Raw genomic sequence first — 144,179 nt, 5'->3', positions numbered from 1 at the left:
CCTAATATCCCCTGGAGCTGTAATTTTAGTGGCCTGGGCCTTCCCTCCACAAAGAACTTGGATCACACTGTCTTAGGAAAGAGTCTTGAGGCTATAGTGGGAAGGGGTCTGAGAACCAGGTTCAAACTCCTCCCTAACTCCAGATGACCTGGGTTTGTGAGTCTGTACACAAGTCAATAAATCTCTCTGGGTCTCAGTTTCCTCATTTATTAAAAAAGAGAGTTAACCCAAAGAGTTAACCTTTAAAGGTCCTTTCCAGCTATAAACCTGATCTTTGAGTATATAGCATCAATGATCTCCAAACTACCAGAACTGGGGATCTTGAAGAGACCTACAAAAGGTACTATGAATTCTTGGAAAAATTAGCATTTAGGGGCAGCTAGGTGGCGCAGTGGATAGAGCACCAGCCCTGAAGTCAGGAGGACCTAAGTTCAAATTCAGCCTCAGACCAAACACTTCACACTTATTAGCTGTGTGACCCTGGGCAAATCACTTAACCCCAATTGCGTAAAAAACAAACAAACACACAAAAAAGAAACATTAGCGTTCATAAGGGTTCTTAACACAGTTTCCCTAGAGACTGGTTTTCTTCTATGCTAACTATTCCAGGAAATCTTGAAGACCTTAAACTACTAAGTAATTCATTAAAAGGTATGAAAATGAAGATACCTAAGGATTTACCTAAAAAGTTAAAAAAAGATATTCATTGTGAAAATGAAACAAATATTAATGCCTCAGAAACAACTATTGTTTTCTAGAGAAAATTAAGACAGAACCTGGGGAAGATAGCAAGGCAGTGGAACATTGGACAGAGCAGAGTTTTGAGTGGTGAGGCAATGTAATATAGTGGAGTTTGGAGGCAGAAGACCTGGCCTCAAACCTGCCTCCACTGCTCACTTCTTGAGGGATCTTGGTCAAGGCATATCCCAGACCTCAGTTTCCTTATCTGTAAAATAAAGGGAAAAGTTAGAAGAATTCTCTTTCCTGTCACCGACACTAGACTTCGGCTGTTTAGTGAAGCCTGTGGGTTCTTTCTCAGAATAATGTTTTTGAACAAGTAAAACAAAATATATATGATTATAAAGGGAACCAAATATTCTGAAAAAATATAGTTATCAACAATTTTAAAAATAATTAGTGAGGTCTCTGATTTCAAGAGGCATTTATCAATAAGGAAGAAAAAGAAACCATTTTAGTTATTAAATCTATGAAATGAGTCTGAAAGAAACAAGAAGAAAGTTTAAGTAAACAAATAAACAATTTTTTATTTAAAAAATTTTTAAAAATAAATTAAATGTTAAAATACTCATGAAACACAAATGTTATACATATTAGATGATTGTTTATATTTGTTCACTTGCTGTTCTCAACAAAAATAAACTTGTCCATTCCTCTGAAAACATTCTATCACCAATACCATTCTTGCTTGGGTCTGTCATTTCATTTATATGGGTGCTGATAAAGCAGGTTGACGGATATAGTGGAGATAGTACTGTGGCACCCAGTGGAATGAGCACAGAACTTAGAGGACCTGGCTTTAAATCCTGTCTCTTAGACTTACTAGCTGTGTTGACCCAATTAGCCTCAGTTTCCTTCTTTACAATGGTCATAATGACAGTGTCATCGTAAGGTTCAACTGAGAAAAATGTGAAGAAATCTCTTATTCCGGATCTATTATTGTTATGTTGGGTAGATAATAAATGGATAATAAGTAATTACAAATGGGGCACCTCAATGGTGCAGTGGGTAGAACAGTGGGCTGGGAAACAGGAAGACTCATCTTCCTAAGTTCAAATCTAGCCTCAGACATTTACTAGCTGTATGACCCTGGTCCTCACTTCACCCTGTTTGCCTCAGTTTCCTCATCTGTAAAATGAGCTCCAGAAGGACATGGCAGACCAGTCTAGTATCTTTACTAAGAAAACCCCAAATGGGGTCAAGAGGAGTCAGAAACAACTGAACAACAAGATAAACAATTATTTTGGGTAGCTTAGGAGCCAAAAGTAGAAGACAATAGCTCAGGAGATAGTGTGCTACCCTCATTGGAGGACCTGATGGCCATTGGTCAGATACTGTGGAAGGCTGGATTTAGAGTCAGGAAAATCCTGGGTTCAGATCCCACCTCCGACACTTACTAGCTATTTGACTATAGGCAAATTTTTTACTCTCTGAACCTCCATTTCTTCAGCTGTAAAAAGGGGACATAACATCTATAACACCTACCTCACAAAACTGCTGTGAGTATCAAATACGATAACTAGTGAAGGTAGAGAGTTTTGCAAAACTATCTATACAAATGTCAGTTCACTTCACAGTCAGGAAACCTGCCTGGTTTTGGCTCTCATGAAACCACTATTTTAAAATATATTTGCATTCATTTTTTTAATCTTTCAATCCCTCCCTTATCACCAATCTCTAGCAAAGAATTTTGTTTAAAGAGAAAGCAGAGAAAAAATTTAGCAAGACCAAAAAAAAAATATCTGATATTATATGTAATGTCCCAAGCCACGGACATGCCACTTTGGCAAATGAGAGGGAAAGGGGAAAAGTATCTTCTCATATCTCCTCTTTGGAGTCCTTTGTTCTTGAGACTTCTGCATTATTTAGCTTAAGTTGCTTTTTTTTCATAGATAATAATAAAAGTTTAATGTTCCCAAAATGCTTTACAAGTATTGCCTAATTTTATTCTCATGCTTTGTGGTTGTTGTTCTTTGCACTTACGTTGTTGAATTTGTACATTGTTTTCTCTATACTTTACTCTGCATCAGTTCATGTAAGTCACATTCATTTAAAGTTTCTCTGTATTCATTTGGGTAGGTCATTCCTTACAGCAGAACAATATTCCATTACATCAGTGAGCCCCAGTTTGTTCAGCAATTTCACGATTGGTGAGCATTTTTGTCATTGCTACAAAACAAATAAATAAACAAGCAAATGAACAAACAAACTGAACAAACAAATGAACAGAGAAAAAAGTGAATGGATGAAAAATAAATAAATGAATGCGTGCATAAATGAATGGATAGATAGAGAGTTGAAAGTGCAGCCATAATTATTTTATTCTATTTGGAGGCATCTTCTTTGTCAGTGACTTCATTGGGCTATAGGTCCACTAGTGGAATCTCCAAGTCAAAGGGTATGGACATTTTAGTTACTTTACATAATTCCAAATTGTTTTTCTGAATGTTTGGACCAATTCACAGCTCCACCAATGATGCATTGGTGTGCCTCTCTTTCTAACTCCAAATGTAACTGTTCCAGTATTTTGTCACCTTTGCCAATTCACTGTCTGGTGGTTTGTTTCCATTTGTATCTTTCATTGTTAGAAATTTGGGGCATTCTTTCCTATAATTATTAATAGTTTGCTCCTCTTCTGATAACTATTTGTTCATATATTTTGATTACTTCTCTATTTGGAATGGCTTTTGGTTATATATTTCTGTTAGTTGTTTTGCTATCTTGAATAATGAATTGTTATTGAAAATACTGGATTAAAAGATTTCCTCCCTAGTCATCCACTTACCTTCTTATTCTAGATTTATTGTTTGTTTGAAACCAATTCAATTTTATATAATTAAAAGTATCATTTTATCTTTGTAATTGTTCTTTTCCCTTATTTGGTTAAAAATTATCCTCTGATCAACTTATATGCCATCTTGGGGAGGGGAGAGGAGAGAGATGGGGAGAAAATTTGAAACTCAAAATCTCGTGAAGTTGAATGTTGAAAACTACAAATAAATAAATAAATGTATTAATTTTTTTAAAAAAGAATTTATCTTGTACCCATAGCTATGAAATATGATTTGCTTCTCTTCTAATTTTCACATGTTATCACTTTTATAAGCAGGTCACACATCCATTTTGAATTTTTGGTGGAATGTGTTGTAAGATGTTGGTCTAAACCTAATTTCTGCTGAATTGCTTTCTAGTTTTCCCAGAAGTCCTTAGAACTTTCCTACTTGTTTTCTAGGTAATTTATTTTCAGGTTCATTAACTACTCAGCTGTTGAGTTCCTCTGTTTTTCTTTCTCCTTTGTCTAGTCTATTGACTCCTTTCCTATTGATTTCCTTTCCTATTTTAAACTAATATGAAATTGTTCTGATGACTGCTACTTTCTAATAGGATCTCGGGTCTGGAAGTAGTATTCCTCTTCTTTCCTGGCTTTTTTTTTCCATTTTTCATTTGATAGTCTAGATCTTTTGTTTCTCCAAATGAATTTTGTTATTGCCCTCCATTTGATGTTGCACATTCAGGACCGTTGTGAATCCCAGCCTTCTTTCTTAATTAAAAAAACATTAAACCCAATGCCAAACATTCATGGCAAAGTGTAGAGGTATGTTCTTCCCTGGGGCAGTGTGGCTTTGGGCAAGTTACTCTGGACCAGAACTCTAAAATGAAGGGCTGGGACTGGATAGCCTCATCTTTCCCTTTTTCTTTCTCCTTCTTTCTTTCCTTTTTTCCTTCCTTCCTTTCTTTTTCCCATTTATGTTCATGTACCTCCTAAAGTCTATCCACAAAAGGGGGTCCCTGGACCCCCTAGATCCCTGGACCAGATGATGTCTAAGGTCCCTTCTAGTTATAAATCAGCAAGGCCAACTAACACCCTAAAAAAAGAAAAAGAAAGAAAGAACTCTGACATTACATATAATGTCTCACACCCATGGACAGTCCACCTCAGGAAAACGAGGATGGAGGAAGAGGAGTGGCCTCTCATAATTCCTCTTTGGGGCAAGTTTATGCCTGATACTTTTGCATAATTCAGTTTACATTGTTTTGTGGTTGTTATTCTTTCCATTTCTTTTTTGTTTTAATAAAGATATAATGCATATGTTCACTGCAAGAGTCTTCTCCTATAGGAAGTCTTTCTTGACCCCCCCCAGTTGTTACCTCCCCCTTCCCGTATTTAAGATATATATTTTGCGTAGATTTGTTATTTACTAATCTTTATATGTATTGTGGTTCCCTCTCCCTTCTCCCCATCCCAACAGAGTGTAAGTGCCTAGAGTGCAGGAACAGTTTCAAGATTTGTTGTTATTGTTGGTGGTGGTCTTTGCCCTGGTAGCCTTAGTGACTAGCACAGTGAAGATACTGAATAAAATGCTTACTGAGTGAGTGAATGAATGAATGAACAAATGAATGAATGGATAGGTGAATGGATGAATGAATGAATGAATGAATGAATGAAGCTGCATTCAATTCATTGAAATGGACCTTTATGGAGTGCTTTAATTTCCAAGCAGCCTTTGGTTGTTTTGGATGTCTTTGCTCATAGAAACAGAGAGTGATGTGACTTCCAGAATGACATTTTGAAGGTCCAGCTACAAACACCTCATGACCCACGCGATTGTGTCACTGAACTTGGCTAGGCCCACTCTCCATTCTCTTGCATGCTTGGTCTTCTCTGCAGAATCCAGTGACCATCAGTTCCAGATAGTCCTAAAATCAAGGTGAGACAAAGTAGGCTCTTAGCAGTTCTTAAGGCTTTGGGTCTGGTTTTTAAGTCCAGAAAATCAAATCAATCAGCAAACATTTATTAAATAGGTAGTATATGATAAGAACTGAGCTAAGCCAATCACTGGGGAGGCAGCAGAACAGCAGAAACACAAGCCTAAGGCCAAACTGTATCTGGAGAAAATCCCTTATCCCTTTTGGAGCAGGTCCCTAAGGGTGGGGCTAAGTGAGACAATTGCCCAAATCCCTAACCCTGGAGCCTTCCGGGGCTGGAGTTCCATCCAGGGTGGTTGCCTTGGTTTCCTACTTTGATGAAACCAAGAGCCTGAAGTCATGAATTCCAGTCCAGACTCTGGCACAAACTTGTAGGGGTGGACAAGCAGTGACTGGGAGTGGGGCTGAGGGTGGAGATGGCTTTACCATCTGGGGTTTTTTAATTAATTAATTACTTTATTTTTTAAATTTCAGGACGTGACCTTCCTAGACCTGCATAAAACCAGCATAAGCTAGCCTCACAGATTTAGAACTAGAATGAATATTTGAAAATGCCAACTCCAACTCTTTCATTTTGTAAATGAGGCATCTGAGGCCCTGTCCAAGGTAACTTGTAAGTGGTAAGGTAAAATTTGAATCCAGGTTTCCTGGACTCCAAATCCTACACCATGCCAGGATGCTTCTCATCTTGTCCAGTACCAAGGAAAATCAATCAAACATTTAAGAGCCTACTATGTGCCAGGCACTGTGTTAGGGATACAAAAAGAGGCAAAAGCTAGTCCCTACCCTTCTGTAAACAACGTGGATGTAAAGAACATGAATGTGATGAAATATTACTGTTCTATAAAGGATGATGAACTCAGGGATGCTCAGAATGAAGTCAAGCACAGCCCAGCTACCTCACAGAGTTGTTATGAAGGGGGGACTTTGAATGTCAGAGAAATGTTAGTCCTTTCAATTCAACAAATGTTGACACCTACTGTGTGCTGGGCACTGTGCCTAATGTTGAAAACACAAAGACAAAAGTTAATAACTGTAGCTGGCCTCAAGAAGCTTATATTCTATAGGAGCAGGGGGAAGGAAAGGTTATCATGTTTGCAGAGAAGGAAATATAAGGTTGGGGCTAATGGGAGGGGGTAATTCAATTCAATTTAAGAAACATTTATTGGGTCCCTACTATAAGCCAGGTTGGGGAGGCTATAAAAACAAACAAACAAACAAGAAACTTGCCCTGAAGGAGCACTCATTCTACTACTTCCAGGGAAATTCCATGGTGATTTGTGATTTATTTAATATATTTTGAGGCTGCTTGCCTTATGTTCACTTTTAACTTGATTTCACCCTTAACATTTATTTTGTTTTTTATTCTAAAGTTAATGACTATTTCCATATGCAAAATAGAACAGAAAAGAAGGATTGTACATAAAACTGCAAATCTCTATTATGTATGGCTTGATTTTCCTTTTAAGTATGGCATAGTATTGTATCACATTACACAACATCAAATGACATATCAACACATGAAATGATAGCCATATTATAAACTCAACACGCAATTTTCAAAGTTTCCTTGCTGGCTTGTATTTCCTTCTGTTCTGTGCATTAAAAAAAAAAGTAAAAAAGTTTCAATGACCATCTTTCCTTTCCTTTTCCATTTGGGAAACTTATCACTACTTGCTTCCTTCTAGATTTCTTTCCCCAGGTTAAAAAAAACCAACAACACCTTTTAGCAAATATAACCAACCAAGCAAAACACATCCATGATGAGTTGGCCATGTCCAAAATTGTGCATCTCATTCTGTACTTGAGTCTATTGCCTCCTTGTCAGGAAGTGAGGAGTATGCTTTCTTATCAGTCCTCTGGATTCATGGTTGCTCATCACACTTATCAGAGTTCAAGTAAACAATAAATATTTATTAAGCACCTACTATGTGGATTAATGTGGTATATTATATACATTTTTCTCCTGGTTTTGTTCATTTAATTCTGCATCAGTTCTTATGAGTCTTCCCAGATTTCTCTAAAACCATCCTTTTCTTTATTTCTTACTGTGCAGGAAGGTGTGGGGACATGGGGGATGGAGGGATGGTGTTCAGAGAAGACTAGCACCTCCAGTGTGAGGGCTTTCAGATGCCTTTTCTAGGCTGCTTTCCACTTTTGGTGTCTACCTGGACCTCAGCTCTCACTTGTGTCTCCAAGAGGCTGTAGCATGCACAACAGCATCTTGGCAAACTGGCTATACCAGGTTGAGGGTAACCTATAGACCTCAAACCCATCATGAGTTGGGGGAATGTCGACCCCAAGCATCTGAAGACTTTCCCCAGTGGAATGGGCATATGAGAACAATTTGTCCCAGTGGCCATGAAGGTGGCTCAAGCAGGAGCTAAGGAGTCCTCAGAGCTGGTCAAACATCAAAGATGCCAAGGTCATCCACTGCATCTTGGGCCATATGCAGTCATCCTGACTTTTGTCTTGCCACTAGACTTCAGTGACTCTGGAAGACTACTTCGTGCAACTCTGCCTCACTTAAATCCAATTTAGCACAAGTCAAGACATCACTGGTGATATGATTTGTCCTTTTTGAAAATGAAGGACAAACAACTGTGCAATAATATCCTGTTACCTTCCCATGCCATAATTTGTAATTTGTTCAGCTACTTCCCCAATTGATGGACATCCTCTTAGCTTCCAGTTCTTTGCTATTACAAAAAGAGCCATTATAAATATTTCTAAACATATTTTGTCTTTCTTTTGCCTCTTTGAGATAAATGCCTAATAATTATAACAATGAGTCAAAGGGTATAGAGAATTTAGTGATTTATGGGTTTTAGTCAGGGGTGTGCTGGAACCAGCTGGAACAACTGGATTATCTAGGGTCACATGAGTAGTGTCTGAGAGAGAATTTGAATCACTTGGTCAAGACTTTCCCTTGGAGGTAGATCTAATGTAAATCAAGAGCCAATTACTAAAATTTTAGGGCAAGCATTTATATCTTGGAAAACAGCAAAGGCTACAAATCAGGGCTGATTCATTGTTTTGTTGATTGACTAGCTAGAGACTTAAGAAAGTAATAAAGTGTCAATAATGCAGATTAAACTGAAAAATGTGTCATGCATGTAATTTTTTTTCTAGGTAGCTGTGTTAAACATTTACCAGCACATCACTGGGGATAGTTCCGGATTGCTTTTCCAGAATGGCTGGACCAATTCACTGTGCACTGAACAAAGTCTCTTTTCCAAAGGCCCTCAACATTTGTTATTTTCCTTTTGTCCAATTTTGCCAATATGATGAATGGGAGGTGTAAACTTAGACTTGTTTTAATTTGAATTTCTCTTATTATCAATGATTTGGCTTATTTTAGAAATATTGCTAATGGCTTGAATTTCTTCCTTTGAAAATTGACTGTTCATGTATTTGACCATTTATCTTTAGGACTTTTTTTTAAAGTGAGGCAGCAGGGGTTGAGTGACTTACCCAAGGTCACACAGCTGGTAAGTGTCAAGTGTCTGAGGCTGGATTTGAACTCTGATCCTCCTAACTCCAAGGCCGGAGCTCTATCCACGATGCCACCTAGCTGCCCCTATCTTTAGGACTTTTAAAAAATATATTCAAATCAGATAGATCTTGGATATGAGACCTTTATCAGAGAAATGTGACGGAAGAATTTCCTTTTAGTCACTTGTTTCTCTTCTAATTGAAACTACCTTGGTTTTGTTTGCAAAGACTTTTAAATGTTGGGGTGTTTTTGTTTTGTTTTTGTAATAAAAATTGATCCTTTTTTATCCTGTGATCCATTCTATCTCTTATTTGATTATGAACTCTTCTTTGAATTCTGAAAGTTACTTCCTTGCTCCTCTAGTTTATTTATGATATTATCTTTCATAGCTAAGTCATATCCATTTGGAGCTTACCTTGCTGTATGGTATGAGATCTTAGTCTAAATATAATTTCTGCCAGATTGCTTTCCCCAGAAATTTTGGTCAAATAATGAGTCCTTATTCTATCAGTTTGGGAGTTTTGTGTTATCAAAAATTATATTACTATGTTTATTTGCTTTTATAAATGGGTATTTAATCTGTTCCAAATCTGTACCAAAGAGTTTTAATGATTATTGCTTTTTACTATAGTTTGAGATCTGGCACAGCTAAACTCTCTCCTTCCCCATTTTTTCTTTGTTTACCTTGAGATTTTTAATCTTTAGTTCCTACAGATTAATTTTATTACTAATTTTTTTTCCAGCTCTCCAAAGTAATCATTCAGTAATTTGCTCAATATGACAATGAATCAGCCAATTAATTTAAGTAGTATTGTCATTTTCATTATATTAGTATGGCCTAACCTTGAGCAGTTCATATTTCTCCAACTATTTAAGCCTGGATTTCTGTAAAGTGTTTTTGTTGTTGTGTTCCTATAATTCCCCAATTTCACTTTAACAAGATGTTTTGATTTTTATCTTGGGGGGGGGGTATATGTATGTGTGCATGTGAGAGTAATTTACATCAATTCCTTCTCCAAAGGATAGCCTTGACCAAGTGATTCAAATTCTATTTTGGATACTTACTACTCATGTGACCTTAGACAAGTTACTTTGCCACTTTGCCTCAGTTTCTGTTTCTGTAAAATGAAGCAGTTAACTAGATGGTGTCAAGCCCTACATTTAGAATTACCTAATAATCTATACAAACACTTTCTCTTCTCCAATATTTATTCACTGCTTACTCTGCAAAAACTCTTCTCAAATGTCTCTGATGCTTAATGTAGGACAGAGGTGACCCACCCTGTGATCTCAAAGGCCCTACCAGCAGGCATAAGTTTTGAGGGGCTGCACCAAGCAGAGACTAACGGTTGTTGAAAAAGGAAAGACTCCCTATCACCTCTAGGATGAACACAGACTCCCTATTTTGGCATAAAAGTTCCTTCACAATCTAGCCTTGACTGATTTCACTTCTCTCATCACCTTGTATACTCTATACTCCAGCAAAATGGAGCAACTAGCTGTTTCCCATCTGGGACAATTCATTTCCCACCTCTGTGACTTTGCCCAGATGGTGCCCCATTTGTCTAATGCTCTTCCTCCTCACCTCCACTTTTTGGGAACCCATAGTTCCTTTACATAGTTCAGGTCAAGTGTACCTACCAAAAGAGTCCTTTCTTGATTAAGTTCTTGATGCTGTCTGTGGAACCTAAAGAAAACTGCTTGTATTCACTTTACATATGTTTCATGAGAGATGGCAAGGGGTATTTGGATGCACTGCAAGAGTTGGGTTCAGGTCTGCAACTGATATATATCAGCTGGGTGTCTCTGGGAAAATCACCTAACCTCTCAGAATTGTCCTCAAGCAATTCTCTAAGACTAGGCTGTTATACAAAATGTTCATCTTCAGGGCTGGAGAGAATTTGGGAACTCCCTACACTGATAAAATCACAAATCTAGTGTTATATATGTTTGTGTGTGTGTGTGTGTATGTGTGTGTGGGGGGTACACACACAGACATACACAGAGAGAGAGAGAGAGAGAGAGAGAGAGAGAGAGAGAGAGAGAGAGAGAGTCAACTCTGGTAACAAATGACCAAAGAGTCACAGAGGTTTTGCAATCACTGTTAGCCAAATAACAAATAACCAAAGAGCTCACACAAGTTAAAAGCAAAAAGCTTTCTTTATTCCACTGAGGGAGAGAAATTAGACACATGTGTCGGGGTGTCCTTTTATAGGAGACCCAAGGCAGTAGGGCTAAGACTTGATTTATATATTCATGTCTAGATAAAGAATCAAACAGCATAGTGTAGCAACGGTGAGGCAAGGTTGTTGAGCAATAAGAAGTCCATTCTGGCAGGGCTTCATGGCTGAGCCTGTTGGTGCTTGCCTGAGCTGAAGGACCATCAGTTCTGTGATTTAGTTGCAGCAAAGTTCACTCAGAGAGTGAGTGCAAAGGACTGTTGTTATGCCAAGCTCAGGGCACAGCTTGCTTGCTTGGCCTTAGCTCTGGAAAACAGGTGTCTCCTAATAGTAAAAAGAGAGGAGGAAAAAGAGAGGGGTGATCTTGGATCCTTACTATACACACACATATATTACATATATATGTGTGTGTGTGTGTGTGTGTGTGTGTGTGTGTGTGTGCGTGTGTGTGCATGTGTGGTATACACACATATGTATGCAAAACTCCCTACACTGATAAAATCACAAGTCTAGTAAAATAAAAATATATACACATGTACGACATGTACATACATATAAGATGCACATATGTGAGTGTGTATGAGTGTGTGACCTTTTCTTCTTTGTGTTCACTTTTTTCTTCTTCTTCCCAGTAGAATGTAAGTTCATCGAGGACAAGGAATTTCATTTTTGTCTTAATATTTCCAGCATCTTGTGCACAGTGCCTGGCAGTAGTAGGTGCTTAAAAAATGTTCCCTGAGGCTGGGAACAATGCCTTTACCTTTCTTTGTATCCCCAGTGGTTTAGCAGAATGAATGAAAGGATGGATCTAAATGCTCACTCTGTGCCAGCTGCTGTACCTGGCATCTAGGAAATGCTTCTCCCCTGCCCCCTTAATAGTATTTTGTTTTTTTCCCAATTACATGTAAAGATAGCTTTCAATATTCACTTTTATAAAATTTTGAGTTCCAAATTTTTTCTCCCTCCCTCCCCTCCCCAAGACAGAAAGCAGTCTGATGTAGGTTATACATGTACAATCATGTTAAACATATTTCCACATTAGTCTTGTTGTGAAAGAAGAATCAGAACAAAAGGGGAAAACCACAAGAAAGAACAAAAAAGTGAAAATAGTATGCTTCGATCTGCATTCATACTCCATAGTTCTTTCACTGGATGTGGATAGCATTTTCCATCATGAGTTTTTTGGAATTGTCTGAGATCATTGTGTTTCTGAGAAGAGCTAAGTCTATCAAAGTTGATCATCTCACAATGTTGCTGTTACAGTATACAATGTTCTCCTGGTTCTGCTCATTTCACTCAGCATTAGTTCATGTAAATCTTTAGGTTATACTTCAAAAATGCTTTTTGACGTATTGACTGGAAAGACTTTGGGAATCAGAGAGCTTGACATATTGCTTGGAATGAGCATTAGAGGGCTGGAGTTCCAATCCACACACAATGTATGTGTCCTTGGACAAATCCAAGCAAATGGGTCACAATTTATCCTTTTACAAAATGAGAGGATTAGACTTCATCTCCTGGCACTGAAGACTATGATCTAATTCTCAAGTCCTAGGAGCAAACTGCATCCCAAATGTAGTCCTACCCAAACTCCTTAGCTGTCCCTCCTTTTCCTGGTCAGAGCTGATGCTGTACCTGGACCTTGATAAGTCTTGTTATCTAATCTTAGGGATATGACATCACACAAAAGGAATGCAACCAAGAATCTCTAATGGTGTTTTCATACTGTCCTTCCAGGGCAGAGTTACCATCTCACATCACTTCTGGTGGCTATTTCAGGGCCTTTGGGTGGAGTTCCCAGAATAGTGGAATCCCAAGAACTTTTCTGGGAGGGATTGGCAGCCTAATCTAACACCCATGTTTATGGACTGCCTGACTGCCTACCTTCCAAGGTCATGGGTAGGTCCCTAATTGGTCAGTCGGTGAACAAGTGAGTGAATAAGTGAAGTTCATAAGATGATACATTTAGTGCTGGAATGACCTTAGAGGTCATCTAAATGAAAGAATTAGACTCTAGCTTTAAATTTATGATCTTGTCCAACCCCCTCATTTTACAGTTCACGAGGTGGGATGCCAGTGATATATCTGAGGTCATAAATGGCTGAGTCAAGATTTAAACTCAGGTCCCAAATCCAGCACTCTTTTCATGGCACCAGGTAGGCTGCCAATACACAAAAAGAGGATATACAAAAGTTAAATATATATACAAAAAGTGAAAAATATCTCTTGCCTTCCCAGTGCTTACGTTTTAATGAGAGAATACTACATTTAAACAGGCAAGAAAGTACAAGATAATTTGAGAAGGGAGAGAGCATTCAGTACAGGGGAAATCAGGAAAGGGTTCCTGTAGAAGATAACCCCTGAACTTGGCCTTGAGAAAGACTAGATCTCCAAAGAGACAGAGGAGAGAAAGGACTATGTTCCTAGCATGAGGGAGACTCTGCAAAGCCACGGAGGTTCCTAGGAAATGGGATGTGCAGAGAGCAGGAAGAAGGCCACTGGGGCTGGAATTCAGAGTCCCTGAAAGGGGATAATGGGAAATAAGCCAAAAAAGGGAGGCTGGAGCCATGGAGTGTTTGAAATGCCAGGCTCAAGAGTTGTCTTTATCCCAGAAGGAAAACAAAACTCAGGTGCCCCTGTCTACAAGAAGCCTTCCTGGGTCCATCTCAGCGTGGGCATTCTTTCAATCTCTTTAAACTAATTGGTGTGCGTTAGTCTTCATTACTTCTGTGTTTGTCATCTCCTGCCATGGAATATGTGCTCCTCGAGATGCAGGACGATGTCATTTTGTTCTCTATTCCCCCAATTCTCAGTCCAGTGCCTGGTACACACTAAAAAAAGATTAATATTAAATTTTTTAAAATTATTAATAAGTTTTTTTAAGTAATGGAGAGGTGTAGTATGGTCAAATTTTTGTTTCCAGATGATTATTTTAGCAGCTGGGTGTAAAATGGGTTAGAGAGAGGATAGTGTAAGAAGAAAAATCAATCAGGAGATAATTGCAATAGTCTGAGTAAGAACCCCCAAGCCAGTAATAGTAATAGAAATACTACCACTACTAGTGATAATGATTCTAATGATGATAACAACAATAATGATAATAGTAATGCATATGTATATACAATTTCAAGGCTTACAAAGTACAGTATAGTTGTTGTTCAGTCCTGACTCTTTGTGACCCCATTTGGGGCTTTCTTCCAAAAGATACCAGAGTGGTTTGCCATTTCCTTCTTGAGCTCATTTTAGATGAGGAAACTTTGCCTAGGGTCACACAGCTAGTAAGTGCCTGAGGCCCAATTTAAATTCAGAAAGATGAGTCTTCCTGACTCTAGGCCCAGTGTTCTATCCACTGCCCCAACCTAGCTGCCCTTGCCTTTATATACATTATTTCATTTGATCTAGACAACAATCCTGGGAGGTAAATGCTATAGCTATTGCTTTTTTGAAATTAAAATATATTTTATTGATATCACTTGCATGTCTATCACCTACATTCTACCAATGAGTCCCTCCTTCCTCTTCCTTAGAAACCAAGAATTAAAATGAGGGGGGAAAAAGGCTAGCAAAACTAAATAATATGCTGAGAACATCTGAAGTTATGATGCAGTATTCCTGACCCACAGTCCCCCACCTCTACAAAGGAGGTGGATTCTCATATCTCAGCTTTGGGGCTAAGCTTGGTCATTATAATTTGTTGTTATTCTTTCTACATACATGGTTGTTGCACTTTTTGTTATACCCATTTTACCATTAAGGAAAACTGAGGCTCAGAAAAGTTATGTGATTTGCCCAGGGTCACACAGCTGCAAAGTGAAAGGTGGATTTCAATCCATGTCTTTCTGACTCCAAGTCCAGAGCTCTGTTCACTACAATGGGAGTTATATGAATGGAGAGAAGGATCCAGGATTTAGATGCAAGAGGTTTTATTTTTTTTGGGGGGGAGAGAAAGAATAAGAAAGCATTTATTAAGTGCTTATTATATGCTATGCACTGGGGATAAAAAGTACCCTTTGAGTTTCTACCCTCAAGGAGCTCATATGACACTATCTTGCTATAAGAAATGATGAAGGAACTGATTTCAGAGAAATCTGAGAAGACTTATATTAACTGATGAAAAAGTGAGCACAACAGGTGAATAGTGTATACAATAACAAAAGCATTGTAAAGACAAACAATTTTGGAAGACTTAGGAACTCTGATGAACACAATGACCAGCCATATAACTCTGGAGGATTCAGGATGAAATACACTACCCACCTCCAGATAGAGCAGTGATGGACACAAGATTGAGGCTTTTTGGGGAACATTGTCAGTGTAGACATTTGTTTTTCTTGAGTATACATCTTTATCACTTTCCCAATAGCGATTTTGAAAAAAGAAAATGGGAACCTACAAATAAAATTGAATCTTTAAAAAATTAAATGTGTATATTTAAAAATTTACACTCTCATGAGATAGATACAGGAGTAGTGGCCAGCTAAGGTTAATTTAGTTTGGTGAGTATGGAAGTAAAAATGACCAGACTTGGTAACTGATGGGAGAGGGAAGAGTTAAGTCCTGGCTATGAACCTGGGTGGAAGAATGATGGCTTTGTAGTATTCCATGTGTGTGAGGTCATCTCCCAAAGATTAGATAACAAAGCTTATTATAGAAGCATACACATAGATGTGGGTAGGTATGTATCTTCCTTAATTGGGCCTGGTTCTGATATTTAATACCTAGGTGGTACAGCAGATAGAGCACCAGGCCTGGAGTCAGCAGGACCTTAGTTCAAATATGTATTAGCTGTGTGATTGAGCAACTCATTTCACCCTACTCTTTCCTCAGTTTCCTCATCTGTAAAATGAGCCAGAAAAGGAAATGGCAGACCACTCCAGTATCTTTGCCCCAAATGGGGTCACAACTGGGCAACAATAATCTCAGGCAAGGTATACAACTTCTCTGGGCCTCAGTTTCCTCACCTTTAAATTAAGGGGATTGAACTAGGTCAACTTGAATGTCTCTCCCAGCTCTAAACTTATGATCCCTATTATCTCAGGCCCCTTCTCTTCTTTGCACATCTCTGAACCTCCGTCTCAATTTGTTAAATGAGAGGGGTTGACCTTGTTAGCCTCAAAGTTCCCCTTCTGGCTGTAAATCTATGACCTTAAGATCTCAAGGCTCTCACTAAGCTGGAAAGTATTCTGGAACAAGGACTGATGGTGACTCAGACTCTGAATTAAAACTTTTCCAGGCCTTTGAAGTCGACCTTAAAAACAGCACTGTTAAACTGCTGATCAGACTAGCTTTTGGAGGAAAAACAAGCCCTGACATTGATCAAGGGTGAATTTTTAGAACTGGAAAGGATTTTAGAGATGATCCAATCCGATGCCCTCCTTTTACAGAAGTGAGGAAACTAGGCCTCAGTAAGGTCAAGGCCAAGGTTGCATAGCTATCTGGTGGCAGGCCTGGGCCTGGAGCCCAGGTTGACTACCTCCCAGGCCAACACTCTTCCCATCACAATATTGCCTACCGAGTTCCTGACCCCACAATGAAAGCCTGGGAAGCTCCTTCCCACTTGGATTTTTTTGCACAAAATGATTTTATCCAGACAATATATTTGAGTTGTTTCTAGTAACAGTTCAGGGGGCTCCTGTTTACAACAACATCCAAAAAAAAAACCCAAAAACAACTGTGTGGGAGATTTGCTGTCAGGTCTTCAGAGACTTTAATAAAGGAACTTGTCATTTTTCTCCTGCGAAACTTCAGTTAGAAATCACATCCGGATGAGTTCTCATCACCGATAGTTGTGCTGAGTTTCTGCCATTTGCATATCTGAACATTATCCTGTAAAAGTCTCCATCGAAATATGTTAGGCTTCTCACTCTGATCCCAGGCCCGCCTTTGATGCTCATTCCTTGTATGCTTCCATCGTCATCCAAATAGCCACCACCAGCCCCACTCAGCCGCTGAGATCCTTCATCTAACCCAGCTCCATTCTCAGCCCCGGCCCCGCCAGCTTCCTCGGTGCCATCTTTATTAAAGCCCCCAGCCACAGGACTTCGCACAGGCTGCCAAATAAATCACTGCTCTGTTCCCATCTCGCCTTCTCTGCCCTCAGCTTTCAATTAAATTTAGACTTCCCTTTTCAAGGCACAACCTCCATGTGCGTGGTTCCAAATGACCTTGTTTCCCCCTTGCCCACCACCTGGGCAGGCCTCTTATACTCCAGCTCCTGGTTCAAAGACAGAGAAGCAGGAATTTGCTACAGGCTCTGGGGGCAAACTTGAAGTCTCAAGCTGTTTAAAAAGTCTTTAAAGTGATAGCCAAAAGAGAAAGTAGACTTTGCAGAGAAGAAGCTGCAGGCCTGAATCTCTGGCCACCTGCCTTCAGGGAATGAGAGAGAGAGAGAGAGAGAGAGAAGAGAGAGAGAGAGAGAGAGAGAGAGAGAGGAGGGGATGGGAGAGAAGGGAGGAAAGAAAGAGAGAGAAAGGGAGAAAGAGAGGAGGGTAGAAGATTGGGGGAAAGAGAAAGACAGAGACAGACAGACAGGGACAGAGAGAAAAGAAGAGGAGAGGAAAGACAGAGAGAGAGGGGAGGGGAGGGGGATGGGAGAGCAGTGGGGAAAGAGAAAGGGAGAGAGAAGAAAGAGAGGGAGAGGGGGGAGAAGGAGGGAGAGAGACACACACAGAGAGAGAAGAGACAGAGAGAGAAAGAGACAAAGAGAGATAGAGAGAGAGAAGAGAAGAGAAGAGGAGAAAAGAAGAGAAGAGAAGAGAAGAGGAGAAAAGAAGAGAAGAGAAGAGAAGAGAAGAGAAGAGAAGAGAAGAGAAGAGAAGAGAAGAGAAGAGAAGAGAAGAGAAGAGAAGAGAAGAGAAGAGAAGAGGAGAGGAGAGGAGAGGAGAGAAGAGGAGAGGAAAAGAGAGAGAGAAAGAGAGAAAGAAAGAGAGAGAGACAGAGACAGAGAGAGGAAGAAGAAGGAAGAGGAGGAGGAGGGGTGGGGGTAGGGAGGAAGAATTGATCTTTGGAGTTCTCTTTGTTTAATTCTGCTTTTCTTGTGATATTCTTTACCATTAATTTGACACAAATAAATCATAATCATTCTATACCAGGATGAGGAAGTCACCCAAATCAGATTTGAACATCAAAACCCACCTTTATCCTTTATAGCAGCATTCAACCTCTCTCTTACCAAAGAATAAAGAAAAGTAAGGACCCTGTTGGCATCATTGGGCATTCGGGCAGACAGCCTGCCAGTTTCCTCCCTTTCCTTTCTCTCCCCCTATGTCAGGCCTTTACAAACCAAGATCATGGATAACATTATATCCAGAACTAGTAGGGACCTCAGACAGTATCTAGTCTGATCCCTTCATTTTACAGATGAGGAAACTGAGGCCCAAAGATGTCTCAATGAGGACAAAGAGCTACAGATGCTCAGAAACCTGGCCTCATCACTTCTCACCTGGACTATTGTAATAACTTCCTAATTGGTCCCCTGTCTCTCTTCATTACAACACATCCTTCTGCACAGCTGCTTAATAGAGATTCCTAAAGCATAGGTTTGACCAGGTCAGCCCACTACTCAAAAATTTTCAATACCTCCCTATTACCTTTGGGATAAAAGATGAACTCACCCTGGCAATGCCCTCCACTTCTTGGCTACTGCCTACTTCTACAGTCTTATTTCATGAGTCCGTATTCCATTCAAACAGGTCTGGTTTAACTTAATTGAAGGTTTTGCCTTCTTAAAAGCATGTGGGGTCTTTATAAATTTAAGGAATTAGGAAATTAGTGGCACAGTGGCAAAAAGTGTGGCTAAGTCCTCAGAAGAGTCAAGCAAAATAATTAATGAAAATAAAATATTCATGGAAAGGACTTCATAAACTTTCATCTAAATTTACTGCTACTGTATGGGCAGTATGGCTAAATAAATGGGTACAGCCCTAGAGTCAAGGAAACCAGAGTTCAAACCCTCCCAGTGACACTTCCTAGCTGCTACTCTGAATCTCAGTTGTTTCATGTAGAAAATGGAGATTATATTATCTGCAGTAGCTTCTCCATCAGGTGGTAGCCAGGGTGCAATCAGATTGAATACTAAACTGAGAACACTTCCGAGAATCTAGCCCTCTTTAGAATTAAGGGATAAAGATGTTAATGTGTGAGCTAGATTTTTGAATAGGCAGCTTGCATATTCTGTCCTGAAGTGGAGGAGGAGGAGTCCCTTAGGCTGGGGAAGTTTGGAGTGTTTTCCATCCTATCTTTCTTTATTAGTGAAGCTATAAGCAGGTTCAGAAGCATGTCTGAAAGGTGACAAGGGAGTGATCCATGGCATTGGTCTGGTTTGTAAAAGGATGCCTCCCCAAAAGGATTCTCTCTCTCTGTCTCTCTGCCTCTCTTCCTCCTTCCCTCCCTTTCTACCTCCCTCTCTCTCTCTCCCTCCCTGCCTCCCTCTCTCCTTCTCTCTCTTTCCATCTCTGTCTTTCTCTGTCTACCTCTGTCTCTGTCTCTCTCCTCTCTCTATCTCTGTCTGCCTCTCTTCCTCCTTCCCTCTCTGCCTCCCTTTCTGTCTTTTCCTCCCTATCTCCCCTCCCCTCTCTCTTTCTCACCACTCCCAGGTTTTAAAGGACCTTCTTGAAACTGAAAGAATTTCAAACTATTCACAAGACACCTTTTTCATTTCAGGTTTTTATGCATTCAACAGATATTTCTTTAAAAATGTCTACTATGGGTAGGCACTGTACATGGTAATGGAGAATACAAAATGATCCCTGACTGAAAGGAGTTTACATTTTATCAAGGAAGGTGACTTCAGATTTATTACTAAGTGCCTACAAAGTGTCAGGCACTGTGCTATATGTTGATGGTTTTAAAAGATCTCATCAATTAAGCAAGAAGCATCTGTTAACACCTACTATGGGAAGGGAAGGGGAGGGCGCGTGGACAGACATTCCTTGAAAGAAGATGTTTCAGCTGAGCTTTGAAGGAAACAGGATTTAATAAATGAGAAGGGAACAGCAAGTGAAATGACTTACCTGCTCCTACTATCTATCTACCTATCAATCTACCTACCTACCTACCTGTTTATCTATCAACACGCATTTATTAAATGCTTACCATATGCTAAGTCCTAGAGATATGAAGAAAGGCAAAGTTCATCAAAGCCTGACCTTGAAACCCAAGTCTTCTGCATCCAAGCCCAGTATTCTTTCCTTTGCCCCAAATTACCCGGAAATGACCTAGATGGATTGACACATGATAGAATTGACCTCCAATGTCACTTCTAGCTCTAAAATGCTATGACTCTGCTTTGGGAGACAAACCATTCCACTGTTGGGAGTTGCTGAGATTGAGCCTAGATCTCTCCAACATTTCCATTCAACAGTCTTCATCTCCCCCTCTTAGAATCCATAATTTTAAGACCCAGCTCAAGATCACTAACACGTAAGCTCCTTGTGGGCAGGGATCCTGTTTTTGCCTTTCCTTTATCTCCAGCACTTAGTATAATACATGGCACAGGCTGATCATCTAATTAAGCTTTTCTTGACCTCTCAGCTCCTACTTCCTTGAACCTAAATTACCTGGTATTTATTCTGATTATAGTTCTGTATGTATATGCTGTCTCCTCTGATGGAATGTAAACTTTGTGAGGGCAGGGGCTCTTTCATTTTGGTCCTTGTGTTTCTGGTGTCCAGCACAAGACAGGTGATTACAAATGCTTGTTGATCGATTGACTTAATTTTAATTGGTCCTAGATCTGTGCTCTGGACCCTTGCCACTTTGTTTCTTTGCATCATGGGACTAACTGACATTCAGTAGTTCTTTAAGGTTTGCAAAGTATGCATCTCATTTCAGCCTCACAACAACCCTGTGAAGAAGGTATTCTTATTATCCCCATTTTACAGATACAGAAATTGAGGCTCAGACTTAGTCTCCCTCTTCCCCTCACAGTTTTCTTCTGAGGTTACCTCCCATTTTTAGAACACGTATCTTATATGTACATAGTTGTTTGCAAACATGTTTTCTCTCCCATTGGCAAGGGAGCCTCTTGAGGGCAAAGACTGTTTTTTCCTTTCTTTGTTTTCCTCTGTGCTTAGAACTGTGCCCTAGCACAATTAACAAATAGCAAGCCTTAATAAATGCTTGTTGGCTGATTTAAGTGACCTGATTGTGGTGACATAGCTAGAAAGTGTCTGAGACCAGATTTGAACCCAGATCTTCTTGCCTCAAAAATTCTGTGTGGGGAGAAGGAGGAAAAGAAGACTCTACCACAATTGTGCCACAATCAGTCCTGGTCCAAACCAGGAGTGAGTGGTAATAGCTAGTCAATAAGAAATATAGAAAAAGCCTTTTCATTTCTACAAAATTTCTTTTCTGGGGCCAGCTGGGGGGCACAGTGGACAGAGTACCAGCCCTGGATTCAGGAGAACCTGAGTTCAAATCCGACCCTAGACACATAACACTTACTAGCTGTGTGACCCTGGACAAGTCACTTACCCCCATTGCCTAACCCCCAAAAAAAAACCCAAGAAAAGAAGATTTTCTTTTCTTTTTTCCTTCTAGAAAAAGATTCTTCAAAAGGAGCCTCATGGGATATTTTTTACTTCCCTCCTATCATTATGATCAGCTGGGTAACAGGCTCTGTTGAACAAGAGGTGCTAAACAGTTCCCCAACCTCTCTCCTACTGGGACTGTAGGATTTTTGAGTGAGAATGGATTTTAAAACCAGAGAGATTGCTCCCATTTCTCTTCGTGCCTTCTCCCCGAGCATTATCTCCATTGGCTGCACACAGCTCAGAGAAAGGTGATAAAGAACTAGAAGGGGCCTCAGAGGCTAATCTAGTCCAAGCTCCTTCATTCTGCAGATGAGAAATCTGAGTGACTTGCTCCAATTCACAGAGCAGCAAAAGGAAGATCTGAACACAGGTCCTCTAACCCCAGATCCTTTGCCTTCCTAGCTGTGCTTCTGACTTTTTTCAGGATTCTACTCCATCTCTCCTCTGCAATGTCACCCTGGAACAGCCTTCTAACATGATGATCCCTTCTCCCATTAGTGAGTTCCTGCTGGTGCCTCCCTTTTGTGCATGTTGCCTGGCTGATCATCCTTCAGTCCCCTAAAGTTTCTCCTTCTGACTTTTTCTGGACTTCAACACCACACTCCCCAAATGGGTACCTCTCTCCCTGCCCCAACCGCCACCCAAGTCCCTTCTGTGTGTTATCTTCCCCCATTAGATCGTAAGCTCCTTGAGGGCAGGGACTATCTTTTTGCTCTTATTTGTATTCCCAGCATGGCACATAGAAGGCACTTAATAAAGGCTTGCTGTCTTGCCAATATTACTCTGCCCCAGTATCTGATATCAATTGAGTGCTTTGGTCAAATAACTTTCTCCAGTGTCAACCTGGTTGATCTTTACAGCCACCCTGGAGGCAGGTATCTCCTGCATTTCATAGATAAGGAAGCTGGGATTAAGAAGAAGTCAACTGACTTTGCCTATATTTACAAAACCAACAAAAGACTGAGCTGGGACCGCCGTCCTGGGGTTCTGGACCTTCTTTTCTCTTTCCACCACCTTTTGTTTGCTAATAATAACTAGCATTGATACAGCAAAGGCTTGTAAAGTGCCTTTATGTGTTGTTTTATCTTAAAATATTATTTTAAAACTAATACTAGGCTTGCTAATAATGTTAAAGGAAACTTCAGGCCATTTCAGGGTCTGCCCTTACAATCTGAGGACTCATCATCCAGTCTGATTTCACGTGCTCTCTCTGTTCTAGTTAAACTGGCCTCTAAGCTCCTTGCCAGTAGAGATTATTTCATTCACTGTATTTGCCCCCTCAGCCTTGCACTTAATAAATTCTTGTTGATAGACCAGATTACACCCAAAATTAAATTTCCCACCTTCATTCCTTTGCACAAGTGCCCCCCTCCCATGTTAGGTAGGTACTCCCTCTACAACTTCCCCCAAGACAATCCCTACCTTTCTTCAAAGTCAAGTCAATAAGCATTTTTAAGCACCTACTATGTGTCAGAAAGACCTGAGTTCAAATCTGGTCTCAGGCATTTATGGACAAAGTCACTTAACTCTGCCTTAGCTTCCTCACCTGTAAAGTTCACTGGAGAAGGAAATGGCAAACTGCTCTAATATCTTTGCCAAGAAAATACCAAATAGGGTCACAAAGAATCAGACATGACTGAAATGAGTCAACAACAATAACATAATGTACAAATAATATACATACAAAGTAAATTGGAAAAAATCAACAGAGAGAAGGCAGTAGCATTAGGGGTGTCAGGAAAGGCCTCTCCTAGAATATGGGATTCTCGATTGGACTTGAAGGAAGCCGGGAGGCACTCAATCTCAGGTACCAGCTCCTCCTCTATGAGGCCTCTTGGGCACTTAGGTGGTGGACTTGAAGTTGAGGAAAGACGTCAGTTGAAATCACCTCTCGGACACCAGCTGTGTCACTTCAATTCACAGCCTCAGTTTCCATATCTGTAAAATGGTAATAATAATAATAGCACCTACCTCACAGGCTTATGTGAGATAACTATGTACACTTATGTATAACTTATACAAATCTTAAAGTGATATATAAATACAAGCTATTACTACTACTACTACTACTACTACTACTACTACTACTACTACTACTACTACTACTACTACTGTATTCTCCTCCCTCTAGAAATTATACCCAGATAACAACTGCTGACATTTACATGACTTTAGTGTTTACCAAACACTTCCCCCTCAACTGCCCACTGAGGAAGAGTGGTTATAATATGATTGTGCCCCTTTCCCAGATGAGGAAATGTATCTGGGAGAGACTGACCAGCCTAAGGTCAGAACAGCTGAAGGCTGGAGGAGTTCCAAGCTCTGCCCAAACTCAGCCCCTAGGGCTATGTGGTTGAGGTCTGAAGATCCTGGAGCTTACCAAATCCCCCACATTTATAGCTTAATGTCCAAGTCTTAGCAGGGCTGCCTGAAAGGCTGAGAGTTTCACACAGCCATTCATTTCAGGGGCCACATCAATTTATTAAGCACTGGGTGAAGTGCTGAGGTTGAGAGAAAAGTAAGAATAATCCCTACTACTTACATTCCTTAAATATAAATATAGTATGTAATATACATAATATATAAAACATATAATATATATTTTATAGCTCTCTTTCATTTTTATTGTCCTCCAAAATTTCCCTTGTAATCCACCTCCTCCTTCCTCCCAGAGAGCCATTCTCATAACTGAATTCTTTTTTTTTAATTTTTTTTTTTATTTTTAGGCAATTGGGGTTAAGTGACTTGCCCAGGATCACACAGCTAGTTAAGTGTCAAGTGTTTTGGTCTGAGTCTGAATTTGAACTCAGGTCCTCCTGACTCTATGGCCGGTGCTGTATCCACTGCACCACCCAGCTGCCTCCATAACTGAATTCTTTAAAAGAAAATGAGGAAGAGAATCAAAATTTCAGAAAATCAATGAATATGTATATTTTTAAAATCTAACATTATATATGTTGTTCCTTACTCGTGGACCATCCCTCTCTCTCCCACCTCTGCAAAGGAGTAGGGGGGAGGTAGGTGTCTTCTCATATCTCTTATATGGGGCCAAAGCTTGCTGTTGGGTATCTCCTCTCCCTGCCCCATTGATTTTTTTCTTTTCTTCCTTTCTTCTTATTTTAGGTTTGTTTGTTTTGGTTTTTCAGCAGAAGATAGTTCAGAGAGGAAGGACACCAGCAATCGGGGTGGGACCAGAAGAGGTCTCCTGTAGCAGGGAATTGTCTTGGAAGCTTGAGATTCTAGGCAGAAGAGGTGGAGGCCCTAAGGACCTGGAACAATGCACAAATACTACGGACTTGGTTGCTAGATTAGTTCCCTCAGCTGAACTGCATTTTACTTTTTATTTTCAAATTTCAATATAATTCAAAATTTCAATGCAGTTTCAATATAACTTCAGAGATGGATCTTTGGGTGAAGCCAAGGCCAGGAATGGGCAATGAAGTTGATTTCAAAAGTAAACATCAAGACAAATTAAAAATGCTTGCTGATCGATCCAATTAATTGTTTAGCTAATCAATTCAGTCAGCATTGGTCCAGTACTAGGCGTTCATAATAGAGAGGCAGAAATGGAATAGGCCATTAGGGCTTGAGTGGAAATGGAAATTGCAGCGTTTGAGGACTCTTTCTTGAAAGTTACCCAGTTCTGCTCCAAACTGCAGCTTGGTGATGGCGACCAAGTTGTTATCTTGGCCCTCAGCCTTTGAAGAAATCCTTCTGGATGACTTTTGCTTAGGAATGAAGATCAGTCCAGTCTGTTGATTGGAATATGGCCGGTCATCACAGACAGGGAAGTCTAATTAGCCTGTGCAAAGTGGCCGTTTCCCGGGCTTCTTTCAAGGCCCAGCTCAAATCTCACCTTCTGCAGGAGGCCTCTCCCTCCTCCCTCCTCTTCCCCCACCCTTCTGAGACAAGCTCCCAACTGTTCTGTATGTGTATATCTTGTATGTATATAGTTCTTTGCATCAGGTTTCCCCCATTAGAATGTGAGCTCCCACAGGGAAGGAACTTGGGTTCTCACCTTTTGGGGTAATTACTTAATAAACACTTGTTGATGGACTAGCTGTAGAGCCAGCTCCAGGACCAGATCTGCGCAGCCATTTTGGGCTCCCCTTCCCCATCTGTCTTGGCAGGGGTCTTCTCTGCAGCTTGGACAACAAATTCCCTACACTTAGCAGAGTCTGTGCCTTCAGAGTGAGGAGGGTGGAGTGAGGGGAGGGAGCCTGGGATTGATTTAAGTTGCTGGCCAGCAACTCCCTCTGCTTCTGTAGTGACATGGGTAAAGCCTTTCCCCCGGTTTTGTTTGGGGTTATTGTTCTGGGGCAATCATCCATTGAAAATCCAGCCCTTCAGCTCATTATATATTCTTCATTGGAGGGGAGCAGTACCGTTTCCTGCAGCTTGGTTTGGGTGCTAATTACCTGCTCGAACACCTTGTAAATACCTCAGTGAACTTGTCAAGGGGGAGAAAGCACCTTTGGGGGACCTGAGTGTCCTTCTTTTAACTCGACAGTCATCGCAGGAAAAGCAGCCCCAGGCTTGATGAGCCCCTCTTTCCCTCTGTGGGTCTCTGTCTGTCTATCAGTTTGTCTTGGTTTCTCTCTTACTTGCTGGGCTCCTCCCCAAACGCCTCCCCACTCACTCCCCCCAAGCCAGGCCCAGCGCCCAGGCTTGGATGAATTGCAAAGGGATGTTTACGAAAAGCAATTTCCTCATTTGCAAAAAGTTCCAGCCCAGCCCTCTCCCTCCCCCCTCCAACCCCCCACCTGCTCTGCCCCCCTGCCTTCCCCTTCCCAAGCCAAGAGGCCTGCAAACCCAGGCTAGAGCCTTCTTTTGCAAATGCTCACCTGCTAGTTCATCAGGAAAGCAACTTTAAGGCAGTAAATAAGGCTTCTACACAGACTTGCTCTCACACACACACCAAGGCACCCCTTTACTTCTAGACTTTAAGATATGGATCTTTCTACCAAAAACAAAATTCTTCAACCACTAACATCCACTGGGAATAGGACATATATGAGAATATCCCTCTCCCCTTCCCTCCTACCCTGACAAAAGATAAAAATAATGTTTATTCTTGGGGGGAGCTAAGCCATGCACAATTGATAAGAGTTCTGATTATCTCCACCTTGTTACATCTCAACTCATTCCTTAAAACAAGCCCCGAGGATTATGTGTAGGTGGGTGTCCTCTCCAAAAAAATAGCCAAATCAGGCTGTGGTGTAGGGGATTGGGGGAGGAGAGACAAAGAGGAGGAGGAAGGAAGTTCACAGACTCACCAATAGTGGACTTGTACCCTGGTTACCCAGGACCCTTCCTGGTCTCAGAGCTCCATGACCAAGAGGCTCTGGGTGTAATGGGGGAAAAAAAAAACAACGCTGGTTTTGGAGTCATTTGGAGTTTAGTTTTGAACCTGGGTTCAAATCCTGACTCTGCCACTTGGTAGATATTTGACCTTGGGTAAGCCAGTGAATTTTAGATAGCCTTCCAATTCTAACTTGAAAGTAAATAGTAGATATGGGACTTTTCTCCATAAAATGAAGGGTGCAGAGCAATCATGTGTACATGTTCACTATTAGTGAGCCTGGGAACTTCCTTCTCTAGATGAGTTCTAGGGGTTCTTTCCAGCTCCACATCTGTGACAGTAGCAACATTAAGAAAAGACTAATTGTAGGATTGAAGGACATAAGTAAAAAATGACTCAGACTCCAAGCCTGGACCACCTGGAAGATGGCAGTGATGTTGACTAAACCTCAGAAGTAGGAGGCATGTGGATGTGCAGAAAACAGAGAAATAAGAAATTCTTTGTTGGCTAAAATGGATGTTTCCATAGATGATGGATATATTGCTGGAAGGGACCTGTAGCTCAACAGACTCATTTGACATGACCCCTCCCTGTTAGCTGGGGAGTCCCCACTGCAAGATGCTTTTAGAGCCTTATTACCATAAAAAAAAAAATTAAATGTGGGGCAGCTAGCTGGTGCAGTGGATAGAGCACCGGCTCTGGATTCAGGAGGACCTGAGTTCAAATCCGGCCTCAGACACATAACACTTACTAGCTGTGTGACCCTGGGCAAGTCACTTAACCCCATTGCCTAAAATAACAACAACAACAACAAAAATTAAATGAGAGCATCTGTTAGATTGAGATTCTGGAAAAATCTTTATTGAGTGAGCTACTGTTATGAGCAAAGCATCATACTTGGAGAGAAATATAGAAAGAGGTAACTAACAACACAAAGCACTATGGGATGGCAATATAATCCTGGAGTGTTTCTTTTTTTCTTTTCTTTTCTTTCTTTTTTTTTCCCAGAATGCTTTCCTATTTCCTGACTATGAGGGCTCGAGAAGCTGGGAGGTAATTTTTCTTAGTCTAAAATACAAATACAGTTAACTATTATTTCTCCCCCATTAGCCTTCATTTTCCTTACTTTTTCTATTTCTTTATATGGTATCATATCATATATATTATACTATATTATATTATATTACATTACATTACATTATATTATATTATATTATATTATATTAATTTTTCATCTATTAGGAGAGGCAGGGTTGCTTAGTGGGGCAGTCTCAAAGTCAGGAAGACCTGAGTTCAAAACTTGTCTTTGATAGCTTTTCTCCAGTCTTTTGACTCTTGGAGAATCACTTAAGACCTCTTTGACCCCAGGCTCTAAATTCCAGATGAGTAGTTAGTTCATCTGCTTTGGTAGATCAATCTTCCTTATTCGAGAGAGTTATCTATTCAAATGAAATGAAAAGAAAAAAAATATGGGTGGAAAAGGGGAGAGACTGGAGTCTAGGGGAAAACCCCAAAACCCTGCAATAATCCAGGCTAGTGGAGAAGAAGGACTGGTCTAAAGTGGTTGTGGTATGAGAGGAAAGGAGGAAAAGGATAAGGATATGAGAGCAATTTAGAGGAATAAGGTAGACAAGATGAGGTCCTTGATGGTATTCGAGGGGTTAGAAAATATGAAGAATGGAGTGTTGCTCTGAGATTTCCAATAGGGGTATCTGGAAGAATGGCAGTGCCCTTGATAACAAAAGAAAAATTAAGAAGAATGGTGGGTTTCTGGGAAAGATAATGAAGTTCCTTTTAGCCGTGTTGAGTTGGAGATGATTATGATCCAGGTGGAGATACTATCAGAACCCTATCAGTGGAGATGTTGGAATGGAGTGAGATGAGAGATAGCTCTGTAGATATAGGAGTCAGTCTGCATAAAGATGTTAACTGAGCCAGTGGAAACTGGTGAGGAGAGAGACTTAGACAGAGACAGAGAGAATCAAAGCCCACTAGGGTACAGATAATGGAGAGGTGACTGGACTTCAATGTTAACCCAAGTCCAAACACTTGTGTTAATTGCTGAGTCTGAAAATTTCTTGCCATATAACTTTGGCAAGTCACTTGACTTCTGGAATTCTCAGCATCTCCATTTGAAAAATGGGCATAATATTTGCCAGCAATTAGATTCTCACACAGGAGTGGTGTCAGGATGCCCACGTAAGAAGCTGCTATATCAAGTTGGTGCTTCCCCACAGGTTCCATCACCAGCAATAGGGGCCTGGGGAAATGTCATAGGGTCATAGGTTTAGAGTTGGAAGGGATCTTAGAGGACATTAAGTGCAGTCTCTCTCATTTTGCAGATGAGGAAAGTGAGGCCCAGGAAAATTAGGTGATCTACCCAGGGTCATATGACCAGTTAGTGTAAAAGGTGAGGTTTGAACCCAAGTCTTCTCCACTCTCCACTATGCCACAATGCCTCCATGACTTCCTCCCTACTCCCTTAGCCTGAGGTCATTGCTTGCAGAGGAGGAAAAGGGAATGTTTCTAAAAGGCAATTATAATAATATCTGTTTCCATAATCTAAAGAAAGCTGTTCAATTCTCCACATTGTTTTCTTTCACTGGAGGTGACAGCTTATTTCTCAAATAAAGATTGAACCCTGTTCTTCCACTTTTTGCAGCTTAATAAGTCTCCTGGCTTCCAATCACTTCTCCTGGGGGAGGAACAGGGAGAAGGATGTCTTCTAGAGACTTCATATTTCTGCCAACTCTGCAGTGAGTGCAGTGACTGTCTCCGAAATCTCAGGTGAGAGAAAGCATGGTAGAATGGAGACAGGGAGGGACTCGGGTCAGGGAGATCAGGCACTTAATGAGACCCTCAGTAAGCCATCTGATCTCTCTGAACATGTTTCCTCATTTGTAAACTGAGGGCCATAAACAAAAAAAAACCCCTAGTAATTGTTGAAAAGAGAAGAAGGCTGACAATCACTTTTCAATGACTGTGGGTGTTACTGTTGATGTTTTGTGGTGTTGTTGGTGTTATTTTACAGGCAGATAGAGTGATGGTCCTAGAGTTAGGAAGACCTGAGTTGAAATCCAGCTTCAAACACTTAATTGCTGTATGATCCCAATCTCTGCCTCCTGTATAAAATGGGGATAATAACAGCACCTCCCTCAAAGGGTTGGGGTGAGGAGCAAATGAGATAATATTTGTAAATCCCTTAACATAGTGAACTATAAATGTGAACTATTGTTGTTATTATTATTATTATTATTATTATTATTATAATCCTGGGTTCATTGTGAAAATAAAATGAGACAATATTTGCAAAACACTTTGCAAACCTTAAAGTGCTATATGAATTCTAGCTATTATTATTCAGTGGGAAGGCTTTATAATACAATGTAATCTTTGCAGGGGGCCAGTTACAGAAGCTCCTCATCAATAAAGAATTCTTTTTCTATTTGGATTCTGTGCAGGGCATCTTCCCAAAGGCTTACAAACACCTTAGATAGGAATCTATGTCTCCTCCGTTGGGTTTTGCTCTATTTGAATGCACTTAGCACAGTGCCTGGCACACAGTAGACACACTTGTTATGCTCGTTGATGGATGGATTGATTGAAGCAATCAAAGAATTTGTTATAATCATATGCCTGGGAGATGCTTTGTTTGAGGAGAACCTTTAAGGCTACATTTTGTTCTACCAAGTTAAATGCCTTTTAAAGAAAATAAACAACTAACCCAGTGAGGATTTATATTCTCTATAACTCTCAGTCAATTGTATGACTGTAAAGATGTGGTCTGTTGCAGAAAATCATCTGTAAAAATCCTCCTGTTCCCATTTTATTTTTTCATCCAGGATATCCTTGATGGGTACCTGGACATTATTCTTAAAACGACAGAGAAATGAGAAAATAGACATATAGGCAGATAACTACTAGTGTCTTCTCAGCCTTTTTTTGGGGGGAGGTATTAGTACCCTTCTTTGTTGCGGCAGGTAAAAGCTGCTCCTTCTGTGTCCTTGCCCAAAGAATGGTATGAGGATCAGGGAAGGTCTTCCTCTTTGAAAAAGGACTGTCTGGAAAAACACACATGAAGCAGAGAGGAAGGGGAAACAGACTGCCATAGATCTACCTTGGCAGTCACTGGGGTGACATATGTTAGAGTCATATGACCTTCACCTACATGCTGAGAGGTGAGATACAGAGAACCAAAAACCTTAGGTTCAAATTCTACTTTGACATATATTGGTTCTGTGACTCCTGAACAATGCACTTAACATCTCAGTATCTTAGACAACACTGTAAAACTATAGATTTCAGAGAAAGTACTCTGTCTTGGTACAATTTCCTCATCTATATCATTCCATATCATCTATATCATTCCCTACATCATTGAAATCCAAAGTCCAACCCCGATCCCGTTTCCTAATGCCACTCTTAATATTTAGAATTTAGAATTAGAATATTTAGAATCTTCCCCCTCTTAGAAGTATCTCAAAAAATAATCCCAGAATATCTTTAAAATTGTGTTGTCTTCTGCACAGATCTCTTCCCCTGAAAGAAATTGCTTTCAGAACCTTTATCTCCTAAAGTCACTGTTGTTTGCTCCCCAAAATATTGAGGTGGTAGAATCCAAATGCATTAGCTGCACAATAGTCACAGACGAGAAGAGATCACTAGAGAAATACTAGCAGATCTGTTCAGTTTAACCAGTACTAGTGCTTTCAAGGTGATCTGGCTGAGTAAGATCAAATACCAAGCTCTCTGCAGGATTATCTCTCCCCTAGCCCCAGCCTCCACCCCTAGAATTGATTTTTATTATAATAATAACAATCTTCTATCATGCTCTATAATGTTTTGCAAATAAGGTTGCTTTCTAAATCCACATTTACCCTAGATACCTTTTGTTGGGTATGTTGTATTAAAAGTTCTTATTGAAGTAGGTGATGAACTGTTAAGCTAGATTGATTCTCAGACATCGGATACCAGAAGTTCTTTTTTGTTTGTTTGTGTTGTTTTGGGGGAGGCAGTATGATTAAGTGACTTGCCCAGGGTTGCACAGCTAGTAAGTGTCTGAGGCAGAATTTGAATTCAGATCCTCCTGATTCCAAGGCAGGGGTGCTCTATCCACCATGCCACCTAGCTGCCCACCTACAAGTTCTTTCAACTATACTTAAAACTTGTCAAGACCTGCCAGATCTTGTGTTCAATTGGGACTGCCTTTAGAAGCCCTGGGCTACCTCAATCCCAAGATGAAGTAACAAAGAGTGACTTTTGGGGAAATGTTTAATGAATTGGAGGAATCATAAATAGTGCAGTTATCTGATTCCATCAGACTTGAACTTGCCCAGCACTTAGTAAAGATTCTTAATCCTTATAAGCCCTCCAACCTCCCAGGAAGCAGGAAGAAAGTGAGCCCTATCATTTCTGTTTCATGGATATGGAAACTGAGGCATAACGAAACCTTGCCTGGGGTTGTCAAGCCCAGGAGCAGCAGGAGCAGTTAGTTTAAGAAAGAGCCTCTAACTCTTTATTCTGTAAGTCCTAAAAAGACAGGGTTTTCCTAAGAAGCCCATTTTTAAATGATTTAACTTTTTAAGATGAAATTCATAGTATATATTTTGATCAACGAAGACTAGAGGGCAAAAATCACTTCTAGGTATATTTACTGGGCTTCTGGACCACCATGCCATTTATTGGGTGATAGATATGTTGAAAGAAAAAAAACAAGGAACAATGTCTTCTGTGAAAGTAATGGCTTCAAAAACATATTGGAGAAAACATATTAGAATTTTTTTTCATTTAGAAATTATTTAAAATTGAAAAAATATGCTACTTAGAGAGATTTCCAAGCATCCTCTGGTTGGTTGCTCCCCAAATTTACACTCTGTATATGCTATGGTCTAATGTTTATTTAAATAGCACAGCCCACTAAAAGGATGTAATATATATTTACTGGCAGGGCAACGAACTCCTTTTCATTTGTATTGTTCTGTTGAAAAACACCAATGTAGCACAACTTATGGTTTGAATCAATGTCACTGACAAATTGTGAAGCCTGAAAAGCAGCAGAGGCCAACTCAAAAGCCAGAAGAGCATGAGAAGGAAGCATTTGAGAGGAATCGTGGACAATTTAGGCGGGTGGATCTGCAGGGAGCTCCAGAACTCAGAAGGACTCTGTTGGAAGCAATGGACCAAGGGTCCTGGTCATTCCACGTCAATCAGGCAAACAAACAAACACCCCCCACCCCAGCTGGGAGGGGAGGGAGCCGGTGGGCACATGACACATGCAGATGGTACTCTCTGAAAGGGGCTTTTGCTTGGGAAACACCTGCAGGAATTCCAAAACCAGTGGAATGCGTTCCAGTTGGCCACCGACAATCCCCCAATTGCCCCACATTTGGATCCCCTACTTGATAAAGGAAACCCAAAGCATGCAAAAAAAAAAAGTAAAAAAAATCACCTGGCTTTTAAAATCAGTATTCCATCGAAGTAGCTGGAGGTTGAGGGTGTGTGTGTGTGTGTGTGTGTGTGTGTGTGTGTGTGTGTGTGTGAGAGAGAGAGAGAGAGAGAGAGAGAGAGAGAAGAGACAGAGAGAGAGAGAGAGAGAGAGAGAGAGACAGAGACAGAGAGACAGAGAGACAGAGAGACAGAGACAGAGACCAAGAGAAAGACAGAGACAGACAGAGAGAGATACACAGAGAGACAGAGAGGGAGAGGGAGAGAGACAGAGAGACAGAGACAGAGAGAGACAGTGAGACAGAAACAGAGGAAGAGTCGGTGCAGGGGAGGGAGACGGACACAGAGATAGGAGAGAGGAGAGAGGAGAGGAAATAGGGTAGAGAAAAGACAGGAGAAGAGGGAAGACAGACACAGAAACACACACACACACACACACACACACACACACGCCAAGCTAGGACTGCTTTATACCAGTTTAGGCATGAAAAAGAAAGTTTATTAAAGAACTGACAGCATTTTTTAAAAATCACAGATGATTTTTAAGCAAATGAGTAATTGGCATTTTGTAGCGCTTTAACTTCTGCAAAGTCCTTTGAATAATTATCTGATTTGAACCTCATAACACCCGCTGTGAGGAAAATGTTACAAATGTCATCACTATTTTTCAGATTAGGAAACTAAGGCTCAGCAAGGAAAAGAGACTTTTTTTTTATGAAAGAACAGCTAGCAAATTTTAGAGGCAGGATTTAAATTTAGGTCTTCCTGACTCCCTCTCCGATTTACTTGCATGTCGTGGCATCACCTCCTTGAGGTCATGGTCTTTTTCGGGAAAGAAGGACAAACAACAATCAGTACTGACTCTATGTATTGACCAGTGCTCTATGTAGTATGTATCTCTCTGTCACTATTGCTCTCTCCCCCTCGACCCTATCCTCTACCCTTCCATCTCTCTCATGAACAGTGCTGTACAAATCAAACTTTGGAATTGAAATGGTTTGTCCTAACACTATGCCTCGGGATCTAGTATCAATGAAACTGATATGGAAACTGTTTTTGTATCCCCAATGCCCAGCTCAGTGCCTGGCACGTAAGTTAGGGAGTTAACAATTTCTTACTTGAACGAATAAATCTGTGCAACACGTCGTCTTACCCTAAGTAGACTATAAACTCCCGGAAGGCAAGATCTCTCCGACTTTTTTTTTTTTGGCTCCTTTGCCCCAGTGCCCAAGTAGTTTTGTGCAAACAACAGGTACTTTAAAAAACCTTTTTCAAACGGAAATTGTTAAACTGCGACTGCCTCTCCAGAGGAATGTCTGGCTTGCTCTCCGTGAGCTACTCTATAAAGTTGTGATTTTCCCTCCTGGTACATTACAGAAATTAAAGTTTCCTCCCTTAAGTTAAAAAAAAAGCAGCGTCTTTTGGCGTCTGAGGCAAGAATTCTATTTGCTTGAAGCAGTCCCCTTCCCCAAATTCTCTTTGTTACTCATTTGAATCTGTTGTTGCCTGAAAAGAAGATATTAGCAAGGAGATTAAACTCATGCAGGATGGAAAACAGCCCCAAGGGCCCCTCCCAGGACCTCGGGAAGGTGGTACCATCCTCCCGAAATCAGTGCCCTGAAACAATGTTCAACGCAAACTCAAATCTATGGTGTTTTTGAAAAGTGAATTGGCAGGAATAAAAGTCCCAGGCCAGCACGCTCCAGTGACAAGGGCTGCCGTAGTCGCTGCTTATTTTCCCCTTTCTCCTTTTAGGTCAGAGTATGTGCAACTTTTCTTTGGGGGATGGGAGTGGGCAGGGAAGAACGGGGGTTCAAAAGGAGCAGTCTTGAGCCTTAGAGCCCCACTCTAAATATATCGAGGGCACCACTGGGGGGAGAAGGAAGGATGGCACCGAGCAGGGCTGCCCAGCAGCAAATTAGAAAGTTTTTGGCTCCTAAGAATGGGTCGTGTTGTTTGTGCCTGGATTCTGCAGCTGCCTCTCTCCCTCTCTCTTTTTGGTGGTTTATTACACACAAACTCCTAATGAATGGGAGCTGCTGTCTTACAGTACACCACCCTTACAGGACTTATCTCTAGGCCTACCACAGATTTGACTGATCAACAGCAGGGCACCACCATCATAATTCTTCCTAGAAACAGGAGGATAAAAAGGGGTTTGTTGGAGGTTGGCTGGGTCTGCCCAGAATCCTGCCTGCGGGGCCTGCCGATGTCATCACTAGCCGCTTCGCTCTCTGGCCTAATAAGGTACAGAAACAATGATTGTTCACTTGTTGGAGGAGCCGCAAGGACCAGAGCGGTGGAAAGTGCAGGCAGCGGGGCACCCATCCAAGTGGGATTAAGGCCACAAATGCAACTTTATAAGGCTGTCTGGGTGGCAGGAGGAGTATCTGCAGTGGAAAATCCAGTTTAAACATAATTTATGACTTGTCATTCATAATTAGGGGAGCTTGTCATTATGAGGGAAAGTGTAGCATTGTGTCCGGCTGATTTTGATAAGTATTTCTATAAGCTCCTTATATGTTATCATAGCTCATGGGGAATGACCAAAAGATAGGAAAGCGCAGAGGAAACAGCAAAGTGAAAAGCAGAGAGACTTGGGAATAGCCACGAAATACGGCTCTTGAGAAAAAGCAATGGAGGGACTATTTTGCAGCCTCCGAGGTCTGAGAGCTCCAGTCCCCTTCCCCCATTTTGAATCTTTTCTCCAAAGGGACGGGAGCATTGACAAAACTCTTCCCATCCCTTCTGCCAAGTTCTCCATCGAAGGGTCTTTAGAAAGTACAGAAATTCATCCATGTGCCTCCTTCTCAAAAAGCAGAACGCAGTGAAGGCCATTTCACAGAAGAGGAGCAGAAGACATCATCAGAGGGCTAGAATGATACACCAGAAGGTTGTGGTCATTTTTAGATTAACAGACAACAGATTCCCATCCTATAAATATGAACCCCAAACTAGCCTTGAGAATCCAGTTAATCAGGAACTTTACTAAACCAATATCACAGGCTGCTGTTGCTCTCAATTGCCAGAACACAGCACTGATTAAAATAAATAAAAACAAAAAAATTAGCTTTTTTATTTTTAAAATGCCTAAAAATGAGGGATGAGTTGCTGTTTTTTGCAAATGTCACCACATTGCATACTAATAATCTCAGGACTACACAGAATGAAAAATTTTCACAAAATGGAGATCAAGCAGAAAAAATTAAAATACTAGGGGGGATTAAGGTAAGGTCCATGCCATTTATCCTTGTCCTCTCTGCCATCCCGAGATTGTTTTCGCTGAGTCTGTAGACGAGCTTACAACTCAATTATTTTATTCAATGACAAGAAGCAGTCCTTTGATACACCCTAGGTCTGTAGAGCATTAAATATCAAATAATTGCAGGATAGTGATTTAGTCCAGACCATTTCAACATACACTGGGTCAAAAACATGAGAAAAAGGAGATAGCAATAAGAATCACTTTAAAAGCTTTATTTTAAATGAAGAGACAAAATGGTTTATTAGAGGCTTGTCCAGGTCAAGAAGACCTGGACTCAGGTCCTCCCTCTGACACCTACAAGCTGTATCACCATGGGCAAGTCACTGAAATCAGTCAACAAACATAGCATCAAGAACCCTCTTAGCTCAGTGCCACCATGATTATGCTTATTTTATAAAGAAACTGGAGTTGAGGAAATGTAAGTGACTTGCCCAGGGATCACACAACTAGTACATGCCTGAAGTGGAATTTGAACCCAGATCTTCCTGGCAAAAGCTAGCAATAAAAAGTCAACAGAAAATGGTCTCCACTATACTTGGATTCTGTTTATCTCTGGAATGATGGGGGGGGGAGTTATTAAAAGGATATTAGCACAATGAACTTAAGCTTTTTGGAGTCTGCTACAGTAGCCCTATGTCCAAGAGAGGGAGGAGTGTGCTTGGCTGAGGCTCCACAACATTCTAAATGGAGGTTTTGTTCCAAGACCACAATGACCTAAATTCATCATGGCGGACTTTTATGGGGATCCGTAGTGAAATAGTGTCTAATTATCTTAATATTATTTAACAGAGGTTGATCAGTCTGTTAACCAATGCCATTCCATGTGTAAAGGCTCCCAAAAAATGTGCTTTTTCTTCAAAATTTGGGTTTCCCCCAGTTTTTGCACAGCTGACTTATTTTGTACTTTTCTCCTACTGAATTGTATGTATAAATTTTAGAGGAAAAAATCAGTACTGAAAATTATGTACTCATCTTTGTTTAATCTTCCCCAATAATAAAAAGAGCAAGTTATACAGTTGTCCTTCCTGTACTCATAATATTTAAGATCCCACTGAGCCTATGTTTCTGATATGTTCTAATTATTGCTGGCATTTCAAGTGTTCATTAAGTAAACTAATATATGTATACGTTTGCCATTCCAGTCTTTTTTCCCTTTCCCTTCTACCCAGTGAAACTTTATGCAGCATGCAACCTGCTCTTGCCTTCTGTTTACTGAGAGGAACAAGAGACCTCATGCCTATCAGTTTTGTCATCTGTAAAATGCTGATAATAAGTCTTTCTCTGGGCAGAGGCTCCCAGGGCTGCTGATGCAATCATATGAATGAGGGCTATGAAAATACTTTGAGCACCACACTGACGTGAGGTCTTAGGATCAGAGACTTTGGGAGTTGGGAGATACCATGCAGTGTCATAGAACTGAGGCCTACAGAAAGGGGTCCAATGGAAATGCTGATGGAGTTGGAGGCCTTGGGTTAGAAACTCGGCTCTCATTGGAACTCAATTTCCTTCTCAGCAAAATAAGGGGATAAAAAAAAATAAGGAATTGGAAAAAAATAAACTGAAGGGGTTGGATCAGAGGATCTCTATGACCCTTAAACCTGTGGGACATGTTCAAGGTTATGCTGGCATTGGTAGCAAAGTTGGGACCAGAGCACAGGTTCAATACTCTTTCCTCTACCTCATGTCACCTGCTCTCTTCTTTCTTCTCTCTCTCTCTCTCTCTCTCTCTCACACACACACACACACACACACACACACACACACGTATTTATCTTTATCCATCAACTATCTATCCATCCAAACTGTCATCTATCTATCTATCTATCTATCTATCATCTACCTTTTATCTATCCATTGTGTATCTATGTCTCTCTCTATCCATCAGCTCTCTTCTCCTTTCCCCCTTCTCTACTATACATTGTCTCCCCCATGGAAAAGAGGCATAGGGTTCAGCTTTTGTCCTACTGTCCCGAGTCCTTAGCACAACATCTGGCTCCGAGCAGTTTCTCGATAAAGGTCCATCGATAGCCTGGTTGGTTTTTTGGGCCATTGTACTGAATCCCTTTAAGCTCTATATCCTGTGGGGGGAAAAGAGGGGAGGAAAGTGCCAATTTCTTTCCCACCCACAGGTTTTCATATTCCAGGAAGGTTATGACTCACTCTAATACATTTTGTAGTTTTTTTAGGGTCAGATTTGTCCCTTTTTGAGCTGCAAGAAAAGCCCAGCTGCAGGAATTATTAAAGGAATCCATTGTACTGTGAACTTAAGCCCCCTAGAAGGCTAACACACTGACAAGCAAGTGGACCTTTGGCTGAAGAGGCTCAAAGCCTATAGAGAATGGAGTCCTAATCACAATAATGACAACTCACACTTCTAAGAGCACTATTAGATTTACAAACAGCTTAAGGATTATTACCCCTTTTTTACAGAGGAGAAAACTGAGGCAGAGATGAGGTGACTTGCTCAGGATCACACAGCTAGTAAGTGTCTAGGGCCAGATATGAGATCTTCCTGACTCCAAGACCAGCACTTTATCCACCTCACCACCTAGCTGAGCTCCCCACATCAGTGAATTTGCAAATCCAGTCTGTATCCCCTACCCACATTAATTAATAATTACTTGTCACAGTGAATACATAGTAATACCATATGTTTGAAAAAGTAAATTCTGAGGAATCCGATCATTGAATCAGACAGATACAATATACAGCAAAGCTTCCAAAATATTCCCATACATTTCTATGTAAGCAGCACACAGCAATGAGACAAGATTTCTTTGCGGCTGCTAAAGAGATCATTTCCCTCTCTGCCCATGGTGGGCTAAAATGAAAATCAACTATCAGCTTTAATTAATCTAAAATTTTGTGGGCACATGGGAAAATATTGTCTGAATCTATTTTCCGTCATACGTCCCTAACCCCTAAACATTAGGGGATCATTTGGTAAGCTGAGAACCTCTGGCCAGGGTGTCTATAGGCGGAAGCTAGAAAACATGACCAGCTAGACTGTTTTTTTTTGACATTTACCAATCACACAGTGTCCTTTTCCATTTCAGCCCATGATTTTAAAAATTAGTTTTTGTGATGTCTTCTGTTTTTGTATCACAATCATTTCTGAAATACTTTCTTTACCACCTATCCCTCAGACTGAACTCCCACTGCTCAAACAGAAATGTTCTTAGGGATCATCATTCTTCTTCAAATTACTTGGAGTTCCTTAGCCCAACCTTTTCAAACAAGAGTATTGAAAAGTAACTCAAGTATTGGCAAGGGGGCAAGGAAAGAGGAGGTGGGGAAACACTTTTGTTACTGACAGTTTTGTAATTCACATATGTCCAAAATAAATAGGCTGGTTACTTACCCACAACTACAGGGTTCTAAACCATTAGGCAGCTATAATAATGAAATAGACACCAGAAGGTGGGATGGTTTAAACCTGGGACATCTCTATATGCAAGCGAACAGCCTGCAGTCCACGTCCCTGTTTCAGATTTGCAAAATATTGGCATCCTGGAGGAGAAGAATGTCAAATTGGTCGTGCCCAAAACAACCCCCAAATATGTCCTTCCCACAATCAAAAAAGCTGATTTTCCAGTCCCACTGGGAGTCACTGAAGTCTTGCTCCTAAGAGCCCTTTTGGGGGTCTGTCTACTTGCCAGGACAATTAGTCAAGCTCTTCCACATATTCGTAAATGAGAAGAGATGTTCATTTTAATTGTACTCAAGTAGGGAAATGCAAAAATAAAGATTCACTGAAGGATACTGACTTGGCCAAAGAGCACAAATTCCAGCTCCAAATCGATGTCCTTACTGATAATTACGACCGCACAATCAGAAGCCAAATGAAGATTGCAGAAGGCACACCTGTCAAGGCAGGTGATTTGCTGGTGATGGAGGGATCATTTTTTGGAAGTGTTATAAATGTCTTTTGTTTTCATATCTTAGTTCTGGATGTGTTCTTCCCCAGGTTATCTTCCTATAACAAAGAAAGATTGTTGGACAAAACCAGTTGACATCAGGCCCATACGTGGCCCTGTATAAAACACCAGGTCCTTCACCTCACCAAGGAAAGGAAGTCAAAATGCCCAAACTTTCTACAAGGCCTAGTTTCTAAATGCTAAAGTTGACTGCCTTAATAGAATATTAACTATGAGGTTCTGTTTTACTTTCTTAGAGGACAGGAAAAGTTCTAGAAACCTTTTTTTTTTAAATTAAGGGGAAAAGTTTAAGGCAAATAGTTCTAGGCCTGCAGAATTTTTGTTACATACCTTGAAAGTGGGAGAGAGGAAGTGGGTGGGGGAACAGTTTATCCAAGCAAATGAAAGTCTGACTGCTCCCCCATCCCACCCCCCACCCCAAGCCAGGCCATTTCAAGGGACCTTAAGAAACTCTGTAACTGCAAGCCCTCATCATGCAAATAGCAGCCATGGTCTTAGAAGACTGTGGCTTTCTTTCCAGATATGGTGGCTGTTCGTGCATTTCTGGATAGGTACTAATCTATCCAGGCTATAGGGTCATCTCGTATCTGATGTTGAAAAGCCAGATTTTTGGAGCTAAGATTGAGAAAGCCTGGCAGGGGAATTTTCTGGAGACCAAGAGTTAAGCATTCCTGAGTTACTTTTTGTCACCTTTCTTTTGAGATGCATGTTGGCAAGCTTAGCTTCCAAATACCATTTTCTAGAATGCTCTCTGCAAAGAAAGGAAGGGAAATGGAGTCTGGACCATTTCACTTTTTGGAGTCTGATCCTTTTAGCAATGATTTTTTTGGGACATTTAAAAACTTCTCCCCTTGTTGAGAAGTTGTGGAGGGACAACAGCCCAGGTAATGCAAGTCATAAATGCACATGGAATCATTGCTAGGGGATGGGGACTACCCCTGTAATTTCATTGGGTAGAGCCGCCTAAGTGATGCCACCAATGCAGGCTGGCTACCTGCTCTGCAACTTAGAACTTCTTAGAAAGTTGCCTAGAGCACCAAAAATGTAAATAACATACCAATGATCACTTAGCTGGGGTAGTCTGAGATGAAACTCCAACCCAAATCTCTTCAGCTCCTAGGTGGCTTCTCTATATACTCAAACAATCTACCTCTCAAAATCATTGATATCCCTGAGAAATAATACCAGTTAACCAGGAAACAGCTTAAAGTACTCCTCACAACAACCCAGTGAAGTAGATACTTCAGGTTTTATCCCCATTTCGAAGATGAGGAAACAGACTCAGAGACCAAATAATTGCCCTATGTCCCACAGCTAGGACATTTCCTAACGTTCCCTTTTAATGAAAATCAGGGTGCTGCTTTGGCCTTTTCTAGCTAACAATCTATAGAATTTCGCTAAAGCACAGACAGAAGCACCCACCCTATATGGAGCTGGTACTATAAGCAGTCTCCAGAATACTCCTCAGTCTTAACAAGTAAGAAATGTCTAAAAAGTTGTCCTTTTCACATAAACATCCTAGGAATCTCCGGAGGGGAGATATTGAAAGTGCCTCTTATTAATTTGGGCTAGAATTATTAATGCATTTGTTGAACATTGCTATCTCCCCTGAGTTAAGCTGTTGTCACCCCTAATTTTCTCTGTGAGCGAAATAAGGGACTCTGGTTCCTGTTATTCCAGAGCCAATTTCTCTGGCCCACTGGAGAACAGACTTTCTGAAGATGAGTTTTCGAATAAGGATTTTATGTGTGGCAAAGCCAAGCAAAGCAGCCTTCCCACCCAGAGAGAATGGGAGGGTATGTAACTGTCCCTGCCCCTCCTTTCACCAAGACCTATCCAGCAATCACAAGAGGAAAGAATCCAGGCTCAGCCAACTCACCCCCTAGCCAGACCCCTTTTGTTCAGAGGGTGGAGAAAGCTGAATTTGGAGTCAGAAGACTTGGGTTTGAATACTGGACTCGCCACTAACTATCTGTGTGGTCAGGAGCTAGGCATTTCACGTCTAGAGCTCTCAGTTTCTTCCTGTGTAAAATGAGGGCGGTGGAATTAAGGACAACCCTGAAGGGCTGGATTTGGATCAACTGTCATCTGGTCAAATTCACAAGGTCTCCAGGTTTAGCAAAATCCTCGGGATTTCCTTGGAGAAAGTATTCTTCAAGCTTCAGACTTTGCATTCTATAGCTAGTTAGAAAATAGGAAAAAAAAATCTTTGTGGGTGCTTACTTCTTTCAGAAAGATCAGAAAGGAATCCTTCCCCTGTCATCTTAAAAAAAAAATTATAGTTTGCCAACTGAATTTGCTTGGAGTAAACCAGTCAAAGGGAATGATGCTATTTTTCCCACAGAAAGAATAATGTGGTGGGACATTGCCCGTGAGCTATCCCATTCAAAAAGAAATAAGCTGACACAACTTGTGGGGGTTTTTTATCCTCTTACTTCATTTACCTCTGAACGGTCATTCCAGGCTCCTTAATCTGAAAAATTGTGGGGCAGGGGGAAGGTTGGCCCTGGCCCCTGCCTTTCTCCATGCAATTGGAAGAGAATATCTTCAGCTCTCATGTTTGTAACCAAATATGGTCCTGCCTATTTGCCTGACAAAACAGTAAGGTGTTGGGACCATGTAACTAGTCTAGCTTCATTCCAAAATGCTGTTGCTTTTTTTTTGTTTGTTTAGTTTAAGCTCCTTATTTTTCCAGGTTGAAACAGAAGCTTCCAGTTGGACCCATTCATTTGACCCAAGTAGCAAAAAGCTGAGATGAATTTTCTATTTTAATAATCAGCTTGCTTTTTTTGGAGCCCAGTAAGCATGTATATATTTCCAGGACACAGGGATTCTGTTATAAGCCAAGCAGTTATATTTCATGTTTGTCCCCAAAGGCCTGTTGGGGGCCAGAGGGATGGTAGGGAGAGGAAGGAGACCATGTTCCTGATAACACCTCCCCAACATTTCCATGATGGAAGAAGATGCTAGGGAGGAGAGAAGGGCCCATTACCCAATGTGGGCCTAATTCCTGGCACCAGCAATTTATTTTAACTAAAAAAGGTCTTGAAAAGTGCTGTTTAATGTGCTTTTAATGAGCCTCCCTCACCCCAGCCCTCACACCTACATTCTGGCTCCCCCAAACTGTTTGCCATGTCCTAATAACACTCACTGGAAAGCTGTCATTCTTGGCTAAACCCTTGCTTGGGTTAGATGCTATGCCTCCGTGAGACAGGGTCAGGAGGTCACCATCGATTTTGGAGGCCACCTGGAGAGTCCAAGCCGTGAACTGACTCAAAAAATTTATATCAGAGCTGGAATGGCCCACCTCCCAGGGTTAGCCCTCGCTTGACACTCCAACCGCAGGCCGGGGCCTGCCAGGCTGAGCGCAGAAAGAGGCCAGAGTTGTTGACCCTGCTAGCTGACCTCTTCAAACTTCAGGAGGATTTTTCTGGCAGTTACCACGGCGACTGGATACTCCAAGCTTATCCTTCTTACTGAAAAGGAAAATTAAAAAAAAAATCCAGAAAAAAAAAGTTAAAACCCACCTTGCAGAGATGCAAGATAAAGAATGAAAGTGTTTTGAGTCCGCAGCTCTGCTCTCAGCACTGCTTCAGTATGAGCTGATAGGCTGGGGCTCTTTGCTCACAAAAGCTGTTAATATTAAGTCCTCTCCCTTAAACATACACCGCTGCCCCCAAAGGTTTGCACTTGCATAGTCTTCCACCATAAAAAGTTGGTGGGGGGGCACAGAGTGGGCTGAGCTTTCTGAGTTAGCATTTGACAGGGATGATAAACAATACCCCCAATAGACTCTTCAAATACGTAGCATTTTCTTTGACTTCCTGGATCTATTTGAATGCTATTATTATAGTTGATTTCTTGCTCTTTTTTTTTAAGAAAAGCAAAAAATAAAAATAAGAGAAAACAACTTGAAAATATTCATCAATTTGGCACGCTCAAATTTAAAAATAAAAATGAACAAAAGGGTTATTTTGATTAGAAAAATGCCCTGAGTTTGTTTGTTTGTTTGTTTGTTTTTCTCTTGTGGGAATAGTATTTGGTTTGTCTAAATTCTTGTTAAACAACAGAATTAAGAGTAAAAGAAAGTGGAACTACATTAGTATTAGTCTAGGTGTGGGTATTAACATTGCCAGTTCTGCCTCCCATTAAAGATATTGGTGAAAATAATTTATATGATACATGAAGACACTCAGGAATCAAAGAGGACCCTGAGAGATAAAAATACAATGTACCCTTTATTTCTACAACAATGGGCATTAAAGTAGGGGGCCCTTTTCTTCCCCATTTGCTGCCTGTTGGAATCTTGTACCTAAAGTTCCTGCAAACAACGTTCAACCTCAAATAGCAAACCATTTAACATGTTCTACTGAATCCCACTGAGAGTTGTTATGGGGGACAGCCTGAAATTAGAATTTTAAAAGCTCCCAATCTGGGGGGTACCAAGAAATCAGCTTTTTAATTGCTTAGAAGTCTGGGCACCCTGAAACTCAAGTTTCTTTAAATACTGCTCCATCTCCTCAAGTTTTTAAAGAAGAAAAACAGTTACTTTCCTGTGATTCCTCCTGGACAATTTTTTTTCTTCCACTTTTCGGAACCCTGATTTTCTGGAAGGCTGCAAAAGCTTCTCCATCATCCCTGGATCTTGTAGGTCCTGTAGTCTGGGTGTGGGAAAGAAAAAAAAAAGGAGCATTTGCATTTGAAAAAGCATTAGTTATATAACAAACTAGAATGTCTTTAGTCCAAACCTGATTTTTTTTAACTACCAAAAGTCAATTAAAAAAATGACAGATGACAAAGATAGAGAAATGGACACTCAAAAAATACAGGCAATAACAATTATTTTTAAAAAAATATGTACACATGTTCATAGTTTAGAGTAAATACTCCACTCCTACAACAGAAAAGATAAAAGTTTGGTTAATTAATATTACTTCTTTAAAAATCATCATGGGAATAATTTCTTCCCTGTAGTGAAATCAGTGAAGATGATTGCTGCAGAGAGAACAATATACCACATGCATCATAACAAACAATGATGCAAATAGAGACGACTTGGAAAGACAGCCAAATTCAGATTTATGGCAATGATGGAGAAATGATAGAACATACCTTCCGCTACTTGGCTGAGAGGTGGAGGACTACAGTCAGAATATTGGCTACTCACGCTGACAGTTACTACTGCTAGTGTGTTTTTCTTGTCATAAGTGAGGGATCAATATGTTTGTGTAGGGGGTGGAATAGGATGCAACAAGACAGAGGTGGGGGGCAAGGGGGACCGTATCCAGAAATGACAGTGAGAAACAAGCAAAAAAAATCAACAAACTGTATTTTTCTCAAAAAAAAAAAGACAGAGAGCGAAGCTAATCTGTGCCTTCTAACAGCCTTCTACAAAAACACCTGTCTTTCAATCTGATAAGTGGGCCCATGATGTGTTGGAGTGGGCAGCCGGGTTGATGACTCATCCCAACTATGGAGCCAGCTCATTCCCCAAGGATGATCACTGATTGCCCTTCCTAGCCGGGAAGTTCTGGCTGGCTTTCTGAAAGACCCTGAGGCTGGCACAGCCAGGGAGTCACTATGGAACAGGAAATGAGGTCCTGGGGGAGGGATGGGAGGGAGAGGCGATGGAGTACTTTGAATGAGACAAACCAGGGCAGAGACTCCTGAGCTGCTAGCCTCCTATTGAGTGAGATGTTATTTCTGAAATGGATCTGGACAAGAAATGCTCATTACTAAACAGCGGTTTATTTGTATGCAGAGGAACTATGGAAATTCCCTTAAAGGTGCTACTTCTCTTTGGATCTCCCTGGCTAGACAAGAATGTCTTCCCCAAGCATTTCCAGTGATTTATGTAATCCTCTGCCAAATAGACTATGACACGCTCGGTATTTAATGTCAAAGCTCCCACACCAGTAACCCAGTCCTCTGTGGTCAATTCAAAAAATATAGAATAGATTCACAAACTGTGAGTGAGGAAAAGAACCTTATTAGAGTATGTAGTACAGGTCTCCTGCTCTGCAGATGAGGACATCAAAGCCCAAAGAGGATGAGGGACTTTTGGAAGTCCCAGAGCTATAGCTAAACAGGTCTAAGGCCAGAGGCTCAGCTTCCTCCTCCTCCTATACCCCAATTGCTCCCCACTGAAATGAGATGATATGGAAGAGCAAATAAGGACTGAAAGTAGATATTCAAGGCCCTCTGAAGCCAGGAGACAAAATTTTTCCTAAAACCTGGCTTCCTGGAGAATTCATTTCCCCAGAAGGCAGAAGCTTCAGGAAGTCAGCATACACAAAGGTCAGGATGCTAGGTAACATGGCAGTGATATCGAGGGTATGAAGGATGCTTAGATGGGATAAAAAAACCAACCAACCAAACAAACAAACAAAAAAACCTTCACTGCTTTAAGGTTTATCAGAACAAGAGGAGGTGGAGTAATATCATTGCCCCAGTTAACTCTTTTTATTGGTTTGTTGTGGTTAATAAGCACTGATTGATTTTCTTCTAATCAGAACAGAGACTTCACTCTGCCAGTTTTGTAATTAAATACCGAGGAGAAGGGCATTCAGTAGGAGCCCAGTCCTTCTCAATTTCCAGGGGTATGAAACAGAGTACATTCAACTCCATGCTTTGTAAGATAGGCCTGCTGCCAGTCTGGGAAGGGCTTATTCTAGCCTGACTTTGACACCGTTTCTAAATTAGTTTAGCCTTAACTTGGATCTGTCTATAGGCATTCCATCAGAGAAGTCAGAAAATGAAGGGCAGAGGAGTGAGCCACCATATCTAGGCAACCTTGTCCTGCCAGCCTTGGTACCTCAAACCGGACACCTGCAAGGCACAGGGCCCTCATCCAAACAGGTGTGGGAGGGCTCTGCTTCTACTCAGCATTTCAATTGAATGAATATTTTATTTATTGTGCAACCTCCTTTTCTGCTCCCTAAATCCCAGGTGTCTTTGACTGTGAGAAGCTGGGAAGGAGATGGAAAGGAACAAGGCTTAATTAAGGATTTGGAGGCCAAGAGGTAAAGCAATGTGTTTCCTAAGGGCTCTGAAGGAGACCAGGGGACTCTGGGCCTAAGGAGGAGGGCAGATTTCGTGAACAAAATAGGAACTAAGGTGGCAGAGGAGAGGGAGAGAAGAGTAGAGTGTGCTTAGAGTTTCAGAGATTTACCTAGCCATTCATTTAACTATTAGGGAAATCTACATTTTCATATAGCAGATTTAGTTAAGTCAAGATACACCTAAATGGGGAAATTTCATGCTACAACAGGGAAGGTTTGACTCTTACAGACGTGAAGCCAGCTTGAGTGAAAACAAACAAACAAACAACGTGGTGTGTGGCTAGTGTGCCCAATGTTTATCCAATAATATCTCTCTTGTTAGAGATGCTAAAAGTTTGCCATCTATATTTTGAACCAGTCAGTTCTATTCTGAACAATTAAAATCAAACAATTTCCGGTTGGAATATTTTTTGTAAGGTTAGCATTAGGGAGCCATTAGATTTTTTTTTCCCCCTCGAGATCTCTGTAATTTCTCCCTGTGCCTCATCTGGACTAGATGATCAGTCTTAAGTTCCTTTCAGTTCTATACTTAAGATTCTTCCAAAATATATCCCAGAAATATGTTTTACATGATTGCACATACATAAACTGTATCAAATTGGAACTCAAATCTTATAAAAAATGAGTATTAAAAATTCTTTATCTGTAATTGGAAAAAATAAGATGTTATATATGTACATATGTATGTATATGTGTATGTATATGTGTGTGTATGTGTGTATGCATATGTGTGTGCCCCAGGATATTAAAAATGGGGATAAGGGTGGGAAAGAGGGTCATAGTGTTAAGGTTTAAAGGAGAGAATTGTAACCACCAAGTCACCCCAAGAATCTCCTTTCCTTGTTACTTAATTGTTCATTCTTCCCCACTCCACACTCACCCTCTTCATGGCCAGGCATGCTTAGACCTCTTCTAAAAGGCCAACCTGGGCAGCATGTATATTCCTGGGGAGACACTTCACTGTTCTATTTCTTACTTCTCTGATTGCCTTGAAATGGTCTCACTAGTCCAGACACAGAATCCAGGCAGGGAGGAGAAAGGGCCAAATTTTATTTTACTTTTTTATATGCTTATAAGGGGTAGTGGATAGACAGATGATGAAAGGAGGTGGGACATTAGAGGACTTTTCAACAAAGAAAATACAATTTGTCTTCTTGATCAAGCAAAATGTGGATGCTCACCCCGAAGCTTCATTATGGGAAGTCCTGAGGCTGAACAGGAGGGAGAGGGAGGAGGGAGAAGGGGAAGACTGAGAGGGGGAAGGGAGAGGGGGAAGGGAAAGGAGAAGGGAGAGGGGAAAGGGGGAGGGGAGAGAAAGGGGAAAGCCCATCCTGTTCAAAATCTGTATCCCTTCACAATGCCTTTCCCCAAGGGACATTTCCTCCAAGCCAGTTCCTTCACCAGACTCATTAGAGCCTGAAACGGTTCCTAAGTCCTGTATCTCCAATTCCCTTCTTCTTTCCCCCCCATCCCCCCATTCTACACCCTGATTCAGCAGGTAAGAAAGCACAAGGGGCTTCCTGTCCCCCTAAAAGAAATTAAACAACTTTAAGGAAAGTTGGGTGGGTATGATTCTTTCCCCATTTCACAGATGAGGAAACTGAGGCTCAGAGGAGAGCAGTGACTCATCCAAGGTCATACAGTTAATGAGTGTCTTTACAAACTGCTCTGGAAGCTCAATTCTCTTGTCAAGGCTGCCATGAATACAGTTATAGTGTATTTCCAGGCTGGCAAAATACTATTGGGGAGGGACGGGGCTCTCCTCTGGGTACACACTCACTCATACAAACTGAGTCCAGCAGGTAGGCATGGCCCCCCTAGAGAGTCTCAGGGAGGTAAGGGTGGGAAACTCCCTCTGGATTGGCTTGGCTACTGCTTTAAAGGAATGGAGGCCAGATTAAATCTCTTTTCTTCCTAGTCATCCAGCTCTGACAAGAGGGAAAGGAGCCAGAGGTTCATTATTCCTTGGTGGGTGAAGTGGACAGAGCTAGAGCCAGCCTAACCCAAAAGCTCTAGCAATGGGGATCAAAACTCAAGGAGAAATTATCCAAGTCAAAGGTCTGGAGACCAGGAATCAATACAGGAGGTCCTCTTTCCCTGTAATGAAATATGGGCAGGGAATCCTAGGGAGGCTGGGGTTAAGGAAGAATAGGAATGGGCCAAGACCGCGGCAAGACAAGGGCAGGGGCGAAGGCTGGGCCAGGAGAGTCCTGTGGAGGCTGGGGCTGGGCTTGGCCTGGAGTAGAAGTAGAAGCTGGAGCACAGGGTGGGGAATCAGGGCAGAGGAAAGCACGAAGACCCGACCAAGAGCCAGGTTTCAGTTAGTGCTTCAAACAGAAGAGGAAGAGTTAATGAATGCAAAAGTCAGCTTCAACACTCTTCCATTCTCCCTCATCCAGAAGACCAGAGCTTGATCCCCTCTCCTCCTCCCTGTGTGTGTGTTTGTGTGTGCACCCCTGGGTGCCTCATCAGGGCTATAGACTCATATGCCCTTGCTCTTGATCTGTTGGCTTCTAAATATGTGCTAATTCAAAGTGGCTGGGCAGGCAGCATTCTGGAGAATGTATGATTCAATAATTAGATGAGCATATTAGGATCTACAGAAAAACCTGTGCCATAGATTTAAAATCGACCCTGGGAGAAATTGTTTAAGTATTTTGACATAGGATCATAGAATTTAAAATTACAAGGTATCTCAGAGGCCATTTAGTCCAATACCCTTCTTTTACAGATGAGGAAACTGAGACTCTGGAACATTAAAACACTTACTTGAGGTTAACACAAGTAGCAAGTGGAAGAATCGTATATGCAGGTGCATTAGGAAGATGGTCTACCTTCAGTTAGACTGTAACATAAGACAAAAAATTAGGAGATCTTCTTGTTCTACTTATGAGTAGCTGTTTCCATACAATCCTCTGTTTTATTTCTTTAGAATTTTATTGATTTTTATACTGGCTATTTCCATCTCTCTCCTTCACACAGTTGAACCCTCCTTTGTCACAAAGCAACACAGTCAAGCAAAAGAACTAAAGTCACCTCTTCACATACAACATTCTGCACCCTTATTTCTCCACCTCTTTGTGGAGGGGAGTGTGTTTTCATCACCCATCATCCTCCAAGACCAAGAGTGTAGAGCTCTGTTTGACACACATCCCACAAGCATTTACTTGTGTCTGTCATTATTATTATTTAAATTTCAGAGCGATCAAGCAGTCAGCCAGCACACAACCTGCTTCTCAGGATATTTTAAAAATTAACGCCATGCATACATGCATGTGCATGCCTATCTAATTTCCTACTCTTCCCATTGGTACATAACCATTGAGTAGATCCAGTAAATGGCTGCTCCATTTGCGCATATATCTCTTACAGGTCCAATTCCATAAAAATGAGGACTCTGATGGCTTCTTCATTCATCTCCTGACCCAGGTTTTCTGGTCCTGCAGTTGCAAAAATCGAGGTCCTTATTTCAGGGCAGGACTGCAATCCCTCTGTTTCCACAGAAGGGTGCACATGAAGTCAGGGCACTTTCCCAGAGAGGCATTCCTTGTGCACCCAGAGGCTTTTTTCGTCTTCTCAAAGTGTGCGAATGAACAGTGGTGTCATATAATCGATAGGGAAAACCCAGCTGTCACAGATCCTAAGCAACCTCTGGCTACAGAAATAATTTGAATTGTCATTTCAGAGTTTGAAAATAACCCTGTGTGGGTGACATGGGGTCTAGACAGAGGGATCCTACAGTGCCTAAAGAATAACCTTGGTGTCCATGTGCCATGCCAAGGACAAGCTACTCTCCCCCTTTACAGATGATTGATCATCCTCCCCTACCCTAACACCCAGAGGTGTTCAGTCAGAGAAGTGGGAGTCAGGAAATGGGTGTGTGGGAAGTCTGGAGAAGATCCATCTAGCCTTTTCAGTTTGCTGTGCAGTATCCTTATAGTGTGTACTTTAATAATGGTGTTAAATCTAAAACTCCCTCCTCAAACCCTGGTCCAATTGACCCTTTGATTTCCAATTTAGAAATCTGAATGAATATGTGACCACTTCCAAAACTATTCTTTGAAGCTTGGATAAAGGGCCTTTGTGACATCCTGAATGTTCAAATATCTCTTAGCACACAAGCCACTGAGTGATGCATTTTACCACAAGTAATACAAACCTACAAAACTCTAGGAAGCTCTGTCTGTCTCTGCCTCTCTGTCTCTTCTTCCTCCTTCCTCTTCCCCTTCTCCTACTCTAGACCACCTTTCTGCTCACTCACACCAAAAACTAACCAAGTCATTTGCCCCTTCTTCTTTTACAGTGGTTGCAGGTAACAGAGTTTCTGGGTCTCCTTCAGGTTCTTAAAGCTATTCATCAGTCCCCTTCCTGAACAGTGTCTCAGTACCCCTACCCCCACCTTCCTGGATTAGCCTGATAAACTCATTTGAAGTGCTCAAATTTAAGAACCCCCAGAAGTGATTTTTCATGACCTTGGCAGACTGCATATCACAGTAGACTCCAGGTTTTGAAGTTAATCACTTGCCTAAGAATTTACTGACTGGTAGGAGGAAGCTCTCCTACCCACAATGGTTTGAATATTATGGCTACCATATTCATTGCCCACCAGGCCTAGGCTAGTAAGAAGAATAGTTCAAGAGGAAATTTAGTGTGGCAGATCAAGTAAGATAAAATTAGGTTTATAACTTCAAAGAATGGACATGTTTCTCAAAACTAAGGAATTTGTACTTGCCTTTTTATTCCCTCCACCTCCCAACCTTAGGCTGAATTAGAGAGATATCATTTCAGGTCACCTCTTTTCCCATCTAGACTATTGCATCCACCTGTTGGGCCAGTTAATATTTGAAGAAAAATGGGACTTCTGTTGTTAGAAGCTGTTCAGTGTTTTTTCCATCCATTTCATCAGCTTTTCAAAGCTCCTTACCCCCACCTCCAAGCCAGCAACAATTTTCCTTTTCTTCTCCCCATTCCTGGCTCCAGGTTTGCCAGCTTCCATAATTCAACAGATTTTCCAAAGCTGCAAACTGACAATTGGAACATATGTAGTGCAGGAAAGGTGAAATCCCATCCAGGGAGAGAGTTGCTTCTTCCTGAAGGCACTTTCATTCCCAGCAAGGGTGGTGGTGGGGGGCACATTGACAAGGCCAGGAGTGATCAAGCTCTGATCTCCATTGAGGAGAGGAAAGATAACCACCTGACTCCAATAGCTCAGGCTCTGGTTCTTGGTTACTCGATAGGCGTGTGAACTCTTCTTATTTACCTGTATAGGCAGCCACCAGGCTCCCACCCCACTGCTGTGCTGGACACTTGAATAGGGATAAAATTCATGCAAAAAGTCTTGTCTTCCTTGTTCTGTTTGGTTTTTAAAACAGAACAGATAAGTCACCTTGTGCTCAGTTTGGTAAGTAGAAATCCTAAGAGGTCAGCTCACTAAAGATTTCTCTTTGGCTGTTTTCTGGGTGCCTTTCTTTATTCCATACAGTATAGAGAATCCATCTAGAATTTCTGTGCCTGAATAAACCAAATGTTCCCAGGGTCTGGCATTCTCTATCTATGGAGGCCCATACTCATGCATATACTTGAATGTATACTTCTTTCTGTACACAAGCATATACACACTGACATGATGACATACAAGCCTATGATAGAATTACAATTTCCCTAATACACTCATATACCACCACCATCATCCAAAAGGAAACCGTGCAGAAATGTTTGGCTCTGGGGAATATGTTTTCATGTAATGCTATTAATGAAATATTCCTCTTTTGTTACTTTTCCTCCAGTGAGAGGCCACCTGAGATCATCCTGGAGATGGGACCCTCTGGAATATTTCAGGACCAAAGCTGGGGGAAGGAGCCTCAGGTGGTGAACATCTTCAAAATCCAGAGGCAAGGACTTGCGACCTCCCCCCTCCAACTCTTTCTCTCTCCCTTCCTCACCTTCTGGCCCTCCTTCGAATTTCACTGACGTGTCTAGGTTTCCATTTTCCTGTGTGTTTGCCAGCGTATTGTAGCACCCTTGCGGAAGCATTTGTCTCCTCTGTCTCTGTCTGTCATTATACAAAGCGTTCTGAAGAGCTAATTTCCAAGCCTGGGAATATACACTGACTACAAAAGTCATCACATTAGCATAACAAGCATAAAGTTCCAAGGTGGTAATTTGGTTATGGATCTGAAATCTTCCCCACTCCAGTCTCCCAGGAAAGGAGATTTAAAGTTTGGCTGAGAGGGGGGCACTTTCAGGGGTCCACCAATGTGCCCAGAAGGGCAGCAGGATTATTTGTGGGTTTGTGGGCTCTGGGAAATAGAAGCAACAGTTTCAATAGCTGGGCTGTCATTTTTGCAAGAGTCAAAAAGTGCTAATTTTTACTTTCCTTTCCCCTTTCCCCTTTCTCCTCTCCTCTCCTCTCAGCTCTCCTCTCCTCTCCTTTCCTTTTCCTTTTCCTTCTTATTTCCTTCTCTTGTCCTTCTTTTTCCCTTTCCATTCCCTTCCTTTTGCTATGGCCTAGAGATGCTGCCCAGGACCATCATCTACTTTTCCACGTAATGCTTCCCGTAGCTGGGAAGGAAATGCCTGGAGAAACCAGCGGAATACGCCGGCTTTGTTTTCGATTTGGGATAGATAAGTGCTTAGGCTACTGGTTATTTGTGAGGCTAGCAAAGGCTTTCACTTGAATGGATCTGAGAAAAGCTGCATTGATCCCCATTACCCAAACTCCTTCCAACACTCACACTGAACACTGACACTGCCCGCCAGCGAACAGGACTATTTCTCGTTACAGCTGCTCAACTCTGGACGGAAAGACTCCTGTTAGTTGGGGCCAGTTGTAACTTAACGCCCCACCTCCCCACCCCAGCCCCAGTAAAAGTCCAGTTTCGAAGCAAAGAATCACGCCGGGACCTTGGAGGTTCTCAGGTTGGGGAGATGTATCTACTATCCGTTACATGGAGCAGGGGACAGTTTTAAATGCTGGTCTGTTGAGGGAGCACAGTATGGTGGTTAAGATGACTAGGACACTTTCTGGGTTCTCCTTCCTGGGAAAAGAAGCAATCCCACAGGCAAGCACCCAGAAATCGTGAGGGGATAGGATGGGGTGGAGGGGAAGGAAACACATAGAGGTAGGAAACAGCTCCTAGGGGAAGGAGGAAATGGGTGCAAAGTGTTTATCAACTTCTTAAGATTACTGAAAGGGCCCAGGTGAGGAGAGGAAAAAGTCTAGTTTAAGGTAGTATCACTTAGAAATTTATTTTCTTCACCCTTTTCTTTCTTTGTGTCTCTTCCGGCCAACTGATGGAAATTTATTTCCCTCTATACCCTCTCTCTCTCTCTGACTGTCTCTCTCCCACTAGTTGGACATTTATTTTAATTATTTCACATGCTCTCTCTTCTTTCTTCTCTCCCCTCTTTTCTCCTCTTTTCCCTCTTCCCAGTTGTCCCTTCCTATTATAAATGCGCTTTGAATTTTCCCTTTTTAGTGAGAAGTTTAGTTCTCTTTACCTTGCTTGTTTTTCCCCTTCCTAAAAAGTTGGAGATAGTTCACGAGATTCTGGCACTTCACCTTTCAGCGACAAATAAATGGCCATTGAACCTGCTGCCCGTACCTGTTGGAGCTTTGCCTTGCTTTCCCGCATCCCATTCAGGACTCCTTTCTCTTTCTTCACTCTTCCTTCTAACTCTAGAACCCTATCTTACTTCAGAGGAGTTCCGGAGTGACCCCATGGACACCTCGGGGGAGGAGAGGGAGGACGCCCCCTTTCGCATTCCAACACGGCCCACTTCCTTACCTAAAGTGATCGTGAAGGGTCCATTCAGGCCCACGGACCACACTGGAGCATTAATTAGGCTGATGAAATCCCTAGAAATGCATGGATTCAGCGTAATCAAGTTTCTGCTGCCCACTATAGTTAAGGAACACGTGAGCAGCTGGGAGAATAGGGAGTTCTGTTAGGGGGAAGTCATGCGTGTAATTGAGTATACTTAACATAAGCATTTTAATGATCAGTGATTAAAAGTGCGTCTACTTAAATTGTATATCCTCGGCAATTTGTCCAGATCCACTTTATAACATTCTTGAAGAAAAGGTGGGGAAAAAAATTATAAACATGCTCTTCCCCTCGCCCCCCCCCTCTGGTCTCAGGACTGGAGTAGGAAGGATGAGCGCAAAGGCAGAAAAGGTGGCCTTGTGTGAGGAAACAGCTACACCAGGCTGATAGTAATTAATAACTGTTTTGGCACCTTCTTCGCTCAGTTCATACAAACTATTAGGAGTATATAATAAGAGATTTTTTTCATCCGTAATTACTTATAATAACTAGATCACTTGAAAATCCTGTGTTTCTTTAAAGAAGCTTCTCCTGCTTGTTTGACAAGGCGTTTTCCCCCCTTAAATTTTAAGGTCCTCTTATAGAAGATATAAGCGGCTACTGGCTGTGATGCACAGCAGCTCTCTAGAATTAGGCGCGTTGGAATGGACACGAAATCCCCTTCCAACCTGCTGGGGCCGCCTGTTCTCCGGGGCCCTTGGCTGGGTGCTGTTCATGCCTGGGGAGAGAGGAGAGTGGGAGGTGGGGAGATTGCAGTTCTCCTGCCCGCAGGCAGGTGAAGCCCACAAAGGGGCAAGGAGCCGTTGGCATGGCATCGTGATGCCGGAGGCTGAGATGGCACCCAGAGTTGCCCCGCACTTGGTTTAATGTCTCCCTTCTTTCCCAGGCTGTCTAGGGGCGGGGACATAGATGGACCCCCTCTCTGAGTCAGCAGCGAAGTCAGACCACCTTTGTGTTGTGGCTAAAAAGAGCAGCAAATAAATCTACTAAGGCTTTTCTCCCCATCCCCTTCCCACCCAAGCAAAGAGCCTCTAGCTAAAGAAGCGAGAAGATCGATCCCAATGGGCAGGAATTGTGGGCGCGTTTGCTCGTCCGCGAGCTTGTGCCTCGCACAATGCCCGCTGTCTAAGGTAGCGGTGGCAGGAACAGTTATAGCCCAAGACAGTTGCATCCTAGAGTTAGTCTTCCTCTGCCCTTCTAGCCAAGAGATTTTTGAATCCAATACCCTCACCCCGATCCTAGTCGAGGGCAATCTAACGGTTTCAAAAGACTAGAAGCTGCTTTGGACCTTTTTTGGACCCACCACGGGGGAAGCAGGGTAGGGAGACACTGAAAGTTTGAGGGGGGTGGGGGTGGGGAGTTTTCTTACTTCAGAGAAAGAAAACGCTGTAAAGTGAACTCTACTAGAAGATTTGTTCCCCCCCCTCCCTATCCCCCCCTGCCACAGTCCCTCTTCCCCTCCCTCCAAGGAAAGAACTCCGCACTGGGGAGCAGCTATCCCGTGCCCCCGGCGTCGGGTGAGGAGCTGTGCCAGGGCAGCTTGGGCGAGGGACGCCGGCGCCGTGAAAGCCTCTTTTTTTCTTCTAGCTATGGTGGCACTTGGAGACTTACGCGGGCCATGGAACAGGGAGATTTATAGGGTTTGGAAAGTAGGGCGAGCCAGATGGTAATAGCGTCATTAACACACCAACTTGGGATGGGCAAGTGAAGCTTGAAATTGGGAGAGAGGCTGGGAAGAACAAAGGGTGAAAAGCTTCCCCTCTTCTACTGGCCGGAGGAGCCTAGAGCCCCTTCTGGGGGGCTGCCCTGTCCGCCCTGAGCTACACCATAAACGAGGGCTTTCCCCTCCCCTGGGGAGACTGAGAAAGGCCTGAGCAAACTTTCTCCGTAGGCCTGTGCGCCTTTCATTTCAGGATAACCCTTTGTTGCCTGAAGCCTTCCCAAAGGACTTGTCAGCCCAGGCCGCAGTCAGACTGAGAAAGTTTGGTTAGCGAAACAAAGCCCTGCCAGGAGCAACTTGCGGCTGAGAGTTCATCCCCCGCTCCACCCCCTCCCCTCTCCAGATAATGCTCATTAAGGAAATAGCAAGATGCTTGAGGTTGGGGGAGGGTGGGAGAGCAGGCAGAGATAATAATAACAATAATAAACATTTATATGGCATCTTACACAGATGGTCTCATTTAGGCTTCATAATGCCTCTGTGAAATAGGTACTATTACCTCTATTTTACAGATGAGGAAACTGAGACTCAGAGAGGTAAAGACCTGGCCTTGTCACATAGTTAGCAAGTTTCCGAGGGAGGATTCAAACACAGACGTTCTTGACTCCAGGTCCGGGACATTCTCTACTACACCATGAACTGCGAAGTTTGGACAGGTGGAACACAAACCTCCACGTTTCACCAACAAAGCTGATGTGTAGTAATGCCAGGAGGCATTGAGGGACAAACAAGCCATTTAATTTATAAGAATCACAACTCCTATTTATAATAAACAATTCCACCAACATCCATCCCTGGAGAAAGCTTGCTATTTATAACTAGGAGGGGGAGGGAGGGACACGGGGGGGGGGCGGCGGAGTGGACTTATCTTTGGAACGAATCGTCCCCTAAAAGAAAGCAAAACATTTGAGACTGGCTCTTTTTTGAGATTGACAAAGTTCAGTTAGGTTGGGTTACCAACTAGCAAAACAACTTAGTTGGTTTGGGAGCAGACCCTAAACAGTTCAAATTTGCTGATGAGGTCTAATCTGGAATGGAACATTTTTTCCCCTTCTTTTAAAATGTGTTGGGGATATTGAAAAGCCCCAAGGACCAACCCTTCAAGCGTTATTCAAAGAAAAACTGAGCCTGGCAGTTCGTCACAGGCAATTGTAAAGAGTTTCAAAGAGCCGATCAAACGGGCTGGGAAGTCATCTGCATTCGAGTTCTCCGGATGACAGAGTTACAACCCGCACCTGCAGAGTGTTTGCGAGCCCAGCCCCTTGCCGAGCTGCAAATCACCGCTCGAATAAACGGCGGAGGCTTCTTTCCGTCTGCTAGAAAGAGCGACTCGGAAGGGTTCGCTTTGCTATTGAGGGACCTTGCAAAAGAGGAAGGTTAGCAGGTTTTCCTCCTTGGCTCCGAGATGCATGCGCTCCCCAGATTTGGAATTGGGCTGGCAGCAAGTGTGAAAATGGGTTTGTTTCTTTCCCCAATGTCATCAGTCTGCTTCAGGCTATTATCTGCTGGACTATTAGCTGTCTCCATGGGACCAAAAATTAAAAACTTGTTCTTCTAGTGCCCTTTCTACTTAGGAAAAGACTCACTTCTAGGAAGTCCCTTGCCCTGACCTCTGTCTGTCTGTCTCTCTCTCTCTCTCACACATACACACGCACACACGCACACACACACACACACACAAACACTCTCACACACACAAGTTTTGGCTGGGTTAAGGTTAAAACTACCCCCACCCCTCCACTATACATATGCGCACACCCGGACTGTTTGGTTTCGTTTTCGTGGAGTGTGTGAACGTGGATTCTGGAATGTTAATGTTTGGCTTGTTTTACCGGTCTCTTTTGCCTCCCTTTCTCTGCTTTTTCTCAAACGGAATAGAAAGACTACAGCTTCAGAGACTAGGTGACAGAAAGAGGGGGAGTGTTAAAAAAGGAAAAAGAAGAGAGAGGAGGAAGAGAGATACGGGAAGACATAGAGAGTGACAAAAAGAGAGAATAAAGTTTGTTTCTGTCAGCATTCCATGAATGTCTGGAAGCCCATGGAAATACGAATGTATGTGACTGACCCATAAAAAAGTATTAGTTGCCTGTTGATGCTGCCAAGATCAACATTTGGAGCAAACATGTCAATAGAACAATTTTCTGCTCCCCCTACGAAGGTTTCTCCATGCAGAGCTGGTATGTCTACTGCAGAGCTCAGGACTCATAGGAACCTTAATAATGTTCGAAGGGCTGGAGGCTTAGCACCAATTTCCAGAGACGCAAATATGGAAATTAACTCATTAGAAAAGGGGTGTGGCCACGGCAAGCCCCTCCCCAGCCTCTCTCCCTCCTTTTCTTTTTTTCCTTCAGTTCTCCTTTCCTTGACTTTCTAAATGTGAAAATACAAGTGACGGACGTAGTAGAAGCCGGGGTCACCCAGATCAGATCAAAAGATTCGGGAGTTAGGAGCTAATTACTCCAAGGCTTCCACGCAGGGTTCTTAATCCTTCTGTTCCTGTCAGGTAATAGCAACGGGGATTGGTCCCATGAAACTTACAGATCCTCTGGAGACTTAAGGTTCTCTCTCCCTCCAAAGACAGGGACCAAGTAAGATTTTTCCTAGGTACAATCTGAAGCCATAGCGGCCAATTTTTTCGTACAATTCAGAAGCACAACATGCCGTGACACACCGAAGGCTTGCGACCAAGATTGTGGATAGGATCGTAGTATTCTCTCTTTTGGGAATGAGGAATCAGTCAAGTCGGAAGATCTTTCTCCTTGGTAGAATAAGAGAAAAGGAACTTAGAATTGGGAAGAGTTATAAAAGTCATACTAGTTGGGAAACTAGCTCTGGAAATGCAATGGCAGAGCTACAAAGGAGGGAGACAAATGGACCTTGGTTTCCTCTATAAAATAAGAGGACAGCCTCAAGTCTCTTCCCGCTCTCAAAATGAGGGAACCCAGCTGGGGGTGGGGGGAAGTGTCATATGGTCTAGAAGAAGTATAGATGTTTTAACTGGGACATAAATGTTAATTAATCCCAACCAGAGTACCAAATCACATCTTGTCTGTTGGGACACTGTGTGGCTTCTCCCGGTGCTGGGATTTAGGCTGACTAGGCATGTTCTCAAACTACTGATAAATCAACAAGAGGGTGAACACAAAATGTATCAACATATATTTTTTAATCTGTAAGAAAAGAGGTTCCCAGGAAGGATATTGGTGCTTCCACCTTGGAGCCGATTTTTTAAAAATTTTGTTTTGTTTTCTGTTGAAAATTTCAGGTTGGAAAATCCTCTCCGGATCATGGAGGTTGGGGCCACCAAAAGCAACAGCCAAAGTCTTCACTCCCACCTAAACACTCAAAACGCAGGAAGGGAGGCAGAGTGAGAGGAAAGGGAAGACAATTCTGGGATCCTTGAGTGTCATTTCTTCTAGTCTCCCCCCTACACCCTTCCCCTTCCTGAGTTAGAATTCAGTCCAGGCCCCTTCAACTCCCGCAGAGGGAGGGCACGCTGGGAAGCTGGAGCCAGTCAAAGCGAGCATTGTCTAAGGCTCCGGGGAAAGCCAACAAGAGCAGGCGGAAGAATAACACTGTTCCCAAATCTTGGGGATGAAAGTTTTCTAAATATATCCTTTCCCTCGAATAATACTTTTAGGGGAAGGGGTTCCCCTATCTCCTCCTCCTCCCTACCTTGGCTCTCCTAGAAAGAGAAAGAGACGGATGTGTGTATGGGAGGCCTACAAGAGGGGAAAGTTTAACGTTCTGCCAACAAAATTAATACAAACAGTAAAATGAGGATGGGAAAGAAGGGGTTGTGTGTCTTTAAAACTCATCCACAGACTGCAACTGCCTCAGTGATAGGTTATGACACTGGGGGGAGGAGGGCCAGTAGGGACAGGGCTACTATATTCACACCTCTTGTTTATCTTAGAAATGAGGTGGGGAGGGCAGCTTGTAGGGAAGTAGAGAGAAGCCCAAGTTTCTGCCTTCTGGCCAGGCCATTTAAGTAATGAAAAGAAGTTATTTTCTCCAGAAGAACACCAAAAATCCACCTCTAACCCCCTAAATCATAGAACCTGGTATTGGTTTGACATGAACACTAAATGACCAGCCCCATCTGGAAAGGATTTGGGGAGTCATCAGAGAGATCTCCATCGGGAGACCCCCGTGGCCCTTGAAGGCAGTCAATCCCGAGAGATGGGGTCGTTAGCATTGGTGATTTGAGGACAGGTTTCACCATCCCACCTTTCCTTGGTCACCTGACTATTGACCCAGAGGGGAGCCCCTCTCTCCTTCCACTCTCTTGTGTCTGCAGGGGTCTCAGGGCTGGCTTAGTCTCCCCCCCCATCCATTTGCAAAAGAATGTCTCTTGTAAAACTTGCAAAACTCTGGCATCCCCCCTCTGAGGGGCAGTCCGGGGTAGGCAGGCATGCACATATTCCCAAACCTGGAGCTGGGGGGAACCACTTAAAATGTGAAAAGGAGAAAGAAAAGAACAAGAAAGAAAAGGAAGAGAAAATCCGCCAGGCTTACTTCTTGGTGTCCTGTAACTGGGGAATAAATGAAGAAGGAAAAGTTAAGGCATCCTGGGCGATGCTAGCTATCCTATTTGGTTTTTGAAGTTGCATAAACTGAAGTGCTCATAAAGAGATGAGCCCCGTTGAGAAACTCGGGGAAGGGGATATGTTTGCTTCTGGAAGATTTCGGCTGTTACTAGTATCTGAGAAAAAGAAATTAAAAGAGAAAGAAGCAAAGAAAAAAGAAAAGGATAAAGAAAAATAGGAGTAAAGAAAGAAAATAGAATAGAAGGAAAGAAACCAAGAGGAAAAGAAGAAAAAGAAAGATGTTAAAGGAGAAGGAAGAAAGGGGGAAAGGCATAAAGGAAAAGAAAAAAAGGAAAAGGAAAAGGAAAGGAAGACAGGAAAAAAGGAAATAGGGAGAAAGGGGAAAAGAAATAAGGAAAAAAGAAAGAAGGAAAACACCTATATTCTAATGAAGTATCCCAGGTGTCTCTCTCTGTGTGTGTGTGTGTGTGTGTGAACATTACTGCCTGTGTAAATGTCTTGAACTCTATGTATGGGTATGACAGAGTTACTTACAGTGTTTATGATCGAGTATGTCTGTTGTTGCCTGTGTTTTTCAATGTCTGTGACTGCGTGTGACAGTGTAATGTGACCGTGTGTGCTATTGTTTCTTTAGGAATTCTGTGAGTGCCTGCATGTCTGTGTTCCTGTGCGCGAGTCTGTGACTATCATGTGTGAATGTTTGGGACTGTATGTGTTGGGGGAGGGGGCCGGGCCCACATCTGCTGGAAGGTCCATCTTGGAGCTGCTCACTTACGGGAGCCAGCTTATGAAATCCCCACAATTAGACCCGCATTGTTCTTCCCCCACAACACTGCCGAGAAAGAAAAGGTCTTCTCGGTCGGGGCCAATCCAACGAAGCGTTTGACGTTATTAAATAATAAAGCGATTGTGATTTACATTGTTGCGCAGAAAAAAGGGCCAATTACCCACTGCTATGTTGCCATAAAGATCATATTAACTCGAATTAGTAATCAAACAATATGCTAGCGTTTAAAAAAAAAAAGTGGAGCGGGGACCGGGGGAGCTTCAGCGAGCAAGGGAGCGAGGGTAGCACCAGAAGTTCCGGCGCTTGTCCAAACGGGGCGAGCCCCTGGAGCTCGGGGAGAAAAGAAAGTGAAGAAGAGCTCGGAAGAAGCTGGGTGTCCACTGTCTGCTCCGATGCGCAAACTTCTCAAAGAATACAGAGCTACGAAAACCGGTCCTCTCCTACCTTCTGGTTGTTCTCTACCTAGTCACCATCCATTCTTCCCTGGGATAGCCCAGTAGCCGTCTGGTATGGGAAAGCGCCCCAAAACTGCCTCTCCTTAGCCTGGCATCTGTATGTGCAAGTGAATTGGCGTGCATTTAACTTTAATCTGTCTCTAAAGATTGAGGTCTAACACGGGGGATGATGAAGGCTGAATCCTAACACCCCCAGCATATTTCTCATCTTCCATAATCAAATCATATTCATTCTCATTTTCCTCTCTCTCTCGGTTATTAGGTTTATAACTCTTTGCCCACTTAAATTTGTGCAACCAACCAAGGCAATCTAAATAGGCTGGAGCTGCCCCATGAGTACCGACTGAGGGCTTTGCTAAGAAGGATTAATGATGGGTGTGTACAGTCGGAGGATGCAGAGACGAGGCTATCAGGTAGCAGTGGAGGACAGGGCTGGAAGGGGGGAGGGAGAGGGAAAAGGGACGCCAGTGGTCTGGGAGAAGGTGGGTACAGTCTTACTGACCCTCAAGCTAGGAGGTGAGGAGAGACAGTTCGCGAATCTTGGTGGAGTGTGGCTCCGACCTCCACCCCGACCCGCCCCATCCTGTGCATGCCTCATCCGGGTAAGGAGGCGGCTGGCTACCGCTCCAAGTGGAGGGGAGGGGGGTTCCGTTCCAACTCCAGCTGGAAAGAAACCTGGGTCCTGCGGTCAAATGCTTTAGAACCACATTAAGGGACCAGATCAAGCAAGAGCCCAGATACTGCGAAAACTCCAAGCTCTTTCATTTTTAGAATTAAAAAAGGGGGGGGGGAACCTGCCACTGAATATGGTCCTTTGTCAGTCCCCTTTCCCTTTTTCCTACTGTAAGGAATCCCGACTTGGCTCCCAGCCCCCAAAGGGCAGAGATCCCTTGGGTGGGGGTGGGGTGGGGGGGTTAGTTCAGAGTAGCTGACAAGCCACCAAGCACTTACCCGAACAGTAATCACTAGGCCTGCCAACATCTCACCCCCCCCTCCCCTCAGTTTAACGGTATTCAGGCAAATAATGGTTTCACTCAGGGGCCTCAGAAGTTGATGCTATTTGTTACCGTGTAGAAAAACTTGTACGGTTACATGAGTTTTCATAAGCAAACACAGAGCCATTTTCCTCGGCGCGATGCATCAGCAAATTCAGGCGAAGGAGGATAATCTACTGCTCGCAGGAGCGGCAAGGGGCGGGGGGGGGGGGGGAAAGAAAGCCCAGGAGGCCAGAGTGAGGGTGCCCCAGGGGGAGGGGGCAAGCGCTCCAGGACCCAGCCCCACTTCCCTCCTCCTCCTTTTCCTGGCTAAATAGTTCCTTTGGAGGGCAATCAGGGCCGAAGGGTGGGGAAGAGGAAGGGAGGAAAGAAGGAGGGATAATTCAACCAGAACCTTCCAGCCAGAAGTAGGAAAGAGCTTCCCTGCCTCGTGGAATAATCGTGAGTTAAAAATTCGAGTAATCAAGTGGAACGGCAGCGGGCCCTTCGAAGGTCCCAATTGGAAAATGCGTCTGTTTTCCCAAGGAGGCCCCAGCCCACGCAACCGCCCAGGGGGGAGCTGGCAATGGCTGGCAAAGTTGGCGTCCTTCCTGCTCCACCAACCACCAGCCCAGGGGCTTAAAAAACGGCTGGTGCCCCCCTCCCCAGTAATAACTAATTCCAAGGGGTAGAGGATTCCACTCTACAAGATTAATGTGTGTCCATAGGCCTGATTAATCCACTCATCAGGAAGAATAAAAATCTAAGAGCAACTCTCAAATTTGAACAGGCATAGAAAAATAACACCACCACTGCCCCCCCCCCCAATAAAAACCTTGGGCAACAAATAACCGCTTCTAAGAACTCTAGTCCTATAGTATCTACCTCCACAGGGCTGTTGTGAGGTGCAAATGAGACAATGTTTTTAAAGAGCTTTGCAAAGCCTACATGGGTACAGAAATATCAAGCATTCCGATATTATTTTCTGACCTGCAGCTTCCAAGAGGTTGTCAAACTCACGTGAACTAAAATGTCAATTGCTTTGCAAACTTAAAAATGCTATGGAAAGGCCATTATGACTATGATATGCAGCTTCTGACTTTCTAGGCTTCTGTAAGACTCTGCTTTGCAAACTTCACTGTACCGCAGAAACGTTGTGATCCACTGCTCTTATTTGCGGAGACACTTCCTTAAAATGTTCAGTGGGTTTCGGGCTCAAACTTGCAGAATGCAAAAGCCTATGCTGTTGTTGTTATTTACAGTTTCTGACTTGCAGTTTGGCTGGTTCAAGGCTTTCGAGTCTCTGGGGATAAGTGTGTGTCTGTGTGGGGGAGGATGCCTCCACCAACTTTACGTTTCTCCCTAGCCCCCTCCCCTATTCATATGTATACCTGCATACACACAACACATATTTTTATCCAACACCCGGAATTACAAGCAGCCGGTTCCATCCATCCTGCACCAAGGAAAGATCAGCACATTTTGAGGTTGGCCACGGCAGCTACGAAAGCCTCATTAAAGACCCTAACGAGAGAGGGCTCTATGACCACTTTGTGAACTCTGAACGATGAAGGGGGGAAGCAAGGCTGCGAGTGTGAGTCGCTGCCACGCTGGCTGGCAGTGTGTGGTCTATTGTAGAGAATGGGGCTTTTCTGACTGAACAGAGAAAGCGTCCCCCCCACTCCCCATTTCTACTGCACCTGCACTGGATCAGGGAGTTCCTGCCATTCACATCGCAGATTGTTCAAATAGAAGACGTCTCTGACAGCGCTCAATTCATTACATTTCTTCCTGCTTTTCACACCAACACACACACACACACACACACACAAATGAGTATTACTAGTCAGTGACAGAAAAAAAAATCTTACAATACTTGATATTTGCAACTCGTTTTGGAGCTCATCTCCCTAACCTTGGAATCCTTCCTCTTGTCACTTTTCACTCCTAGGAAAAGGGGTACCACTCCTTCACAGTGAGGGTTCCTGCAATAAGATCCAGGAGCCACAGGCAACCAGACAGTTGGAGGGGCCAGGTTGAATTGGGGCTCTGGAAGGGTGCGGGGTGGGGGGAAGCACCTGATTTATTCCATCGTCAGTAGAGACTTGAAGGGCATTTATAATTCCTGCTAGATTCCTACTAGGGAACCAGCTTGCTAATGGGGGGAGGAAGGAGGGATAGCTCTTCGGCTTAAGTGTTATCGAAACATTTAAAACAATTTCCTCACAATTATGGCAGGCCCCATATGCTCCAGGGTGATTTTTGCCATCTTGGATTCCAGGATGTCTGGGCACCCATTTAACACTGAGAAGTGGTTGGAGTGTTTGAGAAAGAAAAAATAATAGTTGATGAGCCAGTGCACCCAGCTCGACTGGAGTTAAGATAAACAAAATCCCATCGGGGAAACTGGTCTTTTAAGGATGCTGCTTTTTCCCTGGGAGGAGAAAAGGGGAAGCTAGAAAAGAGAAGGGGAAAACTTGCCTTGGGATTTTGCAGTTTCAATAAAGCAGAAGTCTTACGTAATAAGCCCAGCTTTGGGCCTTTGACTGTGATAGTCCAACCGACCTGCCTGTGAACCCCTGGCAACTGAACTGCATTCAGAATGAAGCACTCCCACCCACGTTCACACCGCATCATTACCAATTCTGCTCGTCTCGAAGTTCTCAAAGTACACGGCAGAGATTTCAAGAGCCTTCTCAGCATACTCTGAATTCAAAACACTTTAATTTCTTGATAAAGAAAACTAAAGGGGTGGTGGTGTTGGTAAGCAAGGTTCATTTCATCTGCTCATAACATTTCTCCAACCCTCTCCCCCTTTCTGATTTGCCTCTTGCCAAAAATATTTCAATTGCTAGCTAACCTGCTTCGATTCTAAGGTTTCATTAAATGGCTTTCCTTTCTCCCTACACTCTCTTTTTCTCCTAAAAGACAATTACGAAAAAAAAGTCACAGAAATTTGGGGAGGAGGAGGGGACGAGGTAGGTGGATGGGCCATGCAGAGATCCACTAGCCGGCTCTCAAATCCAGCACAAGCAGGAGCCATTTAAGCCTTTAGACTTTAGAAAACTCCACCGCTGGAGAGTCAGTCCTCACAGTCACCTCCCCAAACCCCACAGCAGACACAACAGTGTTTTTCTGTTCTTAAAGAATTTCCCCCCCTCCAATTTGTTGGGCGTCTTCAAACAAAGCAGACGTAAACAAAAACATAAAGCCACCCAAACAGAGCCCACAACAAATTCCAAATGCACTGAGGACGATGTTGATCCGTGCAGCTTGAAAGAGGACTTGCTGTTGCCTCAGTGGATACTGGTGAGTGTGAATGTGAGTGAGTGGTTGCACGGGTCTAGGTGGCTCGTCGCTGTTTGAGTCCCCGAGCCTCCTCTGCTGGAGAGCGACCCAAGCGGAGGGCGCGGAGTTGTGGCAGTGAGGCCATACTCGCTTTCCCAGGCAGCCAGGTCTATTTCGTTGTTGTTGTGTTAGCTAAAATTAAAAATTCCATAAGTCGCTGGCCGCCGTCAGGCCGCGCCGGTGACGTCACGGCCCGCGGGGGGCGGAGGGGAAGCTGGGGCTGTGCGGGCCTGGCCGCCCGCGATAAGGGCCTTCTGCCCAATTCGCCTAGCCTTCTTGCAATGCGTTCATTATTTCTCAGTCTTGGGCGGGCGGGGGCGGCTCCTCCCCTACCTCCTTCACCTCTCCCCAGCGCCGCGGGTCAGGCATCCTGCCTGAAGAAGGACAAGTTTGCTGGGTTACCTGCGGTGGGGGGAATGGAAGGAGTCCATAAGAGGATAGCTCCGGGGCTGGGGATAGCAGGAGGAAAGAGAGAAAAGGCTGAAGGAAGAGAGGGAAAGGTGTCCAAGCTGGGCTAGTCTCTGGTCCCGGCCTCCGGGATCTAGGGAGGGGGAGGAGGCAGGTGGTAGCAAGGTGTCCTGAGCACCTGAGCTAACAGCCACATCTCGGGGACCACCTGGCTAGGCTTTCAGTCCTGGGGGACAGGAATGAAAGAAGAAAATCCCCTAGGAGCCTCCCTTTTCCACTGAACCCCAGGAAGGGCAGGCAGGAGTCAGCAGCCTCTCTACTTTCCAGCCCTACTTACTGGAGGGCCAATAAGGATTAGAATTTCAAGACCCTTATTGTAAACAGGCCCTCAGTCTTGGTTCCAAAGCCCAGAATACTCGGAGTTTAGTAACGAAAAGATTTTCATTAACAACCTTAGAAGAATAAATATGTAGGGAAAGAACGTTATGCGTACCCCAATTCAAGTTTCGTCTTTTCCTGCTTCTCTCCCTGACAGCAACCACCACAGATGTGGGGGATCAGAATGCCAGAGACAGGACAGCTCAAGGGAGCGGGGAAGACACCACTAGGCTATGACCAAAGAGGTCCTCATCCCTAGGAAGCCTAGACCTTATTGGGTGCCTCCCAGTCAATAATTCCTCCCCCTTTCCCGGATCCTAGGGCTGCAGTCTCTAGGGTAAATATAGAAATATAGAATTTGTCTTAGGGCAACACAATATAAGGTGCTAGGCTGCCTCAGGAAGCACGTTGTGCCCCCAACCCTATGGAGAAGAGGTGGAGTGAGCCTGGAAAATCATGGGAAACCCCTTTAGCCAGTTGTCAGGGCCAGTGATATCTGGGACAAGTAGCCAGGCTAACAGCAAAGGAATGAATCTGGCTCCAAAACACACTTCCTAAGAATGGCTTTCCCTCACCTGGTAGGTGGGTGAGAGGGGCAGGAATTGGTACTGTGTAGCCTGAGGCCCAGAGGGGAGGGACAACACCGCACTGACAAGTTTGCTGGCTTAGAGCTGGTAAGCATCTCTACCCATCCCAATGCTCCTCTAAAAGCAAGGCAGTTGTGGTGCAGATCAATAATATCATCAGATTAAGTAACATCTGAAAACCCGAGAGATCCTTGGCATTAAAGCAATCCTTCAAAATCCAGACATCTAATGTCTTAGTGTCCCTCTTAAGGGAAAGGGCTGTCATATTTTGTTTAGTTTGAAAAGAACCTAAGGACCAGGAGTTCAGGAATATTAAAGACAACAAGTCCACAAACCGAGAAAATGTGTTTGAACAGAAAATGGTTCCTTAAAGCCCTACCTAAAAGCTTAGCTTCACCTCTCCCCCACCCCCACCTGCTTCATACCTAAAGGAGAAAACTTTGAATCATTAAAAAAAAAATCCATCATATCTTACATGATCTATGTTTGGAATTATCTCAGCCGACTGAAAACTGAAAGCAAATCATTTGATGGACCTGAAACGGACAGAGATTAGAAATGAAACATTGAGGTGGGGAGGAAGGAAGAGTGGTCCTCTTTCCTTGTCCTGTGCCTTCAAAAAAGTTGTAAAAGTTTTCCCTCTTGAAACCAAAGGAAATTCCAGATCAGCTGCAGGTATTTCCAAACTACCCAGGAAGGAAGGAAGGCAGTCAGGCTTAAGAGAGAAACCTTTCCATCTCCCACTCCATTTCATTTTGCCAGGTTACTACCTTTAAGGAGCACCTTTCTGGGGTTCTTTCTCCCCCAACAGCTTATGCAGGGACACTCTACCCAAGCAAAGGTAAAGAATAGGTAATGTAGGTTGGGAACTCACACAGGATAAGTATTCTATTCAATCTGGCTCAAGCAGGCCTAGTCATCTGAACCACCAACCCCACATATGGGAGAGGGCAGGATGCATGGTTCTCTGCTCTCCTTCTCCCCCCATCTCCTCCCCCAATCCCAGGAGCCTTAAGGGAGCTCTGGAGGCTCTCATTTAAATTCCATTGTAAAGAAATGCAGGAGGAAGACCCAAAGGTGAGAGGCAAAATATTTTTTTTTTAACTTGGGAGACCTAGGGGTGGAAGAGGAGCGGGAAGGGGAGGGGGGAAGGAGAACTCATTTCTCTGTTGTGTCTGCTTGAAGAGTGTACCTGTTCTTTAAAAGCAAAATGTGGCTGGCCACCTTTTGAAAATTCCCCAGACTCGAGGGAGAGCTGGGGAAGTGGTGATGTGGTGTGGGGAGTGCGAAGGGAAGACAGACGCTTGGTAAATTACAGCAGATAGCGAGATAAATAAATGAATGGATAAATAAACAAATAAGTGGAGCAGAAAAAAAATAGCTGTGGCACTAACTAGCAGGCGATCTCTACACAATCAAACCCCCATCTCTGTGCAGTTAGCTATAAACTGTCAGCAATTGAAAAGTAAACCCAGGAACGTACAAAGGGTCTGTTTAATTTCCCCCATGTAAAGGCTCCAAATGAGGACCCCATCACTATGCAGTTAAGCGGTTCGGGCGGCTTGTCCCCCTGAGGCGCTCAGCTCTCCTTTTTAATGTAAGAAAAGTGGCAGCTCGAAAGCCGTCAATGGCGCTCCCACAACAAAAGTCCTGAAAAGCTGAATGAATTGGGTTTGTAATTACGGTTTTGCGCCCCCCCCCCCCCCCCCCCCCCGCCACCTCTCACAGCTTATCTCTTATTCATTCAACATATATTATTGTCTTCTAATCTCTCTCTCCTCGTTTTCCTGAGCACCCTAAATACCGGCCAGACCCTAGTTTGGCAATTAGAAGGGAGCAGAAGGAAGCAGGTCTATACCATCACTGGGCAACTAGACAGTAGCCTTGGAAATTCCTCCCCCCCACACACCCCATTCCCCCACCTGCGGGATCTCTAGGGTCCTCCAACCCTCACCTCCCCGTCCTGTCTCTGGTCCCCATTCCTCCTCCTCTGCCCCTCTCAAAATCTGGAATGAGGGTGCCAGGTTCTCCCCGAGGAATTCTCTCCCCACTGGGGGTAGGAATTAGACCCGAGAAGGGGAGCCCAGCACTGCGCCTTAGCTCAGGAACAGATTAGATGCAAAAAAAAAAAAAAAGAAAAAAAAAAGGCCAGTTTAGCTCTGGGCTGTCAGGGCCTGGGTTGCATGGCTGCCTAGAAAACAAGAGCCTCCAGAGATCCCCGCCTGGAAGCATGTGTCAGTTCTCGAAATAAGTTCAACGATTACAAGCAAATCTAGGAGCAGGCTAAATAATTAATTGCAGCGCTGCTCTCTGACCCCTCGGAAAGTCCAGTAGGGACCAGTTCGAAGTAATAATACCTCAGAATGAGCCCTTGTCAAATACGCATTTCGCAGTTAATGTGAGCCGTGTCCCCCTGGGACCGCCTGTAACACCAGCTTCCCAGCCTTGGCAAGAAACCCTGCTAATCTACCTCTCCAGTTCAACAAAATATTTTAACACCCTGTCTTTAAAGGACGCTTGGGGGCAAGAAAAAAAAAAGAAATGTTCACAGGGGAAAGGATGGTGTTATCCTAGGTTCAGAGGGGCTCCCGGGTAGGAGGTTAGTTACAACATTAAATCCAGTCCCTTGCCCAGAAACTGAGTGAGCATCCCAGACCAGATTCCACCTTGCACCAACTCCATTCCCCTTTCTTGGGTAGGTAAATCTGTGCAACTTCAAACCTGAAGAGATAGCCAATGCAAGTAAGGTTCTCTAACCCCATCTTCCCTCATAGAAAATCATAGATTTCAATTAAAGAAAATAAATATCCCCAAGTAATAATTACGAAATCTCACACCGCTTAGCCATTTAACCCGAGGACCAAAAAACTGCAATCCATCCCTGACTTTTTTTTTCTGGATAGTGATTATAATTTTTTTTTAAGAGAGAATTCAAATTGTCATACAAAAAAGGCTTTTAGCTTCTCTCAGTTCAAGGACATGCCTTTGGAGAGGGGACATTTATTGTTGTTTTTGGCAGACAAGGAACAATCACTTCATCTAGTCCAACCTTGCAAAATTCTTTTCTGTTCCCCCTACCCCAAGCTTTCCTTCTCATTCAAAATAGCTGAACCCCGGTGATTCGTCAACAAAAAGTCACAGGCGGCAGTAAGCAGCTTAGGGTTGTGTCTGCTGTTTAAGCGTTTGTTTTTTTTTTAAGTGAACTACAGCATACACATACAAATATATATGTATGCAAAATATATGCATATATTAATGAATTTTTAAAAAACTTCCCCTTTTATTTAAAAAATGTCGACGCCAGGCTTAAATCTCTTGCATCTTTTTTCCTTGATGGATGGCAAGATCGTTTGAATCTTTATTCAAAGTTTTCTTTTATTCATATGTGCCAGCAAGGGCAGGCTAACGTGCTCATCACCACGTGAATAATCCTATATGCATTACAAAAGCCGGGCAGCTCCGAGAAATTCTTTCAGAGTCTCTGCATTAATTAGGAAAAAAAAATGCTTCGCCCATGGTAAGGGAACTGGAATAATAATGTCTGTCCCAGTACAGCATTGTTCTGAAAATATAAGAAACTCACAAAAGGGTGTACATCCGAACCCTAAAATATGTCTATGGGGAGAGGGATAGCTCAAACCCAAGGCCTGGCTGCTAGCTTTTAACTTTTCATTTTGGGCCTCTAAAGGGGGTAAAAATCGGGCACCCCACAAGATACATTTACATCAGCCACCGGCAGCGAGCATTCTCCCCCAACTAGATAAGCGCCATTAAGAGCCCTGACTTCTGGAGACAAGTTTGCTTTGCAACTAACAAGGTGCAATCCTACCAGCTACACACACCTCAAATATCAATAATAGTCAGCATTTTGGAGCCCAATTGGAGACCCAGCTGAAACAATTCCCCAACCCCGGCTCGCCGGGAGCACACGGGTAGCTGTTTTAAGAAGTCGTTAAAGGAAGCCACTCTTAAAAAAAAAATTAGCACAAACGGGCAAGGGAAGGGTCCTATTCGTTCCGCACGCTTTTTCCTCTGTGACCTTAATCTTGATAAGTTTGAGTCACACGTGGTTGGGAAGTCCTATTTAGCATCTCACTACCCCAAAGCCCCAGATAGAAGAGGCTCGGCAGCATCTTGTCCTCAACCATTCCAGGGCCCAGGGCCCTTCTCCTCTGCTCCCCTTGCAACGGGGCCCAGGGCCACACTCTGCCAGCTCTCGGGCACAGCAAAGTATTGACACTGGCACCACAGGCACCAATTATTGCAATGCTAAACGTGATTACTTACACAGACCCGACAGAGCAAAGCATCTACCTCAGAGACGGCTGGTTTCTTCCTTCATATGGCGAATGCTGGATGCTCCTTGGCTGCAGGAGACTCTATCCGAATTGGGGTTACAGTCTCCGACCCGCGCTGGCAATTTAAAAATCCGGATAAAGATAGGTAGGGAAATAGAAAGGGCAAGAGAAAGAAAAATAAATAAAAACCCCAGCTGTGATAAGAGGCGCGGTTTACAACTGGTGCTTTCTGGCCTCTCCTCTCTATGAGGGGAAAGAGGAGAAAGTTTATGGAATTCCGAACAAAAGAAACAAACCACTGGTTTCCCTCACACAATAGCAGGGCCAGAGACACCCTCCCCCCAGCACACACATCAGCACTTTCAATATCCAGTTTGCAATTATTCTGACACAGAGACACCACTTGTCCCTCTAAATATACTTCAACTTCCCAAAGACCAGTGCACCGCGAACTAGGCTCGAAAAAAACCAACAACAACCAAACAAACCCAAAAACCAAAACAAAACAAAAAACAAACACAGCCCAACACAGCCCGCCCAGCTTCTGCCTTTGGATCCATCACCTCCGGCCAGTTTTCCAGAATACTGGCAATCTCCGCTTTCAGCATACCTCACGTCCTACACCCAAATCCGTAGTCTGAGGCTGCTTGTCAGGCAGAGAGGCAGAGTAAGCCCGTCTGTCCTCTAGTTATCTGCAACAAGTGTTCTAAATCAGTAAAAGCGCACACGTCCCCCTATCACTCATCATCTGTTTAAAGATGGAGACCTGGTTTTACAAAGGTCCAGGTCACTGGAAGGTCCTGTTTTACCACCCCCCCCTCCAAAAACAAAAAACGGACACCTTTCAAGGTGGTCCTGATTCCATATTCAGTTAGCTAGGCACTGAACTCCCTTATTTACTGGTTATTTTACATTTGTAGACCTGGTGCCTAGCAGAGGACACCTCGAGTCTTATTCCTTTTTTTTTTTTGTTTGTTTGTTTTGCTAAGGCCATTCTAAGGAACCTGGCATTTTAGTTCCCCCAGGCACTGCCAGACAACGCCATTGTCTTCTCCAAAGAAATCCAAGACGCAAATGGAATTTCAGTGTCCATATTTCAAAAATTTATTATCTCAAACTGTGCATAATGGAATAAAAACTTAAGTTGAAAATGTAGCTGTTATAAGGACGGGATTAGTTCAAATATATGTACATGGACACTCGGCAGACTGGTTTAAAGAAACAGGGTCAGCCGAGTTTTTAAAATACAACTACCAAAAATGAGGGAGGAAAAAAAAACCGTAAATATCACAATAAATTTACAGAAATATTACAAACCATAAGAAAATATTTCAAACACAGTAATTTCAGGTCGCTCTCTCTGTTTTTTGTTTTTTAATTTGTATTCATACTGAAACAGAATGAAAAGTTTGGAAATAAATGCTATTATAAATTACCAGCCGTGGCAACCTGTATGGAGGGGCCAGCTTTTGCTTTTTTTTTCTCTTAACAATAAGTAAAAAAAAAAATGAGTACAACCTAAACGTTTGCCCTTTTATAGAAAACCACGGAAATGGTTTTTTGCAAGTATCCTAACCTTTTTTCTCCTTTTGTACGATTTCTAAACAATTAAAATGTCCAAATCGAAATTAATTCCCTCCTCTCTTGTTTGCAACTGCCCCAAATCCCAGTTGCAGTGATCGGAAATTCTGCAAGAAGACTCTTGAAAAATATTGGCAAATTTTCAGATTAGAAACAATGGACATTTTGATTGCCATGTTTATCTCGATAAATACTGTACAAAAGTTGCTTGCAAATATTAAAACATTTTTTTCGTCGTCACTTGGAGACTAGCTCTAAATATTATGGGTAAAGACTTTTGCAAACTTTCTGCAAAGCTCCTACCGTCCACGCTAGAACTTTTTAAAAAGTTTTGTGTAGTTTTCTTCCCTTCAGAGATCTATACAAGCCCCCCTTTTTGTCTCCCCCTCCCCCAAGTTCTCTGTACAAAAATAGTCCCCCAAAAAGAAGTCCGGAATCTCTCAATAAAAGTTTTCTTCTTGGCGTTGCGGTAGTTGTTGGGTTTTTGTTTTGTCGCGCGCGCGCGTGTGTGTGTGTGTGTGTGTGTGTGTGTGTGTGTGTGTGTGTGTGTGTGTTAAGTTCTTTGCAGTTGTCATTGCTGTAGATGGTGGGGAATTCCCCCCCCCATGCCATGGTGTGGTGGGCCCCTTTCTCTAAGCCATACAGTCTCTTTGTGTCTTTTTTTTTTCCTTTTCCTTAAAAAAAAAAAGTTCCTGCCCTGCAGAGCTCCGGGGCTCACATGTGCGACAGGGGCAGAGTGCCGTTGATGGCCGTGCCCGGCACCGGCGCGCCCTGGTAGTGCTGGGACATATGAAGTCTGCTGGGCGCCGCGGGCTCGGGCACCTCGGCGCCGGGCAGGTACATGCTGATCATGTCCCGCAGGTCCCCGGCCTGGCAGGGCGCCCTGGAGTGCGACGACGAAGTGACCACGGGGGGGCTGGAGCTGGCCTCTGACTTGACCACGGAGCCCATGGAGCCCAGGGCCATGGCGCCGCCGCCGCCTCCGCCAGCGCCGCCGCCGGGGGCGGCCTGCTGCGAGTACGCCATGCTGCTGTAGGTGGGCGAGCCGTTCATGTAAGTCTGCGAGCTCGTCATGGAGTTGTACTGCAGGGCGCTCACGTCGTAGCGGTGCATGGGCTGCATCTGGGCGGCCGCGGCGGCTGCGGCTGCTGCCGCCGCCGCGTTGTGCGCGTTGAGACCCGGGTGCTGCGGGTAGCCTAGCTGCTCCTGCATCATGCCGTAGCCGCCGTTGCTCCAGCCGTTCATGTGCGCGTAGCTGTCCATGCGCTGGTTGACGCCGCCGCCCAGGCCGCCAGCCCCGACGCCGACGCCGCCGCCCATGCTGTTGCCGCCGGGAGCCAGCAGGCCGCCGGGCAGCGTGTATTTGTCCTTCTTGAGCAGCGTCTTGGTTTTCCGGCGCGGCCGGTACTTGTAGTCCGGGTGCTCTTTCATGTGCAAGGCGCGCAGCCGCTTGGCCTCGTCGATGAAGGGCCGCTTCTCGGCCTCCGACAGCAGCTTCCACTCGGCGCCCAGCCGCTTGCTGATCTCCGAGTTGTGCATTTTGGGGTTCTCCTGGGCCATCTTGCGCCGCTGCCCGCGGGACCACACCATGAAGGCGTTCATGGGCCGCTTTACGCGGTCCGGGCTGTTCTTCTGGTTCGTGCCGCCCGCCGATGTGGAGTTAGGGCCGCCGCCGCCACCGCCACCACCGCCGCCGCCGCCGCCGCCCCCCGAAGTTTGCTGAGGGCCGGGAGGCTTGAGGTCTGTCTCCAGCATGTTGTACATCGCGCCGCTCCTTGGATCGCGCGCTCCGCGGGCCCCCGACCTCCCCGGGCCGGCCTCGGGCGTCCCGGACGGGCCGGCAAGACTTTTCGGGGGGCCCGAGGGCGGGGGGAGGGGAGGAGGGGAGGAGGAGAAGGGTGGGGGGGGTCGGGAGCACGCGCCTCCAACAAAATAAGATGAGGAGCAATGAAAAACGCAGAGCAAGGAGACGAACTGGAAGCAGGATCAGGAAGAAAAACTCCTCCACTGGCTTCTGCTGCTGCTGTCGCCGCCGCCGCCGCTGCTGTTATTATTATTATTATTATTATTATTTGGGTGAAACGCTGCTTTGAGCCCGGGGCTCAAAACTTCTTTCTCTCTCCCCCTCTCTTCCTCTCTTTCTTTCTCGCTCTCCTGCTCTCCTCGCTTGTTCTCTCTCCTCCGAGTCTTAAAGAGGCAGCAAACTACTTTCCCCCCTTTTGCAAACACTCTCTTCTCCGCCTTGACAACTCCTGAGACTTTTTTGAACAAGTTAATAGACAACCATCCATGTGATGGGGGCTGTCAGGGAATAAATGGGTTTCCCCGGACCAATCAGCGTGCTCGGGCTCCTCCACACAGGACAAGCCTCTCCGGCTGGTTTTGCATGAAAGGGGGCGGGGCCTGCCGCGCCGCGGAGCTTTCCGCGGCCTTGGGGGAGGGGGAGGCGGGTCCCACCGCCAGCCAGCCAGCCACTAAGAAACCTTTGTATCCCTCTCGCTGCAACAGGTCACACCACACGCCTTTTCGGAGGAAGAGGGTAAACAGCATTGTGGCTGCCTTGGGTTTTTTCCCCCTTCAAACTTGGTGTTGATTTTGGGGAACTGAGGGTTGGGTGAAGGAAGAGATTGAGTAGTTACGGGGTGGAGGGGCCACCTAATGCAAGTCTGCCATAAGTATTTCAGAAAAGGGTCCCAGAGATTTGTTCTCTATGACACCCTTGTTCTTTCTCCCGTAGTTGACACTTTCCCAGAACTACCAAGAGAATTAGCTGCAAAGCCCACCAGGCTACAGGTTCCCCTCCTCCTTCATTCCCACCCTCACTCCTAAGGTCCAATTTGTCCCTCCAACTCGCTTTCTTTCTGGTCTTTGCATCTCAGTGTGGTTTCTGCAAGGGAGCTGGGGAAGTAGTATTCCCAAGACTTTGCTCTCACTTTCCTTCCTTGTTTAGAAAATACTTGTAAGCTCATTCCTGCCAAGTTTCAGGCCAATGCATCCCTCCTTGCAGGGACACCCCTTTTCTTCCTGTATAGGCTTTGTTATTAAGAAATTGTAGGTATCTCATATCTAATTCATTCTCCTCCTGCTCCTCCTCCCCCGCCCCGCCCCCACCCGCCCAATCCTTAATCCATTCAGTGAGGAAAAGCAAAAAAAAAAAGGCCACAAACTCTAGCCCCATATTCCTCATTCTCTTCTTCCCTTCTCCTTTCTCTTAAGTCTATCAGAAGAATTTCAGTGTGTCCCTTTCAAATAAGGAATAAGGGGAGCATAACTCTAATAAACGAAGGGGGAAGGAGAGAAGAGGGAGACAGAAAGAAGGAAACAGGAGGAGGAGGGAGGAGGAAGAAGGGAGTTAGATTAAGGTTCCTTCAGTTCACACCCAGAGAACTGGGATCAGACAGAACACAACTCCCAAGTTCTAACGTGCTATTGTTTTCCAGCGCCTCAAACACAGTTCCCACAACCCAAACTTTATCCCCTTTTCCTTTTGTCCTGTCGATCACTCCCCCAAAGTCTGCAACACGCTCCCCATTCTTCTTTTGGCTCAGTAATTCGCTTGGGACTGGGCTCCCCGGGCCCGGGAGGTCAGGGTGGGGTGAGGTCTGCCAGACCCATCCAGGGTCAGGAGAGGAGAGACAAGGGAGCAGGCTGTGGACAAAAAAACCTAGAAAGGAGGAGGGGAGGAAGGAGTGGAGACGAGCTAGGACGAGAAGTGAAGGGGGGTAGGTGGAAGGGGGACTGGACTGGAGGGTCTCTGGAATCTTGCTCGCAGCGGACCCAGGAGGGTAATTTTAGCCGCTTTCCCATTGTCCCGATGTAAAGATTTCAATAGGTGGGAACTCAATGCGTTGAGAAATGGGAGCACGTCCGTTACAAATAGGTAGTTTTGTTTCTCTTGTCACTACACGCAGGCAAACAAAGCCCGGTCTAACTTTCCTTCCACTCTCTTGTTGGGATCTTTGTGGCTAAAATGCACTTGACTACAAAGGGAAAAAAAAGAAGCAACAACCTCATGCTATTTGTGGCTTATAAAGGGCTTAAACCATCAGGGTTATTTATTTTTTTCTCCTTTAACACTCTACCCAACCCCATCCCCCTTCACTGATAGGCAAATGTACCGATCGCTAGATCCCAGCCACGTTCCATCTATTGCATTAATTCACTCAGCAAAAGTAAGAATTACTGAGAAGGAAGAGAAGTCGTTGCTCCCTCTCTTCATCATCCCCACCCTCGCCCGCTCTGTCCGCTTCTCTTGTAAACTATCTTGGACAATGGGGGGGGGGGAAGAGGAGGCGTAAGTTGAAATCGCTGTGTGTGGGGCACTTTCAGAATTCCTCTAAATTCAGTTCCCATCCCATCCCTTCAAAGAAAGTGTGTGTGGAGGGGGAGAGGGACACTCCCTATTTATTTCTAAAGTTTGGGTGTTAGTTATAAGCCTGGGGCTCCTTCGAAAGGGGGAGGGGGATGTGGGACCCCCCCGGACTTTAAAATGGAATGAGAGGTACTCAAACGCGCCCAGAAACCAGGCAAAGGAGGACCAGAGAAATGATTAGGGTGTTTGGCGGAGGGGGGGTCGGAGCCGAGGGGAGGGGCGGCGGGAGCTGGGAACTGGAGCCCAGCCCGAGGTGGCAGCCAAGGGCTTTTCTGTGCCACGGGTTTCAGGGACGGGGTTGGTGCGCCCCCTACTGGCGCGAGTTTTCCCCAAGAATCGCGCTTATCATTTTAAAAAGAAAAACGTTAGGAAATCTTCATCTTCACCCTAAAGAAGGAAGGATGGGTGGGGTGATGAGAAGCAAAATTAATTACAAGTAATTTTTAATCAACAGATTGGTATGTGTCCCTCAGAGGCGTGTAAGAGTCTGATTCAATTTACTCAACTACTTAACGGCGGTCTAATCCTTGGGCTATGGTAAACTAGGGAGAGTGAAAATTAGGGACACCTCTTCTCCTGGGTGTGGGCACTTGATCACATCATCCCTCCACCCCCGGGTCCTTTCCCCCCTCCCTCCTCCAATCTCGCGGATTAATTAAGTTTGGGCCGGAGGTGGGCTGCAATGGGGGGTGGCCATGGGTGGGGTTGGTTTATTGCAAGAAACTGATAACTGGTGCCCTTGGAGACCCGAGTACATTGTGGTCCGGGCTTCTCTGGGTGGGCAGTAGGGAGTTGGGGCCACCGGGAGGGTTTGCTCGCTCAACTGAGGCAGCCGGAAGATTGCTTCCCACCCCCACCTCCGATAACCAGATGCAAGCATTTATGCCTGAACTCTATAATAATGTATTTAAGAGGTGAAAGGGGCTGGCTTGGGCCTCAGCTAATTGCGTTGATCACATAAATGGGGGGGGAATGCGTCACAATTGGAGCCTCATTGGCTGCATTTATTTTCAGCTTTGTTTTAATTAAGCGCGTTTGACTTATCCACGTAATACAACTAACTGTCGCTGGCATTCAGGCGTGAGAATAACTTGCTGGGGAAAATCAGGAGCCACTAAGGGCGCGGAAACCCCTTTTCCCACTAGACTTCTGACGACTTGTGTATTTACAAAATCGAATCCCTGGCCACACCATTGAAACCCACCGCCATCACTCAGCCCTAAATACTCATAACCTCCAACCCCAAACGCTGGCGCAAGCGCCCGGGTCCCACAGTCCTTCCTATTAGCCTGCTGCATAGCTAATAACCACCCTCCATGCACTCCTCAGGAAGAGAATGCGACTTAAGACAGGGCTCTTCATTCAGGGATCCTTTAACTTGTTGTCTTTGGTATGATTTATGGAAACGGAAAAGTGCTTATAGGAAACAGGATAGAAATGTCCCTTTCCCTCCTTTCCCTCCTTTCCCTCTCCCCCGCCCTCCTTCCAAAGGACGGGAAATAACTCTTCCACACTTTTATTGATAGATTAGACAGCTTAAAAGGTTGGGGGGGGTAGGAGAGGTCGGGGAAGGAGCTGGGGACTCCTGGAATATTTTGCCTTCCTTTGGTTCTAGGACCGGCTTTAGGTAAAAAGCCCTTTAGAATCCCCAAAGAAACAACCTCCTGTGGTAAGTGGAAATCTAACTTTTTAATTTAAGTTTTTTTTTTTTCCTGCGTGTCCACTCCCTTCTCCTGCACCCTCCCTTCGGCAGTAGCATATCTAAAGCTATCAAACAATTTTGTTCATCGAAAGAACCGCAGACCTATTTTTTCTCCCTAGCGGCAAATAGAGGTTTAACTTGCGGTAATTAGGTGAGAACTAGCCTAGCATCTTACTATTATGATGCTCGTTAAGAGACGCTTCGTTTCTGCATCTGCATCTGAGAGCGCTCCCCTCCACTCTTAATCTTCTTATGGAAATGAAGGCGAGCGGCAGGGAACCCGCAGTCTTGGAGAATGTCCTTGTTAACTGGAATTTCTCAGCATTGCTAATTAGCAGAGTTTGACGACCACCAGTATTGGGGGAGAGCTCTGTTTAACGACTCGCAAACCCTTCCGAGGAAGAGCAGACTAATTTTATTTTGTAATTAAAATCTGAAAGGGGCCCTATTTGACAGTGAGGGCCAGGAGAATTTTATCTCTCGGCGAAATAATCATTGGCTTGATAACTTAATTTTCGCAGAAATGTCAGCTGGATCCTCCAAAAGTTTTAATTTAAGAGAGAGAGAGAGAAGAGAGAGAGAGAGAGAGAGAGAGAGAGAGAGAGAGAGAGAGAGAGAGAGAGAGAGAGAAAGAATGATTCGGAGAGGGAAGACAAAATATCCTGAACCTGAAAATAGATTGGGGGGTCGGAGTGAAAACTAACTTAGCCAAACCAAGTTCCACCCGCCCTTCCCCCCTCCCCCCTCCTTGAGAGTAAGGATTGTTTCACTCTTTTTATTTTTATCCCCAGCACCTAGAACAGTGCCTGGCCCTGTAGATTTTTAATAAATGTTTGTTGATTTATTGGTTTTTCCTCCCTCTACCTCATTTCCCAGTGCAGCAACTGAAAATCACTAGTAACCTAGTTCAGGACAACTGACAGAAGCAGCGGACCCTTGAATTTTTTTTTTTTTTAAGGAGGAAAAAAAAAGAACAATAATAGTATTCAGGCTAGGCCCGGGGCTATTTGGGTGGGTAGAGTTGGTTCAAATCTTTCCCCTTAATATATGAGAACTGAAAAATTACAAAAGAACCACACAGTCCTGTCTTCTTTTCCTTTCTAAAGGTGGTTTGTTACTACTGGTTTTTTGGTTGTTGTCTTTGTATGTTTTAAAATCACAACAAAGAGGTGCACTCCCATTTGGGATGTTCTAAAGTATTGCAGCATGGCCAAGAAATTGAGACAGGCTGGGACTCTGTATTTATAAAGGCAATAGAGACGAATGTCAAGACACGGTCAACTATCATTTCTTCAACTCGGAGGCACACATTCCTACCAAAAACAAGTCGTCGGCCGGCCTACGGTAGGAGAATATGTAAAGTCCCAGGCAACAACGGTCTTAGAATTTACTTTTATCGAACTTCATTTCTTTCAGACCCCAAAGAAGAATTCAGATTTTTATAGGCCACTCTGCAAAATAATTGAGGCTTCTCCCTAACGCCCCTTCCCATTAAATTTCTTCCTAACTTCTCAGATTTGGGAAGGGGAGACACAGTAATTTGAACACCCGTTACGTTGAGTGACCTGTGAACATTTTCTCACTTCCCTAAAATACTCCAGGAAAGATGGAGCTAGGAGTGTGTGTGGCTTCGCCTACTTAAAATTGCTTAATCATCTTTCCCCCCTCCCTCGCGTCTGTTCCTTAAGCATCTTGCTTTTAATTTGCAGAAGTGTCTTTGCCCACAAAACGAACAAATGCTTTCTCAGCCTAGACCCAATTTCACTCAATCATTTCCCTCAAGAGCTCTAAGGACCCTTGAAGACTTGCATTCTCGCTCTGCATTCTCCCGCCCGCCTTCCTTTTCTCTCTTTTATCTTAATTCTCTCTGAAGAAATAAAAACGTTTTAAAAAAAAAAAAGACCCGGAGTGCCAAAAGACAAATATATTGAGGCCCTTTGGGCTGCCATTTCAGATTGTAGGTAAATTCGGGTTCTCTCGTGTGTTGGTGCACCGAAATCCCAACGTGAAGAGAGGTACCACCGAGGTATACGCGTCTATATCTGCACGTACTGCAGACATTGCAAACATTCCCACGCCCAGTACACACACACCCCTACATTATCACCCCTCAACCTTCCTACTCCTGTTCCCACTCCAGAACCTGTCAGCAGTTTCAGTGGAAAGACTTTGTCCCCACTCCATCACACCAGCTGATGTCCGTGGAAACGAGTTTGCTTATTAAAAAGCAAGCGGGTAATTGTTTTTTTAATAGCGACTTCCCCTGAGGGGCCCAAATGAAATATACAAGGGAGTTGCCTCTAATGGGTTTTCCACTTTCCTGGAATGTCTTATTCCCGAGGTTGGCGACTCAGATCATCACCTACCCCCCTCCAGGAAATGGGGGTGGTGGGGGGACCAGGGAGAAGAAAGGAAAAGCAGAGGATCCCTTATCTTTCCTACCCCACCCTGAAGCTTTTATGGAATGGCCTTCAAGCACCTGTCGGAGTCCACTTCGAGAAGACCACGGGTGCGGTGTACTAGAGAGGCCTGGTGAATTGTCGGCTGTCTAGAATGTATTCGTGCCCTGGTTTCCCTGAGGGGACTATAATTATTTCCAATTCTCTACTCCAGGCTCTTTTTCCAATAGCAGGGAGGGAGCGAAGAGAGCTTGGAAGGCAAGAAAGTAGCATTGCTATCCTCTCCAAAAGCTCATGTGGGCAGCAATGATAGCCCACAACAGGGAAAGCCAGGGCTTTCCTGGGACTCCTGGAGACTGATTCTTTATTTTCTCTTTTCCCCTTCTCCGTGCTTCTCTCCAAGTAGAGTTCTCTGTCTCTTGGTCTCTGGGCAGGTTTCATTACACAGCAATCTCACTCATTTCTTAAACACCTTTGGTGCTGGAAAGAACTAAAGACAGTCTGTATTTTCCTCAACTTCTGCCAGCCACCCTTGGGAGGGTGAAGGAGTCATGCTTAAGGTTGGGGAAAGCTGGGGCAGGATTCAGGAAAAACAACGGCCTAGAAAATCTCTGCCCTTGCTGAACACAGAAGATTCTAGTTTGGGGTTGGAGGGTAGGGGGCTTGAGGAGGTTGTAGGCAACCCAAAGAAAGGAAGAGAAAAACCAGGCTTTCCTTCTTTTAATGGACAGGGAAGAGAAAAAAACCATAATACTGAAGGAGGAAGAAAAAGCCAGGATTAAAGCAGCAGCCCCCCAACCTTTGAACATCTGTCTCAAAGATCCACTAGAACTGCCTCCAACAAAGGCTCTCTCCTCCAGTGGGAGCAAGCCAGGCTTGGCCATCGACAGCCTCACACCTCCCCCCAAAACTCTCCACATCCTTGGAGTAATGTAGGGGTGGGGAGCAAGATCTAAGCTCTGACGCCTAGCATCTAGAAAAGGTTTTCTTCCCCTCACTTCTCCACCTCCAGCATCCCTTCAGAGCAAAGACTAACACTTCTGTAGTGGGAGTTTATGTAGCAAAATAATCCACAGAGGCGGGGCCCCACTGGATCAACCCATCCTCTCCCCAGCTTCAAAATGAAGCTCATTGACATGATAGATTATAATGAGTACTTCAGAAACTATGTTGATCTTTAGTGACAATCTGAACTCTTGGTCCACAGATTATTGACAGGAGCTCTGTGGGCTCATGAGTGGCCAGCAGAATAGACAGTTTCAACACTCAAGCCACCTTCAGATGGGCTGGATTGTAGTTGAGGAAGTCCAATCCAGTCTGAGCTCCTTGAGAAACCCAGCTCTCTCTCATCCACACCAGTTTTGAGAAGGCCAAGCTGTGGGCATCACTAGTGGCTGCACTTCTCCCCCTTTCCCCTTTCTTCTTCCTTCTTCCTCCCACTCCAGCCTAAGCCAGCTTTTGCCAGCAAGGCCCCAAGATGAGGCCTCCATCTGAGGCAGTAAACTTGGCTAGAAGTTCTCTACTCCAGCACTGGATTGGGATTTTTTTTTGATAAGGTGGATTGTGTTTTGTTTTGTTTTGTTTTTTTAAAGAAAGAGAAAATAGAATGGATGGTATGAGACCCTCACCATTCTCCTTGTTGTCCTCCATTACCATTAACAACATTCTCAATCACTATCCCAACCACCAGCCAATATTTGGAGAATAGCCTCCACAGTAGAAGGTGGGTTTGAGGCTAAGCCTCCAGAGGGATTATAGGTCATGGGGGGAAAAAAATCTATTTCTCTGTTTGGAGAGGGTATTGTTAGGGTCACTTTTTTTTTCCTTTTAGGCAATTGGGGTTAAATGACTTGCCCAGGGTCACACAGCTAGTAAGTGCCGCCTAGCTGCCCCTGTGTTAGGGTCACTTTCAAGAAACAGTGGCCCAAGATAAGATACCAGCTGACTCCCATTCTTTTGCAGGTGCTTTTGCCAGCTTAAAGGAAGGGGATGGGGGATGTAAGGAAGGAGGACAGATGGACTGGAAGGAAGGCTGCCTAGATGAAGGAAGCACACTGAGAAGACCCTGCTACCATCAAGGTCAAAGGGGGCTGGGGCATGGAGAATACTACCCTTAGAGACCTTCAGTGACTGAATGGATCAGTGCATGAATTAGGAGAAAATGCAAGCCTGAAAGTGCAGGAGTCCCCAGTAGCCTCAAAAAGAGATGAGTTGAGTGGAGGAAAGTAGAGAGGAGGAAAAAAAAAGGTGGGGGGAGAAATGAGGGGAGAAAAGTGGGAAGAAGACTTCTCCAGCCCAACTGATCTTCTGGTTAGGGGGTACTTTGAAGTCTGGAGAATTAAGAAATGTTTAGAAACTGACATTTTTAATTGATTTAATGGGGATTTCTCTTAGCTACTGAAGGACAAACTACTTTTCTCAAGGAGGAATTTGAAAAGAAAGAAAGATAGAAACAAGTAGCAGCCTAGGGTGGTTGTAAAGAAAGCACTTGTCAAAATGCTAGAGAAAGGGGTGCTATTTTAAAGCAAAGAGACCAACAGGTACCTCTGAAAATGTACCTACTCTGAAGTCTCACCATGGCTTCCCATCCGTGAGAACCTCCACTTTATTAAGATTCTGGGCAGGGGTGTTTGTAAGTGTCAATTGGGAGTAAAGAGTGAAGAAGTTTCTCTTCTAAACTCTGTCTTTATTTCTGACTCTTTCTCACCTAGTTCCTATCCACTGGGCCTTTCCTTCTTTTTTCCTTCCCTCAGGACAAGAAACAAGTACATTTCCTGGATATCTTTGTCACCTGCTACCTATAGCTTCCCCAAGGTCCACAAACCCTTTTGAAGTCTTTCTGAGAAATGTTCTCGATTAGTGAGCCAAGAGGCCTTCCAGTTCATTACTAAGTTACACATTTGATTCTGGTCCCCTTTCCCCTTTATCTCTTCTCTCCTCTCTTTTCCTTTTCTTCTCACCTTTCACTTTTAGCTTTTCCTTTTCCCCTTCTATCTTCCCTTTCTCCCTCTTTCATGATTCAAAGCAGCAGAGCAGGAGAATAGGGCAACAGCACACATAGGGACAGAATGGAGCTGCTTGGGCTTTGGGAATGCAGTTGGGTTGTCCTTTAGAACAGAATTATTTGGCATTGAGTCATTACTCAGCCCTAAACTTCAATCAAGGTTTTCAAGCACCAAATTCCAATTCCAAAACAAGTTTACAGGTTTTCTTTTTTTAAGTGAGAGAATCCAGGAGAGAGGGATCTCGTGTAAAATCAACTATATCTAAAAATACCTGTACCTTCCTCACTTCCACCCAAACTGGGGTCATGGAAAATGATCAATTTTGTCAGGCTCAGGAAGAAAGTTTACTCCTTTTAGAGAAAATGATTTTGGAAAGAAAAAAAGTGAAAAGCCTACATCTCCTCTTATTCTAAGTTTAAGAGAGAACCTGAAGGCTGTTTCAGAATGCCCACACCCTAACCAGTGTGAAATGGAAGCAACACCACCAATAGCGGTCATTAAAGACAGTTTCCTGGTAATTAAAAAACCAACCAAACAAACAAACAAAAACCCGCATGAAAAAATCCTGAGGGGTTTGCCATAATCTACAGAGTCTTTCTGAGAGATGTTGCAGTGAGTTTTGCCTGAGGTCTTATCCAGGCAGCAGCCAGGTGAGTTGTTTGGGAAAGCTTTTTTCAAAATGTCCCTTTCCTTCCTCCTTCCTACTCTCTTTCCAGACGGTGGTTTGGAATGCGGGTGCATTAAAACCATAGAGTGAAAGGAAAGTGGTCTTTGGCTATAGAAGAGCACGAGAGAGACGAGAAGACCAAGGGGCGAGTGAGATCTAGGGGACCCAGGGTTCGAAAAAGTGTTGCCTTTGGCTCCAGAGGGCGGAGGAAAACGAGGGAGGGTGCAGATCGGTCCTCTCCCTTTTAATTGCTTTCGGGAAACAATGGGGAGGACTACACTGGACAATGGTGATTCCTATCTGTCATATGTGCGCCGAAAGACTCCAAGAGTACTCTGGGCCCTGCCACTGAAGGGTCACCACCCTTGTGGGTCAAGTCTTCCTGCTCTTTCAGTCTCCAAGACGTTGACATTAGAAGGAAAAGTCCTTTTTAAAGGTTTTATTGTACCAGCAGAGTATCGGTCCTCCTTTCCCCTGCTTTTCCTCGAGTTTCTAAACCACCGACTTCTCTTTCACACCTGCACCCCACAATCCAATCTTTTGGGGTGAGAAGACAAGGAATTGGGCTCTGTCATTCTTCCTCTATTTTTACAAGGACAGCAACATTTCCCTCCTTTCGATTCTCCTCCCACTTTTTGGAGAGAGGACTGGGGTTGTGAGGAAAAGGCTCCCAAGAGTTTCCAGTAAACGGAAAGCAGGTTCCAAGCAGCCCCTCTCCACCCCCCCACCCCGACGCAGTTCCCCTCGTGTCCAAAAGGGGGCGCCCGCAACAAGCGCGCTAAGAAAGGACAGTCGGAGTCGTGAGCCACAGCCCAAGGAGAGACGATCTCTCCCTTGCAGGGTCTTTCCAAAGCGAGGGTTCTAGACTTTATGAATCAGAAAGATTAAATACATTTTTTTTTAGTAGAGGGAAAGTATCTGTCTTAGCCAACTACGAACACGTCGAGCTTTCATGACTTTATGTTTGCCCCCAAAAGCCTGAGTACCATTAGGAGAGCAGGTGGTGCGCCTTGGGTGCCCGTCCGCACATCCCCGGCTAAGCGTTCGAAAACTGAGTTTTCAGGCGGCGTTTTAGAGAGCCAGTCCCTACCGATCCCTCGTCCAAGTTTGGAATCCTTTCAGACGGCCCTTCCTCATAAGTAATTAGAGCCTCAAGTAACTAGCACGCACGCCGGTTGTAGGGTATGACTTGGAACCCCGGGTTCAGGAGTCTTATTTTCTGTGCTACCTTCATTCGACAGCATCTCCTCCTCCAAGGCAGTGCAGGGCAGACAGTCCTTACCCCCAGGCTGGAAACCCCCACTTCATAAGCAGAGGAGGGAAGTCACAACGAAATAGAAATGGTACCCCCCCTTTTCCCTCAACTTAAAAAAAACCCCACACACAACCCACCAACCTACGTTCACCTGTATTTAAATCGCACGTCTTTAATTACAGCAGTTGGGGATGTATGAGGCTGAAATGAAATTAGCAGTCATTACCAGTCCTTTAACTCCGTGGTGCTTTTGATCAGCACGAAATTAGCTTTCGAGTCCTAACAAAGGCGCTATAGCAAGCAGTGGGCTGTAAATAAGACAGCTCGACCTGCCCTCAACACCTTTTCTCTTGTCAATCACAGCTCTATCATTCAGCCCAAGATTAACCTTTATCTACCAAATTCTTAAAGGGGGGGGTGCTCCTTCTCGTACCACGTTGCTCCCTAACAGAGACTAAAATGAGCCCCCCTCGTTAAATTGTATTATAATGAGTTGGTGTCAACATCTGCAATTTCCCAATCATTCCCTCTCCCCCCCTCACCCCCTACTCGCGCCCCAGAGTATCAGAGAAGCAGAAGAAAGCTCAGGTAGGCAAAACAATCCTTTATAGCGCCCTCAGAGAAGGAAAATGACATGTGTTAGTCGGTTTTGGAGAGGCAATTTTAGGTGGGAGCATTCCTGATTTTAGAAAATGATTTTGGGGAAATGACTAATTTGCTTCCCGGAAGGAACGAAGATAGGAAGGGGGTGGGGGAGGAAGATTCCCTAGCTGACAGCCACTGGGTCTTCAGTAGTACGGAAAGTAAAACATACGTTCAGGTTACCGTTAGGAGGCACCAGAGAGTAAGCCCTTCGTTCCCCGTCTCCAAGGGACAAGAATTCTGTCCAGTTTCTGGCTTGGACATGTCACAAGCACTTACTTGTACGTTCTCCCAAGTGACATTTTGCCCTCACCCACTTTTCGGGCATTTCATAAAGTTCACTGATTCTCCCAGCCCTATATGCCCCATCCTATCCCCTAATTAAAAAAAAAAGAAAAAAGAAAAGAAAAGAAAAGAAAAAAAGCAGAGCACCAGGTAGGCTTCATAGTTTGACTGCGGCCCGCTCTCCCCTTTTTAATAACCAGCATTGCGCGGGAGAGGCTCTGTGGAAAGGCAAGCTGCCAAGCAAACCCTACAAGGGCAGAAGTCTAGATTTCAAAGTCCTGGGTTCCTCTCTGGTGCTTCCCGGATCTGGTTTCTTACTTTTATAAGGGAAACACACACCACCACCACCACCAACCACCCCACTAACAACCTATGACCTTACAAGGCAGATGATTGTGTTCAACAACGAAACTGTTTGGAGGAAAATAACAAGATACCATTTTCATTTCAGCACTTATTTAAAGACAACGAAATGAGCAAACAATTGCAAAAGTTAACGCTTCCAGATTTCGATCACCCTGGGTGAAGAGATTGCCACACAAGGTGGGTTTCCAGATCTTTGTAAAGGTCAAAAAAAGAAAAGGAAAAAAAAGGAGGAGGGGATTAAGGGAAAAAGTGAGGGAGGGAGGTGGAAAAGGGGAGGGAGAGGAGAGAAGAGAGGAGAGGAGAGGAGAGGAGAGGAGAGGAGAGGAGAGGAGAGGAGATGAGAAGAGAGAGGACAGGAGAAAAGATGAGAAGAGAAAGCTCGTAGTCAATGTCAAAGTTGGTTTGCAAGCTACTTACATGTCCATGCCAGATCAGGGTGTTGTCTTCTAGCGGTTTGATTGGCAGGTAAAAAAGCGAAAGGAGGCGAGGGCTCCCGGAGCCTCCTGTCAGTTCCTGCTTGCTTACTTCTCACCGGACAACGCGAGTTGAAGGAGCTCCGCGTTTCCCCTCTCTCTGTCCTCGTCCTCGTCCTTGTCCTCGTCCTCGTCCTCGTCCTCCTCCTCCTCCTCGTCCTCCTCCTCGTCCTCCTCCTCCTCCTCCTCCTCCTCCTCCTCCTCCTCCTCCTCCTCCTCCTCCTTTTCCATCCAGGACACGGTGAATCCAGTTCGGCTTTTCTTCCCCCCAGTGGATCCGTCAGCCTCCTTCCTCCTCCACCCGCCTCGCCTGCCAGAAGCCTCCAAGTCCTAGCCTAGCTTTGCCACTGCGAGCCCCTGCAACAAGAAAGATCGTTTATGGCTTAAAACCCCAAATGCCTGATTTTTTTTAAAAGAGAGAGAAAGAGAGGGAGAGAGAGGGGGAGAGAGAGAGTGGAGAGTGAAGAAAGGATGAGGGAGAGGGAGAGGGGAGAGAGAAGAACGCACCCAGAGAACAACAAAAAAGTCAGTTAGCCCAACAGTGCTCTATCCCCCCACCGTACAGAAGAATAAAAAAAAAGCTTTATGTTTTTTCAGTGGGTATTCAAAGATAATTTGATGCCATTGTTTCTGCTACAGATGGTTCTTTTAAATACAATAACACGCCTCTTTGTGCGGACTACCCACAATAAAAATCGAAAGCGGTCCCCTGAATAACCATTTTGTTCTCTCTTGTATGAGGCCAACAAAAGACGCCGTGAGGTAATGGGTTCTGTTTATTGAAGCCATAGAATAGGGGTTTGATAAGGATTTTTTTTTAAAGCAGAAGACCTTGCAAGGTCGAACTGATTCTTCATATTTTCCTTTTTAATTTTTTTTTATTAAACTATCTGCTCATGGATTATTTTCCTGTGCAGCTGCAGGTTTCCTCCTCCATTCCTAATCGGCCTAAACATCTGTCTTTTGTAATGGGGCTTTATTTTGCTGCTTTTGGAAGATCTGCAAGAGGATCAATAGTAAGGCCACCTTAGTCAAGCCTCAGTTTCCTCCAGAGACTGAAAAGGGCAGAGCGATGAGGCTATTTTGAGCTCCTTAGGTTGGGGGTGGAGGAGCACTGGAGTGGAAGAGAAAGGGGGGTGGCCAAGAAGAGACACCGGCATCACCCTCTCCCCCAGCAAAAAAAAAAAAAAACCAGTGGGTGGAGGAAAAAGTGACTATTGTCCGCTCCACCCTCCCCTCGCTGTCCAAGCAGAAAGAAGGAAGCGCTGACTGTAGACACATAGATCAGAAACGATGGATGACAGCCAGGGGAGACTAGCCCACACCCCTTCGTACCATTCCCTCCACCCCCTCCCCTGGACTAGGCACTAGGCATGCTCTTCTGCGCTCCTAAAGGGCTCCGCTCTTTCCATCCCCCCAGACTGGGCTCTCAAGCACCTTGATCAAGAAGGACAGTGAACCTGTAAAAAGGGGTGGGGAATAAGCCTGGGCAACCCACAAGTTGACATCCCAGAAGCCCATTGTCCCAGGGGGATCCTGGTGGATCTATAAAGGCTCTTTGCTCCTACCCTGGCGACTTGGGCACTTTGCACTCCTCCACGGTCTCCGGTCATCTGTTTAGTTTGCTAGTACCAACTCCTTGCCAGTTTGAAGCTACCACTCTTCCCCATGCCCGGCGGGGCCCTTGTATTGGCCCCACCTGGGTGGGCCTGCTGCTGCCTCCTAGTTCGGCTGCTTTTAGATGGGGGCCCTGCCTGTCACTCGGGCCCTAAATTTGGATGCTGGTGAGGTCTGTATCCCTTTCGACGACCTTCACGTCCCCCTCCCTGTACCCTCCTCCCCACCCTTTGCGAAGGAGGAGACAAAGAGGGCTCGGCAGGGAAGTTGTTAGACCCTGTGTTTGTCTACCTTTCTATAGGAATGGATGGTATGTATTCCGGCCTCTCTGGAGCCGGGATTGACAGTAATCCTGCTCTGTGACTTCTCTGCCCTTTGTGCGCTCCGAAATAGGGGCTCACCTGGAGTCCGGCAACGCTCTGAGATAATGGCTTTAATCTAAAAAAATACCTCTTCCTTAAGCGCCCCTTTCCCCACCTCTGCTTTTCTGTGTCTGTCTCTTTCCCTCTATTCCTGTCTTCTGCCTCTACTTCCCTCTTCTGTCTTTTTTTTTTAATCATCCTCTCCTGTCTCTCTCTCTCTTTCCATATTGGTCTTTTTCTGTCCCGGTTTCCTTCTCTCCGTCTAAGTCTCTCCTTGTCTCTGTTTACGTCTCCGCCCTCCTCTCTGCCTCTATTTCTCTCTGTGTGACATCATCCTTCTCTGTCTCTCTCTCCCCCGTCCATCCATCTCTCAGTCCCTTTCTCCCTCTTTTCTCATTCCTCTACAAAACAAAAGACACCCGGACCAAGCCCATCTTCGCTTCCACTTTTCCTTTCGGAAACGCACACGCCATTGGTTCACAACTAGTCTGAAGTCATCTAATGAGGGATTAGTGGGAAGTATTATTTACACTCCAATTAAGGTCTTGAGTTGGAAATTCCCGAAGACAAAGATAAACTACACAACGTAAAACTAAAAGTATTTTCACCTGATTGGTTCCTCAAGACCCCATTTTCCTTTACAGAAAGAAGTCCGGAATACCTCTTTGCAGAGTCCGAAAACCAGGGCTCAGACCCCACCCCGACTTCTGATCAACTCCCATGCGCCCCAGGAGAGCTCTGCCTCTACATCAAGGCAAGGAGGTATAAGCAGCTCCCTCTGAATGGGGGGCAGATTTCAGACCGCCCTTCGACGGCTCAGTCAGGACTTCGGTAGGGTGCACGGAGGGCACAACGGCCGGAAGCTTGGCTGAGCAGGACGAGGGGTGGGCATCCTTGCTCACAGGTCAAACATTCTTGCTATGGACGCAGTTCCTTTTTTACGTTTTAAGTCGGGGGTGGGGTGGAGAAAAAGTAAAGGAGTACGTCTACTAAACTTTGTAACCACAACAGAAGGCCCCAAGTGGGGTCAGAGAGGTCGTTGCTTTCAAGTTTCTCGGGGAATTGGCTCGGCTTTATTCGATGCCAGAAGTCACAAAGAAGGTCTGAATTTGACAAAAGCGCCCCACCCTTTCTCACAATCCTACCGACCACTTACGTATGTCCACATAGGAAAAAATGTCCCGTTTTAGGTTGTGCCGGGGCCTCTCTAGGGTTAGGAGCAGAGCCAGCTCATAAGGGTGATTAGCAGATTTCATAAGGTCAAACACATCGGATTCACCTGATCCTCTTGACTCCACTCCTCCATTCATTTATCTATCGCTTCATAAAGGCACTCAAGTCTGGGCCTCGCGGGTGCCTTGAAAAGTCGGGGAAAGACCAAGAAAGGAGTTCCTAGGCTAAGAAATCTTTGGGAACTCTGGATGAACGGGAATAGCACCCCCTTCCATAGGGGGAAAGTGAGAGAAACTATCTGGCCTGTTCTATGAACGCCAAAGGGCCACCAACTGCCCCAGAGAGGAGTGGGAGGCGGAGCCAGTTGGCGGGCTGCTTTTGAAAACAATCCAGTTGTGTACACGTGAAAGGATCTGGGCCAGATTCCCGGGTCTTGGTCCCAGCCAGGAGGAAAACGCCATCGGACAGTGTCAAGCGCTGAGGTAGAGGTGAGTTCCCTAACCGGAACTGTCATTCCTAGACTTTATTCTGGGACAAAACGTTCGTTGCCTGAGGGAAAATCAGGAGGCCTTACAAGTTGACAGCAGGGTGAAGGGCTGATTTAATATTCTCCACTCTCCTCTCCCCACACCCCATCCAAATGATACGGTGAGCTCTGGATAGTCAGAATCATATTTTGAAGGGCTTTTTCCTCTCACTTTTTCCGCTCCAAGGTTGGTGACTTCCTGGCCTCTCTCTTATTTTGGCTCTATCAGTTAGGGATCATTCCCCCAGAAAGTTTGAACACATAAAAAAATTCAAACAGAGGGATAAGCGTCTATTGAGGGTACATGAAAGGATGTCAGGAACTGATTCGGACTTGACCGGGACTGATAGGGACTGAGTCAGCTTTTGGAACACACGAGATAAGGTATGTAAAGTGCTACTTGAGTGCTAACTGCTACGGCTGCTAATGTTATTACATCACTTCCCCTGCTGTGGGATTCTGCTTTGCTGTAGCTTCAGGAAATCAGTCATCAAAGGTCAGTGTTCTGCAGTGGGAGGGAAGGGGTTAGGAATAAACATTGTAGTTGGAATCGGAGGCCTTGGGTTCAGATTCCAGTTCTCCCACTCACTACCAATGTAACCTTCCGGAAGTCACTTCCATCATCTAGGCCTTATCCTTACCTATAACTCAGTAGCAGTTCTATTTTGCAGTTAGCCTGGGAAAGCAGTACTACATCAGGGGAGAAGGACTTCATGGGCAGGCAAGGTTGGACCAGAATATACCCCAACCTGAGAATGGAAGACTGTAGATGTCTGTGTGTATATTACCGATGTTAGAATTCCCTTTCCTAGCCATAGAGCATTAAGAAGCCAGAAGACTTTAGCCAAAAAGGTGGGGGATTTGGAGTTGGTAGAGGGCTGGGTTCCAGTCTAGTCTGCTACTTATGCAATTATAGGTTAAATGATCATCTCTGAGCTTCATTTTTCTCATCTGTAAACTGGGCACATTAATTCTTCTAATACCCACTGACTCCCAGGGCTTATTGTGATGCTTAAATGAGACAATATTTGGAAAGGGCTCATTATATAAATGTCTGCTATTGTGACCAAAGTCCATCATTCCTGTTTGTTTATTCCCTCTCCCTTGGGACAGCCAGCCTGTTGAATGCAAGGTTTAAAAGAAGGTGGGGGGGAGACTGGAAATAGGGCTTCACTTGATTTACCAATGCACCTTTTGACTTAGGCAGGCAGCTAGAAGCCAGGCTGGGCAATTCAGGGGGCTGGTTGGGAGAGAAAGATTGCATTCATGTTCAGAGTACCTTAAGGAATATGAACTGAAGAGATCCCTTCCTGTACCATGTGGCAGTCCCCTACAAGACTCCCTCATCTGGTCGATGACTTTTTTTTTCCTGGTCCATGACTTTCTGTCACTGCTCTCCATCCCTACTCCCATCTTCCACTTGTCTCCTGACTTCAAGTCATTAATCAGTATTTCTAGGTCTTAGAATATTTGAGCTTGAATTCCATTTCACTCTGCCGGTTATTTCCTGAGTGACCCCAGACAAGCAATGTCTCTCTGGGCCACCATTTCTTTCCCTATAAAATTCAAGCAGTAGGGGTGGAGAGCTAGAGAATTTCTAAAGACTCCTCCAGTTGTGGGTATTATGAAATAACACAAAGACATCTGTAAATAGCCCCATTTGAAGAGCTAATGGCAGTAAAATAGAAAGCTGGGCCTGGGATCTAAGTTCAAATTTGACCTCAGACACCTATTAAGCTGTTTGACCCTGGGTAAGTCACTCAACCTTCATTTGCCTCAGTTACTACATTTGTAAAATAGGGAAAATAATAGCACCTACCTCCCAGAGTTGCTGCGAAGATCAAATAAAAAAATAATTGTAAAGTGTTTAGCACAGTGCCTGGCACATAGTAAGCACTATAGAAATGTTGGCTATTATTATTAGCATCCTATTTGTCAGGGAATAATATGGATTAGGCAAAATCAAAGTATTCATGGTTAGAGGCTGTTCTGCCTTGCCCTCAAGGCACTTACCTGGATCGGCAGGTGCCACCTCTATGGGTTTGAGCCTGCTGGTAGAAGGGAGAAGGTGGCTGACTCTATATTTACTTAGGCTTCCCTGGAATTCTCTTCATAATCTGAATGGTTTATTATTGTTTAAAAAGAGCCTTGAAGAAGTCCAAAAGTCCTAGCAGGTTAAAGTAGGGCAACATTCCTTGGGGGTGGGGGTGGAGGTGGGAAATAGATAGCCCTGAAGAAACAGGCCTGCGAGGGTTTCAAAGAGTTCTGGCACATTGGAAAACATCAAGGTAGGTTGGATGTTGGGACCATCTATCTGGCCCCCACAGGCCAGAAGAAGCAGGAGATAATTTGAATGTCCTGGAGAACTCCAAAAGGAAAAATCAAGGGAGTCCCCCACGGATGTGTTGTATAGAAATAATGTTTTCTTTGTAGGGAAAATGCATAACAGACTCTCCTACCCTCTCTCTTCTCTAGATACAGGGCATCACATTCACAATAGCAGATAGCTCCTTATCCTTCCTCTTTCCTCCTCCTTTACCTGGCCCTTGTCATTCTGAAATACATTTCCCATTCCCAATCTGCTTCTTTCTAATATTGGAACCCATTCCATACATCCATACAGAAGGGAGATGATGACTAATATGGGGGGTAGGGGAAAGGGGTAGAAACCATGGAATTAGTTTTCCTTGTTTTCACTCTGGCATATTTACCTCCCTTCCTTCATCAAGTTTGTCTGGCACAAACTACAAAATAAAACAAATATTTTTTGGAGAGAGAGCAGCTGGTATCTAAGGAGCAAAAGTGCTTCATATGTATGACTGGATAGATTCCTCAAAATAACTAGGTAAGGTAGGTAATGTAGGTGTTTCCATTTTACAGATGGGAAGCCTGAGTAAGTCAAGGGAGACATTCAGGTGACAAGGCCCACATCCAAGGCTGAACCAATATCTCTCCTAACTCCAGGCCCAGCGGGCTTTCTTTTATTAAATCCAACTTGTGGGCACCATGGGTAACTTCAGTCAATTAAATTCACAAAGTAATTTTTAAACATCTATGATATTAAAGCTATGGAGCTAGATGATAGGGTTATAAAGATAAAAAACCACCTAGTTCTTGCATTCAAAGGGCTTATAATTTTCTGGACATAATATCTCCTTTACCCTCCAAAGTCCAAAGAAATCTTGTATTACAGTATGCGGTACATAAAACAACAGCAAAGACCCCACAACATATTTGAGAATTCAACCAATAAGCTGTACTGGAACCAGGGGAGGGGCAGAACAGTTGCCCATAATCATATGATGCTAATCCATAAAAAGTTATGAACATTCTAAGTAGATGTCACATACCAAAGATCAGTGACCTAAAAACTATCTGACATGGAATATTTTCAAATTTTATCTGTCTGTCTATCTATCTATCTATCTATCTATCTATCTATCTATCTATCTATCTATCTATGTGTGTGTGTATGCAGTGTATATATATGCATATTTGCACACACAGTGTATACATACACATGCATGCATATACACACATATGCACTTGTGTATGTGCATATATACATTTATATGAAATTAAAATATTGTGAGAACAAGACAAAGTCCATGTCATCCTGCTTGCTACTGTACTCATCCCAAGCTTTCAGCAAGTGTACAAAAGATGAGCTTACATCCAAATTCTCTTACTCAATTAAAAAAAAATCAGTCATTTTATTCATTTGTACAATGGTATGAAGGACATTTAATATAAAAGAACAGTAGCGAGGAGAGCTACTCATTTTCTGACCATTTCTATCCAGATTCCATCAAAAAAGATGAGAACATGATAACTGATAATAATAAGATGATAGCTTGCATTTATAGATCACTTTCAAGTTTGTAAACCACTTTACATACATTATTTCATTTCATCTTCCCAACAACCCTGTGAGGTGGCTGCTGCTTTTATTACCATTTTATAGATGGAGAGACTAGAGTTCAGAGGTGATCAATAGCCCCATCAGTGACATACAGAAAGTATCTGATGTAGGATTCAAACCCAGATTTTCCCGCCTCCAAGTCAAATACGATGTGCCATGCTCGGTCATTTACTGACCTGTGCCCTGCTATATTTGTATGTTCTTCATGAACTCAGAGTTAGCATAAATTCAGTCTGGAGCAGTATTTGGCCATTGAATGTGCCAATCTTAAAAGACATCTACCCATGGGGACAACCTTATTGCTGGCTTGGACATCTGAAAATACATAATTTGATTTTGTGTGTGTGTGTGTGTGTGTGTGTTGAGGGTGGGAGGAAGGGTTAGGGAATGTTTCTGGCATATTTAGAAGTCCTGAGCAAATGAATTCCAAGGTTGGCTGGTTTTTCAGGCTGCTGAGAAGTGGATATAAAGTTGGCCAAACACAGTGGAGTCTGAGAGAGGGGAGAACTTATTAACATAGATTGAGTTTAACGAGAAAAGGTTATTGAGCCAAAGAAACCAACTTCTGAAAAATTTTCCATTTATTCTCCTTGTCCACTTCTTTGATTTCCCCTTAAAAAAAGTTACACCTGCCTCACTTTCCCCATCCCCATTCTTCCCTGCTTTTGTTATTTCAGCCTATGGAGATTCTGCTCTCAAGGGCAAGGATAATAATAATAATAATAATAATAATAATAATAATAATAATAATAATAATAATAATGAAATGTTGGTCCAAGGTTCAATAACATCTTTCTATTGGTCCTAAGTGACTAGGCTTTGCCCGAGTAGCTCTGATTCAGTTGAATAGGCATTTATTAAGTACCTACTATGTGTTATGTGGCAAGAGTGAATGCCCTTTCCTGAGGGCAAATATGTATAGCTCAGTAAATAGATAGTATACAAAAAATCAACTACAAGGTGAGTGTGTATATATATATATGTGTATATAATATATACACATACACACACACACACACACACACACACATATCTATTGACTGTAGGCTTTTCAGAGCCAGGTGAAATAGATTATAGAAATGGGCATTTTATTCCTTCTCTTTTCAGGTATGCTTCCCCAAATCAGGCCTGCCTTTGATGAAGATCTGTAGGGTCTTATAGTTATAGCAGGCCAGGATTGGGTTAAGGCCTGGGGGGAGAAGAAGTAAGACTTTTCCAGCTGCTAAAGGGGAGCTTTGGAATTTAAAACTTCCTTAAACAGGAAGGCAGGAGGCATCCAGGGCCTAAGCAGTAATGAGTTCAGGGATTAGATAGTGCTGGTCTCACTCAGCTAGTGATTTCTTGGACGCTTCCCCTTCACTTTGGAGCAGAGGAGAGATTCCCATACATTCAGGGTCCAAGTCTCCAAAGGGTCCGGGCCAATGGTACATCCAGCTACATCTTCCAAAAACCCCAGGCTCAGAAATCTAGAAGGGAGGGAGGGAGGAGAGCACAGCCCTGACAGTACACACGTGATTACTAATTAACCTCATTAATGACTGCAAATCCATGAAAATCTGTATTTTTATTTTCACTGAAAGTCAATTAAAAACATTTTGCCTTCTATTACCTACCTTCCTTGCTACCCCCCCCCAATCACCTCCATCAGGACTGCCCTCTCAGAGGTCAGTAGAAATTACTTTAAGACATTCAAATAAAAGTATTGTTATTTTAATAGGCACTGTGGATAGTTTAATTTGTATCTGGTAGTAAATTAAACATATGGTGAACAGGGTATAATAGATTTTCTATAATTTAGCTGCCAACGTGGCCTCAGCAGCCAGTTCCTCTCCCCAACAGCCTTGTCAGTGGTTTGTTTACTAGCTTATTTGAATTAAAATAAAGCTTCGCTTCTGCTGACTGCACATCATTATCTATGAGACCATAATCCTGTGAGCAAATCCCATATCTTCCAGAACTGCCTCTTTTGTTTGGGATCACCAAGAGCTTAGCCTATGACAAAGAGGAATAAGGCATCCCTCTCATCCTCATAATTAAGTGTGGGGAGTAATTTAGAAACAAACCCAGAAAGATGTACAATTTAGAGTTATATTTCTATGCAGAATGGAAGAGAAACAGGATAGGCCAAGCACCTGATTGTGAGCGGGATGTTTCAGCCATATGACAGGCACCCATCCAGTTGAGGAAAAAGGACAAATGTGAAGCACCGGTTAATAAAAGATGGCCTCAGTTTTGCACCAACGGGGCAGCCATTCTGTCTGAGGGAGCTAAAGGCAAGTTAGGGAGGAGGCAGGGGTGGGGTGTCATTCAGGGGAAATGTGAGATTGCATTCCCTTCTTTTCTGGGGAGCCCACACTATGTTCTCCCGTTATTCTAACTGGATTCACAATTAATAGTTATTGTGTTGCTTATATATGAGATCTGTAATTGTGAGCACAGTGGTTAAAATGCTGAATAAGAATAACAAAACTGGTTTTTTGTTTTGTTTTGTTTTTCCTTATGGAAAAATACAACTCTTATTGGAAATTGTTAGCATTTTCCATCCAGGATGCATGAAACTGTGATTCACAGCAAAGAGAAAAGAATGAATAATTTAACTAGCCATTTCCAATTGCTAACCCCCCCCCCCATTGTCTTACCTCCCCCTTCCTCACCGTGACACTAAGAACATTTCTCAGTTTAAATAGAAGTTGCAGAATTTCACAACCAGGTCATACAGAGAAACAGCCTCCCCTGCTTTGCCGCCCACAGACAAATTGGTGATGCCTGTTTGGAAGAAGAGGGGCAAGACAGGGGTGGGTTTATCAAAGTCTTCACAGGAATTGTCACAGATGGGAATTCTGAGGACCTCTGGGAAACTAAGCCAGACCCTGGTGAATTCATAAGCAGGTCCTTAGACTTTAAAAACATTTAGGCAAAGTGACAGTTCAGAACATCTGTTAGCCTTCTGTCTGAGCGTAAACTCGATGTCATGGAGTGCACAGCTGTAGACATTTTGTGTGTCTTTGCCAACATCTGTCACAGCAGTACAGTAATATAGGTAATTATCCACACCTTCTATAAACTGTTTGCTATTTTAATTTTTTGAAAGAGTAAAATTAGCGTTATAGTCCTGGGCAAAAATAATTGAGAGAAATATAATCATTTTTCCCCTCCCAAAGATGAATGAATGACTGATGTGATCACTCTGAAAAGAGCATACATTTAGAAAAATTTCCTCTGCCAATATGGGCCTTAGACCAATTTTTAAAAGGTAAAAAAAAAAATGTAAGTGATCTCTCCATAGGAAAAAACATCAGAGATTCATTTTTCAGAAGCAGAAGTAGAATGAAAGGAAAGGAAGAAAGAAGCCAAACGGTCTGCTATGTAAAGCAAATGAAGATGGTATATTTTGTGGTTAAAAAAAAAAAAGATAGTGTGTATGACTACTACACAGCCCTGGTGCCGACTCTCCAGAGAGGCCCGATGGTCATTTGACAATTGCTATTGGTAAGTGCTATCTATTGACAGAATAGCAAGGGTTACCTCCCATCGCATCCCACCCCAACCACATATAATTCAAAGGTGAAATGGCAAATACAACTACCCCTCACACCCTAGTAGTTTACCATTGGAAGAAGAGTCACAAAGTGTTGACACATGTCTAAGGTTCTATCAATCTCTTGGGGCCCAGGCTGGATCCCAGACGAGATATCTGGATGGGGTGGACAGGCTGATTGCCTGACGCTGTGCCGTGAGCCTATCATATGAAGGACCTGAAACAATTAAGGCTCTATATTCCAAAGGCACCTGTGTGTATATCTATGAGTATGTGTACATATATATCTATGTGTTTGTGTGCATATATGTGTATATGTGTATGTATATATATGTATGTATGTGTGTGTACATATATATGTGTGTGTGTGAATGAGCAAAGGTGTTAGGGAGGGTTCAGAGAGAATTCCTTTCAATAATTCCTCTGAGTGAAAAAGATTGAGCCCAGAAAGAGAAAATCAGCAGCTGCTGGGGGTAGTTTCAACATCTAAACATGTGATGCCATCTTAACCAATTCATTACATACTTCTTTTGTTTCCACAACAAAAAGGAAGCAACTTGTGCTGGAAATTGTGAGTCCAGTGTGATCCTGCCGAGGCTAAGGTGAAACCTTTAAAAACCTTTAAAAAGTGCTGTCAACTCTGCCTCCAGCTGCCTCCAGTATGGCCCGGAGGTCCCAAGTACAGTCTGGGTGAGGTCGTGCCCTCGCCAAAGGCCCTGCATGGCCCTCGCTTCTGTAGTAAGGGCAGCTTCAGAAAATAATGATTCTGGGCAGGGGGGAAGGATGTTGGTCAGTTCTTTCACACAATCAGGTTTTCTAGATGTGGCATTTAATCAGACAAGGTAAGCAGTTGAGTGGTTCTCTGTTTGGTGAAGTCTATTGATGCTACAAAATGGAGCTTAGAGCTTTAAAGAAACCCTGGAGGGGTTGGGAAAATATTTTTAGAAGGCAATGTTGAAAGATATGACAGGAAGGATCATGGCGTGTACCAGCATAGACCACCACCAGCAAGAAGGTGAGGAGTCATAGGCGTTGGCCTGTAAGGTCACAAGGTCCGTTTGTCAAAGGCTCGGCGTCCAGAAGAGGATTCCAACTTAAGGCCAAGGGCCGGGAGGGGCAAACCTTTCGGGGGGAGGAGGTGAGATGCATAAGAAAGACAGAAGGAAGGAGTAGGACCTAGACATAAAAGAGACAGACAGCCTGGCCCCCAAAGAAATACTAAAGGTAGGAATGAAAGGAGATGATGGCTAAAAGAGAAGAAAAAAAGAGAGAGTGAGAGATACTGACAGAGCGCATGGCTGGGGGTAGAGAAAAGAAGAGGATGCTGAGGGGTGAATGGGATCTTAGCAGCCAAGGGAAAACCAAGGGACTTGAATAGCAAAGTGGATGTTAAGGCCTTAGAAGCAGGAGGATAAAACAGTAAGAATTAAGACCTAGAAAGGAAGATTAAAAACAAAAAAATCAAAGAACAATATAGCCTGTCCAGTTTAAAGTGGGTGAGTCTAAGATCCTTTCCAACTCAAATTCCTTTACTAGCAGTTAGGGGAAAAAAGGAGCAGTTTACGTGATTTGAGGATGATTAAAAAAAAGGGTAAAAATAATGAACTCCCCAAAATACCTTTGAAAAAACAGTCTCCCTTTAGGGATGAGCCTGGGTCCTTTAAATGTCTCTACTATTAGTATTCCGGGGCTGGAAACCCAAGCAGAAGGATCATTTTCAAATAAGGTTATCAGTGGCATTATTTTTGAACTTAAAATAGGAGAGAGAGAACCCACAAAACAGTGGGAATAAAATATTCCACACGGCTGTGGTGGCTTCTGTGAAAACACACACATCTTCCTATTAAGCAGAGTGAACAGATAGGCGACTCACTGTTTCTGCAAACATGGGAGAGCAGGGGATATCGCCAGGACGTTTCTGTCCATCAAATCACTCTTTCCCGGCACCCCTGGTCCTATAGTTATAGTATCTCCCTTTGACATTATACTTTTCATTCTAAAATTTTATTTGATTATAGTCAGGACCAATACTGACTCTTTGAGGCTCTTCCACATTGTGTCACATGGGGCCTGTCTTCACCAAGGGTCCCTGCCCCTATCAAAACCTGTTCTATTCCAACAGCTATTTGTAAAGTATCAGATACATCAATTCACACTAAGGTGCTAATGACTGACAACAGTGGTCCAGGACACCCCTTAATAGGGAATGTTCCTTCACCAAAGGCGGAGGACCTCTCCTGGTAGAATGTCAGATGCTAATAATAAGGCTATGAGGGGTATGGATGAGAGAGAGCATGATATTTCTAAAACTCTTCTCATTATGTTGTATAGTTAGCAACTTAGTCTCCAATTTTAGAATGACAAGTTGGAAGCTGAGAGTTCCATGGATTTGTCTTTAAAGTTCAGGAAAAGGAGGACAAACACAAGGCTTAATTGTTTGTATTGGTCTGGACCTATGATTTCATTGGTGTAGGGAAATGCCTTCCACTCAGGTGGTTAGTCTGTTACTTAGAATCATAGAGAATTGTCTCAGAGCAAAAGGAGATTCAATGACTTGCCTGTCTATGGTTAGTATGTCCTACTCAGAGGCAGGATTCTAACCTTGGTCTTCCCACTTTAAAGGATGCCACTTAATCCATTACTGCTATTCAAAGCCTGATGGCAATAACACCAGTAGTTCAGATTTATTCATTGATTTAAAGCTTACAAAAGTTAGAAAAAGGAAGAGTCCTCTCAGCTGGTTTGAGGGAGGATACCCAGGGAAGAACTCCCATGGGAAGTGACTCTCCAGCTGAGCCCTGGAGAAAGCTCAGGATTCTAAAAGTGGAGATGAGATTTCCATTTTACAAGGAACCCAATCTCCAAATTATTTAGAAAAATGAGAGCTGGCTGCAGTTGTATCAGTTGGAAGTTAGAGAGTGGTTATAATACTCAGTAGATTTGTTTTATATATCTGTACACACACATATACATGCGTGCGCGCACGCACACACACACACACATACACGTAACTATCTATTCAGGTGTCCACTAAGGAGGCAAGAGAAGACGTATAGGTGGTGCAGTGGATAGCAGCCCTGAAGACAGAAGGACCTGAGTTCAAATCTGACCTCAGGCACTAGCTGTGTGACCCTGGACAAGTCACTTAACCTTGTTTACCCCAGTCTCCTCATCTGTAAAATAAGCTAGAGAAGAAAATGGAAAACCACTCCAGTATCTTTGCCAAGAAAACCCCAGAATGGAGACAACTGGACACAACTGAAATGACTCAACTCAAGGAAGCAAGACCTTCACTTAAATACAATTTATGAGTAAGTTAAGACATCACCTGTGATGTCACTGGTACTTTTCTTTTTTTCTTTTTTTAAAATATGGAATGCTTCATGAATTTGCGTGTCATCCTCGCGTGGGGGCCATGCTAATCTTCTCTGTATCGTTCCAGTCTTAGTATATGTGCTGCCGAAGCAAGCACGTCACTGGTACTTTTCAAAAATGAAGGACAAACAACAACAAGGATGACGACTAGGAGGAAAGAAAATGACACAATCGCTGACCTGATATAGAGCAATCCTATAAATTTCCTACTATGTGTATGACCTTGGGAATGTCATTTCTTTTCCAGGCCTCAGTTTCCTTATTTGCAAAATGAGGGGTATGGCTTAGGTGACTTACAATGTCCCTTCTGGCTCTAAATCTCGGATCCTATGACCCTAAGTACCAGATTCCATTTTAACCCATGTCAATAGAGGTCATAATGCTGCCTTTTTTCTTACAGCCTCTCCCATAATGAGTTCTAGATCAAAATGCCCCCAAATTCTTTCCCACAGGAAATCATAGAGAATAACAACTCACACAGATAGTGGTTTATGAAGGACTTTTATCAGCCAAATGGGGGTGGATATTTCAAAGCCCATGATCCCTGTTTGACAGATGAGTAAACTGAGGCCCAGAGAAGGGAGTGACTTCCTCAAGACCACAAAACCAGCAAATATGAGAGACAAGATTCAGGCCCAAGCCTCTCCTGCCTCCAGGTCTAGTGCTTTTTCTCCTCCACCAAGGTGAAGAGAACTAAAGTCTGTGTCATTTAGGACACGGGCCACAGTCACCAGCCTTAAACCAAAGAGAAATGAATTTTTCCAATGGTGTTCGAGGAATCTTGGTCACTTCTGCCTGTAGCCTGTAGCACAAGGTTCTTTAAACAGAGAAGCTGTAGGAAGTGCTGTTTATCAAGGCATCCATTTGAACACTTTCTAAGGGTTTACACAAGATATTTCTACCACTACAGACAGAAAGGATTTAGAACCATCATCCTCCTGTGTCAGGGTTAACCTTCAATGTCCATTACCAGCAAATGGCATCATTAGAAAAATAGGATCAATTTGTTGATTAGAAATAAAGACTTTGAAGTGGTCCATTTCCCCTGTGCGTGTTATTCCTGCCTTCTCACACTTTGGGAGATGTGAAGATCCTTTACAAACCCCAGCTTAAGGCCCCTCACAATCTAACATATGTGCGTCACCTCCTTCCACCCCCTTGCATGGGGCTGATTCATCTCATTAGAGCTTTATTCGCTGTTCCTTATTTCCCTCCAAAGGAATCCAGAACATCTTCCTTTTCCAAAGACAGCAAGATTTGACAAGACCACAACCTGTGTTGCCAAAAAACCATTCTAGCCATCCACAGGCATGTTGCCTTCATTTCCAAATGTCAAAGGACACACAGAAATAGAGGCGGCACCTCTGGTACTCTTTTTCACTTCTGGCCTGGCTTGTCCTGAAAGAGGCAGGAAATCAGGCCACCGCTTTGAGCAAATTTCAGCATACAGACACCCAGAGATGACTACCATCTTGCACCTGCAGAATCTGCTGTCAGCTGCTCAATTCCAAGGCCCTGGCTTTTCACTGATTCCTGCATCTTGGCTGGCTAGTTTTTTTAACTCCTTAGCTACCGGTAAACTATACCAGTAAAAGTCAAACGAGATTGGGGAATAAGAAAAAGACAAGAATGAAAGGGTGCAACTTTGCTGAATTTTGTGTGCTCCCTAAATTTGTCCCGAAAGTTGTCTCAACAGCTGCACACGGAGCAGAGGAGCATCTCAAACTCCAGCCTTGACTTCCTAGCCCAGAATCCATTCATCCTGGTTTCAGGAAACGGCCAGCCATTCAAATCACCAGTCTCATTTATATGCTGCAGGCAAAAAGCCAACAAAAATATGGTCACATTTAAAAGCCTTTTAAAGAGCGAGCACCTCCCTCCTCTCCCAATTGTTCTCTGCTTTTTCACGTTGCCAGTTAATAGGTTTTTAGAGCAGATTCCCTCAACTCCTTCCCCGCCACATACTGACTCGGCTGGCATCTATGCAGCAAAAGGCTGTTTTTCAAGAGGCGTTTAAATCCATTGGACCTCTTTATGCCTTTCATTTGTTAGCTCTTCAGGTAGGAGCTGTGTTCCTGGCTTAGCATCTTTTGCATGTTAGGAGTCATGCAACTGGAATGCATAATTGATGATGATGACGATGATGATGATGATGATGATGATGATAAATAACCATTGTGAAGGGTGCTTATGACTAAAACCACACTGATGTTTATGCTGATCAATTCCACTGATCTCTCCCTTAAGAACTGCTTCTATATAAAATATATTAATCATTTTATTGGGAAAATTAAATCCCCTTGTGCACGTGTTCATGTTTTCATTAGCCGATATATTGTTAAGGTTTATGGAAATCCATTTTACGCCCTGACCTCTCCTCTAAACACACACACACACACACACACTCACACACACACACACACACAGAGAAACATACATACACACACACCTGCTTGGACCAAAGATTAATAGGGGTCAAGAATCGGGCGCAGATGATGAAAGAATTACTAATAAAAAAAAAAACTGAAGGGAACCCATGGATCTGCATCCACATGTTGAGAAGCAACAGAGGATTTCTTTACTCAAAGTGAAAATTATCTGCTCACTCCATCACACATAACATAAGACAAAGTTAGTGGCATAGTAAGAACTGGTTTTTACATAGCCTTTGAAGATCGGCAAAGAACCTTATTAACATTATGTTATTTGAGCCTCCTAGTAACCCTTTTTGATACTATTCTTTCCATTTTATAGATGAAGAAACTGAGACTTGGTGAGTTTAAGTGTCTGGTCATATAGACAGAAAGTTATCAGAGGTGGGATTCAAACCTCGGCCTTCCTGAGTCCATGTTAGGCAGGCTTTCCACTGAGCTATACTACTATTATAGAAAGGAAACGAACTGACCAATTTACTATGAATTCACCCACGGAAAAGAACATTGCTATTGCATAGGCCTTTCAATGCCAGCAGGATTGCATTTTGAGCCTTGAAAACTGAGGCCAATGATTTCATGTTGCTGAAATGAGCTGCACTTTTCCAAGTGATGACATCATTTAAAACTAACCTGGTTCGTATATTTTCTAATTTTTCCATTATTCTTGGTTCTGTCCAGTAGGTATGACATTTACTACCAAGTCACTGGAAGTAGATAGAAAACAAAAAAAAAAACAGAGTCTGAGGTCTAAAGATTCAAGGACACCCAACTTTGAAGGCATTTAAGTTATTACTAATCAATTACTAACTCAGGGCAGCTAGGCAGTGCAGGGGATAGACAGCAGGCCCTGGATTCAAGAGTACCTGAGTTCAAATCTGTTCTCAGACACTTAATAGCTGTATGACCCTGGGCAAATCACTTCACCCTGCTTGCCTCAGTTTCATCTGTAAAATAACCTGGAAAAGGAAATGGCAAACCATTGTAGTGTCTTTGCCAAGAAAAGCCCAAATGGGGTCACAGAGTATTGGACACAATAACCAATAGGTTGGACTTTCAAATGCCATTTAAAAAAAATTAAGTGTTGGGGTATCTAGGTGGCGCAGTGGATAGAGCACTGGCCCTGGAGTCAGGAGGACCTGAGCTCAAATCCAGTCTCAGACCAGATACTTGGCACTTACTAGCTGTGTGACCCTGAGCAAGTCACTTAACCCCAATTGCCTCACCAAAAAAACAAAAACAAAAACAAAAACAAAAAACAAAAAAAATTAAGTGTAGAAATAGCATAAGGTAGAAGAAAGAAAGCTGGATTTGGAGTCATGCTCTAAGGCTTAGAACCTTGGATCTACCATGTATGACCCTGGGCAGGTCACATCCTGTCTCTAGACCTCAGTTCCTTCATCTTTAAAATGAGGGGTTTGGATCCCCTCAAAGATGCCCAGCATCTCAGTTCTAAATCAAGTCTCCTATGAAGAAAGCAGTTCCATCAAGTTCTATGTGGTACTCTGCCTTTCAGAACCACATGGTTGCTCAATGCTCTTGTATCTTGAGCAGGAAACTTTGGTATTTAACTTCTAGGCAGAGCTGGCTCCTCAAAGGACACATTTAGCTTGCAACAGCTCAAAGCACCACATTTTGGGTTGGAAATAATTGTCTATGAAAATATAATTAAAATACTCCCATTCAGATGGATTGGGCTAAGAGTATTTGTGAGGAGGAAGCAACCTCAAGCGAATCTTTCTGCCAAAGGTCCTCAGTACAGTGAGAGCTCTTTATTCCCTTCCAACTTTCTCTAAACAAAGGTTGGCTTATATTGCCAGCTCACACTTGCTCTTGAGTGTAGAGCATGCAACAATTATGGGTTATTCTGTGATCTTTGATCTTGCACTAGGCTGCATCTCTCATACGCAGTTAGAGGGCCGTACGTCCTTTTAAATGCCATCTAACAGAGGCAGCTGTGATGGAACCAAGCTAAGCATGGATCTTTAAAGGAGAAATCTGTTTCCCCCCCAAAAGGGGAAATGATTTATGAATCTTTCATTTGAAAAAAAGTTCTTGTAATCTTTTTTTTTTGGCTATTTGAATTTTTCTTCATCATTTATTCACTTTCTGGGAAGAGGAAAAAAAGGAAGAAGTGGAAGAGATTGGGGAAGAAGGAAAGTAGAGAAATTGGGAACAAAAGAGGGAAAGAGAAAAAAGACAAAGGTTAAAAAAAAGTAGAGGGAGAAAAATAAAAGGAAAGGATAGGCAGAAAAATCGAGTTAAACAAGGTGAGAGAGGAAAAGTTATTGCATAAGTTTAAAGTCTTTCCAGCAACATTTGCTTAAAAGTTCCCTCTTTTTTTTTTGAAGTTCCCTCTTTAAAGGCCATTATTTCAAGAAAATTTTCAACATTCCCTCTTTGATTCCCCATTTTCTGTGGCACCACTGGCTAGTAGCTAAATTAAGGAGATAAGAAATGAATTTAGATTAAAAATGGAGAAAATGAGAAATGAAGAGAATAACAGGAAGACAAGAAAAAAAGAACTTGGAAAGGGAAGACAATGAAGAAGAAGGGGAAAAAAGGAAGAAGCAGAAATGTTGGGGTCTTTGAATAAGAAAAATAGGCCTGCATTCACAGGCATGGGCCTCTATTTCAATATTTCCACTGCTCTATGGAAACTCCTTTGGTCCTACTGGCTATGCAGCAGAAGTGAGTTATTCATTTGCAAGAGTGGAAAATACCCCCACAATACCAGTTGGTTGGGATTATTAAGGGATTCAGATTGTTGGAATACCTTGCATTAAATAGTGACTCTCTTTGATGAGCTCAAAATGTGTTTTGGCATCTCATTAATTTTTGCCACATCACTGTGAGATATGTTGGGGCCAGGATTACTATCTCCCTTCTACAGATGAGGGGAAAAAAAGCCTCTCCTGCATTTATGGTCAAAGAGAGAAAGTAGACTTTTTTTTTTAAATGGAAAATCAGTGTTTCCTGGACTTTTGTTGTAATTTGCCTGAAGATGCTCTTCCCACTTTAAGAATAACTCTGTCACATTTCCTCCCTCAATTCCTAAATATATTAGGCATAATGGATATCAAATGTTTAGAATATCCCTTTGTGGATGCCTGAATGACTGTTATTACTATTATTAGTAGATTATGTGACATTTTTAAGTTTGCAAAGCACTTTATGTTGTCTCATTTGAACCATACAACAACCTTTCAGGTAGGTACTTCAGGCATTATTACATGTAGCATATTAACCTTAAAGAGGCAACATAGTATTATGGTGCAAGTGCTAGGCTTGGAAGACAAATTGAAAATTTGCTTCTGATTCTCATGAGTTGTGCACCACAGACAAATCACTTAATATCTCTGAGCCTCAAACAGATATCTAAGACCATAAGTTAAAAATTGATTGTGACCTGTATTAGTGGATAGAATTCCCACACTGATGATATTACTAGTCCTCAACATACTATAATGCAACCCTTCCCTAGTACTTTTGAAGAGAAAGCTATGTGGTAATGAGCAGAACCACATTTTAGCCAAAAGGATGTAAGTTTGGTGGGGTTTTTTTGATTAGTCACATTTTCCGAGTTAAGTTTCCTAAGGACATGTGAAAAACTAAGCTTTTAAAAGATCAACTAAATTGTTTTATATGTAATTGGGGGAAAATAATATATTATATATTTAAAAATAAACTAATTTATCCAAGCTCTGAGAAATGTTTATAATAGCTAACATTTATGTTATCACACTTTGGCTAAAAGGATATAAGTTGCTTTTGATAAATCACATTTTTGAAGTTAAGTTTCCTAAGGATATGTGAAAAACTAACCTTTAAGAAAATCAAGTAATTTATCCAAGCTCTGAGAAATGTTTATAATAGCTAACATTCATATTGGAATTTAAAGTTTGCAAAGTGCATCACAGATACTGTCTCATTTGATCCTTATAATAATCCTGTGAGGTAGGTGTTATTATTATTATTATCATTATTATTTGCTTTTATTATCCTCATTTTACAAATGAGGAAGCCGGAGCTGTGAGTAATTAAATGATTTGCCTAAGGTCACTTGGCTAGTGAGGGTCTAATTCAGGACACAAACTCATGTTGGAATCCAATATTCTACAACTACCTAGAAAGATGCTCACGAACACTTTGGGGAAATATAGTGCCACGTATCCCACAAACTAGGAGAGACTGATACAAGAGGAAAACAACTAATTAAATGGGGGCGGGGAGGAGGAATTGAGCCAAACCAGTTACTTGGTGTAATGGAGACAAAGAGCATGGATGCAGCTACAATCTCACTGGGCTGGGTACTCCTACCCCAGTATAGACTACGGTCCATTCATCATATCATCTCATTGTGTATGATCTTGTCCATGTCCTCTCATAATTTTCCATTGAAAATCTATTCAATACTTCAGAGCCCTTCCTCTGGAATTTGGATATTTTGTGGGTACTAACATACCACTCTGGCTAGCCATACACTACTCCTCATTCTTATTGTATCACAGCCCCACATCACATACATCATAGATGTAAGGTACTTAAAGATAGGGACTATTTTTTAGTTTGTCCTCAAATCATCAATACCAGCACAGTCTGCTTAATAGATGTTTATTGAATAGAATTGAATGTCTTTTGTACACAATTCATCACTGATATTTCATGAAGCTGCTTTTATCCACCATGTATCTATCCATCACCATTTAGGTCACCTGCAACTTGGAGTCTTCTGAGTATCAGAGACTTGTAATTAGCAGATATCAAAAAGGTAAAATTGGGCATTGCCAGTGAGGAACAATTAGGGATCTTTGAAAGTGCTGAGTATGCATTATTGATGGAGCTATGAATTCATGTAAAGATTCTGGAAAGCAATTTGGAATTATGCAAGTAAAATTACTAAAACATACATACCCTTTGACCCAGAGAATCTACTGCTAGGCACATGTTACAAGGAGATCTTTGAACACCTCCCCCCCCCAAAAAAAAAAGGTTTCACATATATCAAAATATTTATTGCAGGACTTTTCATGGTAGTGAAGAATTGGAAACAAAGAGGATGCCCATCAGTTGAAGAATGGCTAAATGAATAGTGGTGCATGAATGTAAGGGATTATTGTACTATAAGAGACAAAGAATTGACAGATGCATCCCCTTCCCAAAATAAACACCTTTGCAGAGGTATTGACTGATTTCGCAGATTTTTTTTCTATTCTTCCTCATTTAAAAAATATTTTGTTATAAGGGCAGGGAGGAAGGCGGATAAAATGGGGAAAATTAAATGATGTAAGAACAAAAGATATTAAAAAAATCTATTTTTTAGAATAAAGTGGTACGTCCTAAGTGTGACGTAGCCTGGTCTCAATCCCACTCCCCTTTCAAATCTATTAGTCTAAATACCCCCATTTTGAAAACTATGGGCTGGAGACCCTCTTTTCTAACTCTAGGGAAGAAAGCCAAGATGAAGGGAGAACATTCCTCATTTCATGCACTGCCAGGACTGAGCCTCTCCTCTCACATTAGGCTCTGGGGGTAGAGAGTCGGTTTTTGAGTGGTTAGGAATGTTTCAGTTGTCTATTTCTGTGGCCAATAGTTAGCTACCTCAGTTTTTAAAAAATTCTTTTTTTGTACCTCATTCCCCCAGCCCCTTTTTTTTTTAGGCAGTTGGGGTTAAGTGACTTGCCCAGGGTCACACAGCTATTAAGTGTCAAGTATTTGTTCTGAGGCCGGATTTTAACTCAGGTCCTCCTGACTCCAGGGCCAGTGCTCTATCCACTGCACCACCTAGCTGCCCCTGTACCTCATTTTTAAATGAGCTTTCTGATTCTCTCAGCAAATGTGCAGTTAGAGTCAAATATGGGGTCATGGTGTGTCCAGCAAGCCTCTAAAAGTACAGTCCTCCTCCCCTGACCAAATTCCAAATGATTCTAGTTGTTTTTTTTCCCATCCTAGGAACCTATATACAACAATATTCAACAATAAACATTTTTTTAAACAAGTATTTAATATTAAGCACCTACTATTTGCAAGACTGCAAGGCTCCTGACTAAAGAGCTGGTTTCAGTGTCATGACTTGTGTGACCCTGAGCAAGTAGCTTAATTTTACAATGGCCCAGACAATTCCCTGATTATATATTGCAGAACAGTAATGGGTCTTCATTGACAGAGGGCACTTTCTTTCTTTCTTTTTTTTAAGAGCACTTTTTATTGAGAGTTTTTTCATCTGTATGAAATCACAGGTGGGAACTGAAAGAAAATGTGCTAGGCACTTTCTAGGGAGACAAAACAAAAATGAAAATAATACCTGCCCTCAAGGAGTTTATATTCTACTGGAGCAGAATGGAGCATCACATGTATTTAGGTAAGAAAATACACAAAGTGATGTAAAGTCACTTCAAAAGAGAGACATCATTAATGACGTAGGGAAATTATGAAAAGCCTCAGGAAGGAACTGGTCCATTTCTTTCAAGAAAGCTAGAAATTCTAGGAGGTAGACATACATTCTGGACAAGGTAGACAGCTGTGAAAAGGCATGGAGGCAGAAGATGGAAACAGGGAATAGAAGTCCAGCACAAACAATGAGATTGTCTTCCTGACTCCACTTCTCTTCTTAAGCAAGAAGTCCTCAGCCCTCACCATTGGCCCCAACCTTTACCTTCTTTCAGGTCAGAGATAGTCTTTCCTAACAGCTTAATGGACTTACTTCACCATTTAATCTGAGTCTATACATGGTCCAACATTCAGATGAAAAGCAAATGAGTAAGAATTGAGCCCAGTATTGTCTAGAAACTCAAGGAGTAATTATATTTGAATGAACAGGAGTGGAGGGAGAGAGAGAAGAAAGTAGGGAAAGAGAGAAGAGGGGAAATGAGACAAAAAAGAATTTTAAAAAGATGTATTGAATTTTTTTCCTCAAGTTTTGTGGTTACAGATCACTCTATTGCCTTTTGTGAAAATCTCTGTTCCTCTGTCCCTCCTGCTGCTCCTCTCCCCTCTTTCCTTGACCCTTTCCCCTCCTTCACCTTCCCAAGGAGCAAGGGAGGAGAAAGGAGTCAGTGAAGCAAACAGTTGACATTTTTTGAATCAGTGTCTTGCGCATGGAAAAGACCAGCGTGGTTTGGTGCTGGTAGGAATGCTGAACAAAGACCAGAGTTCTATCGCTTGCAGGTATGCATAAGCAAAGCAGGAATTTAGAACAGAGGAGTGCAGGCAGAGCTTACTAGCCCCATTGACTTGGCTTAGCCTCTTTGCTCTTGCTTCGTATTGATTTGCAGGGCAACCAGGAGGAATCATGGAGCCCGAGTCTCATCCCTCTAGCCCCAAACAACTCCTCTGTAGTCCTGTCGCGTAGTTCCTGGGGAAAAAAAAATAAAACATCTAAGGGGATGAAGAATGACAATCATAGATGTAAGAGGAGTTGAAGGGAATTTCCAAATCAGACAGCTGACTAGGATTAGGGACTTTGATCATCAGCTGGGGCAAGAATGACCAAAATAAGAAAATAACCCTAGTCTAGGTAAAAAACAAACAAACAAACAAAAAACAATCTCCTCTGATCGCTTCTGATGGTTTTTGCTGTCTGCCTGACAGAGTGTGGCTAGCTTTGGTCCATGCTATGTCCTAGGGCTATCTGGACTAAAAGAACTTAATTTTCCCTTGCCAAGAAGAGTCTTGCCAGCAGCTTCACTCCAGCATATGGTAGCAGAGAACCACAGATGGCTTAAAGAGGCTGCTAGTAGAAAATGGTAGCGGAAAGCGATTCAGTGAGCAGCAAAGTAAGAGATAAGTGGAGTCGTCCAGCAGAAAAACAGTACCCAGTGGGGGACCAGAGAATGATGCCAGCAGAAAACAGCAGAGAAGATCAATGACCCAGAGGCATTTGAATTGTGTGTTCTGGCTACATATAAGACTATGGCTCACAGGCTCTCACTGGTGTGCTTACATCTAATAGTCAGCCAGTAGACTAAATTAAGGGCAGCTAGTGGCAAAACAGATAGAACCCTGGGCCTGCAGTCAGGAAGACCTGAGTTCAAATCTAGCCCCAGACACTTACTAGCTGTGTGACTTCGGGCGAGTCGCTTCACCCTGTTTGCCTCAGTTTCCTCATCTATAAAATGAACTGGAGAAGGAAATGGCAAACCACTCTGGGATCTTTGCCAAGAAAACCCCAAATGGGGTCACGGAGAGTTGGACATGCCTAAAAAATGACTGAAAGATTCTTCTCCAACTAGACTTAGCTTTCATGACAAGAGTGGGCACACAATGTAGTGTAATAGTAAAGAGGCACACGGCACACATGGAGCATAATAGTAGAGTGGGCACACACATGGAACATAATAGTAGAAAGGGCACACAAGGAGTATAATAGTACAGTGGGCATGCACTTGGAGTATAATACTAGAGTGGGCAAACACGTGGAGTATAATAGAGTGGGCACACAATTGGAGTATAATAGTAGAATGGGCATACACATGGAGTATAATAGTAGAGAGGCACACACTTAAGGAAAACAAGGCTAAGGAAACTCACACTTCTGGAACTGTGGTCCTCCAATATCCTCTCCCTTCTCATGGCATCTTCATGTTGCTCCCCTTGGGGGCAGCATGTCTGTGTGGCAAGTCATTCAGCTGGACTCCTATTCCTCTCTGAAGCTCCAAGGTCAGGGCTAGCTCTCTCCTTGACTCACAGAATTGACACTTTTTATAACTGTCTGCTGTCTAAACTCCCAGGTCTGTGTTCTACTCGATGTAGCACCTCCAACTGGTTGATAAATATCAACGTAAGCTATCATGGCTGGTGGTTGGAGGGGTGAAAGAATCCTACCCCCATCCCTGTCTTTCATAGCTAGCTCCCTTCTTGTCTGCCAGGGGTCACACTCCTCAGACCTACTCATTGCCTTGACTGACTCTTCCTTAGAGAGTAGATCCTGTTTTTAAAAAGTTATTTTGAATTTAAATACGAAAAATGGCATTTTCAAACACGTAGCTGAACAAAAAGGGAATTCTATATAAAATTGTGAATCTCCATTTTATATCACTTGCTTTTTCTTTTTTAAAAAAAGTGTATAATACATTCTATGTATTACTTTCAAAACCGTCCTGCTTATATTTATTTTCTTCTGAACTTTCCTCTATTCTCTTCTGCACATTTAAAAAGTTGTTAGAATGGCTCTCTGTCTCTCTCTCTCTGTCTTTCTCTGTCTTTCTGTCTCTCTCTCATTAAATTCCTTTCTCCCTAACCTCTCTTTTATTTTAAAAAAAATCAAAAGGTTAAAAAAAAGTATTAAAAAAATGAGTAAGCACACGTAGTGGCCATGTCAAAAAATGTATGTCCCTTGCATCCATCACTTCTCTGTTAGGAGGTGGGTAACAGGCTTTTTTCATGTGTCCTTTGGAGTCATGGTTGATCACTGCATTGATTAGAGTTCTTAAGTCTTTCAATGTTGTTATTTTATAATGTTGACCAGGTGCTGCAATGGATAAAGTGTTGGATTTGGAGTCAGGAACATCAGAGTTCAAATCCTGCTTCAGATAACGATTAGCTATGGGGGGCTGAGCAAATCATTTAACCTCTGTTTGCCCTAGTTATCCATCTATAAAATGAGGATAATACAAGCACCTACCTCTCAATATTGTTACGAGGATCTAGTGCGATGACATAGGTAAAGCATTGTATAAATGCTACCTACGATGATGCTAATGATGGTGGTGTTTATTGTTTGAGCAAACTGTTCTGGATCTGTTCACTTCATTCTGTACCAGTTCATATGACCCAGGATTTTCTGAAATCATCTCCTTTGCCATTTCTTACAACACAATAGTACTCCATTACATTCACATAACATAATTTGTTCAGTAATTCCCCAATTGTCTAAAAGGTAACTGAAGGCATCCACTTAGATTCTAGGTTTTTTTGTTTGCTTATTTGTTTCTCTTGACTCCTAATCCTGCCTTCAAGATCAGGAAGTTTGTTTTGCTTGAGACTATTCTTTTATCCTGTCTTGATTTTTACAGGGCCGCCAGGGTCATGGATAATTCTTTGGCCAGTCAGTGGTTAGCTGTCCTGATCAATTATGTAACTACAATAACAACAGTAATAGGAACTGACATTTATATAATGCTTTAAGGTTTGCCAAGCACTTGACATGTATAATCTCACTTAAGCCCCACAATAGCATGGTGAGGTCGATACTCCAAGAATTTTTATTCCCATATGAGGACATTGAGGCTGAGGACGATTTAATGATTTGCCCACTAAGTATCATAGGTGGGATTTAAACCCAGGTCTTTCCAACTCCACAACCAGTACCGGCGTGGGCCATGCTTCATGAAATATCTATGGCAGGTTATGTTCTGTAGCAGTCCTTTGATACTTCGAGAATCTTTGATTTCATTTGTGTATGGACTTCCCATCTGAAACCTTTCTTTGTCTTAGCTTCTTGTAGTATCTACATAGGTATGCTATGGGTCTCTTTACACTCTCATTGGAGAATATCATTGGATTCTATGGCTTCATTTATCCTCTCTATGCAGATGATTCCCCAAATATATTTTTTAAAATTTTTAGGCAATTGAGGTTAAGTGACTTGCCCAGGCACACACAGCTAGTAAGTGTCAAGTGTTTGGTCCGAGGCCAGATTTGAACTCAGGTTCTCCTGACTTCAGGGCCGGTGCTCTATCCACTGCGCCACCTAGCTGCCTCTTAAACATCTCCTTCTTAAGTGCCAATCTTGCATCACCAGCTACCTAATGGATCTTCTCTTTTCTCCTCTTTCCTTCTCTCCTTCTTTCCTTCCTTCCTTTCTTCCTCCCTCCCTTCTTTCTTTCCTTCCTGTCTTCCTCCCTTTCTTCTTTTTTCCTCCCTCCATCTCTCCTTCTTTCCTTCCTCCCTGCCTCCTTCCACCCTCTATCTCTTCTTCCTTCCTGCTTCCTTTCCTCTCTCCCTCCCTCCCTTCTTTTCTTCCTTCCTTGCTCGATCCTTCTCTTCTTCCTTCCTTTCTTTTTTCTTTCTGCCTCCTTTCATCCCCTCTCTCTCCTTTCTCCTCCTTCCTACCTTTTCTCTCTCTTTGATCTCCTTGGGGCCTGTTGGCCATATATAACTCAATATCCCATAGGTATGTCAAGTCCAACATGTTCAAAACAGAGCTCATTATCTCTTCTTCCACACCCATGACTTTATTTCTGCCAAGGGTAACATCATACTTCCAGGCTCCTCAGTTTGAAACCTTAGTGTCATCCTCAACTGGTCACTTTCCTTTACTCCATGCTGCCAAATAGTGTCATTTCTGTTTCCACAACATTTCTTGCATGTCTTGTCTCCTCTCCTCTCACACAGCCACAACACTAGTTCAGGTCCTCATCTCTTCTTACTTAGACTACTCTAACAATAACAACCTCCTATTTGGGTTCCTTGCCTCAAGTCCATTGCAAACTGCCACCTATCTTCCACATAGTTGCCAAACTGATTCTTCTAAAATATTGGTCTGACCATGTTACTTCTCTACTCAAGAAATTACAGTAGCTCCCTGTTCTATACAGGATCAAAAATACATTCCTCTGCGTGGATTTAAAGTACTTTACAACCCTTGCCTACTTGTAACTTCTTAATCCTTGCATAAGTTACTCTTTCTTCTCTTACTGTTATCTGGTCATATTTAACTACCTGCTGTTTCTCACACATGGCACTCGTTCTCCCTCTACATTGGCTGTTCCCCAAGCTTGGTTTACTGACCTCTTAACCCTCATTTCTTTCCTTCCCTTCCCTTCCCTTCCCTTCCCTTCCCTTCCCTTCCCTTCCCTTCCCTTCCCTTCCCTTCCCTTCCCTTCCCTTCCCTTCCCTTCCCTTCCCTTCCCTTCCCTTCCCTTCCCTTCCCTTCCCTTCCCTTCCCTTCCCTTCCCTTCCCTTCCCTTCCCTTCCCTTCCCTTCCCTTTCCTGCAATTGGGGTTAAGTGACTTGCCCAGGGTCACACAGCTAGTAAGTGTCAAGTGTTTGATCTGAGGCCGGATTGGAACTCAGGTACTCCTGACTTCAGGGCTGGTGCTCTATCCACTGCACTACCTAGCTACCCCTTAACCCTCATTTCTTGACAGCTCTGGTTTGCCTCAAAACACAGTGTCTGTGTCAGCCTTTCCTGCTCCCCTTAGCTGCTGGTGTCTTTCTTCACAAAACTACCTTTATTAATTACACACACATATATATGAATGTATGTTCTACATATTCTTATAAATGTACATGTAGTTTTCCATGTTAGAAGGTAAGATCACTTTTCCTTCTTTCTCTCTCTTTTTTTGTTTTTGGTTTTTTTTTAGTGAGGCAATTGGGGTTAAGTGCCTTGCTCAGAGTCACAAGCTAGGAAATATTTATTATGTGTCTGAGGCCAGATTTGAGCTCAGGTCCTCCTGATTCCAGGGCCAGTGCTCGATCTATTGTACCACCTAGCTGCCCCCTCCTTCTCTCTCTTTCTGTCGATGCTTCCTGTGGAGGGGCCACTATCTCTCCCCTGGCACCATGCCTGCCCTCAGATCTCTTGTAAAGCCTAAAATCATCAAGAAGAGGACCAAGAAGTTCATCCAGCACCAGTCCAACAGATATGTGAAGATAAGAGAAACTGGTGTAAACCAAGAGGCATTGACAACAGGGTGCAAAGAAAATTCAAGGGCTAGATCTTGATGCCCAATATTGGTTATGGAAGCAATAAGAAGACCAAACACATGTTACGTGGTGGATTCAGGAAGCTTTTGGTACACAATGTCAAAGAGCTAGAAGTGCTCCTGATGTGCAACAAATTTTACTGTGCTGAGATTGCTCACAATGAGTCCTCCAAGAATCAGGAAGTCATTGTTGAGAGATCGGCTCAGCTAGCCAAGAAGATCAGAAATCCAAATGCTAGACTGAGTGAAGAAAATGAGTAAAATACTTTGCACATTTTTATTTGTGTTAAATAAAGCTTCCAACTATGAAGAAGAAGAAGAAGAAGAAGAAGAAGAAGAAGAAGAAGAAGAAGAAGAAGAAGAAGAAGAAGAAGAAGAAGAAGAAGGTAAGATGCCTGAGGGCAAGGAATGTTTTATTTTTGTCTTTGTCACTCCAGAACTAAACACAGTGCTCGTCACACGGTAGGTGATTTATAATGCTTGTTGACTATTAGAGGTGTGACCATGGACAAGTCATTAAAATCTGCTGATCTCAGTTTCCTCATTTATAAAATGGCAACAATAATAATATTTGCATTATCTACATCACAGGATTATTAAGAGACACAAATGGGATCTATATCTAAAGCATTTTGCGAACTTTAAAGCACCATGTGAATATTAGGTATTATTGTGAAGAAAGCCCTGCACTACACGCCAGGGATATGACAATGAAAAATTGCATAGTTCCTGTCCTCAAAGAGCTTAGGATACAATTGAGAGGGGGAAGGGAGGACAGGACATGTACATAAATAAGTATGATCCAAAGCAAACCTTGATGATAACAGAAGAGAAACCTAGACAAAAACTTCAGATAGGAGAGATCACTTTCAGATGAGGGGAAGGGGTAGCTTAGGGAAGGTTTCATAGAAGAGGTAGCAAATTAAATGCCCCTCAAAGCTCTTTGCTCTTTTCCTGCCTGGCTTAGAGGAAGGGAGAAAACCTGGACAGGGAAGATGGAGATGGAATTTTCCATGTTATAGACTTGTGAGTTTCAAAAGCTCAAAGAGCCATCAGAGGTTCCTTAGTTATTCCAGGCTGTAGACTCCACCAGAGATAGCAGCACTGACTGACGGCAGAGGAAGCATCTGTGGATGGAGGCAGGAAAGTCAGCCCCTTGGCAATGGCAACAGCTTCATGAATCTGGAGAAGATCTCACTAGCTATGGACTCTAGAAAGGCACCAATCTTCATAGATCTACACCTAAGGGGAACACCCTGAGGACTTCAGGAGTGAGTAAAAGGACTCCCAGGGTCAGGAGTCTTGGGTACCCCTCAGTGCATGGGCCTTCAGTGTCTTTGAACTTTAAAGCTGAGCCCCACTTGTGTGTGCAAGGGGAGAATATGACCCCTAGTTTGGGGGGGCTGTTTTGTAACTATTGTCCTTGCTACTCCTTCTTCTTCTTTTTTTTTTTGGGCAATTGGAAGTTAAGTGACTTGCCCAGGGTCTCACAGCTAGTAAGTGTATGAGGTCAGATTTGAACTCAGGTCCTTCTGACTCCAGAGCCAGTGCTTTATCCACTGCACCACCTAGCTTCCCCTTGCTATTCCTTCTTGATAAATACCCAAGACCTTGTGAAAGCTAAAAAAAAAAAAAAAAAGGAAAAAGCTCTGAAGGAAGAAAGGGAGAGGCTTTGGTGGACACAGGTATGTATTTTACATTCCAGGGCAGTGAGGACAGATTGGGAGTGCACAGAGAGCATGGGTCATTTCAGCTCTTGGCAAAAGTCCAGAATGAATGTATCATCATTAAAGGGAGAGCTTGTAAGCATTTTGAAAAAGAAGTCAATCTTGTTTCATAAAGGGTACATCACACCAGACTAACTTCATTTCCTCCTTCAACAGGTTTACTGACTGGGCAGATGACAGAAATTCCATCCAAAGACAACATCACTTATACTAACCTTGTGGACAAGGTGGAGGGATGTAAGCTAGGTGACAGTATGGTCACATAAATTCAGAACTGGTAGAATGATAAACCTTCGGACAGTGCTTGGCAATCAATCAGTCAGCAAGTATTGGGTACCTACTGTGTCAGGCACTGTACAAATAATCTCTACTTGAAATTAGCTTGTACTCTAATGGGAGAATCAAATATATGTATACATATATATGCACACATACACGGTATACATACACGGTATATATACATATCCATATATAGTAGATATATGTATAAACAAGTACACACATAGCATAACTATAGAGTTAAAACACAAATATACAGAAAGTGGTTGAGGGTATTTTGGGTGGGAAGGCATTAGTATTTGGGAAGATCAAGAAAAACTTCACTCAAAAGATGGTGTGTGAGATGCATCGTGAAGGAAAAGAAGAACTCTCTGAAGTAGACATAAGGCTTTATAGATAGCTAGTACAAAGGCATATAGATGAGAGATGGAATGTCATGTGTGAGGAATGAAGAGATGGTTAATTTGATTGGGACACAGAGTTTGAGAGAGGAGTAATGTCTAGAGAGACTGGAAGGATGGATTGGGGCCAGGTTGTGTAGGGCTTTAAAAGCTAAACAAAAGAATTTATATCTGATTCTAGATGCAATAGGAAACTACTAGAGTAGGTTGAGTAGGGAATTCACATAGTGAGATGTGTGCTTAAAGAATATAATATTGGTAGCAGTGTGTAGGTACACATTAAGCATTTAAGTACTTTAAACTTTTACTTATTTAAATTTTAATTTACTTAAATACTTATTTAAGATTTAAATTTTGAAAATTAAATATTTTTTCATTCATTCATTCATTGATCATTGTCAACTTGGGTACAGTCTAGGTAGAGTGCCACAGGTATCTGTCCCTAACTTCAGTAAGTGCATATTTATCAGATATCCAGATGACACTCAGAAGGAAGGCTAGCTAAAACTGATTACGAAGTCAGACTTTAAAAAGATGTTCATAGCCTCGAATGAAGTTGTGCTGATTGAATATGATGAATTTCACATGAATAAATGTAAAGTCCTGGGCATGGGTCAGAAAAAAAAAATCGACTGTATAGATACTAGTTATGGCAGGTTCTCCTAAGCTGGAAAACCTTCAAGCAAGACTCTAGTGATGGACTATATATCTACTATGTGAGGATCAGACTAATAAAATCCAGAGAAACTCATCACTAATTTGGCCAAAGGGTGATAGATTTTTCTACCGCAGTAATTCTTGGTGACCATGTAAGTCACAGAAAAGCTGCTATATGCATAGGTGGATGAAATCGCAGACATCTGACATATTGGTTCAATTGTTTGTCGTTTGATTTTGAAGGGACCAATGACATCATAGGTGATATCTTGGCTTGTGTGTGAATTGGACTTAAGTGAGACAGAGCTGCCCAAAGTCATCAGCCTTACTCTCTCTTCCAGAGTCATCAAAGTCCAGTGGCAAGGCAAAAGTCAAGATGGCTGGCAATGGCCCAGGATGCAGGGAATGACCCTGGTGTCTTTGATGCATGACCAAGCTCTAAGCACTCCACAGAGCCTGCTTCAGTCGCCTTCATGCCCATTGGGACACATTGTTCTCATCCACTCATTTCACCTGGAAAGTTTTCACATGCTTGGGGAAGACAACCCTTAACTCAGCAACAGGTTTGAAGCCTGTCACTCTCATTTTGATTTAGCCTCTGATGAGATGGGTGGCCAGCGTGCCTGCTACAGCTTTTTGGAGCCACAGGTGAGAGCTGGGTGCCAGGTAGACACCAAAGGTGAATGAGCAGCCCTGAAAAGGGCTTGGCAAGTCCTCACACCAGAGATACTAGTCCTCCCCCTCCACAGCCTCCATTGGGTAAGTACTCTACGTGTGAAAGAACCTAGGGTATTATTGGAATATGTTCAGTATGAATCAACAGTGTGATGAGGCAACAAAGGAGGTAGCTGTGACCTTAGGCTGCATTGCCACGAGAACAGATGTCTGAAATGAGGAGTTGGTGATTTCACTGTCCTCTGTCCCAGTAAAATCATATTTGGAATGCTTTTTGTTCAGTTTGGGTGCCATATTTTGGGAAAGACTTTCCAGAGGAAAAAGTCTGGGATTGTACAGTGACTGGAAATCATGAGGATCAGAGAAGGATCAGTTGAAGGAACCGGGGATATTTACTGCCCCCCACCCCAGAGAGGGGGCTTATCAGGGAATATATGACAACTGTCTTGAGTATCTAAAGGGCTACTCTGCAGAAGACAGATTAGACTTGGTTTGCCTGGTTCCAAAGAATAGAACAAGAAGCAATGGGTGGAAGTTACAGAGTGATAAATTTCAGGTTCATAGGATAAAAAACTTTCTAAATTTTCTGAAAGTTCAATTCAACTTAAATACTTTTTTATCATTTTTGACTCTGTTCTTTACTTAAAAATAAGTAAATTACAGGAACTAACTTTTTTCGATGTTGTTAAAGTACATTTAAAAAAAACTTTTTAGTTTTTTTTCTTCTAACATCCAATCTTTCACTCTTCTCGGTGTTGCAACAATCAGGTAGTCCTTTTTATAGTTGGGGAAAATGAGGCAGAAGGAAGTTAATGGACTGGTCCAAGACTATAACAGTTAGGAAGTGCCAGAGTAGCCACTCAATACTTTTTTATATGCTATAGCAGACTGTGTGTAACTGAGACCTCTTTGTGCATATGCATCTTGCCCGGGTTCATGGCCTCTGACCCAAGCCAGGATTATATCAGCAATGTGGTGGCAGGTTTCAAGGTTTACCTACTTCCTGCACCTTGGTCATTCCCTTCTCTCAGAATAAACATACCCCCCTCCCCACAGTTCTAAGTCCTAACATATTGTCTAATTGTGATTAATAACGGAAGATGAGATGCTTGGCACTATTTCCTCAATTACAAATCTCTCATGAATTGTAATACATAATACAAAATGATCATTATGAATTCCTTTTATCATACACTGTAATTGCTATAAATCTTCCCCTCCAGTGTTTTCTTTTAATATCAGCAGCAGAGGTTCAGAATACATTTATGTGGTGTCAAATTCCCGACATATAATTGGAAAACAGTGCAAAGGCACGATTCAGTTTGTTTGATGAAGCATTTTCAAGTTTTACATATGCATTTATCTGCATATATATGTACAACGTGTTGACACAAAATAATCCATTTACCACTTTGAAAAAGCTTTCATTGACTAAAGAAGTGGGGCCTTGATATACATGCATAGCTATAAACAACATAATTGTAGGTATTCTTTATGAATGTTGCACCTTCATTATTAAATTATTCCTTATATTTTCAGTCTGAGGAATGAAACCCAGGTTACTAATGTTAATTCTGTTTATGGACTATCTCAGAAGAAAAGCAAGGTCAAGATTCCCCATCTAAACTCCTTCTATGAGATGGTGATACTCAGTGAATTCTTCCTGTAGGTGTCCACAAAGCTCTTATGTTTGGAAGAGTGCAGGAGAATCATCACAGTTAGACACAGAAATGGCAGTTCTGGTAATGCGCAAATTTAGAAGACAAAGGGGAAGCGTTCAGGTGGGGAACAATGTCCCTATTTGTCTTATTGTGTTACATCCAGCTCTTTGGGGAATGAGGGCCTCCTTTTACACTGGGAGGAGCCCTTGTTCTCCTCTGACATATGGTTGGAATGAGAGGGCCTCTGTGGTGACAGCCTCCCATTCATACATGGGAGGAGTGAGAACACAGCCATGGAAGAGACTACGAAAGGTTTTTCTCATTACTACTAGAAATCTTACATTGTCTGCCCCTGAGAATGTTAATGAAAAACTTGTGACTTTGGCAGCTGGAATTCATGTTTGGGATTTCAGACAAATCAAATTACCCAACAGGTAACAACATTTTACACACACACACACACACACACACACACACACACACACACACACACACTTACACTCTCTTTCTCTGGTCTATGTCCTTTAAAGTCCAGATGACTCAAATACTGTGCAATATGACTGGGGAATGCTAAAAGACCTACTGTGTGGGGGCATTGTCATAGGCCCTGGGAATACAAAATAAAATGGAAAAAAAAATAGTCCCTGTCCTCAAGGGGATTACATTCTACCATAAAAAATAGTCGACTCTCTAAGATGGAGTTATTTCAGAAGATGAATAGGATAGCGCTCTCTCTCTCTCTCTCTCTCTCTCTCTCTCTCTCTCTCTCTCTGTCTCTGTCTGTCTCTCTCTCTCTCTCTCTGTCTGTCTGTCTGTCTGTCTGTCTCTCTCTCTCTGTCTCTCTCTCTCTGTCTGTCTGTCTCTCTCTCTCCCTCTCTCTCTCTGCAGAAGAACTGATTCCAAATAGGGAAATGGACTAATTCTCTTTCTAGTTCTATGACACTCTGTTTTTTTCTGTGATAACCATTTGGAAGTTGCATTTCCCCATATGTAAAAATCCTTTTTTAAATTCTTTATTTACGTAATTGGAATATTTAAACTCTGGATGTAGCTGTACAACTTCCTATCATGTTAAGGAAAAGGGGAAAAGTTGAGAAATTCAGCTGACCATCTGGACATTTTTGTCTGTACCAGTGGTATCAAAATCAAATGGAAACAGAGACCACCAATCCATGCATAAGGATCCTTGTGGACTAGCTATTGACAGTTTTAAAATGTAATGCTGCTTATGTTTTATTGTGTCTTTATTTATTTTGTTAAATGTTTCCCAATTACATTTTAATCTGGTTCAGGCTGTACTTGGGTGGTCACATGCAGGCCTCATCTTTGATACTGATGGTCTACACAACCCCTAAAATCTGGATAGAGGACAACATCTATTCTTTTTTTTTTTTTTTTTGGCTAGGCAATGGGGTTAAGTGACTTGCCCAGGGTCACACAGCTAGTAAGTGTCAAATGTCTAAGGCTGGATTTGAACTCAGGCCCTCCTAACTCCAAGGCTGGAGCTCTATCCACTGTACCACCTAGCTGGCCCTAGAGAACAATATCTGAATGATGAGCTAAAATTCTATCTTTTTCTGAAAGTTGGACATCAAATAGACAGAATCTTAATGCATTTGATTCTGAAATAAGAACAATATGTGATTTCCTCAACATAACCCAAGCAGTCTCTGACATAGTAGACAAATCCTAGGAATTGTCTGAGTTAAATCCTGAAATTTAAATAAGGATATCCCTTTGGTCAAAGTAGCCAAGACATCCATCAATGTAAACAGAATTCAGAAGGAAGCAGGTTAGGATGTTAAGAGGGGTAAATCCTGGTCTGGGAAAAGGAGAAAGCTGGAGCTGAAAAGAAGTCAATGGTTTAAAAAGATGGAAGGACCTCAGATCAGGCGAAGGAAACTGCAGCCTCCAGGCCACATGCGGCCTGGAGACTGCAGGTTCCCCACCACTGATCTAGGTTTGCATCCTTATTTTACAGGTAAGTTCACACAAGTAAGTGGCAGAGGTGTGATTCAAGCTCAGGTCTTTTGACTCAAAATCCAGTGCTCGGTGAATGAATTAAATTTTTTAAAGAGGTCATAGAATTATCAGATCATGGATTTAGAGCTGGAAGGGCTCTTAGAGGTCATTTAGTCCAACTCCTTCATTTGACAGAAAAGGAAACTGAGGTCCAGAGATATGAAGTTACTTGCCCCAGATTGCATGGTTGGCAAGCGGGTCTTGTGTACTTTGGGAAGCAATTCCTCCTTGCTCATTGACCCACTCATTCTAATGAGGTGGTGGATACCCATAATCAATTCTTCGAAAAAGGCCTTGTATTAATCATCAGCTGCTACCGGTTTCTTTGATAACTATGAGACTGGTGGTGGAGTCCTTACGCCAGATCTCTGGTGTAAGCTGGCCAAGCTGGGAGTTAACACTTTCAAGAAATTTGTTAAACTTTTTTGTTCCTACAGAGTATTTCACTTGCAGTTGCATACTTATCCCCCTGAAATCATTCTTATTTCATGGACTCAGAGAAATAGAGGGCAGAAGAAATCTTAGCGATAATCTCAGTGTCCCAGCTGTGTAAACACACTGATTAACAATTACAAGGATCTAATTGACAATCTCAATTCAGTTGTCTAAGCAGCATCTTGGCCATCTTCAGAATGCTTTCATTTATCAAAAATCAATTATTTAAAATCCTGGTTATTTGGTTAAACATATGTCTAGTTCTTTGGGTAGGGTAGCAAAGGGTAAAGGATAAAGGACAATTTAAACATGTATGAGAAGGCATGCATATGAGTGAGAAAGATCCAAGCAAAGTTGCTCTTTTCCAATCTATCTAATCGGAACACTTCAGTGGAAAGTAACCTCTTCTTTTACTTTTCATCTCTTTGCAGACTATATAACTAATATCATATAACTTCACAGCTTTGCAGACCGTATACCTAATATCAAGTTATAGGTACCAGGAGGGTCTTCAAAAGCCCTTGTGATATTGGCTTCAGAAAGGTCTAGGCTCACCTCTGATATTCATTAGCTGTTAATTATAGGCAAGTCATTTGTCTTCCTGATGGGCCTCAGTTTCCTCATCTGTAAAATAGGGAAAATTATACCTGTGGTACCTACCTTTTAGGCAGCTGGGTGGCTCACATAAGATAATGTCTATATCCTTCTTTTAAACTCTAACATAATTGGAATATTGAAACTCATGATCACTTGATTGCACAGTCCACATTGGGAGGATGTCAAAACATTCTGCTGAAAAGTGGAAAATTAAGAAGTTCAGCAGACCATCTGGATGTTTTGTCTATACAATCCCAAACATCTGGATAGAGTGCTTTGCATGATGTAAAGTGCAATAAAAACTTCAGCTGTTATTATATTACAGGCAACATAGTAGAGTAGATAGAGTGGTGGGATTGGAATCAACCAAACCTGGGTTCAAATTCTCCCTTGATGCTTCCTAGACAGGTTATCCTGGGCAAGTGACTAAGGTTCAGGCAAGTCCTAGGAGTGGTGCTAAGTCATACCAGGCTGGGATTCACACCTAGACCATGGCTGAAGAAGACCCATCTACTTCTTCCATTTGTATTCTATTGTATAAGATGAAAGCCAAGGTTAACAGTGGAAGTGGTACTTCTGGATTCTCAAATGGATAAAAGTAAACACAGACATAAAACATTTGGGCCACCACATGTGGCAAGTAGCCAACCAAGGGGTATTTGTGAGGGAAATGCACTGTAAACATGGGATAGCTAGCTTGTTTCATGTTTGCAAATTTATAGGCTTCTTCTAGGCGTGTTTCGAGGCCTAGGATAATTGGTTCTATTGTGGCTTTGTTGCTCTATGCCTGAAAGTGTGTGGTCTTACAAACCATGAGGCAGAGTGGAATCCTTTTTCTTCCAAGCATGAAATAAGTGACACAGAATGTCTTCAAATTATGTCCCCTCCTCTGGCAAGCAAATGGACGCCGTGATACAATAGGCACTAAAGATGAAATGGTCCTTCTGATTCATTCAGCAGAGGCAGTACAGTACAATGGGGAGAACTCTCTGGCTTTGGCATCAGAGAACATGAGTTCCAATCCTGGCTTGCCACTGGCCACCTGTGTAACATTGGACAAGTCACTTCCCAACTCTGGGACTTAGTTTCCTCCTATGTAAAATGAGAGTTTGGACTAGATGAGATCTAAAGCCTTACAGTTCCAAATTCCAGCCTAGAATCCTAAGGAAATAGGTGTGGGAAGCTTTGTGTCATTTCTACAACATTTCTCTGTGGCCCTCAGCTTGCCAAAGAACTTTTTTCACAGGAGCCATGGAAAATATGAGCTGTATGAGGATTAACATCCCCATTTTAAAAATGAAATAGGTCTCAGAGAAGTTAAGTACCTGGTTCAAGGTCACACAGGTCACCAACAGAAGAAGCAGGTTGTAAATAAAGTCCCTCCATCTTTCTGTTATGACATTCTGACTCTTAGAAAGTTTGTTGGATACAAAGGAGCCCAACTGTGTAAGTGTATGTGTTCACATATTCATGTCCCAACAGCTGAAGGAGGTGGAAGAGTAGAAAGAAGAACAGAAGGAGGAGTGAGAGATATAGGAGGAAGAAATGGAGGAAATGGAGGAGGAAGAAGTGGAAGAGATGAAGGAAAAGGGGAAAAAAACGAACAAAGAGCCATGTTTGTGACTGACCGTGGGCATTCACGTGGTTGGTTACCAATGACTGAAGAACACTCCTGAGCATGGTGCCTCACCAATCTCTTCTTTCCATGATTCTTTCCCTCAGGGTTGAATGGAATGTACAGTATCAGCCATTCAGTCCCCTTGCCTTATCTCTGGTTGGTACACAGTTCTTCCTCTCCCTCCATCTCTCTCCTACCACCACTCTGGGTCTTCCAATGTAGTAGGGCTTTGGAAATATCATACTTTCAAATTATTTTGTACCTGTAAGCAAGAGCTTAAAGGGCAATACTACCATCATTCCTGTCCTCCCTCCTCCAGTGCCTCTCCCCACTTCTTCCACTCCTTCTACCTTTTCCCAAACTCCTCCGTGTCAACATTCTTCAGCATCCGTTCCATCAGTTTGGGGGAGATGATAGTTTCTATTTGTACACTCAAATAAACAGAGGAAATATGCTAATGTGCTCCAAATATGGACCATGCAATCAAATTATCATGAGTTCTGGGCAACATTTTTTGAGGCTTTCTCTAAAAATAGAGCATTTATATCATGCAAACACACACATACAGCTTATATCAAACAAACTATCATTTAATCCAGGCAAAATTGTAGTATTTTTAAAAGTCCTGAGTCTATAGTCTTTCTTTGAGTGGTTCTCCCACCCTCTACCCCTATTGTGTGATGGGGAAGGAGGTGTGGGTACATGTGTATGGATGTGTGTGGCAGGGAGGGAAGGAAGGTGGGGGGCTGTTTTCCAGAGCTGCTTTTCCCCCATCTCCCTCCTGACATGAATGGGAGTAAGTCATGTGAATGGGAAGGAGAAGTGATCTATGTCTGGGGATTTTTCCCTGTAACATTTAATGACATCCAGCTGTTCCAGATGTTTCTATTTCACAAATGAATTTTTATGATTTTACAGAGCTGGGAAAGCAAGCTATTGATCATGACATCTATCACTTAAGTAAAGTAACTCTTCCTCTCAATAGTGTAAGAATTTGAATAGCTTCCGCATTGTTTTCTCTTTCTTAAATAATCAGACAAATATCCAAGTCACGGCTATACAATAGCAGCAAAACCAAAGGAAAATGTACATCTTTTAGTACTGCAAAGTACTAAATGGTCTGACTTATCCTACCTCACTTGCAGAATTGTCTTTATGAGGAAAATAGGTCCAGCACATGCTGGAATAGGAAGTAGCCTAGAGACTTCAGTTCTGGTCAGGGCTGGACCAGGAGTGATGAGTCCTGGGAGCAAACCCAGTCCCTCCACTGACTACTGTGATGCAAGGCAAGTCTCCCTCAGGTTCCTTACCTGAGACTTGATACTTGCATTCCTTACCTCACTGGACAGGGGGCAGCACTTGAGACAATTTGGATCCTTATAGAAGATACAGGTAGAAAGGTACCTTACTATGGTAAATAGAGTCAGACCTTGGGATGAACAGGGGAATGAATAATTTTGTAAAAAAGCATTTATTGAATGCCTACTGTTTGTCAAGCACTTAGCTAAGCCTTCGGGATAGTTTTTTTTTTTTAAAGAGACAGTTTGATCTTAAGGAGTCCACATTCTAATGGGGGAGATGACCCCCACAAGAGGGTTCATATATAGACCTCAGTGATCCCTAGAGAGTAGAGGCAAACCAGATGGGTGTGTGTCTTCTTGAGTGTCATTTCCATCATTTGAGGCACTAGATGATACAATGGAGAGAGTGCTGTTAGAGCCAGGATAGCCTGAGATTGAATTCTGCCCAAGATACTTCCTGGCTAGGGAACCCTGGGTACCCAGGGGGTACTTGGAGCAGACCTGTGGGTCCTCTCTCCTAATCTCATTTTCCTTGTCTGTAAATGGAAGTAATAATAGCCCCTACCTACCTTAAGTGGTTGTTGAAATCAAAAGAGATATGTAAAATATTTTGCAAATCTTAAAGCACTATATACATGTTGCTCATTCTTGATAAAGCCGTACCCACTTCTGATCTATCATCTGATACAGTCAAAGATTTTATCAAGACTTTCTTGTGTAGGCAGCTATGGTTGCTGAGGAGGTGGGAGTTTGCTGGGTTGCTGTAAGGCCAAGTCTCCTCTGGATGATATTTTATGATGGCCTGGGTGGGGGAGTGGGGGGGAAAGAAAGGGAACCACATCTTCCAGGACTCTGGGGTGGCCTCAACCAGGGTAGGGGAGGAGGTGGTGAGGGAGATGATTGATATGGCTTCATAGGCCTGCATCAGGAAGAGCTGAATTTTGACACATACAACTTGGGTAACCCCACACAACCCCACACTCTCAGGGATTCAGGGAACTAAGACTGTAAAGTATAAAGCAACTACTAATTAGCAGTGGCACAGGGAGTTTCCTTACCAGGAAGTTCTCTGTAATAAAGAAATCACAGGTGTAGGTAAAAACAAACAAACAAACAGCCATGAATGCCAACTGGTGCTGGCTCTACCCATACTTTAGTCTGTCACCTTTGCCAATCAATCAATCATTCAAGAAGTATTTATTAGGTATGTGCCAGGCTCTGTACTAGGTGCCAGAATTACAAGTTCAAAGAATAAAGCGATCCCTACTCATAAGAAGACTGCATTCCTATGGGGGAAGATGACAGGTTCATATGTAAATCAACAAATATGAATATATGCCTGAGTTGTCAGGTGATTCCTCTCCTTCTTAGAGCAGCAGTCTCACTAGATGGTCCATTGCAGTTCTAAGATCTTAAGATCTGCAGAAGCTTCATGCTAAAGGATACACTGGAACATGATCCAGTTCCACTCTGTTCCTCTACAGACCGCACCTCTGAGGTCAACTATTATGACTGAGTTGAAAGGTTGATCTACATAAGTCAACTGAATTCAACGAACATATATTAAGCACTCACTAGTTGCAATGCACTGGAGATGAAAAGACAAAAAAAATGATAACGAGATGTCCACCTTCCTTCCAATGGGAGCTACCTTATGTTAAACAGGTAAATAAATGCAAGATAAGTTTGAGACCTACCTCATTATAAGGGGCATCAGTACTAAGTCTTTCCCTCGAGGTGCTACCTGATCCAAGCCTTGAGGAAGACTATGGATTCACAGAAGCATTGGTGAGGAGGAGTGCATTCCAGCACAAGATGAGATCTTGTGCAAAGACACACAAGCAGGGAGGCGGAATCTCAAGACTGGAGAAAAGCATGGAAGCCAGTTTGACCGGAATTAAGGGTGTATGAAGGAAAGGAATATGAAATAAGCCTGGAAAACAAATGACCACCATATTGGGGAGGGATTGGATTATAAAGATGATGATCGAAGGAACATGGAATAGTGGACGGAGTGCTAATTTGGGATCAGGAAGACATGTTTGCATCTGTCCTCAAATGCTTATTAGCTTTTAAAAAAATCTCTTCCCTCCCATTTAAAATGGACAAGTGTTGTCTGTGTGTAAAATATCACCTTCCCTCTAGTTATATTTGGCCAAATGACATTCCTTTAGCACCTAGATCTCATATGGAGTGGAATGAATAACATACTTGCAAACACATCCCAGCTACATTGAAATTATGAAAAATTGGGAGAGAAAAGTAGCCATTTAAAGGTTATCAGAAGTTGTTAACAGGAGTATAAATCTTCATTGCCATTGGCAAGTCTCTCCGGGCCTCAGTTTCATGATCTGTAAAATGACATCTAACGTCCCTAAATCTATGATCCTAGAGGCAATGGAAAGTTAATGAAGATTTCTGAATAAGGACCAATACTTTTGAGTAAAGTAAATTCTGTGTTTTAGGAATATCTATTTGGCAGTCACATGGAGAATAAATTGGTGGAGGGAGAATGGCATCACAAAGACAGATAGGTGACTACTACAGTAGTTCAGGAGTGATGATAAAGATCTGAACTAGGGCAGTGGCATATGGATGGGAAGAAAAAGGGGACAGATTTAAGAGATACTGTGGAGGTACATCTGGAAAGACTTGGCAACTGATAGGATGAAAGGGATGAAGGAGAAGGAACAGTCAAGGATGACACTCAGGATGTGAAAGTGAGCGACCCAAAGGATGCTGATGTCCTCAACAAAAATGACTGTTAGGTGAAGGGATGGCATTAGGTGAGAAGATAATGATGTTTGTTTTGGACATGTTTAGTTTGAGAAGTTTATGGCATAATCAGATGGACATGTCCAACAGGCACCCATTAAATTAGAACTGAAATTCATGAAAGATATTAGAGCTAATAATAATACTAGTTAGCATTTATGTAGCACCTACTGTATGCCACTTACAGGGCTAAGTTCATCACAAATATTATCTCATATCAAACTCATAAAAACTGGGTAATAAGTGTTATTATTTCTCCTATTCTACATTTGAGGAAAATGAGGCTAAGTGACTTGCATAGAGTTGTATAGCTAAGAAGTATCTGAAGCCAGGTTTGAACTTAGGTCTTTCTGACTCCAGGCCCAGAACCTAACCATTCTGCCATCTAGCAGCCTGTAAGATAGGCAGCTAGGTGGCAAATTAGATAGAGTACTGGGCTTAGAATAAGGAAGACTCATGTTTATGAGTTCAGAGTCAAATCAAGTCAAGCAAGGAAAAACAGAACTTCAGTGTCCCAAAAGTTTGTGGTGAGCCTACGTGGTGACGTTTCCTGATTTTTCCTGTAAGATTCCAGAATCAGTTGGAACCAAAGGTAGGAGCAGAGAAGGCAAATGGTAAGAGTAACCCAGGTAGGGTGTGGGCTTTTGCTAGGCATGATTGGTGATAAGATAAGGTGACAATGGATTAAAAAGCAGAGCAAGGTAGGGGAGCAGGTAGGTGGTACACTGGACAGAGCACTGGCCATGGAGTTAGGAGGACCTGAGTTCAAATCTGACCTCAGACATTCCTTGGCTATGTGACCCTGGGTAAGTCACTTAACTCTGATTGCCTTCAAGGAAAAAAAGAAGTAGTAGCAGCAAGGGAAGCAGGAATGAAGTAGTCAGTGAAGATCTTTGAGTAGAATTGTGATATTGTCAGACCAAAGCTCTAGGAAAACGATTTTCATAATCGTGTGTAGAAATTACTGGACTGAACTGGGGAGGTGGCTATTTGTGAAGAGAAAAGAGGATGGATGTAAGGTAAGAAATATGGAAGTAAAATTAACAATATTTCTGAAATAATCATAATTTTTGTTGTCATTGAGTCATTTTAGTCATGCCCAATTCTTGGGGTTTTCTTGGCAAAGATACTGGCATGGTTTGCCAATTCTCTCTCCAATTCATTTTACAGGGTTAAGTGACTTGCTTAGGGTTACACATCTAGTAAACGGCAAGCCAAATTTGAACTCAGGTCTTCCTGACTCCAGGCCCAGCACTCTATCCATATTGAGTATACAGCTGACTGTGCCACCTAGCTGCCCAATCATCATCATAATAGTTAGTATTTATATGCTGCTTTAAGATTTGCAAAGCACTCAATATGTATTATCACATTTGAAACTCACAGTAACCCTGGGAAGTAGGTGTTATTATTATCTCCACTTTACAGATGAGGAAACTGAGGCAGAAGTTAAGTGACTTTCCCCGGGTCGCACAGCTACCAAGTATAGAAGACAGGATTTGAACATGAGTCTTCTTGACTGCAAGTCCAGTTCTCTATCCAGGGCACCACTTAGCTGACTCTCTATAAAATGACCTTGAAATCGAGCTTTAATGCCACCAAATAATGATGGATCCCATCTTCAATAGACTTAGGAAGCTCTCTGAAATTTATACACTCAGTTCTCTCCTAGTGAGAATGGATGTATTGGTAATTTTATGCTCTCTAGGCACTGGGAAGTATTTCTGACTACTCATGGGAACCTGTTTCCACCCAGGTCTGTTACTCAGTGGATGAAGGTTGAAGTGGGGAAATACTGTGCAATACTAAGCTGGAGTAGAATCTGTTCTCCTTTCTTCCCTATGATACTAGGGAGCTGTTGGCAACCATTGTTGGCTCATGTTGGATTACCCAGCTAGTGCATGCAACTTGGGAAAGATCTGTTCTTCTCCCAGGACATCCAGAAGCTCTTCCTGGAGCAGATATAGCCATCTGTGTACCCCTTCTAGACCTTGAGCCAGAGCTGTACCCCCACATTAGAATTAACTCAAATTTTTTAATGCTGTTGAAACAGACCTATCAGCACCACTTTGAGCATAAAATGATATAACTATAACTTAATATTGGGGCCACCAGTGTTTGCTGTCCAGATCTATTCACTTCTCAGGCTGGACACTGGAACAGGAAAGGCTTATTTTGTCTTGCATTTCTTCTGTTGGAGCCTTGGTACCATTTGTTAAGAGGCACAAGGATTCAGAATATTTTTGGAGAGTAATGTGGAAGTAGGCAGTAAAAATTACAAAAATAATCATACCCTTTGATCCAATAAGTTCAGTGTGGAGAATATACTGTGACAGTGTTACCAAAAATGGAGGAAAAAACTTACCTATTCAAAGATTTTTATAATAGTATTATATAGAATTGAAAAAAAAGCCCCAAAACATTAAAATGTGAGCTCTTTGAGAGCAAGGACTATTTTGCTTTTCCATTTGTAATCCCTTAGTACTTAGCACAATCCTTGACTCATAGTAAGTACTTGAAAAAAATGACTGCCTTATTCCTTCACTCAAACACAATTTCTTCTACTATCTCTATGTCAAGAACTTGTAATTTGCTTGGGGGGTGGGGGAAACTCCTTCTACCCATGGAAAATATAACTTACCCATAAGCTGCCATCTTAGAAGACTTCTGAGGCTCAGGAAGATTAAGCCACTGTCCCTTGGTCATGTAGCTAATGTGTCAGAAGTGGGATTTGAACTCAGGTCTTTCACACTCCAGGTCCAGCACTCTATCCACTGCATCTCTTCTACTCTTATTGACATGATTTACTGAGTATAATGAGAGACACATGGCTATGACGCCATCCCTTCTACCTTGGTCACCGGAATTGCTGACTCCCAGGTACCATTCATCTCTAAAGCTATGATCTGATGACTGGTTCTGCTATGCCTTTCTGGGCTCTGGGTGTTTAATAAATGCCTATTGTAAGAATGAATGATTTTATAAAAATAGCAGCTCATATTTCTAGAACACTTTATGATTTCCAGAGGGCTCCCCCCCCCCCCCATATCCCTTCAAGGCAGGGAATGCAAGTGGTCTTATTCTCATTTTACAAAGGGGAAGGCTAGGCTCAGAGAGATGAAATCACTTACTGGGAATCAGACCACCCTTAAGTGCTGGTGTCTTTTCGACTCTTCAAGCCTTCTGATTACCAGACCAGTATTTGTTTCCTTAAGCTACAATGTCCCTCATATCAAAGACACTTTCTAAAAGCAATTTTTATGTACAAAGTCCACCAGGAATTATACTTTGATAATAATTCCTATTTTTTTTAAGGTAAGGAAAGTGACTCACGAGGAAGATTTTGAGTGCATCCAAAACACAGCTGGAAACAGCATGTCATCTTCATATCTATTTTCTAAGAGTGGGTTTTGCATTTCTCCATGACAGCTAGGGACTCATTTGAAGAATCTCCTTCCTGTTCTCCATTCAAAACCTGCACATGTTGACTGTGAAGTAAAAATCACAGTGGAACAGTGGGAGAACTCGAGAAAAAACCCTTCAAGACCTTCGGTTTTCTGTTTCCACAGCTTGCTGGTGGAGTCAACACGCCTGTGTACAGAGCTTAACTCTGTCAGAAAAAACAAAAACCCCAAACCCCCAAAACAAAACCCCCCTTTTCCTGGTTGTTATCGTCATCCCATGATGGAGATTCCCTGCCCCCGTCTCTTTAAGAGACATTTCTGTGAAAAGATGCCTAAAAGGAAAGTTGAACTCTGAGTAACAAGAAAAACCAATGACAATCTAGAGAAGAGATAATGAAACCTAACTCTTCCTTCATAGCTGAGAGGGAGGGGATTTCTAGGACAGAATATTATACACATTGTTGGACAAGGTTTCTGTATTGGATGGTTTTGCTTAATTGTTTTTCTTTATCCCAAGAGAAGGTTCTAGATTCTAGGTCCTTTCCTCTCTGAATTGCTTCCTGTTTATCTGGTATATAACATGTTTGTACATATTTGCTTGCGTGTGGCCTCACTCCTAGATTGTCAGATCTTTGAGGGGGGGACCGTCTTTTGCCTCTTTTTGTATCCTCAGCACATACCACAGTGCCTGGCATGTGGTAGGTGCTTACTAAATGTTTGTTAACTGACTAATTGACAATTCAATCTAGAGATCAGGTGAAGATTTACAGCATCTATCTACTTATTGTATATAAATATATACATGTATATTTGTTGTTGAATCATTTTTCAGTTGTGTCTGACTCTTTACGACCCCATTTGGGATTTTCTTTGCAAAGATACTGGAGTGGTTTGCATTTCCTTCTTCAGCTTATTTTATAGATGAAAAAACCGAGGCAAACAGGCTTAAGTGACTTTCCCAGGGTCACAAAGCTAGTAAGTACCTAGGTCTGGATTTGGACTCTGGTCTTCCTGGCTCCAGACCAGACACTCTATCCATGGTACCACCTAGCCTCCCCATACGTGTATATATACACATGTATGTACACTTGTGTATAAACATATTTGCATGTATGCGAACACATTATAATTATATGCATGTGTGTGTATATACACATATTCCACACATACACATACATGCATATATACATATAGGTATATACACATATAAGTATATATACAAGGCAGGTAGGTGGCACAGTGGATAGAGTGCCAGGTCTGGAGTCAGGAAGCCTCATCTTCCCAAGTTAAAAGCTGGCTTCAGACACTTACCAGTTGTGTGACCCTGGGCAAGTCCCTTAACCCTGTTTGCCTCAGTTTTCTCATCTGTAAAAATGAGCTGGAAAAGGAAATGGCAAAACCACTCCTGTATCTTTGCTAAGAAAATCCCAAATGGGGTCACAAAGAGTCAGACATGACAAATTTCTGAGCGACATCAACAATGTATATTCACACATGTATATAGACACAGGTATATGTACACACAAGCATGCAACTCATTCATCTACACATATGCACACATGCACATGCAGACATGCATTCATATATTTAAATATGCTTTTTCTAGCTGTCAAAATGCATTCTTTTCCTTGCTTTCCCTTTATACGTTACACTGTTCAGCCAACATATAACAGTAAAGCCAAGCATGGTGCCCTTTTCACATTGTGACAGCTATATTCTAGTCCTAAATCATTAACTCACATTTAATGGCTGCAAGTAAATGTCAGACAGAGCAATTATTGTGTACGTTTTGGAGAGCTGAAACACAACTTTTAGATAATTTTTCTATTGATCCCTTTCCTCCAGTGTTATTCAGGGAAATGAAGTATTCTTTTTTAAATTAATTTTTAAATTTACCCCTTTGGTTTTTACATTCTACATTTAACAATAAACAACAACAAACAATTAACAATGCCTCTTCCTCTTGCATGCACCCTTTGCTTCCACCTCCCACTCACAGAGAGCTATCTCTTACAAAATAAAGAGGAAAAAACAGTTCAGCAAAACTACCCCAAACATTGAAACAATCTGAGATAATATGAAGTATTCTGTATCCACCCAAGTCTCTCCTACCTCTGCAAAGAAGGGCAAGAGGTACTGTCTCTTATCTCTTCATAATTTCCCAGAACAATGACATATTCTAATAACTTCAAGACATGGGATTTGGTCATCTTGTGCTCTCTTTCTGTACCAAAGTGGATTAAGAACTCTCTCTGTCCTAATGGACAATCTTTCTTGAACTGTTATCACCCCAGATCTGCCAGCTTGGACCCAACCTGGTGAAGAGCTCAGTGAATTTAGCTAGGCTGGCCCTTTGATAACAAAAATAAAAAAATCCATTTCTGGACCTATACTTGAAGCCTTTCCAACTTGGTAGACTCAACCATAACTTGTGCTCTATCAGAATCATGAAATTTCTTTTAAAAATAAATGTTTCATTAATTTTTTCCCCATGCTTTCCAATCCAATCATGGCATGTGAGGAATTCAAATGAATCTGGATACTTTCCAATACATCCCCCATCCTCCCACAGAACTCTCCTTTTTAGAAAAGAAGAACAGTTAAAACCAACATCATCTGACAGCACATACGACGTTTCAACCCCAAAGTCTGCCACCTCACACCAACTGAGACACAGGAAGTAGCAGACCTCTGGACCCAAGAATGGTCACTGTGCTCAGTCTGACACCAGATATCTTCTGGGTTTTTATTTATTCATTTATTGGAGTCACCAAGTATGTTGTTCTTCTGGGTCTCTTTTCTTCATTCTGCCTCAGTTCGTTTATGTCTTCCTAGATTTCTTTGAATACCTCACACTCATCATGATTTGTGGTGCAATAATACTTCAGTACATAGGCATTACTATAACTAGTTAAGCTGTTTCTTTATTGAAGTTTCCAATTTTTTTTCTCCTACAAAAAACACCATTTGCTGTGAACATCTTGGTGCAAGGGGAATAATAATATTTAACATTTATATAATGCACATTATGTGCCAGGAGCTTTACAAATAATCTCATTTAATCTGCACAACCACCCTGGGAGATGGGTGCTATTATTCCCATTTTGCATATGAGAAAATGGAGGCAAACAGAAGTGAAGTGATTTACCCAAAGTCATACAGTTAAGAAATTTCTGAGATAGGATTTGAACTCAGGTCTTCCTGACTTCAGGTCTAGCATTCTATCCACTGAGTAACCTAGCTGTTTAATGACTAGAGTAATGAGGTAATGAATGGTAGCTTATATCTCTGCACCACAACTTTTATTTTGACCATTCTTGATGAAAACACTTTCTAAAATATATTACACAATCTTTGTCTCAAGTAGAGATACTTTCATAATGATGTTCTTAGCATAGAGCATACAGACCAAGATTTAGTTCTCCTTGCTGAGTCAGCCTTCATGTGCTAATGAGGCATGGAAGACTGCTTATTTCTACACTGGTCCCAGGCTGCCTGCTTTTCTTGGTGAATTCTTTTTTTTTTTTTTTTAGGCAATTGGGGTTAAGTGACTTGCCCAGGGTCGCACAGACAATAAGTTTTATGCAGTTCTACTATCTATGGTTTTCTGGTCATCCTCCTTGTCATTAGGCACAAATTTGTAATTTTTTTTGCTCGGTGCACTTCATTCTAAGGAGCACCCTTTGTCATTTTCTGCTCCTGATCTGCAGTGATCTGGAAAGCCATAAAATAAAGTTGTTAACATTGTATCTAAACTAAGAGTCAGTGGTCTCTGAGTCTAAGGTCTGAAGGCTTCCCAATGTATAAAATGCACCACAATTAGAGCACAGAGCTTTCTGTTGTTTATTTTGGCTTCTTATATAATCTTTCAACTTCCATGACTTTGGCCAAGATCTGAATAGTGAATGTTGTTGGCTAAGTGACCTCTGGATAATATTGCTGTTGTTTTTCAGCCTTTGTTCTGGAAGACCAATGACATCAGGAGGCTGATGTTTTGATTTGCAAGTGAATTGGATTTAAGTGAGGCAGGGCTGTGCAAAGTCATCAGCCTCATTCTCTCCTCCAGAGTCTTCCGAGTCCAGGGGCTAGACATAGGTCAGGGTCATATACCTAGTGAGGGTCTGAGGTAGGATTTATGCTCCGGTGGTTTTGTCTCAAGGCTGCCTGTGACCAAGGTCATGTCCAACAGCAAACATTCAGACCAAAACTGACTAAATTATTCTAAGGACAGTGGCAAGGGGTAGCTCTCCAAGAAGGTGAGAAGAGCGAGTGGGGTAAATTGCAGAAAGCAGGGATATTTAGTCTAGAAAAGGAAGGTGATAGCTGTCTTAAAAATTTAAGTGCCATCTTGGGAGAGAAGCATTAGAGCCCCCCCTTTTTTTTGGCCCTGAGAAGATAAGCTAGAAGCTGTGGGTAGAAGCTACAAAGAGGCAAATTTTGCCTTGATATTAGGAAAGAATACCCCCCCCCCACCAAAATCCCACAATGTAGAATGGGGCATCTCAGGCAGTCCACAGGCAGATGGTCAGCCAGTTAACAAGCAAATGATGTGATGCTACCAATGTACCAGGTTCTATGCTAAGTATCTCAGGAACCAAACATCTCACAGGAGGGCCTCCAGTAGAGGATCCATGACTGCTTAGTGGGGATGATTTTTCAGGTCAGGTTCGATAAGATGACTGCTAAGGTCTCTTCCAACTTTAGTTTTTACCATTTGGTGATGTGACTGATACAGTAAAGATCAGATCAAGTTTTAAACATTTCCAGATGGCCTGATCTTTGGTGTTATCCAGAGAAAGCCCGCCTCCATTGGGTAAACTCATTCATTATTGCCTCCTGCAGGTCAGTGTGTGGCCTTTGCAGTGAGGTGAGGTTTTCTTGTGAAATCCTTGGTGTTATAGACAGAAAGGTTATCTCAGTCAGAGATCATTACAGCGGATTGAGTATTGTGTTAGGTGTCCATGACCTTAGGCCACAGCGCAGAGGTGTAAACAGGATGTGTGATGAGAGTTCTTTCTCAGACCTGAGAAAGAACCTTTGTAAAATTTGACTTGTGTCCTAGAACGCCAATGTAAGGTCCTGTAAAATTTACATTTCAATATATTAGTAGTTGCAGACTGTGGCTGATATGGATCAGTCTCCTAATTATTCAGACAGCAACCCATCCGCATAGTCTTCTTATTCAATTTTTTCAGTTCTGTCCAATTCTTTGTGATCCTATTTGAGGTTTTCTTGGTAAACGTACTGGAATAGTTTGTCCTTTCCTTCTCCAGCTCATTTTAGAGATGAAGAAACTGAGGCAAACATGGTTAAATGACTTGCTCAGGGTCACATAGATAGTAAGTGTTTGAAGCCAGATTGGAACTTGGGAAGATAAGGATTCCTGACTCCAGACCCAGAGCTCTATCCACTGTGCCACCTAATTGTCCCCTGCATACTCTTAGAACATCTGAGATCTGACTTGGCCACTTTGTGCTCTCCATTCTTTGTTCTATGTGTTGCCCACAATCCTCATTCTTTGAAAATAAGAGCTTTTTCATGTACCTGATGATCAATTGATTATATATTTCATATTTATACATTTTAATCCATTTGGCCAGTTTAGGTGATGTTTGTTCTCTTTGCTAAGCACTGTAATGGGCAATGTTTAGACAAGCTAACAAGTACTCATTAAATACCTACCACATGCTAAGTTCTACAGCTGCAAATATCAGAGAGAATGTAAGCTTCTTGAAGGAAGGGATTGTTTCATTTTTTGCCTCTGCATCCTTAGTGTCTAGCACAGTGCGTGGCCCATAGTAGAGGCTCAATAAATGCTTGCTGAATAATTGATCCATCTGATCCCCCCTGCAAGCCATGAAAAAGCCCTCTGCTGTGAATTAGGAGACCCGGGTCCAAGTTCTAACTTACCCACTGTGATTTTAGGTAAAGTACTTACCCTCCCTGGGTTTCAGGTTATGTAAGGGTAGGGGGAGTTAGCCTTGACAGATTAAAGACAGAATAAAAGACTCCATGTATGCCAAAGATTTCAAAGCAGTACTTTCTCTTCTTCCCCCTCCACCATCGTAAAAAACTGGAAGAAAGGCAATAGAATATAGTGGGTAGTGAAAGCCAGGTTGACCTGAAATCAGTCTTGGTAGTATAACTGTGCTCATGTTACTTAATCTTTTGATTCCCCCCTAAACTCCCAAAGATTGTAAATTAGAGAGCAGGTGCTGATCTAGTGGTTTTGTCATTAAAAATTTTCTACATCATTGTTCGTGAAGGTCTGATCCCCACCCACCCCACAAAAAGAATGTGAAACTAAGTGGGTGTCCATTGATTGGGGAAAATGGTGTAATGATGTATGAAATAATAGAATATTCTTGAGCAATAAGAAGTGAGGAACACAAGGAATTTAGAGAAACATGGGAAGATTGATATAACTGATACAGATTGAAGTAAGCTTCTGTTTACTTCAACATAATGACTATAGCAACATAAATGAAAACTCCAAAGGGAAGCCATATTCTGAGTAATTGTAAAGATTAATCTTGGTCCCAAGGAAAAGATAAAGAAATCTATCCAGGTGAATGCTACAGCCAGCTCGTGTCAGCTCACAGGAGCTGATTGTTAAAATGTCATTGTAAGCATTGACACCTCAGAAATTGGCAAAGATTACAAACTAGGGCTTGATTTATTATTTTATTGATTTTCCAGACTTAAGAAAGTGATAGAAAAATGTTAATAAAACAGATTAAACTTCAGAGTATGTTCTGTATATAATTTCCCTCCAGAGAGCTGGTTGTTATACATTTACACCCCTGAATAAATCCGTCTCCCCTTGGCAAAGAGGTGAGGGATTATGACTGTCAGACATGGCTATAAGATTCCTTCTTTTTGCCTTAGATATTTTCTTTGTTCAATATTGTTAGAGTGCAGTATTTAGAAATTATTAATGCAAAAAAAAAAAGCACCAATAAAACTTTTTATAAAAAAGAAAGTCCAGATCAGTGGTTCTTAATGTAGAGTCCACGAACTTTTTTTTTTAGGGGGGATTTAATTCTCTCTCTCTTTTATTTCAGATTAAAGTAAATCTATTGGCAGGTGGATTGTTTTTTAAATTCATTTACTTGTGTTTTAGTTTTCAACATTCACTTCCATAAGCATGAACTTATTTTTTTAAAAAAAATACTCTGATAACAATATTTTAATATAATTAGTTTTCTCAGAAATTCCATGTATTTTTCTATGTTACATAAAACATGTTATTTATTTATATTATTGATATATTACATCATCATTTATGTGT

The 144,179-nt window shown here is 42.8% G+C and overlaps 1 protein-coding gene, 1 long non-coding RNA gene, 1 other non-coding gene and 1 pseudogene across 6 annotated transcripts; 1 reads left to right on the top strand and 3 right to left on the bottom strand.

The window, feature by feature from the left end:
* Positions 1 to 33,890: 33,890 nt before the first annotated feature.
* On the bottom strand, positions 33,891 to 90,201 carry LOC110204746 (uncharacterized). 4 transcript variants are annotated; one of them, XR_002323407.2, is made up of 5 exons: positions 89,686 to 90,201; positions 45,152 to 45,263; positions 43,754 to 44,078; positions 40,432 to 40,640; positions 33,891 to 36,272 (listed from the first exon to the last, which is right to left on the bottom strand). It is a non-coding gene; the product is annotated as an uncharacterized LOC110204746 (long non-coding RNA). The 4 variants fall into 4 exon arrangements; XR_013483315.1 differs by having other exon boundaries at positions 43,754 to 44,074; XR_013483314.1 differs by having other exon boundaries at positions 43,754 to 45,263.
* SOX2 (SRY-box transcription factor 2) lies at positions 75,190 to 76,878 on the bottom strand. Its single transcript, XM_020980825.2, has one exon. It carries the CDS (start codon positions 76,337 to 76,339, stop codon positions 75,290 to 75,292), a length of 1,050 nt encoding a protein of 349 aa, XP_020836484.1. The 5' UTR covers positions 76,340 to 76,878; the 3' UTR covers positions 75,190 to 75,289.
* Positions 90,202 to 104,244: 14,043 nt separating the features above from the next.
* LOC144454913 (U6 spliceosomal RNA) lies at positions 104,245 to 104,351 on the bottom strand. The gene has a single exon (XR_013483461.1). It is a non-coding gene; the product is annotated as a U6 spliceosomal RNA (small nuclear RNA).
* A 14,842-nt stretch (positions 104,352 to 119,193) lies between these two features.
* Positions 119,194 to 119,597, top strand: LOC110203311 (large ribosomal subunit protein eL32 pseudogene; annotated as a pseudogene).
* Positions 119,598 to 144,179: the final 24,582 nt, after the last annotated feature.

This window comes from Phascolarctos cinereus, unplaced genomic scaffold (genome assembly GCF_003287225.1).
Source record: "Phascolarctos cinereus isolate Bilbo 61053 unplaced genomic scaffold, phaCin_HiC Scaffold_7;HRSCAF=346, whole genome shotgun sequence".
Classification (NCBI taxonomy): Eukaryota; Metazoa; Chordata; class Mammalia; order Diprotodontia; family Phascolarctidae; genus Phascolarctos; species Phascolarctos cinereus.
The sequence above is the reverse complement of the archived record's forward strand: the minus strand, read 5'-3'. Positions and strand labels throughout refer to the sequence as shown.

Coding starts and splice junctions, on each gene's coding strand:
- SOX2 (XM_020980825.2), bottom strand. CDS start 76,339: ATGTACAACATGCTGGAGACAGACCTCAAGCCTCCCGGCCCTCAGCAA.